The sequence below is a fragment of the Octopus sinensis genome, linkage group LG3 (assembly GCF_006345805.1).
Source record: "Octopus sinensis linkage group LG3, ASM634580v1, whole genome shotgun sequence".
Lineage (NCBI taxonomy): Eukaryota > Metazoa > Mollusca > Cephalopoda > Octopoda > Octopodidae > Octopus > Octopus sinensis.
Genome location: NC_042999.1, coordinates 70,223,504 through 70,367,682, shown reverse-complemented (window position 1 = coordinate 70,367,682; position 144,179 = coordinate 70,223,504). Strand labels below are relative to the sequence as shown.

The 144,179-nt window shown below is 37.9% G+C and overlaps 4 protein-coding genes and 8 non-coding genes across 13 annotated transcripts in view; 3 read left to right on the top strand and 9 right to left on the bottom strand.

Moving 5' to 3' along the window:
* Positions 1–21,384, top strand: part of LOC115209224 (nuclear cap-binding protein subunit 1) — a 47,232-nt gene extending 25,848 nt beyond the window's left edge. The window contains exons 15-24 of the mRNA XM_029777494.2: positions 1,294–1,431; positions 4,996–5,099; positions 6,185–6,304; positions 8,579–8,678; positions 10,941–11,034; positions 11,721–11,824; positions 13,739–13,853; positions 16,709–16,831; positions 17,923–18,036; positions 20,923–21,384. Coding sequence (XP_029633354.1) covers positions 1,294–1,431; positions 4,996–5,099; positions 6,185–6,304; positions 8,579–8,678; positions 10,941–11,034; positions 11,721–11,824; positions 13,739–13,853; positions 16,709–16,831; positions 17,923–18,036; positions 20,923–21,036 — 1,126 coding nt within the window. The 3' untranslated portion in view covers positions 21,037–21,384. The remainder of the gene's footprint in view (positions 1–1,293; positions 1,432–4,995; positions 5,100–6,184; positions 6,305–8,578; positions 8,679–10,940; positions 11,035–11,720; positions 11,825–13,738; positions 13,854–16,708; positions 16,832–17,922; positions 18,037–20,922) is intronic.
* Positions 21,385–30,768: 9,384 nt separating this feature from the next.
* LOC115209675 (thiamin pyrophosphokinase 1) lies at positions 30,769–60,009 on the top strand. Its single transcript, XM_029778146.2, has 7 exons — positions 30,769–31,475; positions 45,345–45,422; positions 49,050–49,186; positions 53,883–53,972; positions 54,844–54,999; positions 56,593–56,704; positions 59,838–60,009. The coding sequence occupies exons 1-7, from the start codon at positions 31,424–31,426 to the stop codon at positions 59,951–59,953; spliced, it is 741 nt and encodes a 246-aa protein (XP_029634006.1). The 5' UTR covers positions 30,769–31,423; the 3' UTR covers positions 59,954–60,009.
* A 547-nt stretch (positions 60,010–60,556) lies between these two features.
* On the bottom strand, positions 60,557–76,474 carry LOC115209374 (60S ribosomal protein L4-A). The gene is made up of 9 exons (XM_029777753.2): positions 76,320–76,474; positions 74,462–74,630; positions 74,121–74,366; positions 72,472–72,596; positions 72,201–72,330; positions 71,232–71,388; positions 70,403–70,486; positions 60,944–61,103; positions 60,557–60,844 (listed from the first exon to the last, which is right to left on the bottom strand). Exons 1-9 carry the CDS (start codon positions 76,329–76,331, stop codon positions 60,605–60,607), a joined length of 1,323 nt encoding a protein of 440 aa, XP_029633613.1. The 5' UTR covers positions 76,332–76,474; the 3' UTR covers positions 60,557–60,604.
* Positions 62,670–62,737, bottom strand: LOC115210068. Its single transcript, XR_003881414.1, has one exon. It is a non-coding gene; the product is annotated as a small nucleolar RNA SNORD18 (small nucleolar RNA).
* LOC115210070 lies at positions 63,286–63,353 on the bottom strand. Its single transcript, XR_003881415.1, has one exon. It is a non-coding gene; the product is annotated as a small nucleolar RNA SNORD18 (small nucleolar RNA).
* LOC115210072 lies at positions 64,421–64,488 on the bottom strand. The gene has a single exon (XR_003881417.1). It is a non-coding gene; the product is annotated as a small nucleolar RNA SNORD18 (small nucleolar RNA).
* Positions 65,554–65,621, bottom strand: LOC115210071. The gene has a single exon (XR_003881416.1). It is a non-coding gene; the product is annotated as a small nucleolar RNA SNORD18 (small nucleolar RNA).
* Positions 66,257–66,324, bottom strand: LOC115210067. The gene has a single exon (XR_003881413.1). It is a non-coding gene; the product is annotated as a small nucleolar RNA SNORD18 (small nucleolar RNA).
* On the bottom strand, positions 66,966–67,033 carry LOC115210066. Its single transcript, XR_003881412.1, has one exon. It is a non-coding gene; the product is annotated as a small nucleolar RNA SNORD18 (small nucleolar RNA).
* LOC115210065 lies at positions 69,566–69,633 on the bottom strand. Its single transcript, XR_003881411.1, has one exon. It is a non-coding gene; the product is annotated as a small nucleolar RNA SNORD18 (small nucleolar RNA).
* On the bottom strand, positions 70,175–70,243 carry LOC115210073. Its single transcript, XR_003881418.1, has one exon. It is a non-coding gene; the product is annotated as a small nucleolar RNA SNORD18 (small nucleolar RNA).
* A 179-nt stretch (positions 76,475–76,653) lies between the features above and the next one.
* LOC115209911 (gamma-tubulin complex component 4) lies at positions 76,654–111,150 on the top strand. Of its 2 annotated transcripts, XM_036501073.1 has the most exons (17): positions 76,654–76,715; positions 76,747–76,863; positions 80,871–80,979; positions 83,070–83,260; positions 85,309–85,365; positions 87,435–87,514; positions 88,127–88,283; positions 90,413–90,551; positions 90,843–90,967; positions 93,829–93,985; positions 95,628–95,726; positions 97,934–98,045; positions 98,515–98,692; positions 101,024–101,158; positions 106,129–106,245; positions 107,972–108,114; positions 110,417–111,150. In XM_036501073.1, exons 1-17 carry the CDS (start codon positions 76,704–76,706, stop codon positions 110,439–110,441), a joined length of 1,953 nt encoding a protein of 650 aa, XP_036356966.1. In that variant the 5' UTR covers positions 76,654–76,703; the 3' UTR covers positions 110,442–111,150. The 2 variants fall into 2 exon arrangements, with proteins under 2 accessions (XP_036356966.1, XP_029634370.1); XM_029778510.2 differs by having other exon boundaries at positions 76,663–76,863.
* The last annotated feature ends 33,029 nt before the right edge of the window (positions 111,151–144,179 follow it).

The following is a 144,179-nucleotide window of genomic DNA, read 5'->3' as shown; positions in this document are numbered from 1 at the left end:
AAGTGTTGAGGTCGATATGTCCAACTAAAACCCTTGAAAGCAAAGCCCCTGCATAGCCACAGTCAATTGTCTGAAACAAGTAAAAGCAATAAAAGTGAAAAGAAGTAAAAGAAACAAGCAATAATTGAAGTTGGTCTCATAAAGTCCTCCTTTGTTGGTTTTAAGTACTTCTAACTAGATCAGAGAAGAGGGGCTGGTATATCAAGCAGGGTCAGCTATCCTGGGTAGATGTTACTATCATAGGCAGAGCTACCATACAGATATAGCTACACTGGGATTACATACCATATAGACGTGGCATTTGATTTACATTACTGAATTTTGGGTTAATATAAAACTCTTATGTTGAAACTTGGTCTTCATTATAAAGAATATTTGGAATTTTCATGAGGGACATTTCACTGCTGATTTAGACAGATTGAGTTTCTATGGAGTTGTTTCTGTCACTTGATTAGAGAAAATATTGATGGTTGTTTTTGAAAATATATATCTGTTGTGTGTATGTGTGTATATATATATATGTTGTATGTACATATGTGTATGTGTGTTGTATGTACATATATGTGTGTATGTATGTACAAGGAGGTGCTGAAAAGTTCTTGGCTTTAAGAGTATCACAAAAGGCCTGGTTGGAGGTCCAACTTTCCATGTTCTTTTACAGGGCTTAGAAAAACTGAAGGACCACTGCAATAAGTGTGTGAATCTGAGAGGGTAATATGTTAAATAAAGTCATAATTAATTGATCCTCCTGTATTTTCTTTTATCCAAAGTCAGGAAATTTTCAACACCAGCTTATATATATATATATATATATACATATATATATATATATAATATATTTATATATAACTAGTTGATCTACTCTTAAGAGCCCTGTAGTTTCATTTTGGGCTCCCTTTTCACAGTAAGGCTAAACAGTGTTTAGTAAGCAAAGTTGTAGCTCTCTTTACGCACATGCATATATAAAATAACATGCAGAAAACAGGTATGGTGTTCAATGCTTTATGAAACATATGCATGTTTCATTAAAATGCTGTAATAATTACATAATAGTTGTAGAAACATTATGCAATCTTGCATCTTATTTCATTTGTGTTCCACAGTATCTTTAAATATATATTTGTGTGTGTGTCTCTGTAAAAATGTATGTTGTCTAGTGGTGCAACGCAGTTGATGTAAAATTTAAGCTACTAGTCTTGTTGATCAATAATTCACCACTTTAAACCCATAAGCTAGTCTGCCAGTCTGATTTTTGCCTTCTCTTTAACCTTATCCATTGAAAATTCTTTGTAGGGTTTCAAAATGGTTTGCCTATCATTTGAGTAATTTCCAGTTCTGTTGGAGCTGGGATGACTGGGTCTCCTGTGCATCACAAGATATTGATATGCCCAAACCTAAATTCATCCAAGAGACTTTATTGAGATGTCTTCGGTGAGTATCAATAACTCTCTTAATTCTGAGCCAAAATAGTTTCTTGATCAAACCTTTAACCCTTTTAGTTTTAAAATCAGCCCAAATATTTTGCCAGTTTTATGTTGAGACTGGCCGTGTTCAGCCTCACACCTACCTTACAATGTCATTCTAAAAATAAACAAGCACATCATTGAAATCTCAGAGCTATGAGATAATGCCTAGGTAATTCAAAACAGTGCAAATAAAGAAGCATTACATTAAACAGAATAATCTGAATGCTAAAGCATCAATGAGGTTGAGTATTAAAAGAAAAATGAAAAGAAAAACTTCTTTACGTCTCTTCTTCCTCTTCTTTGTTGTGGAGCATAAGGTGCCAACAAAAGGTCTCCGTCTATCTTGATCTTTGACAATGAATAGTAATTATCCCCAGGTGTAGCTGCCTTGATGGAAACTGAAGGAAGCCCATCGCCAGAAGTCTTGAGATGATGACAAGTGACTGAGACTTTTGGCAAGTTGCTGTGCTTGAGAAGACATGTCAAGCTAAGTGGAATCGTAGTCATGGTGACGTGTAAAAGGCACCTGTGCTGGTGTCATTTAGGAGGCATCCGATATATTTTGTGAAGTGGTTGGCGTTAGGAAGGACATCCAGCCTTAGAAACCAAGTCAAACCAGTGGTGCAGCTCTCCAGTTTACCAGTTCCAGTCAAATTGTCTAACCCGTGTCAGCATTGAAAGTGGATGCTAAATGATGATATATATACATGCACACATACATATGTGTGTCTGTGTGCATGTATTACAGCCTCTTTGCTTTGATTTCACATCATAGATATAAACAAGGGTTGGTGACAAGAATGACATCCAGCTGTAGAAAATCCACCACAACATTTTCCATCCCACATGCGGGCATGGAAATGTAGGCATTAAAACAACGGAGATGATGATGACTGCACACACACAAACATTCTAAACCACACGCAACCGATTGACAAAAATCACAATACAGCATACTACAGCGCCTGCCTGTCGGTCACATTGTTCTCCATGTTTGTCCCACCCATGCCAGCATGGAAAGTGGACGTTAAATGATGATAATGATGCTACTGCAACCAGCTTCTTCTCTTCTTAACTAATGACCCACATGCTACCTGTACTTCATTCTATTGGGTCATCCCATAAATAATGCAGTTTTTGTAATTACATGAACTAAAAGTCGGAAAGGGACGGGTTAAACTAACTGCATCAACTTGCTATAAAAGCAGGTAGTTATTTTACCTTGTCCTTATTCTTAGTGCAAGTTTTGGAGAGTGCAGTTCGATTTTAACCATTATTTTTTCAAAGCTATAATGGAAGTGACAAAAGAGCATATTTGGCATATTTTGCTTTAGGAGTTCAATAAAGGCAATGGAAAGTGCAAGGAATATTAATACTGTATATGGAGATTGGACAATAAGCGTAAGCCAGTGTTAACAGTGATTCCAGAAATTCCAAGCGAGAAACTACAGCCTAGGAGACGAGCCTCATCCTGGAAGACCTGGAGAGCTCGACAAGGATGTCCTGGAAACCCTGGTGGAACAAAATCCCATTGTAACTGTTGAAGAACTAGGAGAGAAGCTTGGATTTGGTCATTCAACCATTCATCGACACCTTTGTGTCATCAGAAAACGACCATCCAACCATCTTTAGTTTCAAGACTAAAGGTGTTCTTCCATCAGGATAATGCTCAGCCACATACAGTGAGGATGACATTCCAAAGGAAATGATGCCCCACCTACCATATTCACCAGTCATTGCCCCGTCATTTATTCCGCAGTCTTCAAAATCATTTGGACAGAAAAAATATGAATTCTGTAGACGTGGTCAGAACAGTACTGGAAGAGTATTTTTTGACACAGACAGAACATTATAGATAATGAAGGAGAGTATATTTTAGATTTAAAAAGAAATTTGTTTATCTTAATTTAAAAAATGAAAGAAGTGTAAAAAGACTGCATTATAAATAATGGACTCATTTCTTCTCAGTTCATCATTCCTATTGTATATAACCATCCGGAGGCTGAATGGAATGTTTTCTCAATCACTCTCCACCATTACTGCTATCCTGTGACAAATATTAAAAGCCTTTTTTGCTGGTTCTTGTGGTCATGATGCAGTACTATTTAATTGTTTTTCTTTTTTATAATAGCCATCCATGTGTTATATCTATTTACGACCAAAACTCTGTGATTGCTTGCTTGCATGTCTGTAATTTAATACAACCAAACAGGTGCATAATGGCAAAATACTCTGAAAGTAAGGTACCCTTGAAATGTGAATACAATCGGAATAAAATAAGTTTCATGTAAATTGGACCATGAATTCCTGAGATACGCCGATTTTGGGGGAACCTTCATAAATAGCCAAAACAGTGCATAGTAGGAAAATACTCTGAAAGTAACATAACGCTGAAATGAGAATACAAATGGAATAAAATGAGTTCGGCGTAAATTGGACATGGGTTCCTGAGATACATGGTTTTGTTTGGTACCTTCATAATGTCTGGTGGAACAGAGGGAAAGAGACAGAAGCAGGAGAGATCATGAATCGGATGCTCGGAGTGATGAGCGTCTGGTGGAACAGAGGGGAAGTGACAGAAGCAGGAGAGATCATGAATTGGATGCTAGGAGAGCTGAACGTCTTTGGCAACAAACCAGAATAGAGCAAGGACAGTCCAACAACGTGATCCCTCCATTTCGCCAGATGCTCAGCTCTCCGAGCATCCGATTCCTGATCTCAATGTTTTATAACCTGAACCATCAGTGATCCAGTGGGTCACAGGTAGTGTAGTTCAATGTAAATATGTTGTAAAAAGTAAATTTACTGAGATATTTGTCTGGGGATATTTCTTATGGATGTGCTGTGTATAGAAACATAATATATATCAGAAACAGATGAAAGTCATCCTAGCAGCAGCTGGTGAGAATGCCAGGTGCACATTTCTGCCTTGTTGGACATTGTCAGCAGCATGTATTCACATCCGACCCCCTGTCAAGACAAAATCTGTCATAACTGATGTTTCTAACAGCTGCTCAACTGAATAAAAACCCATTACATGCAACAGAAGCAGTATTAGATTAGAACCGCTTTCTGTGTATCATACTTAATGTAAATACATCATAATAAGCAAAATTTACTGCAGTATTCTCTTTCTCTCTCTCAACTGGTGTAATCATGCATGTATCTCCTCTATAGTAAGACACCCGTTTCTGTCCCCCTATCATACGTTAAGCTCTCATCACTTGGCACAAAGCCACCTCCCTCAATACTGCTCTCAGTTGAAGAGTCTTTATCTTGCAAGTTACTTGGTAACCTTGCTGGTGCTGGGACCACATAAGAATCACTCAATATACACTGTGAAATGGTTGGCTTTAGGAAGAGTATTTAGCTGCAGGAACCATGCTGAAGCAGACAATAGAGCTTTGCGTCCTCTGGTTTGTCAGCTCCTGTCAGAGAGTCCAACCATGCCAGCATAGAAAATGGATGTTAAATGATAATGGCTCATTAAGAGATAATATCTTTTATTTATTTTTTATTTTGTCTTCAGTTTGTCTTATCATCAGAGGATCCAGGATTTTATGCCCAGCGAATTTACAGCACTAATTCCAATGAAGCCTTCTGTTAATTATAAATATGAACGAGAAGGGTCTGGTAAGTTAATTTACATTTTATATTATTATTTAGTAGTTTATAGAACTTGTAGAGCATAAAGCTAGATGCTTTATTACATCCCTTTACATTATAAATTAAAGTCCTTGCTAGGGTCCATTTTCTTATCTTTCCAACACTTCTAAAATAGGCACCAGGCCAAATTTAATTGATTAAATGACAAAAAATTTTATGGCTTTGTGCCAGGTTAGAAATCCTTGTCGCAAGTAATGTAATTTGAATGGCATCAATAGGCTATCTTTTTATCATTGCTAGTAGGTTTATATAACCTTGATAGAATAATGATGTATATATCTATTCTTTATGGGTTTTGGTAAGTTTGAATATGAATATACTGATCACTGTTGTATTTCATCTTCAGAGAACAACAACTACTGTCACACATTGTGTGCTCTCAACATATTCAATTCATTGAGGTAAGGGGACTTTGAGAGACAGCAATGTTTCGACCTAGTTGTGTCTCTTCAGTCAAAGTTACCCTTGGATCAATGAATCTGAACAAGACTTGTGGCTTTTGTTTATAAAAATCGGCTAACAAATTATTTGCTGATGTCCACCAAACCAATTATCAGTGGTCACATTCAAAGAGAACAACAAAAGTCAAAACAATGACATTTATTTGTAACAATCATGAGATAGTGAATTTGATTTCCAGACCTTTTGAAGAAATAATGTGTCTGTTGTGTTCTTGAGCAAGATGCTTTATTTCACACTGCTCCAGTCCACTCAGCTGTAGAAATGAGTTGCAATGTCACTGGTGCCAAGCTGTATCGGCCTTTGCCTTTCCCGTGAATAATATTGGTGGCATGGAAAGGGGAGGCTGGTATGCATGGGCGGCTACTGGTCTTCCATAAATAACCTTGCCTGGATTTGTGCCTTGGAGGAGAACTTTTCTAGGTGCTCCAGTAAATTCAAACGTGAATGTGCAAATTGTTGTTGTATTTTGCCTACAGAGAACAACTCCTTTCAGACAATTTCTCTTCACAACACATTCAATTCTGTTTTTAAAAAATATTTTCCCAAATCTTGCAAATATCATTATTTCTTCAAAATGTTTTCTTTTCAAGGATCTTTACCTGGTACAGTTGTTGCTCATCAACTAAAAGAGGCCCTTAAGAACAAGTGCACAACAGACGAAGCTCTTGAAATTCTCAAAGATCTTCCCAATCCATTACAGGATGAAGAAAGTAAGGTTATATTTACCACACTTTTCAGCAGTTTTCTAAGATTGCTGGTGTTTTCATTGTTTTGTTTGTTTGTTTTTCATTTGTACAATATACTAAGTTGTTTATTGCAATTTATATGAAGTATAAAAATAATGGATTGTTACCCAATCAACCAGGATGTGTTGTATCTGTAGTTTAGTGAATAAGTAGCATGTTGTTGTCTGGAGAACAGATGTTTTGCCTTCATCAGGAGGAAATGATGCTGGTATTGGACAAACAAGACTTATGTAAGATACTGATAAACAAAACTGGTAAAAATCATACAAAGGAGACTCTAACATACACACACACACATGCATACATGTACATAAATACATACAGGGGTTGGACAAAATTATGGAAACACCTAGCATCATAATTCTGAAATATCTATAAACTGTCAAAAGCTTGACATTTTTATGTTTTTTTAAAATTTATTATCAGATCTATCAGACTTTCAAAGAGGTCAAATTGTTGGTGCTCGTATAGTAGGCGCTAGCATAATGAAAACCAGTACTTCTGAAATGTTTGGTGTATCAAGAAGTACTGTCTTGAAAGTAATGACAGCCTTTGAGAAAGAGGGAAAAACCTCCTTGTCAAAACAAAACCCCGGAAGAAAACCCAAACTTTCAGATAGGGACCATTGGACTCTTACACGAATTGTTAGAAAGGATCACAAAAGTACAACCCCCAAAATTACTACAGAGCTTAATGACCACCTCGAGAACTCAGTTTCCACAAAAATTGTTCGCCTCCTGTACAAAGCCGGATTTCACAAGAGGGCTGCAATCAGAAAACCACTACTTACAAAAACAAACGTTACAAAGCATTTAGTGTGGAGTAAAAACCTACAGAATTGGTCCCTAGAGCAGTGGAAGATTGTTATTTTCTTGGACAAGTCATCCTTTACTTTATTTCGACCAACAGTCGAGTATACATGTGGAGACAGTCAACAGAAGCATTTGACCCAGACTGTATTCTTCCAACTGTTAAATATGGAGGAGGATCTGTGATAATCTGGTGGGTGCTATATCTTGGAAATCCACTGGCCCAATAGTTTCCCTTCATGGCAGAATTAATAGTCAAGACTATTTAAGCATTTTATCTGATCAAATTCATCCTGTGGTTGTGGAACTGTTTCAGGAGGGAAACGCAATCTTTCAGTTGTTACTGAATGGCATGAGGAACATTCTAGTGAAGTTGAACATCTTTTCTGGCCACTACAGTCTACAGATCTCACTATTATTGAACGTTTATGGTGAATTTTAGAAAAACAAGTAAGGTGTCAATATCCTCCATCATCATCGCTACAAGAACTGGAGATTGTTTTAGCAGAAGAATGGACAAAAATTCCTTTGAAAACAATTCAAACTTTGTACGAGTCCATACCTCATAGAATTCAAGCTGTGATTAGTGCCAAAGGTGGTCCTACCCAATATTAAAATAAATTTGTTTGAAATTTTAAGGTGTTTCCATTATTTTATTCAACCCTCACAAACGTGCACACATGGTCTTCTTTCAGTTTCTATCTACTGAATCCACTTGCAAGGCTTTGATTGACTAGAGCTATAGTAGAGGACACTTGCTTAGTGTGCAATGCACTAGGACTAAACCCAATACCATGTGGTTGGGAAGCAAACGTCTTGACCACACAGCCATGTCTCTGCCTGTACGTAAAATCTTACTTTGATGCATTGACTTAGCACATCATCGTCGTCATGGGTTGGACAGTTTGACCAGAGCTGGTAAGCAGGAGAGCTACACCAGGTTCCAATCTGATTTGGCTTGGTTCTTGTGGCTACATTCCCTTCCTAATACCAACCACTTTACAGAGTGTGCTGGGGGCTTTTTATGTGGCAGTAATTCCTACCCCTTCCTCTATGGCAATATGCATCATTGGTGTGATGCATATTGCCATCTATTCCCTGACCCCTATGCAAAAATATAGACGAAATAGTATATTTATAGCAAGCATCATAATTTATCATGCTTTTATTATACATATAATGTGTGTGTGTCCTCTTGTTATGTACTATGTACATGATCTCTCAGCAAAATGGTGGTATGTAATTTTAAAATATTTTTTAAAACTTTGTATATTATGTAATAACAAACAAGTGTGTTTATCCCAGCTACGTAAATTTTTTTACTCCAAGGTGTAAATTTACCAATGGTTGTCTTTTTATATTTCTTTTTTGTTTATCATTATTTCTGCAATTCAAGCTGTATCCCTAATCAGTTTCTTCTCTTTTCCAGATGAACCTACACACAACCCCTTAAAAATTGATGTTTTTGTGTCTACAATTTTATATTTGGGCTCCAAGTCTTTTAGTCATTCCTTCTCTGCAATTGCAAAGTAAGTATCTTAATATTATTATTATTATTATTAAGGTGATGAACTGGCAGAATCATTAGCATGCCGGGTAAAATGCTTAGCGGTATTTCGCCTGTCTTCATGTTCTGAGTTCAAATTCCACTGAGGTTGACTTTGTCTTTCATCCTTTTGGGGTCAATAAAATAAGTACCAGTTGAACACTGGGGTTGATGTAATCGTCTCATCCCCACCTCCCACAAGCTGTCCTTGTGACAAAAATTTGAGATTATTGTTGTTAAGGCAGCAAGCTGGCAGAATTGTTAGTATGCCAGGCAAAATGCTTAGCGGTTTTTCACCCATCTTTACATTCTGAATTCAAATTCTGCTGCGGTTGAGTTTGCCTTTCATCCTTGCGGGGTTGATAAAATAAGTACCAGTTATGTACTGGGGTCGGTGTAATTGACTAGCCCCTTTCCCTCAAATTTCAGGCCTTGTGCCTATAATAGAAAGGATTATTAGTTGTTGTTGCTGTTGTTATTAATAAAATGAAGTAATGGTTGTGTGCAGAGGTCACTTTAATCAACTATGCCCCAACTCTTCAAATCTGGCTTTGAGCCAATGTTAAAAAAAGATTACCATTATTTGTTAGCATGCTGGACAAATTGCTTAACGGCATTTCATCCGTCTTTATTTTGTGAGTTCAAATCCCACTGAGATTGTCTTTGCCTTTCATCCTTTCAGGGTTGATGTTGAAATAAATACCTGTTGGGCACTGGGAGTTGATGTAATGAACTTATCTCCTCCCATAAAGTTTCAGGCCTTGTTCCTATAGTAGAAAACATTATAGTTATAGGCTTGGCACCTTGAACAAGTTTCTTCTACTATAGATAGTCTTTGGCTGACCAAAGCTGTGTGAGTGGAATTGGTAGATGGAAATGGAAAAAAAACCCATTGTACATATATATGTATGTATGTATATATTTATATGTGTGTGTCTTTGTCTCTGTGTTTGTCCCCCATTTCCACTTGACAACGTTGTTGGTGTGTTTACATCCCAATAACTTAGTGGTTCAGCAAAAGATAGCAAGCCTAGTATACTAGGCTTACAAAGAATAAGTCCTGGGGTCAATTGTATAATTCATATTGAATAGGATTTCTAAAAGAGATTGTTCTGTTATGGTCAAGAACATTAAATATATGCTAAAAAATAAAGGTCTGAATTCAGGAGTAGCCAAAGAGACAGGAATCTTGCTTTGATTGTGATAACGAATATTGTAGTTGTTTGATCAAAGGAACTAACTACTTATTGGATCGGCCATATGCTGCCCTTGAGAAGACTCATCAAGCCAAGTGGAATCATAGTCCTGGCAAATACTGATGTCATGCAACTGGCAATCAAAAGCACCCATTATACTCTCGGCAGTGGTTGGTGTTAGGAAGGGCATTCAGCTGTAGAAACCCTGCCAAATCAGACTGGAGTTTGGTGCAGCCCATCAGTTTACCAGCCCTGGTCAAGCTGTCTAACCCATGCCAGCATGGACAGTGGGCGTTAAATGATGATGATGGTATTCCACAGCCTTTTGTACTCTTACTGTAATCTTCAGCCAGGATCAACATAACATTGTATACAGCATGGCAGCTCCTTTAAGTGCCAGTTACAGTCCATCTGATGGACTCTGATGCAGATTCTATCTACCCGATTTCACTCACATAACTTAGGTAGCCATAAAGTTATGGTAGAAGACTCTTGCCCAGGATGCTGTGCAATGACCTAAACTATAGACCACAACTGCAAAGCAAACTTCTTGTCCATCAACCATGCTTACACACAGACAGTGATACATAGATCCTAACAGCTAGTTGAACCATTTGACAATTTTTGATTTGGTACCCATTTTAGACAACTAGATGAAAGGATTGGAAGACTGTGGTGTGAAAGTAAATCAGATTTATCTGGGACTAGATGGACTATAGTGTGAGACTAAGCCATATCGATCTGGGACCTGTTCTAGACAGTTAAATGAACTGCTGTGAGAGACTCAACCAGATTGATCTTTTACCTGTTTCTGAGAGGTAAATGGACTGATTTGTGAATTGTGGCTTGAACCTAAATCAGATTGATTTGATACCTAATTGTAGATGAACTGAAGCAATGTAGAGTATAGTCTTGTAGCTCAGAAACATAACATAATAGATTTGAACTCTTGACACCTGAGCACATCTGTCCAGTATCAGTTATCTCATCTCCAGCTTTCCTTTATAGTGTATTTTAAAAAATTTGTTTAACCGTTCTCTCTTTTCTAGATTTCATTATATATTTAAAACACTGGTTGAAAATGAGGAGGGTCAGATATGTCTCCTAAAAACTGTGTATGATTTATGGAGGACACATCAACAGGTATTTGTTTTTCACTGTTCCTATTCTCTCTCTCTCTCTTTTAGAATTCTTGAATAATCTTTAATTTTTGGGGGGGTTGCAGGCATGGCTGTGTGTTTAAGAGGCTTACTTCCTAACCATATGGTTTCGGGTTCAGTCTCACAGCATGGCACTTTAAGCAAATGTCTTCTATAATTCAGGTCAACCAAAGTCTTGTGAATGAATTAGAGGGAAAATGAAAGAAGCTTGTTTGTGTGTGTGTGTCCTTATAAGTACTGAGGTTGATTCCTTTGACTAAAATTCTTCAAGGTGGTGCCCCAGCATGGCCACAGTCTAATGATTGAAACAAGTAAAAAAATAAAAATATATATATAAACACACACACACACACACATGCATAATGAGCTTCTTTCAGTTTTTGTCTACCAAATCTACTCACAAGGCCAATGCTATAGTAGATGACACTTGCCCATGGTACTGTGACGTGAAACTAAATTTGAAATCACATGGATGGGAAGCTAGCTTCTACACCATACAGCTATGCCTGTTCTGTGTGATAAACATTTTAAACTGTTCTGATGTCATTCACATGTTTTTAGTTTTTGGATTCTGTTATATTCTTTGATGTGTCACTTAATTTTTATCTCATAACGATGCTTTTTTTTCTCTTCCTTCCTTCCTCTCATTTCAATACTCCCCTATTCCAGATGCTGGTAGTCTTGATAGATAAACTACTGAAGACTCAGATAATCGAATGCTCAGCTGTTGCTAATTGGTTGTTTTCTGATGAAATGAGCCATGCATTTACAAGGTAATGTGTATATATATATATATATATATATATATATATACATTTTTTTTTTTTTTCAAATTTTCACCATCATTTGTCATAGAGAATGATTCTTTTGTTCAAATCATTTTATTTATATCTGAATTTAGAGATGAGTCAACACATTAACTTTCATAGCTAGGAAACTCCTGCCAAATCACATGTGCAGTTTTTTGTTCACTTTATTATTATTATCATAACTTTTTTTTAATAATAGTACCAGTCAGATACTGGGGTTGAGATATCAACTCAACTCATCCTCAGAATTGTTGGCCTTGTGCTGTAATAAGAAACACCATTATTATATCATTATAAATATTATTAACACCATTATTATAAAAGGCCACAAACTGGCCGAATCATTAGCACATCAGACAAAATGTTTTGTGATATTTGTTTTGGCTCTTTACAATCTAAATTGAAATCCTGCCACCATCTTTCAGCCCTCCAGGATCAATAAAATAAGGTACTAATCAAATGATGGAATTGATTGTATTGACTAACCCCTTCCCCTCAAAATTAGTAACTATTATTATTATTAAGGTGACGAGCTGGCAGAATTGTAAATATGTTGGGCAAAATGCTTAGAATTTCTACCATTCTTTTGCATTTTGATTTCAAATCCTACTATTCATTTTTTTTGTGTGTGGTGGGAGGGGGTCAATAAAATAAATTACCAGTCAAGTATTAGGGTTGTTGTAATCAGTTAACCTTCAACCCCCTAAAATTGTTAGCCTTTTGCCTAAATTAGAAATAGTTGTTATTATGAATACATGAATATATCTCCTATAGAATTAAACCTTACACAAGACACACAACTCTTAATTTATATGAATACATCAATATATCTAAACCATTAGTGTTATGATTGATGCAAAGTTAAACCTTAGACAAGACCGACTACTCTGAATATATATAACAGTATTATGAATGCTATAGAATTCAACCTTAGACAAGACCCACTACTACACTTTAATGCCAACTAATGAGATGAATGCTGCAATTAAACTGAAGGATATAGAATTTAGATTCCTGCTAAGAGATATGCCTAAATGCTGTATTTCATCACACACCCCCTATAGTACTTCATCCATTTACGAATTCCCTAAGAATTATATAAGGTGGCAGTTTGGTTTCTCTGAGAAACCAGCAAAGGAAGTGTCTTGCCTGGAGTCTGCAATTGATTGGCCACAGCAAGATTTACATTTTCATAAAGCTATCACTATTTTAATAGTGAAAAAAGATTGCTAAGTAATTGCTAAATGATTTCAAATCCTTGATTACCTTAAACATTAATTGAAATATATGTAGTTTATCAAAATATGGTCACGAAAGGACTGAACACTTTTGTGATCTAATTTCTATTGGAATGCACTGACTTTGTTTCAATTACTTTTGAAAATTGTGAAGAATTAGATAAAATAACTGTCCTTATTTAGCTGGTGGTAACGAGGTGGTCAGCTAGCAGGATCATTAGCACATTGGGCTTAGCGGTATTTCATCAATTTTTATGTTTTGCATTCTAATTCTGCCTAGGTCAACATTACCTTTCATCATTTGGGGGTCAATAAAATGAGTACCATTTGAATACTGGGATCACCCAAAATTGCTGACCTTGTGCCAAAATTTGAAACCATTATTTAGCTGGTGCTTGGAACATAATTAACATGAAATTTTGATGGAAGATCATTTTAAAGCATGAAGTTTATGTGATCAGGGCGTGGGGGGGGTCTTAGGTAGGTTGTAATTAAAAGAGTTCAAGTGAATAAAATCTTGAATTCTTCAACACTCTGTAGTAGAAAAAAAAAGTATTTAAAAATGTATTGTTGCTATATTTATTTATTGTTTATAAATTTGTTTTTCTTCTTTTGTTTCTTTGTTTTCTGAACATTCTAGTTTCTTTGTATGGGAAATAATGCACAGCACCATCAAAAAGATGATGAAACATGTCACGAAACTTCAGAAAGAAGTAGAAGATGCAAGAGACAAACATGAATCAGCTCAGCAAAAGGTTTACAAAAAAAACAATTTACTTAACACACACTTTCTTCACAAATTACAGTCACTTCCTAAACTTTTGTGAGATTGCTGTTGTTGTTTACACCCAAGTTCTCAGTTATTTGATGTTCTGCCTCTGGTGCTGGCAAGGCTGTGCAGTTAAGTTCTCTTAGATATGCAGTTTTGAGTTCAATACAACCGCACAGCACCTTGTTCCTTCTGCCATAGCCTCTGCTGACCAATACCCACTAGTGTGTAACTAGACTGTGTGCCATCCTGAGCCCCCACAAGTGATACATATTGCCTACAGCAGACCCCTTCGCCCACCTCTAGCTACACTAGTGCCAATGCCTTAATGGTATTTTGGTAGAAAGAGACTATGTGACAGTCTAGTGTGTGTTTGTGTGTCTTTTGGTGAAGTACCTAAACTTGAAGGAGAAAATCAGAAACTGATGCTTTGAGATATTTGTTATGCATTAAGTTAGAGATACTCATTTGCCACGTTCAGAAATGTGGAGAGAGCGGCGAGCTGGCAGAAATGTTAGTACGCCGGGCGAAATGCTTAGTGGTATTTCATCTGTCTTTACGTTCTGAGTTCAAATTCCGCCAAGGTCGACTTTGCCTTTCATCCTTTTGGGGTCGATAAATTAAGGACCAGTTACGTACTGGGGTCGATATAATCGACTTAATCTGTTTGTCTGTCCTTGTTTATCCCCTCTCTGTGTAGCCCCTTGTGGGCAATAAAGAAATAAGAAATGTGGAGAGAGTGTTTGTTGGAAATATGTAACTAGCATCGTATGATATAACATAATAATAATAATAATAACCTGTGGATTCTCACTTCCATTCTTCCACTCCTACTATTAACTATTAAGGATGATGAACACAAAGCTTCTTCATAACTTGTAAAAAAATAAAAAGGCACTACCTATGATCAGTGATGTTCTATCCTGTGTTTCTTTTAATTCAGACACAGTCTATATTATCCAGTATGTTCTTCCATTTCTTAAGATGGTATGGTGTGATTTTAGGGATATGTGACTACTATTTCTAATAGGCCAAGTGACTCCATAAAGGGGGAAGCTGTTAGGTCAACAGATTTGGCCCACTGGCAGGATTATATGGTACATTGAATGCACAGTACTGAGCTAGTCCCCTCCACGCTCTGCAGATATATTCTTATTGTCTCTGTCTCGCTACTCTTTATTATCTAACTGAAAGTGAGAGAGAAAGAAAGAAACTTTTGTTGCCCACAGATAAGCATCTCCCTTGGATTACCTTCCCTCTTCTTGATCTATTTATACTTTCACTACACCACTGCCAGCCATAATTATGTCTTAGATACAAAAGCTCTCTGTTGGGTTGTAGTAATCTATAATTATAATTTATAATAGTAATTTGTAATTTGAATGCCTATGAACCGTGGACAACTAATGTCTTGGTTTCCTGTCTCTCTGCTTGACATTCCATTGCACTTTTTTTCTATATATAACTTAGTCTAGGAGTGGAAATCGATTTGGAGTTGGAGAATTAGCAAGAGCAGCACCAAGTTTTGCTTGTCAGTTTTATTTCTTTGTGTTTTGAGTTCAAATTCCATTAGGGTCAGTTTTTGTGTATATTTCTCTGGGATCACTGCAGTAAGTACCATGATATAATGGAGTATTACAACTAATTTGATGATTGCAACCTTCCTGCATAAATTGGTTATATATTAAAATCAGAGAAACCATTATGTAATGACACCAAAACTGTTTGAGTTCTGAATCTTCACCCTCCACCATTGGAGGAGTTTCTGCATAGTTGCTCGGCCTGCTAGAAATAACAGCCAAATTTCCCTAAAGTTTTGCCCTATTATCTTATAATAAGACTTCAGATATTGTAGACCTAAGTGTAACAGGCATAGGAAAAATACAGGTGGCCATGACCAGAATGCTTTTAATCATAGATCTTTTCAGTTAAAGATGATTTGGGGCTAAATGACAACAACCACCACCACAGTACTTACGGATATGGAATCTTTGCTTCTCCTTGGCCCCTCAAACGTAGAGTAAAATTTCATTTCTTCCTTTCATAAAATTTCTATGCATAGCTGGCTGTTTCCTGTGGTGACACACAAAATGCCTCTACTTGTTTGTGTATGTGTCCTGTATGATATTGTTTTTGTTGTCTAGCCCAAGGCAAGTCTTTGATTAAGCAAACTCTAATCAAGTTTATGTATATCAAGGACAACATAAAGTCTGTGAATCTTTCTTTATTTCAGATAGTAGGATGTGGTTTGAGGGTGATTTGGTAAAAGCTCTGTGCATTGAAGATAGCCCCCTGATTTCTTTTAACATCTCCTGATGTCAGTAATAGAATTTTGTTCTATCACCTAACATAACTCGTTAGTTAAACAAAATGGCATACAAATCACATTTGCCAGGCTGATAAAGTTTAGCATTGTTTTTAATAAGAGTGTGCTTTTTGCCCACATTTTTTGACATTGACTTACAGATATTTAAACTGAACGTGAATTGCATGAATCTCAGGGGCCTGGGAGGATCTGGAAAGCTTAGTGACACTGTCCCTCTTCTGTCTAAGCTATAAATGTAAAAGGTATGTGTAAGAGAGAAAGAGAGCTTAGAGATAGTGATTCTTGCCCAGTTTTTCTCTGCGGACATCAATTTGTAGATGGTCAAACTGAACATCAATCACATGAATTTTACCAGTTAAGAAGCATGTACAAAGTCCATGTATCCTGCCAACTTTGTCCTTGTTAATAAAAAAAGTGTGTGTGTCTGTGTGTGCATGCACATGAATAGTGTGCTAGTCAAATGTGCTTGCCAGACACTAAAGTTTTTGTTTCTGTTCTCTTTGCAACACCTACAGGCTGATGATCTGGATCCTGACAAAGATGATGAAACCCCAAATGCAGAAATGATTGAACGCATGGTAGAGAAATTGGAAGCTGCTCAGAGTCAACAGAAAAATTTATTTCTTATTCTATTTCAGGTAAATAATTGCTTACATATATATATATATATATATATATATATATATATATATATATACTTGTAACATAATCTTACCACCCAGTACACTGTAACTTCTCTAAACACCTCACTTAAGGTCATCACTTTCTCACCTATTCTCTCAGTAATGGGGGATTGTTTTCCCTGTGATTTACAAAGGGTTTAAAGTGGTTAGTATTAGGAAGGGTATCCAAATTGTAGAAGCCAAGCCTAAACTAAGACACTGGAGTAAGACAAGGTTCTGTCACTATAGATTCTGTCAAAATACCTAATTTGTATCAGCATGGAAAACGGGCATGAAATGATGATGTCATCATCATCATTTACCATCTGCTTTCCATGCTGGCATAGGTTAGACTGTTTGACTGGAACTGGTAAGCTGGAGAGCTGTACCAGGCTCCAGTCTGATTTGGCATTGTTTCTATGACTGGATGCCTTTCCTAATGCCAACCACTTCAAGAGTGTAGTGGATGCATTTTACATGCCAGTTATGTGACACCGACATCGGTCATGAATATGATTTGACTTCACAAGTCTCCTCAAGCATGGCTTATCATGAAAGGTCTCGGTCACTTGTCATCACCTCCGTGATGCCCAATGTTCGAAGATCATGCCACCTTGTTCCATGTCTTCCTGGGTTTACCTTTTCTATAGTTAGAGATCAGCACTTCTTTACACAGCTGTCCTCATCCATATATATATATATATATATATATATATAGAGAGAGGAATCTTATGTGTGCTCCTACACATACATATGTCCTATATAAACACTACACACACATGAATGCATTCTAGACATTCCCAAATGTACATACATCCTATATTGACATTCATGCAGTGGAGACTGGTACTAGAAATAGTCAGGTACATTTTTATATCTTTCTATAAAATACGACTGAGAAAATCTGCTGATGTCACAAACGCATATATATATATATATATGATGCTTGTGCAAAGGTGAGCACAGATATGGGTTGTGGAATGCATTTAGGTTGATGTGTGTGTGAATGCATGCATGAAATTGCTTTGTAATTTTTCATGGTCTTTTTCAATCTTTTATCTTTGTAGCGTTTTATTATTTTATTAACTGAACATTTTGCCCGTTGTGAAGCTGAAGGTATTGACTGGAACACCTCCAGATATAAATGGGTTATTGAACGACTTCATGAAGTATTTTTAACTGTAAGTTTATCTTTTCCAGTTTACATTTGTATTGGTTTTAGTGCCGGGCAAGCTGCAGATTCGTTACTAAGCTGGTCAATTCTTCTGTAGCAATTCTTCTGGCTCTTAATGTTCTGAGTTCAAAAGCCAGCAAGGTCAACCTTGCTTTTCATCCTTTCAGGGCCAATAAATACCAGTGGCATATTGGAGATTGATGTTATTGACTTGCTCCTCCCCCCAAATTTCTGGTGTTGTGTCTCTGGTAGAAAGAATTAATTTTAATTCCATCTGGAATGTCATTCTGCTTTATCTTCTTACATTCCATTAAAAAGTTGCCCATGGTTTGTGATTTTTACTACCACCACCAAACACCTCTCTATACTTGTTCATGGCATGCTGGTTAAGATATATATATATGGCAACTGGTAATAATATAGACACAGAGCCTTTCTACATACATGTCTACCCCAAAGCATCTTGTTACTGTAACAAATGTTTCCATCATTTCGTAATTATTCTAGATTTTCTGATCCTTCTACTGTAAGCCAAGTTCATTATGTCCATCAGTTGTGTGTTACATGAGAATAGCTTGATATATGCAACCCATGCCAGCATGGAAAACGGATGTTACATGTTGATGATGATGTCCAACTTCCTTATCATTATTCTATAACAACTGCTTGTATGAGACCCAAAATAGCTTGACATAACCGATTTCTTTAGTGTTCTTTTAATGGAGTATATGTGAAAAATGAGGTTTATTTCTGCCTCTTTTCAATAATTCTTAATGCCTTATTTCAGTTATCCTCCTGTCTCCACTCATTCTCCTTCATGGCATCCATGCTAGCAGGGTGCAAAGAGCACCATACAAACGTGATCATTGACGGAGCAGCTAACCGGCTTCCGTGCCAGTGGCACTTAAAGGGCACCATTCAAGCATGATCGTTATCAGCATCGCCTTACTGGCACTTGTGCCCGGGCTAGTAGGGTGCCAAGAGTACCATCCGAGCCTGATCGTTGCCAGTGGCACGTAAAAGGGCACCATTCGAGCGTGATCATTACCAAAGTCGCCTTACTGGCACCTGTACTGGTGGCATGTGTAAAAGGATTCGAGCGAGGTCGTTGCCAGTACCGCCTGACTGGCCCCCGTGCCAGTGGCACGTAAAAAGCACCCACTACACTCTCGGAGTGGTTGGCGTTAGGAAGGGCATCCAGCTGTAGAAACTCTGCCAAATCAAGATTGGAGCCTGGTGCAGCAATCTGGTTCGCCAGCCCTCAGTCAAAATCGTCCAACCCATGCTAGCATGGAAAGCGGACGTTAAACGATGATGATGATGAATTAGCAGAGATACTAGAGTGTGAATGAGAATGCCTGTGATGTTTGTTTCGACACTTGGCACTCTAAGTTCAAATTCCACCAAGATCATTTTTGACTTTCATCCTTTCAGGCTCAAAAAAAAACATCAAGTCAAGAACATTGGACCAGATACCTTGTTGTATTTGGTCCAGCTATTTGTATTCCAAGTTCAAATCTCACCATAGTCTACTTGTCTAGTACACTTAAATCCATTGCCTGATCTAGCACCACCGCCATATGGTATTCTAGGTGCCTTTAGCAGAGTTTATTCCGTTACATGAATTTGTGCCAGATCTTTAGTCTGAGGCTACTTCCTTCTGTCCTCCCTCCCATTAGTCTCAGAGGCCATGTGAAGAGTTAAGGGCACTGACTTCACTCTTGAGAATAAATAAATAAATTGTAAAAAAAAAAAATCGTCACTACTAAACTACATACTTCATTAGGGTTTCACTTTCTCTCTCTTGCTCTCACTCTAGCCATATGTGTGTATTTAAGAGTTTTTTTATATAAATAATTTTTTAGTAAAAACATCTTCAATTATTGTGACTGTATCAAGAATTCTTTCTAAAAACTTGTGTGTGTATTAAGGGTAAAGACTGTCTTTGGTCCAGGCAAGGTTGTTTATGGAAGACCAGCAGTTGCCCATGCATACCAGCCTCCCCTCTCCGCACCACCAATGTTATCCAAGGGAAAGGCAAAGGTTGATACAGCTTAGCACCAGTGACGTCGTAACTCATTTCGACATCTGAGTGAACTGGAGCAACATGAAATAAAGTGTCTTGCTCAAGAATACAGCACACATCCCAATCCAGGAATCAAACTTACTACCTCATGATTGTGAGCCCAAAGCTCTAATCACTGAGCCATGTATATATATATATATATAGGGAGAATTCACGAAAAAACAAAAGATGAAGACAGGTGGTGTAGAAAACAAACAGATGTATTAGTATAACGCTCAGGAATTGAAAAAGTCTTTTGTTTCGAGCCTACGCTCTTCAACAGAAAGGGACACAGAAAAAAACAAGGAGAGAAAAAAATGTGTGTAGTGGCTAACGATCTATCATGACGACTGCCGGACAGAAGGTTCACACAGGAGAGCAAAGAAGTAGGGGAGATAACAAAGTAAAGATGACCCCCAACACGAAGGTGCGTATGTGTATAAGAGAGTACGTATATGCGTGTGAAAGAGGGCTGGTGGTCTTGACATGTGCGTGTATATATGTGTAGGTGTGAAATTGTGGGTATGGGAATTGGTCAGTGCTGGTGTGTGTGTGGTGTGTTGTGATATGATGTGTAATGTTGTATGGTGTAGTGTGGTGTGGTGTGATGTTGTTGAGAGGTGAGGGAGGCGAGATTGAGGAAAGCACAGGTGGGGTGGGGGTTCGGCTGAGGGTTGGGGTATGTGGATATATATATATATATATTTCATATTGGCTTTTTCTTTGATGAAATGTTTTGACATGACCTAGTTCCTTATTGTAACCAATTTGTGGCCACATAAAAATACCCTGACATGAATTCATGTGAATTTTTCTTTTCCTTTTCAGCATCATGAATTGGTGTTCACCTATATTAGTACGCTTGAGAATCTGCTGTTCACCAGTGACATTGACGTACACATTCTGGAAATATTCCAACAGTTCTGTGCACTTCGTTCTTAGGACAGTTCCACCATGTTCATAATTAGAACTTCCAGATTATCTTGTTCAACAAGGTTTAGTCCTTAGATGATACCACCTTCATCCTCATTATTTCCATTATAGTTTTTTTTTTTCTCTCTCTCTCCTCCTCCTTCTTCCGTTGCTTCCCAAGGAAGTGGGAAGTATCTTATAGTTCAGTTTGTCCTCTGTTTCTCCTGCAGACATCCTTTTGATGTTTCTCTTCCACCTTCAGAGTTTTCACAGTGAATAATTTGTGCTGCTGTTTAGTTTGTCCTACAGTTTGCTACAGTTTGATTTTGTCCTACAGTTTAAACAATCTTGAACTATTTCTATTTAAAATGAAAAAAAGATCAACCTCAAAAAAGAAAGCCAGATAGGTTTAAAGAGTTATTTTATCATTGCTTCATCTTTCTGAATTGTTCATTATAATTTTTAATACAAATATAAATAATTATTTTTAAAGCTGTAAGCTTAGTCCAGAACAGAACTGATATAATTTTGAACAAATTTCCTGATCAACTGACTATCTACCTGCTTTACCATCTTGGTTATTATTTTAATTTTATTGGTTTTAGATAAACCAGATATTAATTTTAGATGAACTACTCCTGGGTGTGTTTTGTTGTTCATATTTCACTGGCAGTCTTACTGTTTTGAGTAAGTTTTCGGTTCTTAGCCTGATTTTTAAATCATTGTCAACACATTGTTATTTTTGTTCTTAGTTAATTTCTAGAAGTATACATTCACACACAATATTTAGAAAACTGCTAATCTGTAATGTCTGACAGTTGCACTTGTATCAAACAAATTATGATTACTGATGTATACACTGATACTGCAGAGAGTTCTTGGTAAACTGAATGTATGACAGGCTTCAGAATTCTTGTTGGTAACCTTTTTTGGTTAAAGGGAAAAGTCTGAGTGTCACATGTATCAATAAGATATTTGGGTTAATTCTCCTTACTTTATCTTCTGCTTATGAAATTAGCCTTGTGTCTAGGCAAAATAAACTTATTTGTAAATCTCACATAAGTTGACTTTGCCTTTTGTTCTTCCAGGGTCAGTAAAATAAAGTATCAGTCAAGTAGCACGCCAGACAAAATGCTTAGCAACATTTTGTCCCTCTTTATGTTCTGAGTTCAAAATTCCACCGAGGTCGACTTAGCCTTCTATCCTTTCAAGGTTGATGCAATCGGCTAATCCCCCCCCCCAAATTTCAGGCCTTGTGCCTGTAGTAGAAATGATTATTATTATTATTAAGAAGGATTGTTTGATTTGATAGAATAATGAAGTAACAGACTACATGATTTGCAGTGTTTAGTTATATTCTAATGTTTTGGGTTCAAGTTCTGCTGAGGTCAACTTTACCTTTCACTCCTTTTGATATAAAATAAATACCAGTCAGATTATTGGGTGTGAGATTCATGTAAATTGACTACATCCCTCCGCCAATATATTTTCTTATTAAAATGGCAGCTAGCTAGAACATAGGAACATATATTGCAGTTGCAGTGCTAGTGGTAAAAGATGCCAAGAGGAAGTAGAATTTTTGTAAACTAAAGAGTAGAATACCTTGTGGTATTTTAACTGGCTCTTTACATCCTGAAGTCAATATAATCAACCATTCCCTTCCCTTTGAATACCTGGACTTGTGTCTGTTTTGAAACATTTGTTTTTATTATTAAAATATCAGTGGATTATTTAAGTCAGTCTTGGGCAAAATACGCCTCATGGGACTTTCTGAATATTACACCTAATGAAAAATTACCTTGAATTTTTTTAGTCATGTTTCATGTGGCCTGCTTCTCAAAAAAATTGCCCTGGCCTGATTTAGGACATTACACAGACTGCCTTGCACTATTTTGTTCTAGCTTGTTATGTTATGAGCTCAAATTCCATTAAGGGCAACTTTGCCTTTTTGTCCTTCTGAGGTTGATAAAATTAAATTGCCAGTCAGTTGCTAGGGTCAATGCTGACTGTTCGTTCCTTCCAAAATTTCTGGCATTGTGCCTATATTAGAAACGATTGTTATTAAAATTGGTAGTGGATTGGCAGAATTGTCTGTGTGTCATACAAAATGCTTTTGGTATTTAGTTGTGTCCTTTACATTCTGATTTCAAATCCCGCCAAGTTCAACTTCACCTTTCATCCTTCCAGGGTCAATTTTATCAACTGAACCCCTCCATAAAATTTTGTGACCTTGTGCCAATGTTAGAAAGGATTATTATCTAGGCAGTGTGTGGCCTAGTAGTTAGTGTGTTTGGCTGATGATTAAGAAGGTTGTGAGTTCAATTCCTAGGCCAGTCAGCACATTATATCCTTGAGCAAAGATTTCTTTTCACATTGCTCTAGTCTCCTCGGTTGAAAATGAGTACCAACACACAACTGGTACCTCCCTCTCTCCCTCCATCTGTCACATCCTTGACATTCTACCAAGTCAAGAGGGTGTCTAACTCTACTTGTCACTATTTAGACCAGCGAAAGCAGGTACATTCTACCAGGCTGTTCTCAAATGTGAATGATGACTTTGGTTTGAGGTAGCTGGAACAGTTGAACATTGAAGTAAACACCTTTTGGTATTTAGACTCAACTCTTTGCATAGATAGGCATTTCATCAATAATGCTTAGCAGTAAACCTTCTTTTCCAAAAATTCGCTTTGTTCCATTACAAGAGTGGTGGATAGCCAAATCAGTGGAGCACAAGGCCAAATGTCAAGCAATATTTATTTACATCATTTTTTGTTCTGAATTTAAATCCTATTAGGGGCTGACTTCGCCATTCATTCTTCCAAGGGTGGGTTGATAAAAAAGTAGCAGTCATGTAGTGGGGATTGGTTTCATCATCTGTTATCCTTCCTCAAAATTAGGGGTTTGTGTCTATGTTAAAAATTGATGTATTAATTGCTGAGGCTGACTCAGTTGTTCATCCTTCTGTGGTTAATAAGTACCAGCAGTGTACTGGGGTCTGTCTGTATCAACAATACCACTTCTCTCTCTCTCTATAAATTTTAGGCTTTGTGCCAATGTAAGGATACCAGAACAATGGATCAGCAAAATTATGAAAGCATCAGACAAAAATACCTTGCAGTATTTGTTCCTAATTTTTACATTCTGAGTTGAGATCTAGCCATGGTTAACTTTATCTTTTCATCTTGGGGTTGATATAATTGACTTGTTCCTTCCCTGCCAAAATTTCTGGCTTGTGCCTGTGTTAGAATCATTATCATCCCCATCATCATGATCAGTAATATATTTCTTAGTTGCCTCATTTGTTCAACTGATTTTAGTAATTTTTGTCCTTTAGTTTGTCTCTGGTTACTGGTTATATCATTCACAAATTTGTAGTAAAATTTATTTTTTATATGACACCTGCCAACAGATCTGTTTAGTTTAATCATTTTTAAATCCACCTAATTTTCTTTCTAATTTTTTTTCTCATACTTGCTTTAGTTTTCTCTCAAAAAGTTTTTTTTTTTTCAAAATCATTTTTTTTTCTCTTTATATCTTTATATTTGACATTAAATTTTATCCAAAATTACACTTTGACTTCATTCTTTTACTCTTTTACCTGTTTGTCATTTGACTGTGGCCATGCTGGAGCACTGCCTTTAGTTGAGCAAATAAACTCCAGGACTTATTGTTTGTAAGCCTACTACTTATTCTATTGACCTCTTTTGCTGAACTGCTATGTTACAGAGATGTAAACATACCAGCATTGGTTGTCAAGCAATGTTGGGGGGACAAACATAGACACACAAACATATATACATATATATATATATATATATATATATATATATATATATATATATACACGACAGGCTTCTTTCAGTTTCTGTCTACCAAATCCGCTCACAAGGCTTTGGTCGGCCCGAAAGCTATAGTTGAAGACACTTGCCCAAGGTGCCATGCAGTGGGACTGAACCCAGAACCATGTGGTTGGTAAACAAGCTACTTGCCACATAGCCACTCCTACTCCATGTGTACACATTGGATGTGGGTGTGTATCAGCCACATGTGAGTATTCATTTGTGTATATGTAGGTGTATGCATCCAGCCATAGAAACCAAACCAAAATCAGACTGGAACCTTGTACAGCTCTCTGCTTTACCAGTTCCTGCCAAAACGTCTAACCCATGCCAGTATCGAAAGCGGACGCTAAATGATGATGATGATGATGATATATATATACCGTAAATCCTCAGTATAATCTGCATTTTTTTCTGAAAATTTAATGGTCAAATTCCCTAGTGCATACTATATACGAGGTTAAAAATGAAAATTATTTTCTAAGCAATGTCCTAGTCTCTATTTGCTGTCCGGCAATGTTTAGTCAGACGCATTTTGTAATGTCGGGCGCGAAAATACCTTAAATCATCCATGACTTGCAGTAAGCAACATTTATTAAACATTACTGTTATTTCTTTATTTTCTGCAAACAAAAGGCACAAAAAAGCTACACGTTTGCATTATGTTATATATACAATAATAATAAAGGACGTTACCGTATACATTTTTACAAACCAAGGATGTTATATAGACCTCCTTGACTCAAGTTAGAGAAGGGGTGCGTATTATACTCAAGGGTTTACGGTATATATAGCAATGAGAATTAAACAAATGAATAGTTTAGGATATTACTACTTGTTTCTGTAGCATATTCTAAACATGCGTACATTATATTTGTGTACATAGTACTTTCCAGGCAGTGAATAATTTTAATGAGACTGTGTGTTGAAGCTAAGTCAATTACAATAGGGAAAATACACAAAAACTGAACTTCACTTAAATATTTACTGTTTGGTTTCAGAATGTTCACTGCAATGGGTGGGAAGTGAGGGTGTTGGCCCACCTGAAACCAGTTGTCAAGGATCCGTGTCAATGACCAGGTTGCGGTTTGTGTAACAAACATTCTCACACCAAATAATTAATGTTTAAGTGAAATCAACAGTCTTTGTGCATGTGTTGGTTAATATCTGAAAAGTAAAGGAGTGAGATTTGAACGCAAATAATTAAAAGAAATACGAAGTTTGGACATTCTCTCCCCACCCATTATTTTATATAAAAATAAAGGCTTACAATTTGCAAAAGTATCAAGGAAAAAAAGACATATATCAGTAAATATATCGATATACATTGTCCCACAATTATACCTTATACCAGAAGACACTAGTATTCTAATTATATTTCATTATCATTTTCAATATATTCAAATACAATACACATTTATTGTCATTATCCATAGTATGGGTATATATGCATAGTTATTGTATGAAAAGGCGGTGAGCCGTATTTCATCTACCGTTACGTTCTGAGTTCAAATTCCGCTGAGGTTGACTTTGCCTTTCATCTTTTCGGAGTTGATAAATTAAGTACCAGTTTCGCACTGGGGTCGATGTAATCGACTTAATCCCTTTGTCTCTCCTTGTTTGTCCCCTCTATGTTTAGCCCCTTGTGGGCAATAAAGAAATATATATGCATAGTTATTGTATGAATGAGTGTACGTATGTGTGTGTATAGGTATATTCACTCTTATCAATTTTCAGGTATAACTCGGGAATTTTTGGCATTCACTATCTTTCCCCACATTTTAGAAATGCTATCTACGGTATTTTCAATGTTCTCAGTGTGGAGTGCTGCTTTTGGTGGCACCCCACAAAGTGAACGACAAAATACTTATCATTGATTGATACTGTCTCTTGACTCATTTGCAACCATTTTGTACTGTCCTCGAGTACAATATTGCATTTTTTTTTTGTTTTTGATTTTTTTGCTTCAACTAGATTTAAAGAGAGATGTGAGTTTGACATTGATCTGTTGTACTTTTTTGATGAGTGGAAAACGAAGTCAGTCAAAAGACAGTTTTGGGATCTTTTCGGTTTGAACGGCAGTTTTTAACATAATTTCTAGGTAACTAAAAAAATTTAAACTTCGTATACTGGTAGAATGTGTTTATAAAACATCTTTTTCTCTTGGCTTTATTGAGAAAATTCTATAGTTTGTAAGATATTTGTTGTTTTTTTTCTTCAATTTCTGCAATTTCAACCAATCACTGACGTCTATTGAGGTAAAAAAACATTCTGTGCTGTATGAATATGTCCCTCGTTTAAGAAACAGATTGGGTTTATTTACATTTGTGAAGAAAAAAAGATACCCTTCCCCCCCACCCCTAACCCTAAAACAGATTGAAATGCGATAGATCGATACTATGGTCATAATTATGGGTGACAATTTCATATGACACCGCTAGAAAAAACTGCCATTCAAACTGAAAAGATCCCAGTTTTGTTGCTTTTGTGATATAAATACAAGCAAGACGGTTGACCCTTGAGAGGGCAATTAATATGGTTTTTCTACACTGTAGACTGTTTTCATTATCTTGTAATGATAAATATCCCAAATTAAAAAGCAGCCCTTTCAAATTTTAAATATATATTTGCTGTTATGTCGGCAGTGATGTAGCTAGAGTGTATGCTGCCAGGGGTAGCCCTTAAGTCACGGGAGCCTAGTCAGTAATATAGCAGATTCAAAAATGCCTCCCACTACTCGACTATATGTCAGGCTGTTCTTTCTTTCACCAATTAAAAAAAAAACATGAATTCATCTGCAACACAGTGAATCGAATTATTTACTCAGAAAATTTCTTGGATAAATTTCTTAAATTAATATTGTATTTTAAGTAGAATGTCTCGTCTAAGATATGATATAAAAGACGAAGAAAATCCTCTCAGATGTAGGGATGTCTTTTTTTTTGGTATGGGGTGGTATAAACTAAATCTACAATGAAGGTGTTGAAGGGTTGTTGGTCTGGTCTGTGGTGGTGAGTGGTTGAATTGATGAAGGAAAACATGTTTCTTAGACAGCGTGAAGAAGTAACTGAACAATACCCCGCAAACATTTAACAGAAGGTTTTATTATAGCACATGAAGACAGACTGCGTTGACCTTTTACAACTAACAAAAGCAATAATTACATACTAGGAGAGAGAGAGGAGCTTTTCGGTTTGAACGGCAGTTTTTTCTAGCAGTGTCATATGAAATTGTCACCCATAATTATGACCCTAGTATCGATCTATTGCGTTTCAATCTGTTTTAGGGGTGGGGGGAAGGGTATCTTTTTTTCTTCACAAATGTAAATAAGCCCAATCTATTTTTTAAACGAGGGTCATATTCATACGGCACAGAATGTTTTTTTAGCTCAATAGGCGTCAGTGATTGGTTGAAAATGCAGAAATTGAAGAAAAAAACCAAATATCTTACAAACTATAGAATTTTCTCAATAAAGCCAAGATAAAAAGATGTTTTATAAACACATTCTACCAGTATACGAAGTTTAAAATTTTTTAGTTTACTAGAAATTATGTTAAAAACTGCCGTTCAACCGAAAAGATACTACTTGGAGTTTATGGTAAGCTATTGATGTGGCAACATGCGGCTTGCCCCACATTACTGGAAACAACCGTGCTATATTCGTAGTGGCAACGGTTCCTGTCATCTGTTTTAGGTTGTCGGGATGGTAAAAAAAAGCATGGAACGGTTTTTATAGGGAACCAGAAGTCAAATTCCTGAATCTCAGAGAAACCTGTCCATGCGATCGCTTCACGCTGATTGGTCGGTTAAAAGACCTCTCACGTGAAACTATGGTGGCTTGCTTGTGATGTCTGACCACAAATCCTGGGATTTGGTTTCGAATCACTTCTATACAAATAAAGTTTCAGATTATTGTATATGTTTTTCAAATTTTATTATGCTTTTTGAATACTGTACCTGATGGTCTATTTTATAACTTTCTATAAGACACACTTTTCTTCCCAAAAGAATGTCAAAGAAAACGTCCCTGGTCCAGTATGTGATACTACGCCTATATTATATGCTTTTAATGCACTACAAACCTTTTCTTGAATATGCGATGCTGAAATTGAGGTGCATCTCATATGCATGTGTTTCTTGATTATAAAATACTGTCAGATGACAACTCCCCACAATGTTTGGGATGAAGTATTAGTTGCTACATGAGTACTAGAGGACACAAATATTGTGACGCAATGTTCCATAGAATTGGTGTTTTATGGAGTTGCGTGCAAGATGTCCGATCTTTGTCATCTTTTAGTTGTACTTCTCCACTTTAACTGCCACCGAGGAAAGAGTATTCAACTTCAGCTTATCAAAATGCCAAGTGGGTTACGGCTTGAAGGAGATGGCATCAAGTCATTCGTCACAGTAAAAGAGGAAAACATAAAGGTAAGTATAAGAGCCACTCAGTAACATGTTTGTGTATACAAAAGGGACACTCATGGAGTAAATAGAGGAATATTTAGCTTATTGTGTCAGGCATTTATAGACAATAAATAGTGTTTAAGATATAATTGTATGTAAATGAAAGAAGTTGGCCTAATCCTAATTGTCATAGTAAGATATATACATCTGCATGTCCTACTTTGACAAATGAGGTTAGCAAACTCATAAAGTAGATCTGAATCACAATTAACGCGCAATATTTTTCGTGTTTAAGGCACACCTAATACTCAGAAATCCTCCTTCGTATATATTGCTCATTATAGGCAGGTGCTAAAATAATTGTGGTTTTAGTGTGTTTACAAATTATTTTGTTCTGTACTGGTTCTCGTGAATGTACCTTCAATCTTACAGTTTAAAAACCTGGGAAACGTGTATGCTGATTTTTCGCACTATTTACTACAATTTACCAACATTTTCATTTAAATTGGTTGCGCGTGTGCATGTACACACATACGTATATATACATGCATACTCATGTGCATATAAGCAAACAAAGCATGCACGTATATGCATATATATGTGCACAAGGATACATGATTGCAGGCATGGATGTCATTACATGTATGGCTGAACTTCTTGAATGCTTAACATATTTTGACAGAGTATGTGAGTGTGCATGCGAGCGTAGAAACATATATGAATACATGCATCTATATGTATGCCTCGATATTTCCAACTTTGTACTTTTAAGATGGTGAGGCGTGGCTACAGGTGTGGCAGCAAGGTAAGAAGTTGGCTTCCCGACCACATAGCTCCAAGCTCAGTCCTACTGCATGGCACATTGAGCAAGTACCTGCTACTATAGACCTTGGTTGACCAAAGCCTGGTGACTGGATTTGTTATATATATATATATATATGTGTGTGTGTGTGTGTGTGTGTGGAGGCGCACTGGCCCAGTGGTTAGGGCAGCGGACTCGCGATTTCGATTCCCAGACCGGGCGTTGTGTGTGTTTATTGAGCGAAAACACCTAAAAGCTCCACGAGGCTCCGGCAGGGGGGTGGTGATCTCTGCTGTACTCTTTCACCACCCTTTCTCTCACTTGTTGGCCTGCTCGCTTAGCCAGCGGAGTGGCGTCATTCGAAGGCTAAAACAATGCGAACGCATTGTGACCAGCGATGTGTAGCAACATCTGATGAACTGGTGATATATATATATATGCTGGTACTGATTTGCACACTTAGTCACTTTAGTGATGTTTGTATTTTTACCTTTTGATTTTTAAATTGCGGATAGCCAACTTAATAACATATATATATATATATATATATGTGTGTGTGTGTGTGTGTGTCCACCGTTGCTTGACAACCGGTGTTTGCGTCCTCGCAACTTAGCGGTTCGGCAAAAAAAACTGATAGAATAAGTACCAAGCTTAAGAAAATGAATGCTGGAGTCGATTCGTTCGACTAAAACTCTTGAAGGCGGTGCCCTAGCATGGCCATAGTCCAAAGACCGAAACATGTAAAAGACAAAAAGATATTGAAAGTGAAACGTAAACAAATCATTCGGCACAAGTCGGTAATAATCGCCAATAAGCTCACGACTCATAAAATGAGGTTTATTTTATTTATTTTTTAACTGAAACACAATTAGTCATAGATACATACGTATAATTATACACGCACAAAGCATACATAGACACGCGCGCACGTACACACACATACATAAATTATAAGCATATGATATATAGATGTGTGTGTATACACACCCTTAACTACGTCTGGTTTGCCGAACAAGTTTGCATTTGGTCATGACTGACTTTTATCCCATCCACCTCTCTCTTCACAGAGCCAATGACATTTTCGGTGTGTCAATAGCAGCTGAAATTAAAAATTACATTTAATTAAACAAGATAGTGTTCGTATCTCTCTTTCTCTCTATGTGCATCTACGTGTATTTCTTATTATCTAAACTTATTCTTCTAACTCAAACTACTTGAAGAAACTTTATAAAACAAACGAGGGCTTAAAACGGCATTCTCCCATCTATAACGTTTTGAACTACATACACACCTACGCAGTGGATATACTAAATACAAGACACCTTCAATCTGTTTTAAATGATATAGGGACAGTCGTACACATTACAAAATGTCCCAAGTAACTGAATGGACACCTCTGGCCCCTCTACACGATTTTTATGGTAAACACTGCAATTTTCATTCTCTCTTTTTTTTTATTTTGTTGATTTGTACGAGACACAATGTGAGGAAGCTAACGTTAGTCCACAATCCGCTGGGAAGCTTTTGCATGGTCGTTTGTTCCGCTAGAAATGTCAGTCGAATCACTCTACTGTCTTAAGAAAAGGACAACATTGGCTTATGTTGCCAAATGTACATTATGCATGAAATATAGAATAAAATAAGGCGAGATGGTCATGACTGAGATATCTGTAATCGTAGGGTTTATCATTACATTGTTGAATTATTTAAACTTGGTAAAGATTCCTTCTGTCAACCCTACCACGTCGATAAGAAACTTTCCCTCCTGAACGACAGTCAAGCATGTATTATGTTTACATTTTTGCCCCCTTTTTCTGTTCAAGAAATAGAGCAACATTAAGCAAGCTTTTATTATCATTATTTTTAAGCTAGAGCTATACAACAATAATGGTTTTGTTTTCCTGGTATAATGACTTGAATCAACTTCCATATATGCTACTTGTAGTTGTCAATTAGTAATCTTTGAATTAAGCAGCGTAATTCTAAAAGAAGGGAGTGGTAAAAAATAACTTTTTTTTTTTTGCATTACCGAAGCAAATAATTAATAATTCAAAAATAGGGAAATCGTGCGCTAACCTCCAACTTTATTTTTTAGTTTTCTAAGTTTTGAACATTGGAGATACCGAAAATTAAAATAATTTTATCCGTTTCTTCGACAATATTAGCTTCATAAATCAGCTAAATGCTTTTAACGATGCTGCTGAAAATTGAAAATACAAAATGTACAAATAATAATTGTTAAAAATTCACCGCCAATAATGTTAATGGGAGTGTTAGTCGGTTTCATCGACCCCAGTACTTAAGTGGGTGAACTTTCAGAATAGCTGTCACAAATAAAATGGTATTTGGCATGGTGTGGGCTAGTATTTTTCGTTCCTTTATCATAATATCTTACATACTAATTTGCATGAAGAAGACAAAAAAAAAAAAAAATCCATGTTTTTTCAAACTTCGTAACCCCATCACTTTTCATCGTGTCTTTCGAACAGCTGTCACCATTTAATTGAATTTTAAAGGTATTTTTCGTTAATTTTATACACGTAATTCGACATAAAAAGAAAAAAAATGCAAACATTCGTGTTTTTCAAATTTTGTTTACCTGCTCTCTCCATCGCTCGTATCCCCCATGCAGCACAAGAATTAGATATATTTATTAAGCTACTCGTGTTTGCTTGGGCCTGTTAAAAATAGCAAACTCGCAACTTACACAGGCGTGGCTGTATGGTTAAAGAACAGGGGTCTATGGAACTATTCAAGCGGTCGATAAATGCATATCTACTTTATTATTATTATTCTATGTTTGACTTTTGCTTTACATTTGTACAAGTTGGCTCCAAGTCTCACCCAGAGACCTCAAGAGACAACAGGTTGGAAGTTCATGTTGGTGTTATGCCTAGGGTGCCATATATTTGGTTTTGTACTTAGTGTTGTACTAGTGAATGTCTAAAAAAAAACCTTATGAAAATTATGTTTGTTTTAAAACTTGAGGTTACATAGAAAGTATTTTGCGTAGGATATGAGCACTATCTTGAATTTCTGCCAATTTGGTGTTTCCTGGTATCTGAGTTAGGTTGCAATCAGCTCCTTTTGCTATCATTCCCAGGGCACCTATGACAACAGGTTTATTATTATTATTATTATTATTATTATCAAACGGACAAAACCCTTTGTAACTTTCGTCCTGTGTTTTGTCCCTTTATGTTTTAATTGATTTTTGTTAGCCCTTGTGACCAATAAACGAACGAATTATTATTATCCCAAGTGCTTTGAATAAATAATAATAACATAATAATAAATAATAATAACATCAGCATGGTGGAAAAATGATCCATTGGGTATGTCTGCCTTGTTAAGGTGTATGTGTGTCTGAGTGTATTTGTGTATGTTCTGGTCAAACTCTGCCAGATTCTCAGGTATTGGTGTTAATAAGCCGACTTTGGCAAACTGGCAATTATAGTCACATTGGGGCACATAGGTATGATAGGATGCACTTCCTTTCATGTAGGTAAGGATTAAAAATTTCATTTCGGTTGTTCAGATAGATGCCTCATGGTGTGCCTATTAAATATTTTACTGAACCTATTTGTTCAAGGGAAGTCTTTGTCTTGTCTACTAAATTAAGGAAAATCTCTGGCCAATGTGTGTAACAAGTTGCCTGTACAGCTAAGTGCTTTATAAATGTAAAATGCTCTGACCCCCATAACAAACAACCTTTCAAGTATTCTTTTCTACTTTAGGCACAAAGCCCAAACTTTTGGGGGAGGGGGCGAGTTGATTAGATCAACCCCAGTATGCAACTGGTACTTAATTTATCAACCCCAAAATGATGGAAGGCTAAGTCAACCTTGGCAGAATTTGAACTCAGAATGTAAAGACAAACAAAATACCACTAAGCATTTCGCCTGGCATGCTAATGTTTCTGCCAGTTAATCTCCTTAACACCCTTCCAAGTATTACTGCTTTAACCCTTTCATTACCAACCTTGCTGAATCCAGCTCTGGCTCTGAGTACAAATGTCTTGTTTTCAATTAGTTTTGAATTAAAATATTCCACCAAACCTTAGTCACAATTTATGTTCCTAACACTAGCTGAATGATAACTAAGTTATTTTACTAAATTCTTTGTTATATTTAAAGTAATTGAAAGAAGCAGAGAGCATCTCAAAATAAATACAGGAACAAAAAGGTTAATGACACATGGTGTCAACTTGACACAAAATTTTTTAAATTCCTGTATTGAATAAATATAGTAACAAAAGGGTTAATGTTTTAGAGTGTGCTTCTTTCCAGATATATGAACTCCTGGCTGATATATATATATATATATTTATATATATATAGTAGTGTGATAAGCTATTTGCTTCCCAACCACATTTTTCTGGATTCAGTTTCACTGCATGGTACCCTGGATAAGTGTCTGCTACTATAGCCCCAGGCTCACCACAGACTTGTGAGTGTATTTAGTAGATGGAAACTGAAGAAGCCTGTTATATGTATATATTATCATCATCGTTTAACGTCCGTTTTCCATGCTAGCACGGGTTGGACGGTTCGACTGGGGTCTGGGAAGCCAGAAGGCTGCACCAGGGTCCAGTCTGATCTGGCAGTGTTTCTACAGCTGGATGCCCTTCCTAGCGTCAACCACTCTGTGAGTGTAGTGGGTGCGTTTTACGTGCCACCGGCACAGGGACAGGCGAGGCTGGCAACCTGGCAACGGCCATGATCAGTTGGTGCTTTTTACGTGCCACCGGCTTGGAAGCCAGTCAAGGCGGCGCTGGCATCGGCCATGTTCGTATGGTGCTTTTTACGTGCCACCGGCACAGGGATGTGTGTTTGTGTCTCCTTACATTGACATCATATGATAATTGTAAATTGGCATCATTGTCATGCTACCAGTGTCCTTCGTCTCTAATATTTTGTGAAATATGTTTGGTTATGGGGTGATCTTACTTTACTTCAAAACAGGAGAGGTTGGTGACAGGGAGGGCATCTAGCTATAGAAAATCCCCCTCAATAAATATGAGCATGGAAACATTGTATGATGATGATAATATATATATGGATTTGGTAGACAGAAACTGAAAGAAGCCTGTCATATATACATACATATATATATAATTAGAGGTTGATCTGGCAGTGTTTCTACAGCTGGATGCCCTTCCTAACACCAAGTGGGTGCGTTTTACGTGTCACCATCATCATCATTTTGTAGTTCAGTCCATCCAGTGGCCATGAGGAAAAGGAGACAATATGTCCATTTTCAAATTTGTGATGGGTGGGAGCTACTTAAAAGAAAATATCTCACAATCCTCTTCCATTCCATTATTTTACAAAGGTTAACAAACATATAGCGGAGTGGTTGGCGTTAGGAAGGGCATCCAGCTGTAGAAACTCTGCCAGATCAAATTGGAGCCTGGTGCAACCATCTGGTTCACCAGCCCTCAGTCAAAATCGTCCAACCCATGCTAGTATGGAAAGTGGACGTTAAACGATAATGATGATGATAGCTCTTCAGAGAATTTTCATCACTTTTTATCCAGGGACTGCTTTATCCTGTGAAGAGATGAATAAACAATACTTAAAGAATATTATTGTTTTCTATTCATCCGACCTGAATTTTGCTATAAGCTTTGATCTCTCGCCACCAATCAATCCTCAACCCACCCTGCAACCACTGCACTAATCATTCAACTATTCTTTCAACACAAAGATAATAATACAAATATTATTCTTTGAACTGTTGGTGTTTGCTCGAATATCAAACAGATAAAGCTCTGCAAGGAAATAATTTTTTTTTCTCTGCTGGTTAGCATTAGGTTTATGTGTATGAGTGTGTGTGTGTGTAACAATCTTTTACTCTTTTACTGGTTTCAGTCATTTGACTGTGGCCATGTTGGAGCACCGCCTTGAAGGGTTTTAGTCAAACAAATCGACCTCAGGACTTATTCTATCGGTCTCTTTTGCCAAACCGCTAAGTTATGGGGATGTAAACACACCAACACTGCTTGTCAAGTATTAATGAGGGGACAAACCTTGACACAAAGACATACACACGTAGATATATATATATATATATACACACACACATATGTATGTATATATATATATATATATTATATATATATATATATACACACACACATACATACATATGTATATATATATATATATATATACACACACATACATACATATGTATATATATATACACATACATATGTGTATATATACATATATATATATATATATATATATATATATATATATATATATAGTGAATCTGAACAAACAAGAAAAAGCAATAACACGAGGACATGGTACAAGTACTGTATTATCAGACACTCAGGAAAGAAGGAGGATTTAACGTTTTGAGCCTTGCTCTTCTTCAGAAATAGAGCAAAGTCCAAAAGAAGGGAAGACAGAGGAAGAAAATCACCAATGATACACATGCGTTTACATTTTGGAATGACAGGAAGGGAATGGGTGAAGAAAAAGTTATTTTTAAGACAGGAGAGTGCAAGAGAATGAGATATGTGTATGTGTGGTTATATGTGTGCATGCAGGTGTATGTGTGTGTGTGTCTAATAATAACATGTGTGTGTGTGTGTGAGTGGACTTTGTGTTGCGCTTAATGTCATAGGAAGAATTTACAGTGGGAATTTTTGGTAGGAGTGGCTGTCTTTTGTGTGTCTCCCTTCACATGTGCATAGGAGAAAGGTCAGTAGAAAGATGTTTAACTGGTAGTTTGAAGTGTGTGTGTATGCGTGTGGTTGTGTCTGTGGAGCAAATGTGTGGTACTCTGGTGTGTGTGTATGTACGCTGCTATATGTATATATAAATATAAAAAAATGGAACAAAAATGCAATAGAGGACAACAAAACATTGAGACAAACTGCAGACAGGTAAGACAACAATTAGGACAGGAAACAAAAAATACAGGACACAAAAAGGACAGGTCATTTGTGACTTTCTTTATATATGACAGGCTTCTTTCAGGTTCCATCTATCAAATCCACTCTCAAGGTATTGGTCAGCCCAAGGCTATAGTAGAAGCACAAGGTACCATGCAGTGGGATTGAACCCGGAAGCATGTAGTTGGAAAGCAAACTTCTTACCACACAGCCATGTCTGTGCTTGTACATACATACACATATATATATATTTGTATATATATATATATAGCAGAAGCAACAGAGTAACTCAAGGGCTGAGAGTTTTGTGCACTGGATAAAGTGGTTGGCATTAGGAAGGGCATTCAGCCATAAAAACCATTCCAAAATAGGCGGTGAACTGGCAGAAAAACGTTAGCACGCCGGGCAAAATGCTTAGCGGTATTTCGTCTACTGTTATATTCTGAGTTCAAATTCCACCGAGGGTGACTTTGCCTTTCATCCCTTCGGAGTCGATAAATTAAGTACCAGTTATGCACTGGGGTCAATGTAATCGACTTAATCCCTTTGTTTGTCCCCTCTATGTTTAGCTGCTTGTGGGCAATAAAGAAATAAGAAACCATTCCAAAGTAGACGGCAGAACTTGGTGTGGTCTTCTGACTTACCAGTTCTTGTCAAACAATCCAGCCCATGACAGCATGGTAAATAGATGTTTAATGATGATGATTATATATATATAATCATAGGAAAACTGAATTTTATAGGATTTTCTATTTCTGTTAACATGTCTTCATTTGTGTCTGGGGAGAGTCATTTTCTTTTTGTGCTTTATTATTTAACACACTCACCGGTAAAATTTCCACTTATTTTTATTTTCCTAAAATTTTCATTGCGTCTTGCAACCTTTTCAATAGTTTTGACTCTGTCCTTTATTTACACTGCGCTCCCTTTTGTTTGTTTGTGGGTCAGTGTGTGTGTGTGTGTGCCTATACATGCATGCATGTACGTATGTATGTGTGTGTTTGCATGTTTATGTATGTATATATTTGTGTGTGTGCATATGTATATATGTGTGTGCATCTGTATGTACGTATCCTGCATATTTATGTGCTTGCATGTCCGTGTTTGTGTATTTTCTATGTATGTGTGTGTGAGCATGTGTTTGTTTATGTATGCACCTCTGTCTCCTTGTGTGTGAATGCCTGTGTGTGTGTTATGCAACTATGTACCATGTTTGTATGGATGTGCATTTTTGTATGTGTGGATCCGTGTCTCCATATGTGTCTGTTCATATAGTCTATATACTTATCTGTCTGTATATTGATCTGTTTATTTACATATCTATATGCTTACATACAGAAAAAAAAAGTGCATACACTCACACCCACATACATACATACATTTATCTACCTAACAGTCCACTAACTATTCTACTCTACCTGTGTAAACTGTGGGTATGGAGGTATGGTATTTACTGTGTATATTTCCTATTTAGTATTGGGGAGGTTTCATTTATAAGGACATACTCCCGTATTTGTCTGAGTGTTGGGTCTTTTGAGTGCTTGGATAAGATGCGGATGTCAAGTTGACCCAATATATTCTCCTCTCCGATTCACATATTTATTGCAGCAGTCCTTCAGTTTTACTAAGTTCTGTAAAAGAACTTGGAAGGTTGGAGTGCCAACCAGGTCTTTTGCAATACCCATAAAGCCAAGAACATTTCAGCACCTCCTCGTAATTAGTTAAAGATATTGATAAATATTATTTTATAACTATATTTTATATTGCAGTGTGGAAGGTGTTTATAAGCCATTTAAGAAACACACAAAAACCGTTAGATTCACTTAAACATTTAAATTTGTCAAAAAAAAAAGTATAAACATAAACTAAAATGCTTAAAATATTAGTCATTGTGCAAATGCTCTTTCCTCACTGCACTAGTATTTCTATTCAGAATTTATATGCTTTGCAATAAATATATACACTTCTACTTGACTGAAGGTTTTTCATGCAGGTGGCATCACTGAGCAGCTCTTCTCAATGTTTTGTTGTTGGTGTTATTTTTAGAGATGGTGAATGGGTGGATGGATAGACGAATGGATTTTAATAAAAACAATATAAAATATAGAGATGTACTTGCATAGCAAGTGACCTAATCTGAGATTGTGTGCTGGAACAAAAACAATTGCAGCGTGGAATGTGTTTATAAGCCATTTAAGAAACACACAAAAAATTTCATGTAGGTGCATCACTGAGCAGTTCTCTAAAAATAACACCAACAACAAAACATTGAGAAGAACTGCTCAGTGATGCCACCTGCATGAAATTTTTTGTGTGTTTCTTAAATGGCTTATAAACACATTCCACGCTGCAATTGTTTTCGTTCCAGCACACGATCTCAGATCAGGTCACTTGCTATGCAAGTACATCTCTATATTTTATATTGTTTTTATTAAAATCCATTCGTCTATCCATCCACCCATTCACCATCTCTAAAAATAACACCAACAACAAAACATTGAGAAGAGCTGCTCAGTGATGCCACCTGCATGAAAAACCTTCAGTCAAGTAGAAGTGTATATATTTATTGCAAAGCATATAAATTCTGAATAGAAATACTAGTGCAGTGAGGAAAGAGCATTTGCACAATGACTAATATTTTAAGCATTTTAGTTTATGTTTATACTTTTTTTTTTATATATATATATCTAATGTGTATCCACTTACCAACCCATCTAAGTCCACCAATCACTTACACATCTGCTTATCTTATTCATCAACCTAAAATTCCTTCCTTCCTTCCTTCCTTCTTCTCTCTCTCTCTCTCTCTTTCTTTCTTTCTTTCTCTTTCTCTCTTTCTCTCTCTCTCTCTCTCTCTCTCTTTCTTTCTTTCTAAAACAGTGGTTCTCAACCGGGGGTCCATATGACCCTTGGGGACCCATATAAAATTGTTTTTGTTAAAGCTTATGTGCAATAAATTGGTTATACCTCTACAATATATGAAATATATTAATAAAAATTTTCTAATATGATTCCTAATTATAAAAATAAAATAGGATTTTATTTTTAAAATGTCAAATGGTTATGGGGGTCCACCTGAGTAAAATAGGCACCAAAGTGGTCCACAGGTAAAAAAATGGTTGAAAACCACTTTTCTAAAAGAAAAACCTACCATGACAGACTGTGGTGTGTGTGAGTGTAACTGTATATACATGTGTGTGTTTATGAGGGACTTCACACACACACACACACAAAACATTTGAGCGAGGTCATTGCCAGTACCGCCTGACTGGCCCCTGTGTCGGTGGCACGTAAAAGCACCCACTACACTCTCAAAGTGGTTGGCATTAGGAAAAGGGCATCCAGCTGTAGAAACTCTGCCAGATCAAGATTGGAGCCTGGTGTGGCCATCTGGTTTGCCAGACCACAGTCAAATCATCCAACCCATGCTAGCATGGAAAGCGGACGTTAAACGATGATGATGATGTTGATGCCAGTACTAAGCTGTGTCAGCCCTTTGCCTTTCTCATGGACAATATTGGTAGCATAGAGAGGGGGAGACTTGCATGCATGGGCAATTGCAGGTTTTCCTGGTGCAGATCTACAATTTCATGAGACATACTGAACACTCACTCCTACCACACCAAAAAATAACTCTATAATTGCTATTAAATCTAGATAAAATAAGGTTGTTACATTGTTTGCTTTACCAGTTATCAAAACAGCCATAATTGTTAATCAGTCAATTGTTGCGTTGTTGTTGAATAAATAATGAATTGTCTTTAGACTCTCTCCCTGTCTCATTCTTTCACCTCTCTTTGTCTCTCTATATATAAGAAAGATATAGAGTGAGAAAGACAGACAGAATCAATGTTCAATGTCTAGGCATACCTAGAAAATGACAACTTATTTTGATACAGATAGAAAACAAAGGATAATAAAGAGAAAGAAGTAAAGAAAGAAAGAAAGAACAACAGACAAAATGGAAATGAAAGAAGGAAAAAAGATAGGGCGGGAGGAAAGCAGAAAAATTGGCAGACTAAATTTGACAGTTTGCATAAAAGGAAAAGAAAACAATATCCCATCCAGAAATAAAGTATTTTAAAAAAATTAGAAAATATCCACTAGATGATGGCTGGAAGGTAACAGTTTATTCAAAGTAGATGTCCTCTGCTTCCACCATAACCTGAAGATGGCTCTGGAACCTGGCATGTGTTCCTTGTTGTGTCTATGGGAAGATCTTTGAATACCTCTTTGATCTTGGCCACCAGTTTGGCCTTGGTGTTGTAGGCAAAGCAGCCGGTGTCTTTCTCAGCTGCAGCCTACGTATAGATTTGGGATTACAACTGAAGGAATTAGGAGGCCGGAAATTGGGGATAGTAAAGTCGTTGGTATTCTCTGATAACTTCTGGTTCTTTCTGGAGGTATGGCAAGGAGCCAAATCCTGCTGTCACACATGGCCTTCCAGCAGCAACCCTCCCTGACCAAGGTTTGACGACAGTCTCCAGCAGCTTCACATAGCCATCTTAATTAAGCCCAAGGCCCTGTTCAAGGATGTGGAGCTGCATGATATCACCCTCACTGGAGACACACCCAAAGACCATCACAGTTTGAGGAACTTGGTTTTCTTGATGGCCATGTCATGTCTTACAGCCTTTACAGCATTTACAGAGTACTGAGAAATTGTCATGATGTTGGCATTTTGATATCCGGCATGAATCAACATGATACAGATAACTCTCTTCCAATATTCAGATGGCTTCCAATTCTCCACATCTGCTAACTTTTTCTCAATTACAACTTTAATCTTTATGCTCTCCAATGCAGTTGACTGTTCACCAATACATGAAGCTGTTCCTGAAGAAAGGAGACATAAAAAAAATCTAATTTAGCCTGAACACCCTGTATATAAACAATTGCAGCATGGAAGGTGTTTATAAGCCATTTAAGAAACACACAAAATCCGTTAGATTCACTTCAACATTTAAATTTAATTTGCCAAAATATTTTTGTCGTTTTGAGACCACGACCTGTTCACTGACAAAATTCCGTGCTGCATCTAAAAGCGACAAAAATATTTTGGCAAAATAAATTTAAATGTTGAAGTGAATCTAACGGTTTTTGTGTGTTTCTTAAATGGCTTATAAACACCTTCCATGCTGCAATTGTTTTTGTTCCAGCACATGATCTCAGATCGGGTCACTTGCTATGCAAGTACATCTCCGTAACCCTGTATATATATTTCTGTATTTGTAATATACAATATTTTGCAAAAAATGAAATGAATTGTATATTTCATTCTACTCACAAATATCTTCTTATAGCAATATAAAATTGTTAAATATTAAAGCTCTATTCTATTAGAGTCCTTTCTATTTGTTTCTTTTTAGTATAAGTAGTTAGAAGAAAAGATTTTGCAGCCTTATGCGACTGATTACTCACTGCTAATTCTAGCCTTGAATTTAGTAAGAAAAACATTCATTTCAATACAAGAATTAAAAAAATTTTGTGTCAAGTTGACACCATGTGTCATTAACCTTTTCGTTCCTGTATTTATTTTGAGATGCTCTCTGCTTCTTTCAATTACTTTAAATATAACAAAGAATTTAGTAAAATAACTTAGTTATCATTCAGCTAATGTTAGGAACATAAATTGTGACTAAGGTTTGGTGGAAGATTTTAATTCAAAACTTATGAATACAAAACATTTGTACTATAGAGCCAGAGCCGGTTTCAGCCGGGTTGGTAATGAAAGGGTTAAATAAGATTGGGATTTTGGAAGGGTTTGTTTTTCTATTTTTGCTTTTTAATTTAAATTCCTTGGTGAGAATTCTGTTTACGTTTACGCAACACTGTTAATCAAATCTAAGAAGATAAATAATTAAAAGTACATTATCAAATGTTCATGTAAATATTTCAAAATGAAATCCTTCTGAATAACCTCTTCACCCATGTACTTTATACATATCTTTGTTGACCTTTATTTCTTTTCTTATATCTTCCTCCTTATGAATATTGATATTTAAAATCAACTTCATGCACAGTAATCACAAGGAAAATATAATGCAGGGTAGCTATGTATCTTTTCTATAACAAGACACTCATGCTTATCCCTCTATCTCAATGTCAACACTTGATGTAAAGCTACCTCCCTCTCTCAAATACATTTCCACCCAGTTGAGTGTGTGTGTGTGTGAGAGAGACTTGTCCTTTTCTTTATCTTAGAATTTACTAGGTGACCTTATTAGTAGTGCTGGTGTCATGAAAAAAAGCAACAAGCACATGCAGTGAAGCAGCTGGCATTAGGAAGGGCTTCCGGCTGTAGAACCCATATCAAAGCTAAGATCAGGGCCTAATGCAACTCTGTAGCTTGTTGGATCCTGTCAAACTGTCCAACTCCTGTTCACCTGGAACAGGTGTTAAATGATGATGGTAATGAGAAGGAGGAGGAGGAAATAAATGATGATGAAGTTGATGTGTGTGTGCATGTGCACATTTTGAAGTCCTTCATATTCTCTGTCTCACTGCTGTTTGGTTACTATGTTCAATAACATGTTTCATCATTTTTCACTTATCTGCTGAACAATAGTTTATATATCTCTCTGGTGGAGAGCATGTTGATATCAGATATATCAGATAACAAATGTCGATATCATTATAGATATCAGTTTTTAAGTAAAGCAGTGAATTGGCAGAATTAGAATGTTTCATTGTTTTTGAATTTGCTCTCTGAGTTTTAATTCTACCATACTTGCACATGGTACTGGAATAAGTTCTTTTTGTGTGGCACCATCATCATCATCATTATCATCATCGTTTAATGTCCGCTTTCCATGCTTGCATGGGTTGGACGATTTGACTGAGGTCTGGTGAACCAGAAGGCTGCATCAGGCGCCAATCTGATCTGGCAGAGTTTCTACAGCTGGATGCCCTTCCTAAGGCCAACTGCTCTGAGAGTGTAGTGGGTGCTTTTACGTGCCACTGGCATGAGGTCCAGTCAGGTGGTACTGGCAACGGCCATGCTCAAATGGTGCTTTTTATGTGCCACCTGCACAGGAGCCAACCCAGCAGTACTGGCAACGACCTCGCTTGAATGTTTTTTCAAGTGCCACCAGCACAGGTGCCAGTAAGGTGACGCAAGTAACGATCACGCTCAAATGGTGCTTTTTATTGCTCTGGCTATTATCATGCTCAGATGGTACTCTTAGTGCTCCACTAGCACAGATGCCAGTCATCAAATTTGATTTCGATTTCATATACATAAAATGAAGCAGGAAACTAAATGAAGTTTAGTAGTCAAGTAGCCTAGTAATTGTTATTACAAGTTAGTTCTCAACTAGAATAAGAAAATTTTGGTTCCAAATAAGTGGGACCAAAATGCTGTGCCATAACATTTCATACTCTGCAAATCAAATCCTCCACCACTTCTAGATTCCTTATCATTTGTAAAATTCTAAATATCTTGTTTGTATAGCTAGTTGTATAACTATTACAGTATGGGTTAGAGCTCCATATAGACTACCATTATCTAGTTGGTTTCCAGTATGGTAGTTAGTCAATCACTGTACTTATCAGTGTTACTAGTTATGACATACAGAGCATACATAGTGAAAATTAAGATAACCCCCAGAATAAATATTTAGTTCCTACATATGTTTTGCCATCACAGTTATTTTGAATTCAGTATTGGCTGTTCCAAGTGCATTTGGATAAATAAGTTCCTTTCTGAGTCACATAGGTTCATGGGGCCAGTTTCCCAGTTTCTGTGGTGTATATATTCCTCACCTGGATGAGAAGCCGGTCCATTGTAGGATTGCTCATTTTTGCCATCTGAGTGGACTGGAACAATGTGAAATGAAGTGTTTTACTCAAGAACACGACATGTTGCCTGGTCGAGGAATTGAAACTACAATCTTATGGTCATGAGTCCAACACTCCTAACCACTAAGCCATGGTGCATTTGGATGCCCAACTACAGTAGGTCTTCAGGGGAACATGTTGTTGCATTCTGTTAGAGAATGCAATAGATATTATATCAGATATTAGATCTCTATAACAGGATGCAAGAAAATGTTTCCCTGATGATCCATTGCAGTTAGGCATCGAAATGTGCTTGGAACACCCAGTGCTGACATCCAAATAATTGCAATGGTGAAAACGTATGTAAGAACTAAATATTTATACTGGCATAAAATTCTAAATATAAATATTTCTTCTTGATTTGTTTTGTCTAACATGAATTTGAAGGGCACCCAGCTGTAAAAACCCTGCCAAAACAGGCAGAGTAGCTTGGGGTAGTCTTCCACCTGGCTGGTTCCTGTCATCTGTTCTACCCATGCATGCATGGAAGACAGACGTTAAAAGATGATGATGATGAAATTATAATTTTTTTTATTTCTAGATGAGAAGATTGTGCTGATTCTACTTAACCAACCAATAACACCAATGCTAAAAATCTTCAAATATTTATGGCAAAAAGGTAAATTATCTTTTATTTAACCCTTAAGTATTCAGATTATCCTGTCAAATGTAAAGCTTATTTATTCATTGTTCTGAATTAATCATGTATTATCTCATAGCTTTGAAATTTCAATGATGTGATAGTTGTATTTTCAGAATGACATTGTAGGGTAGGTGTGAGAGATTGGATCTGGCTGGTTTGAACACAAAACTAATGAAATATTTGGGCGAAAAATGCCTGGTTTATATGCCTAAAGGGTTAAAATTTTAGTTCTTTCCTATATACTTGTCTACATCCTAAGCAACAACACCACACACTCTCTCTCCATTTCTCTGTCTCTTTCTCACACTCTCAATCATTTGCTCTCTGTCTGTCTCTTTCTGTTTCTCTCTGTCTCTCTGTATCTCCATCTGTGTGTGTTTTTCTCTCTCTCTCTTCTCCCCCTCCCCCCATTGTTCAGATGAAAGGTAAGGTCCTGAAACATATTCCTCTCACCACACAGCGATATTAAAATTCTCAAACTTGCTTATAAACTTATTTCTGCTGAGACAAACTATCACAAGTTTCTTCGTATTCCACATTTTACCTCTATGTTCTATTTAAAATCTTTTTAGTTTTTACTTATTTAGTATTGGTGGAAGAGATGCAAAACAACTTAAAATACCAACTGCTGGGTCATCAGCTCACATTACACTCAGACTATGTATTACTGACAAAGCAGTTAGTTCTATATGACTTGAGTAAATATAGGAAAGGGTACTTTCTAAGAAACTTACCAGCTGTCGTGGAGTAGTCTCTTATCCAGGATGAGGAAATCATTTCTTATTTGCTGGATAAAGCTTGCTTTGCAGCCATGAGGTTTCTGGTTCAGTCTCACTGCATGGCATTTTGGGCAAATGTCTTCTACTATAACTCTGGGCCAACCAAAGCCTTGTGAGTGAATTTGGTAGACAGAAACTGTGTGGAAGTTCATTGCATCATCATCATTGTCCTATTTTCCATGCAGGCATGGGTTGGACAGCTTCAGAGGATCTTGTGAGCCACAAAACTACATTTAAGCTCAATGCCGTGTGTGTGTGTGTTTATGTTTGTCTCTCACCACTTGGCATCTGGTGTCGGTTGATTTACGTCCCCTTAATGTAGTGGTTCAGCAAAAGATATTGATAGAATTAATACTAGATTGAGAAAAGTAAGTTCTGGAGTTGATTTGTTTGGTTGAACCCCTCAAGGTATTGCCCTAGCTTTCCTGCAGTCCAGTGACTTAAACAAATGAAAGATAAACGATAAAATATGAATGATTTTTTTTTAAGGCAAGGATTGACTTTAGAAATAAAGCAAAGAGCAAAGAAAATACAAAGGGTTGGAAGTTATCTATTGACAGATTGACATTTGTATTTACAAAATGCCAAAGCTGAAAATGCAAACATTTTACATTGGATCCTGTTCATTATATTTGTCAGAGAACCCCCAACTGGGAAACAGTACTTGCCTTTGATAGCCAGAGTATTCTAGAATTTGTCAAGGTTCCTGATTGCCTCCTCCCCTACTCTTACTCTGACTCATTTTTCTGGGCAATTTGCTGTGATTGAGAAGATATGTCAAGCTAAGTGAAATCGTGGTCATGGCACCTGTGCCAGTGACCCATGAAAAGCACTTGTGTTGGTGACAAGTAAAAGGCACCCGTGCTGGTGACATGTAGAAGACACTCCATACACTATCTAAAGTGGTTGGCATTAGGAAGAGGATCTAGGTGTAGAAACCAAACCAAAGTACACGGGAGCCTGGTGTAGCTCTCTGGCTTACCAGTTCCAGTTGGACTGTTTAACCCATGCCAGCATGGAAAATGGACAAACAGTCATTAAATGATGATGATTTCATTGTATGTTTTTTTTAAATCATATTTTGTGCCCTCTACCCATTCATTCTTCATGGTTTTCATAATTTGTCTTTGTAATGGTCCTCATCTTTCCCCCATTGTGGATTGGTAGAACCATCAGAGCGTTGGACGACAGAAGGCCTTGCAGTATTGATTGTAAATCTTCATGTTCTGAATTCAAATCATGCTGAAGTTGACTTTATCTTTCATCCCTCCAGGGTTGATAAAATAAAGTACCAGTCTAATACTGGGGTCAATGTTATCAACTAAGAACCTCTGCTCAAAATTATTGGCCCTTAGAAATTATTAGAAACAGTTGGAATGCAGTGAAGGAGGGGTTACAGGTTCAGTATTACAGACATGTATTTTACTCTTTTACTTGTTTCAGTCATTTGACTGTGGCCATGCTGGAGCACCACCTTTAGTCGAGCAAATCAACCCCAGGACTTATTCATTGGAAGCCTAATACTTATTCTATCGGTCTCTTTTGTCTAACTGCTAAGTTACGGGGATGTAAGCACACCAGCATTGGTTGTCAAGTGATGTTGGGGGGACAAACATATACACACAAACATACACACACACATACATACATACATACATACATATATATGACAGGCTTCTCTCAGTTTCTGTCTACCAAATCCACTCAAAAGGCTTTGGTCGGCCCGAGGCTATAGTAGAAGACACTTGCCCAAGGTGCCACACAGTGGGACTGAACCTGGAACCATGTGGTTCGTAAGCAAGCCACTTACCACACAGCCACTCCTATGCCATGTAGTTAGAATTTTGTAGGAAAGAATTGCAAGATAGATTCTTCAAGCCGAGCCGATTGGCAGGAGACATTGGCTTAGATCAAGAACAAGATGGTTGGATAATGTCCATAATTACACTTAAGGTGGTAAGCTGGCACAATCATTAGCACCCTGGGTAAAATGATAAGTGACATTTTTTTTCTATCTTTATGTTCTGAATTCCAATTCTGCTGTTTGCCTTTCATCCTTTTGGGGTCATCATCATCATCAACATTTAGCGTTTGCTTTCCATGCTAGCATGGGTTCGACGGTTCAACTGGTGCCAGACGAGGCTGGCAACGACCTCGCTCGATTGGATGGTGCTTTTTATGTGCCACCGGCACGAAGCCAGTTGGGGCAGCGCTGGCAACGGTCACGTTTGGATAGTGCATTTTACGTGCCACCGGCACGAGGCCAGTTGGGGTGGCACTGGCAACGGCCATGTTCAGATGGTTTTCTTACATACCACCGGCACTGGTATCACAGCTGCAATTTCCATTGATGTTGATCGATTTCGATTTTGATTTTCACTTGCCTCAACAGGTCTTCACAGGGGTCAATAAAATAAAAACCAGTTAAGTATTGGAGTTGATGTAATCAACTTACCACCTCCCCTGAAATTGCTGGCCTTGGTCAATCCCCTCAATGCATACCAGCTTAGACAAGAGACATTAAATGATGATGATGATGGTACACACATGACAGGCTTCTTTCAGTTTCTGTTTACCTAATCCATCTACAAGGCTCTGGTTGGCATGAACTATAGTAGAAGACACTAGTGCAAGGTGCCATGCAGAAGAACTGAACTCAAATGCATATGGTTGGAAGCAAGTTTTGCAAGCACACAGTCACACCTGTTTTGTCCGTTACCTAATTTCGGTTATCAGTCACAGAATGACTATCCTTAATTAACATTACAGCAACAAAATTCCATATGCAGGTAACAAATCATTATTTCTGTTCTATGTTTTTCAGCTGTATTGAAGGTATTTGTCGATGGTGCAGCAAATGAAGTATACAGCCATCTCTCCAAAGAAGATTTCCTGCCAGATATAATCACAGGAGACTTTGATTCCATCCGCCCAGAAGTAAAAGAACATTATCAACAGAAAGTAATTTTCTTTCTCTCTTCTCTCTCCATGTAATATAATTGATGAGTACACACACACATTTCAGCCTACATTTGCACCACCTAGCTTAACAATCCTACATGTTATTTGGTGGTTTTTAGTTGATTGCTTGTAGCAACAGTAGAGGTAGTAATAGTAGTAGTATTCATATTCATTGTTATTAGTGGCACCATAATCATTGGCACTCTCTTCCTTCCCTTCTTCTTCTTCTTCCTCCTCTTCTTCTTCTTCCCCCACATCTTCCCAATTCCTATTGTTCTCTCCTCCTTCCTTTTCCTTGTTGTTCTTGTCCCCCCCACACACACCACCAAAGAGTAGTCCAACAATCTTAAAGCTATTCACCCAAAACACTGGCCACTCATCCACTTTCACAATTGACCCCTATCCATGTCAAAGTCGACAGTGTCTCTAAATCTAACATTATCTGGCTGTTGCACAACTCTGTAGTGACTTAATGGGTATGTAGTAAGCATAGTGGGAATGTGGTAGGTGTGATGTAGTTGTATGGTGTAGTATATCATACCATGTTATACAGCATGGGTAGTATGTAATAGATATTGAATGGAGAGATGCAGGGTTTGGGCATGTAGCAACTATCATGTGGAATTGTAGGCATGGAGAGGATATGGCATAGTACAGAATGGTTAGTGTGTAGTACTTATAGCTTATTGGTGTGGCAGGTATGTTGTAGGTATGGTGTAGGCTACGTCATTAGTTTGTGAATTATTAGGGGGCTTTACCTCTGAAAAGCCTAAACCTTGTGTATAATACGCACCCCTTCTCTAAATTCAGTCAAGGAGGTCTATATAATGTCTTTGGTTTGTAAAAATGTATATGGTAATGTCCTTTATTATTATTGTATATATAACATAATGCAAACGTGTAGCTTTTTTGTGCATTTTGTATGCAGAAAATAAAGAAATAATAGTAATAATGTTTAATAAATGTTGCTTACTGCAAGTTGTGGATGATTCTTTTATGACTTCATTGCTTTCAGACTTAGCTTAAGGTATTTTCGCGCCCGACATCAGAAAATGCGTCTGAATAAACATTGCCAGACAGCAAATAGAGACTCGAACATTCCTTAGAAAATATTTTTCATTTTTAACTTCGTATATAGTACGCACTAGGGATTTTGACCTTTAAATTTTGGTGAAAAAATGCGGATTATACACGAGGATTTACAGTATGTCATTTACAAAGGCTCCCCATCATGGTATGGCTTTTGACTCTATAGCTTGATTTTTTTACAGTTCAAAAGTGTGGTCAGTGATATAGTTTGTCTTATTAATTCTGTTGCAAGCCTTCAAGAAATATTGCACCTCACCGCAGGTTCCTTTCATGTCCCCATTTATCTGTAGTTCTTGTTCCTTCTCGAGCCACATCTGGCTCATAAGGGCCGGTTTCCTAGGTGTATAGGTTCCCCACCTGGATGGGACACCGGTCTGTCGCAGGTGAGCTGCAAGAGGAAAGAGTGAGAGAAAGTTGTGGCGAAAGAGTCTGCAGAAGTTCGCCATTACCTTCTGCTGGAGCCGTGTGGAGCTTAGGTGTTTCACTCATAAATACACACATTGCCCGGCCTGAGATTCGGTCCCTCGACCACGAGTCCACTGCTCTACCTACTAGGCCATGTGTCTCCAGTTCTTTACATAGGACATCAGAGAAAAAAAAAGGAGGCCTTGCAAAGCCCATGGATACTATCCATCTTCTGACTGATTAATTTATTTAGAAGAAATATTGAGAAGTCACCACTCTGTTACTATGGCCATGTGATTAGAATGTGACAAGAAAGAATCACAAGAGGGATTCTTCAAGCTGAGCCAACCAGCAGGAGACCTAAGGGTAGACGAGGTATGAGACAATTAGATAATATCCATAGTCTCAGTTGGCCATCATGCTTCGGAATCCGATGGGAAGGTTTAATGATGAATGCTTCTGATAGGACTCTATGGAGGAGATGTCTGAAGACTCTACCTCAATGACTCACTCAAGAATAGTGGGTGGAAAAGATGGATGGAAAATGTCAGAGCTGAACTGAAATAGTATCAGATAACATTAGTATGTTTTTACTATAAACTTTAATCAATATCCTACATCTTCCTTGGTGCATTGCCAGACAAATATAAAGGGAAGAGAGATGAATTATTCAACACAATAAAATTTTGGGAGAATTGAACTGAAATATTGAATACAACTTTTGTTTTCTTCTGTTGTATTGTGACTTTCATCACTCTTCTCTATATATAATTAAATATTCTTTTACTCTTAACAGGTCATTCAGTTGGTTGTCTCTGAAGACTGTTGTCAAGTCCTATATTAAGGGAATTCAAGTTGACAATGACCTACAGGCAGTTATTTTTAAGTATTGAAATAGAATAACGGAATGTCATTGTCAATATGAATGAAATGAGTTGTCTGTTTGCCCAACTAGCTAGCTTTATATGTTGCGACTTCCTTGTATGGCATGCTTTTCTATTGTTTGCTGGAATGGTAGACAAATTTCACTGAAAACACAATTTGTCATCTTAAAAAAGAAAATGAAAATATCAGGTAATAGAGTCCTAGATACACTAGTTCTTCATTGATAAATTTAGTCTCTCATTCAGTTTTAACATCACGTGACTGCGAAGACCTGACAAATAACATGAGTTCATGGCTGTTTCCTGCACCAGCTTCACATAGCAGCCCCAGCCCATCCAAAGTACCTTGTATTGCAGGATGGCCTGCTGTGCTTACCTTGGAGGAGACCTATTGAGTTAAGTACATCAACATCAAAATAAAAATCAAATGGAAATTGTAGCAGTGGCACATAAAAAGCACCATCCAAACGTGGCCGATGCCAGCGCTGCCTTGACTGGCTTCCATGCTGGTGGCATGTAAAATGTAACAACCAATCGTAGCTGTTGCCAGCCTCCCCTGGCACCTGTGCTGGTGACATGTAAAAAGCACCCACTACACTCATGGAGTGGTTGGCGTTAGGAAGGGCATCCAGCTGTAGAAACACTGCCAGATCAGACTGGAGCCTGGTGCAGCCTCCTGGCTTCCCAGACCCTGGTTGAACCGTCCAACCCATGCTAGCATGGAAAACGGATGTTAAACGATGATGATGATGATAGCTTTTGTGAAGTCCACTCACTTGTAAGCACTCAGACCAGGTCTCTGGTCTGAGAAGAACTTCTTTCCTTCCTGCTATTAGTCTAGAAGACACTGAAGAAGGTTACAGAGGTAGCCTTTTCTCCTCTGATTAAAAAGAAAAGGAAATTCTGTTTAAGCACGGAGCTATCAAAGAAAGGGTTTAGATAACCTTTGAAGTATTTTTTGTTACTTTTCAACAAATTTTGCAATGAGAACGGGGTCATCAGCATGTAAGCATTCTGAAGGACATCAAATCCAAAACTCCTATGACATTGCTCCAAGAACTGTAATGCATAAAAGCCTTAGAGAACCTCTGTCTAAATCATCCAGTGAATTTGCTGCCAATGCTAACCTTAATTACAGCACCTTTGTATTACATAGAATGGGACTGTATTAAAATCCTTTTCAAGATCAACAAATGCAAAGTACAATCTTTTGTTTTTAGCAGAGAACTAGGGTTGTTGCACCATAAAAATATCTGTTGTTCAACAAACCATCTTAACCCCTTTGGATACCAACCTGCTTGAGACTGCCTTTCCTTCTATGGTACAATCTCCCTGTTTTTAAGTGATCAAAGAGAAAAACCTACCATTGAAATTTCATGTTAAGTTCCGAGCATGAGAGTTATAATGGCAAAGTCCTTTTAGTAAATTCCTTACTATTTTCAAAATTAATTAAGACAAAGGTAGTGTAATACAGTTCTATATTTAAGAGACGAGGAATTACATACATATGGCGTAGTGGTTAAGAGAGTGGGCTACTAACCCCAAGATTCCGAGTTTGATTCCAAGCAGTTACCCGCACAACAACAACAACATCGAAAAATATCTTAGGAATGAGAACCCAGGTTCAAAATTTCCCCAAAACACCTGAAGGAGGCTGGAGGGTATATCAGCCGAAACGTTGTGTTAACAACAAACAAGATGAGGACAAATATCCGTCGAATGTAAATAAAGATAGTGTATTTCAACATATTGTAACAAAAAAGCAAAAGAGGGTTAAACTAATTTTGTTAAAGCTCAGTTCTTTCTGCTTACTTTCAAGATTTGGTCCATCAGTTTAAGACCTTCGTAATAGCATCTCTCAGGTACATCTACCTTGTTCTTACTGTTGATGATGTTACACATGTCAGTCATTAGAGAATTAGAAATAGCACCTTTCTCCACTACCTAATTAATTAATTAACTTACTAGTATAATACACTTGCACATCTTTAACATATTTAACACCTCAGGGACCATCTCTAATGGATTGCACTGCCTAATTAACTAGTGTAATATCTACATATCTCTGACGCATTCAACGCCTCAGTGACTGTCTCTGATAGACTTGTACTTTAATTAACTAAGCAAATTCACTATATCTAATACCTACATATGCCCCTGGCACATTCAACGTCACAGTGAATATCTCTGATGATGTGCCTGTTTTTTCCCCTTCATTCATCTGTGTAATTGTCTTGCTAGCCATGCCTAACCTAACTTTGAATAGTTATGGTATGTCTATCCAAATCACTCACATCAGTGAAGATGTTTCTTTTCAGAATGTTGAAATTGTTGAAACACCTGATCAAGATGAAACTGATTTTACAAAATGTCTGAGAATTGTTTTTGGGAAAATTAATCATGTTGAGGTAAGTCGATCAATTCAGTTAAAATTAATATATCAGTTGTGACTAATTGGGATTAGAAGTTGTAACAGCTTCTTTTACAAAAACGTAAATGCTGTTTACAATTAAGTTTTAAGCTTTTAGTATTCAGATTACCGTATCAGATATAATGCTTATTTAATCACGCTTTTTAAAATTAATTATGCATTATCTCATAGTTTGGAGATTCTGATGATGTGACTTGTTTATTTTTTAGAATGATATAGGTATGAGAGGCTGGATCTGACTGGTTTGAACATAAAACAGGTAGAATATCTGTTTTATGGCCAGTTTGAATGCTAAAGGATCACTTAGTTGACATACAATTTCGTCATTGTTGTTGTCCATCCATTCCTCCATAATCATTTTTGATGTTGCAAGACACTGGATTTCTTGCACACACTCAGTTCTTTAAACATTTTCCTTTCAATAAAAATTCTAAATACAGAAGTCAGCTCCAACCCTTCCTTATCTTGAAACATTAAGTCTACACCAGTCATCTTATTTCTTTATTGCCCACAAGGGGTTAAACATAGAGGGAACAAACAAAGGGATTAAGTCAATTACATCGACCCCAGTGCATAACTGGTACTTAATTTATTGACCTCGGCGGAATTTGAACTCAGAACGTAACGGCAGATGAAATACTGCTAAGCATTTCGCCTGGCGTGCTAACGTTTCTGCTGGCTCGCCACCAGTTATCTTCTCCTCAGATGCTGGTAACACATTGAAAGAATTTTATACAATTTTTAGCCATGATGTAGTTTAACAATCGTTGTATGTTGGGTTAGATTTATAAATCTTGGGATGCATTTGAAACACTGCCATTTATTTTTTAATATTTTATTATCTTTAGGTTGAGAGAATAGTTGTTCTAGTTGGTTTCCAAGGAAGAGTTGACCAGCAATTTGCTAATTTCAACACACTCTTCAAAGTCAGAAACTTTGGATATGATAAATATGTTCCCATATATGTGATGTCAAATTCAGATCTTACATGCCTTTTGAAAACAGTAAGTATTAATATTTATGATGTTATGTTCTGCTTGTGGAGGCACATGGCCTAGTGGTTAGAGCAGTGGACTTGCGTTCGTGGGTTTGAATCTCAGACTGGGCGATGTGTGTTTATGAGCGAAACACCTAAGCTCCACGCGGCCCTGGCGAACTTCTACTGACTCTTTCGCCACAACTTTCTCTCACTCTTTCCTCTTGCAGCTCACCTGCGACGGATTGGCGTCCCGTCCAGGTGGGGAACCTATACGCCAAGGAAACTGGGGAAACGGCTCTTATGAGCCAGGCGTGGCTCGAGAAGGAATAAACAACGTTCTGCTTCCTAAAATGAACTGGCCACTTGAGTTTTTCGAAATTTTAATAACTACTTGATGATAAACCATAGTTATGGAAATAGGAAATCTGCTTTGCATTTACTTAGTTTCAGATTAGATCAACCTGTGTGACACGTTGTACATGTGTCTTCCACTGTAGCTTCACACTAACCAGTGTTCTGTGGGTAGAATTTTGCAGACAGGTATTGTGTGTGTGTGTACTTTGACTACATCACTGCATGTCTGACGATTTGAGAGGGTGAGTTGAGATAGTGAAAGAAGTATACTGGATAGAGGGTGGGGTGTAATGAATAGGCACAGGTAGAAGAAAGGTGGCATTAGGAGGATATGCTGTAAGGAAGAGATTCATTGGGGACATATAATGTGCAGGCTGGTACATGAGAGTGAGGGGATTGTAGCAGTTGGTGAACATGGGTGGGAGGAAGAGATAGATTGTAGGGAGGTTTGTCAAGGGTCTGATCGTGTGCTCCAGTGGTTCTCAGTTGGGGTCCATATAAGATTTTGCTGTTAAAATTTATCTGTAATAAATTGATTATACTGCTACGGTACACAAAACGTTTAAACAATTTTTATTATACAATTCCTAATGATACTCTCTTACTTGTTTCAGTCATTTGACTGTGGCCATGCTGGAGCACCACCTTTAGTTGAGTGTCTTATTCTATCGGTCTCTTTTGCCGAACTGCTAAGTTACGGGGACTGGGGGGGGGAACAAACACAGTCACACATCATATGATGGGCTTCTTTCAGTTTCCGTCTACCAAATCCACTCACAAGGCTTTCGTCAGCCCGAGGCTATAGTAGAAGACACTTGCCCAAGGTGCCACGCAGTGGGACTGAACCCGGAACCATGTGGTTGGTAAGCAAGCTACTTACCACACAGCCACTCCTACGCCTATGATATTTAACTATAAAAATATAATGGGACATTTTTAAACATCAAATGTTTATTTAAGGTCCAGTAGAGTTAAATAAGAATCAAAGGGGTCCATAGGCAAAAAATGATTGAGGAACACTGGTGCACACATAAATATATGATGGGCTTCTCAGTTTTTACCTATTAATTTCATTCATAAAGCATTGTTTAGCTTGCAGCCACAGTAAGAAGCATTTGCTTAATGTACAACAGAGTGAAACGCAAAGCAATATAAAAAACAACTTCTAAATTGACACTGATGGGTTTTTGTGCTATTAGTAACACTTGTCTTTATCAAACCCTTCTAAATTTTAACATCTTGGTATGTATAATTAAAATTACAGGGAAATAACAGCATTGAAGTTGATAGTGAATTCAGAGGTGCGCATTGTGGTCTGATTCCTCTTGGTTGTGTGTGTAACAGCATAACAACAACAGGGCTAAAATGGAATTTAGGTAAGTTCAGTTTTAATTCAGTCTTCATGTGATCAAAAAGTACTAACAGACAACTCAGTACAGTTTGGACCTCTTAAATCCAGCAACTGTTTAGACATAATCTTTGCTGAATCATAGAAATTGATCCCAAATTGTAAAGACGGTCTTATTTCTTTATTGCCCACAAGGGGTTAAACAAATGGATTAAGTCGATTACATCGACCCCAGTGTGTAACTTAATTTGTCAACCCCGAAAGGATAAAAGTCAAAGTCGACCTTGGCGGAATACCGCTAAGCATTTCACCCGGCATGCTAACGTATCTGCCAGCTCGCCGACTGTAAAGACAGTCAGTCTTACCATCTCACTCTACACATAGTGATGTCAGATCCAAACTAGATGAAATCTTAAAACAAGAAATACTTCAACTAATAATGCTTCTAAATAAAGTTTTTATGGTGGAATTCTGCTTTAAGCACACCATATAACTTTTCTATTTTGAGAATTTTCAGAAAATTACAGTCTTTTGTGTTCTACACAAGGAAATTCATACAACTATGAAAGCGAAAAAGTTTCTTCTTAAACTTTTTGAAATTTGAAAAAAAAATCTGTGTTTAAAATAGTCTGAATTTCTTGCTTTAAATCCCAGTAATAGACTAAGACTATGAAACGTGTTTGTGGAAGCGCAATATTCATGGTCGGAGGATCGCGGTTTCGATACCCAGACTGGGCTTTGAGGCTGGTGGCGACCCCTGTTGTACTTTCTTCCTGTTTCTTGAGTAACACTGCGATGGACTGGCATCCTGTCCTGTCCAGTTTCTACGCCATAGAAACCAGGCCCATGTGCCTGGCTAGGCTTGAAAAGGGCACATAAATAATAATAATAGTAAAAAAAAAAATGGAATGTGTTTATGGGGAAAAAGACATCAATATATCAGAGTAACAAAGAAACAAGGAGGGTATCAGGTGATTGTGAGATGTGCTAAAAATGACAGCTAAATAGCCTTTAAATTGCACACAAAAAAAATCTTTTTTTGGTTTTTGCATAGTTGTATGATTTCCAGTGTGTAGTTGCCAAAGTTGCCAAATTTACTGAAAATTCCTAAAAACAAAAACGTTATGAGGGGTTATACGGTGTGCTTGAAGTAGTAATCTGTTGTCTTCATAGCTTCGTATAATGTACCTCAACCACTGTTGCCTGTTTCTAGTGCTTAAGTTCCTCTCTAATTAATTTTGTTTGATTCTAGAAATCCCTTTCAGCTTGTCCGGTCAAATCTCTCTTTCACTGTGGCCATGCTGGAGTACCACCATTAGTCGAGCAAATTGACCCCAGAACTTATTTTATCACTCTTTTGCCGAACCGCAAAGTTATGGGGACGTAAACACACTACCATTGATTGTCAAACGATGTTGGGGGACAAAGACATATATACGACAGGCTTCTTTCAGTTTGTCTACCAAATCTACTCACAAGGCCTTGGTCAGCCCGAGGCTATAGCAGAAGTCACTTGCCCAAGGTGCCACGCAATGGGACTGAACCCGGAACCATGTCGTTCGTAAGCAAGCTACTTACCACACAGCCACTCCTACGCCTCATCTTTTCTTCAACGACCAGGTGCTCTTCCGATGGTTACCCCAGCCTTATTTTTTCAAGGGTAGTATCATTCAACTGGTTTTCAAATATTTACTGAACTAAAGGACATTTCCTTAATGTAAAGAAAGTAAACAATGTCAGTCTTCTTTGTTTAGATGTTATTAATGAAAACATTGTCAACATCCATGTGTGTATACATATCTGACAGGCTACTGTACGCTTTGCTTACTAGTTCCACTCAGAAAGCATCGGTCAACCTGAGACTTACAGTAAAAAATTTGTCTAAGATGCCACACTGTAGGACAGGACCCTACCACATTATTGTTGTCCATACATCCCTCTATAATCATTATTAAGGCTTCAAGACACTAGATTTTCTTGCACAAACCCAGTTCTTTAAACATTTTTTCAATAGAAATTCTAAATACAGAAGTCAGCTTCAACCCTTCCCTATCTTGAAACATTAAGCATGGCTAGAATTTGCACGTCATTTTATCCTCAACAGATGCTGATAACCACACCATATCCTTTATGTAATCTGTAGGAAGAAGATTCCTGTTATTAAACTCTACATTTGTTACTCAGTGCAACAAACACATCAACTTGTATCACCGAGGTGCAGTTAAACATTAGATCGAAGTCAGAGTTCTTTTGCTTAATTACAATTTTCAAACCATTCCAAAGAAAAAAATAATTCATTACTACCTTAAAGAAGTGGAAGAATTATCTCCCTTTTAACACTTTTGTTATTGTCTATCGAAATGCTCTGCCTGCGATTCGATTCATTTTGAAAATTAATCGTGTTTGGAGCATAAATTATGATGAAAAGAGCTTTATCGCTAGTCTGTGCACTTAAGTCTTCCAGTGCCACTACAAATCCATCCATAATATTTGCTAAAGCACTAAGCTTGTCACCACACACACATTCCACTTTTAGCAAACCAAAGTTTTAAGCATTTCTGGCATTTTAATTTGCTCTGTATCTGCCCCTTGATACTCCAGGCATGTTAAGCAGTTTTCTGTATAACTTTCAATTCAACTGCCTTGAACAAATTTTGACCGAAGGTATATAGATCACCTTATGTGCATTAATACTAGTATCTCAAGTCTTTGGACAAAAGAATGAAGTACAAAATGCCTGATTATGATAAACCAAGTTTGGTAGTGCACTTTACAGGTAGCTGAGTCATCTGTATAACATAGGTTTTTAATATTGTTTATCAAAATTATTGGTGAAAGAGCTAATATTACTAATGGCTGAGGAGCACTACTCCTCATGTAAGCCATAAAATTAAATTTAAAAATGCACCAGTTTAGATTCACTTTACTGTAGTCATTAAACCTACTACTCAACAACTTAAATTACCAATTATACAAAAAACGGCCAGATAAATGTACTAACAAAGATACAGGTTCACAGCCTGCTCTCTTGTATATATGATGTTATGAAATAACGTGGGACTATTTTGCTTGCTTTGTTATAAACTACCGAAGCACTAACTCACTCACACCCCAACCTAAACCTAGAATTATGTGATCTCTTACATTTCTATATTTTGCAGATAAAGCACCATTAGAATTTGGACATCTGGTAAGCACAAGCAATACATATGCAGAAAATCTAGTTGAAGTGCAAACAGAATGCCCCATACTCTGGTGCATGGATCTCAAATTCTGAAAGAAGAAAATTCACCCAATCACTTAACTAAATAAATTTATTTTAATACACTTAAATGTTAACTCCTTCAATTCATTTTCCTTGAGATTTATGCTATATACTTTTACTAGGACAGATACCCCTAACAGGCCAATTACTTATTTGGACGTGAAAGGTACATTTAAGCATTTGGACACAGCAGTCTATCTCACAAAGCAAGCAGATCAATTGCATAGAATCCCATGAAAACACAAGTAGAGAGTTCAGTTATTAAGACATTAAAAGTGGTTGGCTCAGTTCCAAGTGGCAACACAGGCCAGAGACAAAGCAAATGATATGCAAGAGGCCCCTGCCGCAGTACCAATCATTACTACTCCTTTTCTCAATGCTTGTACGATCCAGATAGGAGTTACTTTGAGATAAACACACCCTTCGTTTGCAAGCACCTGCCGAAAGTAAGACCGAACTGAAAACCACGTGGTTGGAAAGCAGACTTCTTGAATGTAGTCATGTATGTAACTCCGAGTACGTATTTCAAATGCAATAACATGGTCCTGCCCCAAACCACAACAACTGGAACAATAGAAAATCTAACATCACTTAATAAAACAAGACAAAGCAAGCTTCCAATCAATTCAAGACTTATTTATTGTAACAGCACACTGACATTAATTACTTAGCTGCAACTGATTTTGCAGGCTTGGTTTCAGCCTTTTTCACAGGTGCAGTTGCAGCCTTTTTCACGGGCTTACTGTCAGTCTTTTTTGCAGCCTTGCTATCAGTTTTTTTCGAAGGTTTAGTAGAACGCTTGCGAATCTGTTTTACTGTTTTCGCCTTCCTGATAATCTTACCATCCTTCTTGGTGGCTCTTAACTTCACAGGCCTTTTCCTGAAACCAACAGTACCTTCCACCTGAAATGAAATAAAATAATAGTAACATCACATGGTGTAAAGTCAAGAACATTTATCCAAAAGCAAATATAATAATTATTCAAAGTACAGTATTCTTACCACTTTGCGTTTAGCAAGCATTCTTTCTTTGTTAATCTTTTGGATCTTCTGAGAAAGAATAGCACTCCTCTTCATGGCAGCGGCATATGGGTTCAACTTGACCATTACTCGGAAATTCTTCAATGGGTTTTTCTTTAATTTGTATCTATTTAACCTCACCCTGTAACAAGAAAATCATGAATAACTGTAAAGACAGAACTTAAAGAGCATCAAGGAGAAAACCTAAGATTATAGCAAAACTACTGCAACCTGCCAGACAACAGAAGCCTCTAAATTTACTATTTAAGAAATTGAAAACACACAGGTAATCTATTTAGAAAAGTGTTCCTGCCCCAAACAAACTACCAGCTCTAACCTGCCTCAGCCAAAGCAGACTATAACCAAATGTGATTATATCACTCAGCACAAGAAGCCAATTCAGGATATTGCAAAGCAATATCTCTGTCCACATTAAACAGAATGTACCAATCCAGGAGAGGGAAGAAGATGCTTTGCACCATATTCCATTCTGACAGCAGCAACAAACACTTCTGTAGAAAAAGAAAATTTGCATGCATGACAACTGCAAGCCCTTCTCCAATGAAGTCTGCACACACACAGCAAATTTTGACTAATCTGACCACTTAATGTACTTTTTTGTTTTACACACACACACACCACCACCACCATCATTTATTTACATACAGAACACAGCAAAATCATTCTGGTTAGAAATTGGACCATCTTGAAGTAAATGTCAGAATATCACATTTTATGATTTGTCAACAGCAGAGACAAATATCAAGATAATTCCCCTGCATCACTGACAGTGGACTATGTGTTGGGAACCACCAGAGAAGTGGTTCCCAACCCTTTTATTTAATCAAGTTTTCCCAGACCACTTTTAACATGGCTTATCTATGTATATACATGAAAATTTAAATTTAGCTCATGGACCCCCCCCCCACTCAGCATTTCTGTGGCCCCCAGGTTGGGAACCACTGTTCTAGACCAGGTAGACAATCATAAAAAAAATATCAACAACCTCCACAAAAGATCACTGTTCTAAGCACAAAACACAAGTGTCAGGACATTGACAGCACTCTCCAATGTGCCAAACTCTAAAACTTCCTTTGTAGTTTTCTTTAGAGCCATGATAAGCACCTGTTGCATTCTAATCCTAACTCCACTTTAAGTAACCAACAGGGGAAAAAAACACCAGTTATTTAGACCAGCAAGGAGTGTTTTCCCAAACTTGCTGCAATTCTTTGTGAGATCCAATGCTCAGATTTCCCTTGTCATTGCACCCACTAATCCACACCAGCTTATTTCTGCATTGACCAACATTCAGCAGATTATACTTGCTTTATTCCTTTGCAAATTTCACACATTTCACTCTCATGCAGAGGATCCCAGCAATGTCAGTAAAGGTAAATAGCTCTCTGGGTCACTTCAGACTCCACCCCACTGCTGATTAGATTTTCTAAGTAACAAACTTCGCTATTTTCACGAAGCCTTCTGAGCTTTTGAAGGTAATATATAAAACAGTCAATATAGAATTACCACACCTCTGCATCAATTATATACAACAGTCTCACATTCCAATGCATTGTTGCAGCTAGCACAATTTACTAGTTTGCAATATATCAAACCAATATACACACTCAAAATCAGTTCACTGCACAAGCAACATGATTGGTTTACTAGGGCTCTAAGGGAAGTTAAGTTACAAATCCTTAAACAAGCAAAGGTCAGTATATTGTAACAATATCATTGCTTTCAGCAACACGGACCAATATAGAATCATCATTCCTTTGCATCAGTAATTATATACAAAAGCAGAGGCTTCAGTACTCCAACCCTCACTTATCAGGCCTATCTATACCAAAATAAAATTACACAAACCCATAACTGATAAATGAGTTTCCCTTGTCACACGCCAATCCAGAGATAAATTTCATTACAATAAACTCTTGGCTTGGCCATACTTGATCCATACACACATTGAGGGCCTCATTAAATCTAATTACTTTAGCTCTGCCCCAGCTCATTTCTGCTGATCACATTCAGCTGTTTATGTATGATGAGCACACACATCAGCATTCGGTGCCCACAACCCACTCATGCAAAATTAACACTTCTACCTAGTTCTAATTCAAATTATGATCTCGGCCTCCCCTAACCCAAATCTGCTGTTGATCAGTACCCAAGTAACAAAGTATTAGCTACCACTATGAAACCTCATGAGACTGAAGGCAACTCATGTACACAACAACGAATATAGAATCACCAAAACACAACAGTGAATTTGAGGTATTTATAGGGCTCTAAGGGAAATTAAGTTACAAATCTTCAAATAAACAAAGGTCAGTATATTGTAACTATATCATTACTTTCAGCAACACGGACCAACATAGAATCATCATTCCTTTGCAAGATTAATTGCTTCAAGACTCCAACCACTTAGTTATCAAGCTTATCCATACCAAAATGAAATTACACAAACCCATAACTGACAAATGGTTTTCCCTCATCACACGTTAGCCCATCAAAGAGCGAAACTTCATTACAATAATGACTCCAAGCTTGGCCAGACCTGTTTTCCCATGCCTGCGCAGGACTTCTATAACAATATTTTACTATTTACCACATTCCTTGTGAGATCCAATGCTCAGCCCCCCCCTCTCTACTGCACTTTGATCCACACACACTGGAGCCTCATTAAATCTAATTACCTAACCCCCCCCCCCAACTGATTTCTGGTCTCATCACATTCAGCAGATCGTGCTTGCTCTATTTCTTTACAATTGCAGTTTATTATTTAACCTTACACTGATTTCTCCGTGATTCTGTTTTGCAATTATAATAGAATACATCAGTACCCAAGTAACAAAGTATTAGCTACTACTATGAAACCTCATGAGACTGAAGGTAATTTATGTACACAACAACGAATATAGAATCACCATACCTTGTTGCAGCTAGCACTACAATTTGCTAAAACACAACAGTGAATTTGAGGCATTTATAGGGCTCTAAGTGAAATTAAGATACCGCATGGTTCATGGTCTCAAAAATTTGTCCTACGAAGAAAGGCTGAGGACGCTCGACCTTTATTCTCTTGAAAAACGCCGCCACCGTGGTGATCTCATTCTCGCCCACAACATCATAAACGGAAAGTGTAACCTCTCGAAAGAGCTGTTCTTCACTCCTGCTCCAGAGCGTTGGCTGCGGGGTCATTCCGAAAAGCTCTACTTGCGACGATTTCATCTCAATCGAAGGAGAGGAGCTTTCTTCGTCCGGGTTGCGGATCAAGCTGCCAGACGAGATGGTGAAGATGCCGACGACCGCTTTGTTCAAAGCCTCCCTTGACCTCAAGTGGCCTGAACTCTTTACATGAACACCACCCTGTACTTAACTCCATGTCCCCCTACATGGCCTTGCTATTTGCTTTTGAGCCAAATTAACTAACTAACTAACTAAATCTTCAAATAAGCAAAGGTCAGTATATTGTAACAATATCATTACTTTCAGCAACACGGACCAATATAGAATCATCATTCTTTGCAAGATTAATTGCTTCAAGACTCCAACCACTTAGTTATCAAGCTTATCCATACCAAAATGAAATTACACAAACCCATAACTGACAAATGGTTTTCCCTCATCACACGTTAGCCCATCAAAGAGCGAAACTTCATTACAATAATGACTCCAAGCTTGGCCAGACCTGTTTTCCATGCCTGCGCAGGACTTCTATAACAATATTTTACTATTTACCACATTCCTTTGTGAGATCCAATGCTCAGCCCCCCCCCTCTCTACTGCACTTTGATCCACACACACTGGAGCCTCATTAAATCTAATTACCTAACCCCCCCCCCCAACTGATTTCTGGTCTCATCACATTCAGCAGATCGTGCTTGCTCTATTTCTTTACAATTGCAGTTTATTATTTAACCTTACACTGATTTCTCCGTGATTCTGTTTTGCAATTATAATAGAATACATCAGTACCAAGTAACAAAGTATTAGCTACTACTATGAAACCTCATGAGACTGAAGGTAATTTATGTACACAACAACGAATATAGAATCACCATACCTTGTTGCAGCTAGCACTACAATTTGCTAAAACACAACAGTGAATTTGAGGCATTTATAGGGCTCTAAGTGAAATTAAGATACCGCATGGTTCATGGTCTCAAAAATTTGTCCTACGAAGAAAGGCTGAGGACGCTCGACCTTTATTCTCTTGAAAAACGCCGCCACCGTGGTGATCTCATTCTCGCCCACAACATCATAACGGAAAGTGTAACCTCTCGAAAGAGCTGTTCTTCACTCCTGCTCCAGAGCGTTGGCTGCGGGGTCATTCCGAAAAGCTCTACTTGCGACGATTTCATCTCAATCGAAGGAGAGGAGCTTTCTTCGTCCGGGTTGCGGATCAAGCTGCCAGACGAGATGGTGAAGATGCCGACGACCGCTTTGTTCAAAGCCTCCCTTGACCTCAAGTGGCCTGAACTCTTTACATGAACACCACCCTGTACTTAACTCCATGTCCCCCTACATGGCCTTGCTATTTGCTTTTGAGCCAAATTAACTAACTAACTAACTAAATCTTCAAATAAGCAAAGGTCAGTATATTGTAACAATATCATTACTTTCAGCAACACGGACCAATATAGAATCATCATTCTTTGCAAGATTAATTGCTTCAAGACTCCAACCACTTAGTTATCAAGCTTATCCATACCAAAATGAAATTACACAAACCCATAACTGACAAATGGTTTTCCCTCATCACACGTTAGCCCATCAAAGAGCGAAACTTCATTACAATAATGACTCCAAGCTTGGCCAGACCTGTTTTCCCATGCCTGCGCAGGACTTCTTTACAGTATTTTACTATTTACCACATTCCTTTGTGAGATCCAATGCTCAGCACCCCCCTTCTCTACTGCACTTTGATCCACACACTGGAGCCTCATTAAATCTAATTACTTACCCCCCCCCAACTGATTTCTGGTCTCATCACATTCAGCAGATCGTGCTTGCTCTATTTCTTTACAATTGCGGTTTATTATTTAACCTTACACTGATTTCTCCGTGATTCTGTTTTGCAATTATAATAGAATACATCAGTACCCAAGTAACAAAGTATTAGCTACTACTATGAAACCTCATGAGACTGAAGGTAATTTATGTACACAACAACGAATATAGAATCACCATACCTTGTTGCTGCTAGCACTACAATTTGCTAAAACACAACAGTGAATTTGAGGCATTTATAGGGCTCTAAGTGAAATTAAGATACAAATCTTCAAATAAGCAAAGGTCAGTATATTGTAACAATATCATTACTTTCAGCAACACGGACCAATATAGAATCATCATTCCTTTGCAAGATTAATTGCTTCAAGACTCCAACCACTTAGTTATCAAGCTTATCCATACCAAAATGAAATTACACAAACCCATAACTGACAAATGGTTTTCCCTCATCACACGTTAGCCCATCAAAGAGCGAAACTTCATTACAATAATGACTCCAAGCTTGGCCAGACCTGTTTTCCCATGCCTGCGCAGGACTTCTTTAACAGTATTTTACTATTTACCACATTCCTTTGTGAGATCCAATGCTCAGCACCCCCCTTCTCTACTGCACTTTGATCCACACACTGGAGCCTCATTAAATCTAATTACTTACCCCCCCCCCCCCCACTGATTTCTGGTCTCATCACATTCAGCAGATCGTGCTTGCTCTATTTCTTTACAATTGCGGTTTATTATTTAACCTTACACTGATTTCTCCGTGATTCTGTTTTGCAATTATAATAGAATACATCAGTACCCAAGTAACAAAGTATTAGCTACTACTATGAAACCTCATGAGACTGAAGGTAATTTATGTACACAACAACGAATATAGAATCACCATACCTTGTTGCTGCTAGCACTACAATTTGCTAAAACACAACAGTGAATTTGAGGCATTTATAGGGCTCTAAGTGAAATTAAGATACAAATCTTCAAATAAGCAAAGGTCAGTATATTGTAACAATATCATTACTTTCAGCAACACGGACCAATATAGAATCATCATTCCTTTGCAAGATTAATTGCTTCAAGACTCCAACCACTTAGTTATCAAGCTTATCCATACCAAAATGAAATTGCACAAACCCATAACTGACAAATGGTTTTCCCTCATGACACATTAGCCCATCAAAGAGCGAAACTTCATTACAATAATGGCTCAAAGCTTTGCCATACTTCCCAGCTCATGCTTGCTTTATTTCCTTATAGTCTGATGTGTGCATACTGTAAATCCCGGAGTATAACACCCCCACCTAAAGGTCAAAATCCCTAGTGCGTACTACATACAAGGTTAAAAATGAAAAATATTTTCTAAGCAATGTCTGACACATTTCGTGATGTCAGATGTGAAAATACCTTAACCCTTTCGTTACTATATTTCTGACCAAAATACACCCCTCATGAGTTTCAATTAAATTCTAAAATAATCATGAATTTAGGCTTGTTTCATTAAATAACTGTAACTTTTTTACTTATCAACATTTTAATGTGATATTTGGAACATAAAGGAAGGGTTCTTAATCAATTCTATTGCATAACTTTTGTCTCAAAGTGACTTTAATTACAGGTAAATCCAGGTAAATTGAGCAAAAGGTAAAAAATTAAAATTTTGTTTAAACATCATTACAGAAAATGAATCATCAGCTAATAGTCAAATGGGTATGCAACAAAATTTTGATAAAGAAGAATTGTGCACATCACTAGATCATCAGTTGAATTTAATGCACAACAGGTGTACCATAAAGGTGGAATAAAGTGAAATACTGGAATCCACCGTAAGTTTGACTGAACTAAAGAAATCGGTCAAAAAATAATACGGCCCTGGTTATGGAATGGAAGTGATAAATTCCAGACCACATCGTTCCCTAGGCCATGCTGACTAACATTATTTTCCCTGTATAAAAACTAAATCCATGCAGTACCCAGTATTTGCTTCACAAATTTCCCAAACTTTGAACCCCGATTTTGGGTTTGTTTACAATCTGCGTAAGTTTGTTTCCGAAGTAATCGCTTCAAACTAGCATACTGAAAAAAATAAAAGTCTAATGGTTTCACTTCCTAAGAAAGGCTATAGATAAACCTTTATCTCCTCAGAAAAATTGCCAATAAAAACATTTTAAAAGTTTTTTTTACTTCATTCCGATGTAAAATCGTCTTCGCTGTCGCCTTGGCCGCTTTGTTTCTTCGGAAGGCGCTGCTTTCATTTTCGGATAAAAAAATATTCATTATTTTGTACACCACGTGCTTTAGTACCTATTTCATTCTCTTTCTCGATATCTCCCTATTTTCCGTTGACAAAGCTTTAAATTTGGAATCAATGCTTGATAACATGAAACTCCTATCCATTTTCAAAATTGAAGAAAAATCGATGCCGAAAAACATGTGGAAAAAAATCTCCCAAAATTCACTGAGTTGAGATATCACTTCAAGCAATGTCGGATAGTATAACTTAACCATTTACAATGTGAAATCACATGCTTTAACGAATGTACCAACGAGATTTGGGTTCAAATTTACATTTAAATAACAACGGATTCTAACGGCCGGGTTGGTACTTTGAACCAAAAAATTTTTCGGCCGGCTTAGTAACGAAAGGGTTAAGCTAAGCCTTAAAAGAAATGAGGTCCTCTTGCAGTAAGCAACATTTATTAAAATAAAAGTATTCAGAACACAGAGTAGCATGTAACAATTTGCGAACATATTTACATCCTCATATAACAGTTAACAACATCACCATTGTTGTATTATGCATGCGTGGAAGTGTTTGGTTGACTAGGTGCTGCTGGCTTAATTACGCACTAATTGTGCTTAATAGTTTAAAGCTAAATAGTTTGTATCGGCAGTTTGCATCAATACCGTGGCAAACAATAGACAATTAAATATCAGTATTAAATGTTTGAACTACTGTGGGTCTCTACTAGGGTTTCTATATAAGCGCTACTTAAACCTGTACATACTTGAAGTTATATCATATGCTGAAGAGCATGGTAATAGGGCCTCCGGAAGGAAATTTAATGTTGACGAAAGCAATGTCAGGTTATGGAGAAGAAATAAAGATGAAATTAAACAGATGCCAAAGATAAAGAAAGCAATAATAAAGGACGTTACCGCATACATTTTTACAGACCAAGGACATTATATAGACCTCGACTCAAGTTAGAGAAGGGGTGCGTATTATACACAAAGTCCAGGTCTTTCAGAGGCACAGCTCCCTAAAAATCCCGTGTATTATACCTGAGGATTTACGGTACATCTCAATCTCATGCAAAGGTAACAGCTCCCTAGACCATTCCTACATGTTCTAATTCCAATTATTATCTCGGCCTCCCCTACCCCAAATCTGCCGTTGATTAGTACCCAAGTAACAATGAATTAGCTACTACTATGAAACCTCATGAGACTGAAGGTAATTTATGTACACAACGAATATAGAATCACCATACCTTGTTGCTGCTAGCACTACAATTTGCTAAAACACAACAGTGAATTTGAGGTATTTGTTGGGCTCTAAGTGAAATTAAGATACAAATCTTCAAATAAGCAAAGGTCAGTATATTGTAACAATATCATTACTTTCAGCAACACGGACCAATATAGAATCATCATTCCTTTGCAAGATTAATTGCTTCAAGACTCCAACCACTTAGTTATCAAGCTTATCCATACCAAAATGAAATTACACAAACCCATAACTGACAAATGGTTTTCCCTCATCACACGTTAGCCCATCAAAGAGCGAAACTTCATTACAATAATGACTCCAAGCTTGGCCAGACTTGTTTTCCCATGCCTGCGCAGGACTTCTTTAACAGTATTTTACTACTTACCACATTCCCTTGTGAGATCCAATGCTCAGCCCTCCCCTTCTCTACTGCACTCTGATCCACACACACTGGAGCCTCATTAAATCTAATTACTTAACCACCCCACCCAACTGATTTCTGATCTCATCACATTCAGCAGATCGTGCTTGCTCTATCTCTTTACAATTGCAGTTTATTATTTAACCGTACACTGATTTCTCCGTGATTCTGTTTTGCAATTATAATAGAATACATACATGCAAATTATAACACACTGAAAACCACCTGCACAGCCAGCCTGACTAATCGAACTCTAAGGGAAATTAAGTTAGAGATCTTTAGATAAGCAAAGGTCAGTATATTGCAAACACTATCATTGCTTTCAACAACACGGACCAATATAGAATCATCATTCCTTTGCATCAAAACAGGTACAAACACCTTTCAACTACAACAGCAACCAAATTCCTTCAAACGCTAAATAAAGCAGGATTAAATATTAAAAATAGGATGAATCACACCAAAAGACACAGGACCCTTTACTCCGAAAAAGCAAATCATATAAAAAAAAACTTACAGTGGTGATCTCAACACAGACTGAACTTCTTGGCTCTTCAAAATTCTTGTCAAATCCGAATTGGACATCTTTGGCATTGGGAGACTGAAAAATTAAAACCAACATCTAGTCAGTACAATTTCAAACAATGAAGTGCAGATCAATCAATAATAATGATTAAGAGGAAATAATTTCAACCTATGAATGAGTACTCTTAAATAGCTACATCAAAGCTACCACTAATGGAAGAAACATTCTTCCTATAGTGATATTGCAGGATGTGGTCAGTGTGAAAAAGTATTTTGACCAGATACGGCAGGCTTAAATGCTCCTGTGACTTCACAATCTGCAGCACAAATTGAGAAAATAATCCTCAAGTCATACAACATTTAACCACCCTTACGTAAAGTTTTTGAAATGAATTAACTAGAATTCTTAGCCAAGCAAAATAACACTTTATTCATCACTCAGTCAAGAGAAAGTGTTGGCAGGCCACAGATAGTGGCCTCATTTCATCCATCCAATTGACAACAGCAAACACATGATGTATAAAATTTCAGTATTGAAACATACATTGATAGTCTTATTTCATTTTTTTGTTATGTAACAGGCAAAAAAACAAACAAAAACAACTGTCTTGTACGTTTATGGCCAACCCTCTGCTCATCAAAAAGTTTAACAACTTTGGGTCAAGAGGAAGGACACCATTACCAGTATGAAATTTATTAGACTAGAGACCTACTTGAAAACCTGCAATGGAATGAACCATATACAACCCCAAAATATGAATGCTGCCCAGCCCTCACCAACAACTACAGTTGAAAAGAGAAAGCCTGCTAACAGTACTTACTTGTAATCAACCTTTTCCTTAGACGGAGTTGTCCATGTTCCGTAGATGCCATCAAGTCTCCTAAAGGCAGATTCTGTCCATATACAGAACCGACCCACATGACCACCAGGGGCAACTTTCCTGAGGTTCAGATGCTTCACATTAAGCGTTGTAATACCTAGAAAGACAAATCATAATATAGGTCATGCAATTAGTGGTACTAACTAGATTATATTGCTCAGTCAAGTATTACAAAAGAACGAACCCCTCCCCATCACAATATCAACTTTCTTATTTATGCTAGTACAATTGCATAATGACTTTACACTTACTGCAAGGCACAACCTGACGAGAATAGGCTTTACCATTGCTTTCTGTAACTCTCAGGCCATCCCCGCATATATCAATTGGCATGCCTTTATCAAACAATCACATGTTCATACAATTTCAACTTCTGCAGAGAAAGTTTCCTCCACACACTCCAGCACCATGCAACATTACACCCATTTGCAGAGAAAACTCAGGGCAATTAGTGTCCAAGTCAGTGTTAAAGACTTACCAGGGCCTAGAAAACTATAATGAAAAAACCCTACAACTGAACCTGGATAGACACCTACCCCTATGCTAAATTCTTTGCTGATAATTACATCCAGGACATATGGTTCTCACAATTCTGGTGATCACCAAAAGGACACCACCGACATGGTTTTGTGAGGAAGAATGCTAAGATCAGGATATTGAATCAATATCATTACTGTTAAGAACACAGACTGAATATAAAACCATTTCTTTGCAATAGGAAGAGCCTCTCCAAATACAGTAGCATCTTCTTAGCTAAGTATCTTTATAGTTTGTTGCCCAGTTAGGAAGAGATAGTGGTCAGTAAGTCCTTCTAACCATTTGTATATATTAAGTTCATCTCAACATGCTACATTTACAGAGAGATAGAGAGCAGGCACAGATTACAACTCTTGTAAAATGTCAACTTACCAGGAATGTTACGGAAAGCCCTCACAATTCCATTGTCCTTCTCATAGATAAGAACTGGTCCTTTACGCATAATCCTGCGACGGTTTCTCATTTTACCCTTCCCAGCTCTGAAGCGCTTGGATTTATATACCTGAAAGAAAAAGATGAATAAAATCAAGGACACTGAAATCCAACTATTCAGCAATACTTGAAATTAGTAACAAACTACCGACACAAAGCAAAAGAGGCATCATTGCTGTCAATGAGACCGAATATGAAACCATTTACAAACCTTTTCAATGTCATTCCAAGCCTTCAAACGCCTCAACAAAGTTACAGCATCCTTAGTCTTCTTGTACTCCTGCACTTTATCAGTGATCACCAATGGAATTTCAGGAACCTCTTGAATTTGATGACCTAAAACAAATATGCAAAAATAGCCATTTAAGATAATACTATGTCAACAGCACTAAATTCATGTAAGAACAATGCCCTATCATATCCCATACTTATATAGCAGACTAGCAGAGATACCTGGCATTGCCTGTGTTACATACAATTGAAGAATTAGACTTTTCTGTAATGAACTGGAATAGCTATGTTTCGAATTTCATCAAAATTGCATGAGGTTATTTCCCTCTTTACACACCCTAAAAAATTGTAATCGTGTCACATGTACCCCACACTACTGACTTTTATGCGCATATTCCAAAATACCAGTCTTATTGAACCTGTTAAACAAATTTTGCTCCTGAAAAAAATGGTCATGGAGCTCTAAAATGTGAGAGTTAAGGCCCCTATTGGGAGTGGACATCTTAATGTCAACCAGAGAAGTTGAATTGTTGAGAATCTTTTTAACTTGGGTCTTATATCTATTGTTTGAATTTCTTTGAAATTGGAAATATATGTTCATTGGGTTTGTAAAAGAGAGCAAAGCTACAGGAAACCAAAAGACGAATGATCACAATAAGCAGTCAGCTACCCCACCCTAGTCGTTACCACTCCCAATGTAGGATTCCTCACCATCCAGGTGACAGGTAGAGCCATAAGATGCATTAGGAATCTATAGCAATTGGAAGGGCGTGACCCAACTGAAATAAATATTAACTGTGCGACGTGAGGGCTAAGGAGAAATGAAAGTGTCACCTCTGGAGTTTGCAAATGACCACTATACTGATACGTAACTGGACAGAATAAATTTACAATCTATAAATGTCTTTGAATAACCAGTCGCCCATCTGGGAAGGCCTTGAAATCAATGTTACCATCTGGGGACTCTGTGACCGAGTGATGATAAAAAGACTGAAAGGAGGTCGGCAATCAAATAACATTACTCAACACTTTGCAACTGAATTAGTGGAGGCAAAGATGCCCCTCATTTACTTGACAATTTATGCACCACATTGCAGAAATCAATGTAAGTGTATGTCAAAGCAAACTGTTGGACCATTGAATTAGAAATAATGCTCAAATTTTATGCTCAGGTAACCCTACAGCTTCCAAGACCACAACTGTAATCGTTTTTGCTTAGATAAAATGACAAAATTGTGGGTGTTAAGTCCCCATGGAGGGGTCTTTCTAAGTTGTAAGATGAAATTTTAAAAATATTACTTCACTTGTGTCTAATATCTAGGGTTAAAATTTCATCAACAGCAAAAATATATGAATTGTCATGGGGGTTATGGCCCTTATGCATAGAATATAATTTCCAAATTTCATAAAGATCAATTCAGTACTTTTGACCTAGTTTTGGATCATAAAAGAAATGACTAAAATTTGGGAGTTAAGGATCCCATTAGGGTGTTACATATATATATATATATATACACACAAAGGTAAGTTGATAGATACAACTGAGTGGGCAAACAAAAATGAGACACAGCCTAGTGCTTTTTTTTTTTACCCGCATGGAATACATAGAAAAGGATACTTAACACTTACCCTTCGACTGAACCAAAGAAGTGATACCGCTAGCAGCAACAGCAGAACACATAGCGTACCTCTTCTGATTGACGTTTATCTTCCTATGCCAGCGCCTCCAAACTTTGGTAGGAGCGAACATACGACCACCACGGCACATGTTACCGAATGCACCCTGACCCGATCTGTGAGTACCACCACCGCGTACACGAGGAATACGAGCGACAGCACGACCGGTACCCCAAGACTCAGCAGAAGTCTGATGACCTGGAATATAAAACAGATTGAGATATGAAAATCAGCCTTAATACAGAACAGATTGGAAGGTAAAACAAGCAATAATAATAATAATAATAACATACCTGCATATTTAGAGACAGCATAAGGATGACGAGAGTTCTTCATCATCTGGTCATGCACGAAGCTGACAATATCAGGCCGAATAGGGGCACTGAAAACAGCCGGCATTTTCACGTTGGAGGACGTAGACTCACCCTTATCATTGTAGACCGACACAAGCGGGCGGATTGCCTGAAAATATATATAATAGATAGCTTACAACCAATTCAACAGTAATGATAAATGTGTGCGCGTGTATATATACATATATATATAGGGAGAGTTTACGAAAAAAACAAAAGACGAAGACAAGTGATGTATAAAACAAACAGATGTATTAGTATAACGCTCAGGAATAAAAAAAAAAGGCTTTTACGTTTCGAGCCTACGCTCTTCTACAAAAAGGGACAGAAAAAAACAAGGAGAAAAAATGTGTAGTGGCTAACGATCTATCATATAGTTGTAAGAGACGTTTGTAAATTTTTTTAATTAATAAATAACTTATCAATTACCTCTATTTTCTTATATATATATATTAGAGCGACTCCCGAAGTTGTGTCACGTATTAAAATGCAAAATATATAATTGTTTATAAGCTTTCGCTGGATTTAATAATTTGAACCCGGTGGAAGAGATGAATTTCATGTAGTTCCATTTAACTCAGCGCCCAATCCATTTATCGCGTGCCAAGCAAGACCGAGATTCATAAAAAGCAACCATAGGAATTTGTAGTTGCAAATCATCATTTGTCGGCATTATATGAGTGTAACCCACCGATCATCCCATTTCAATCTAAACAGTGAACGACGAAGCAATAACTGCTAGAAATGGCAGGCAAATCTCCCTCACATCACACCCTGCCGAAGGGAAAAGAAACCCCGACTCAATAATAGCCCTCCATATATGCATGCTGGTTCAAAGCTGACAGAGAAGCACAATTATATAAAACCAACGAGGAACTCTACGTAACCGTTTTATGTAAAGGTAACCCCTTGCTCGATCCAGCACAACTTCCATGCTTATAAACCATCACTTACGCCTTATCAAAGTCAAATCGTCATAAACTAAAGCTACCACTACGATAAGCAGTCTAAAAATACCAAACTTAAACCCTTAATATCCAAACGTGGAAGTTATAAGGTTTTCATTAAAAGCCAAGCATTTTGAAATCAGAATAAGTTTATTAGTCTCACATCATCATATTCAAACAAAACTATGATCAAATGTCCTCAAGCTTATGACAATTCAAGCATTTTCTACATCTAGGCGATTCTGGTAAATCTATCCTTGCTTTATTTCAACAGGGTAGAAAATGACTCGAAGCTAAGTCGATCGACCGGCTTCAATAAAGTCTGGTCTAAAGCCGTCAAAAACTTATTTTAAATACTAATTAAATTGTATTCTACAACACTTTCAATTATTCTAATTCTTTCTAAAAAGCGCTTCAGCATGCATTATTAAAGAACAGTACTAAAATAATTCCAATTAAATGACACGTGTTACAGAAAATATATTATTTAGGCGGACTAAGTAATTTACTTAAGGAATTACTTTCTAAAAAATGATATTAGTAATCGAGATAACATTTAAATTATAACCCACAGTTTGATATTAAAGGAATATGAAAAAAAAAATATCAAATGTAGACAAAAACTGAAAGCAATTTCTGGCTTCACGTGGGTCTTTCTGGAGAGAATCGCCATATTGCTGCAGCGAGCGAGGGCAATAGTCCGACAAATTAACATCAAAAACAGTAAATATTAATCTGATTAGTCGCAGAATGAATAACAATTAGCGATAGATGTCAACTTTAATGAAATAATCAAAGTCTGAAATTATTTGGTTGCTTTAAAATTGGATAATATCTCGTGAAACACTTACCGCCTTCGACATAGCTGGTGACTTGGAGTAGTCCTAATTAGAAAAGAGGAAGATGGGAACTCATTATAAAACTCATAACCAAGCTGAGGTTTTGTATTCATCCGCGCGTGTCGTAAAAATAAAATTGCTGACTTTATTGAAGGATTTTTAATCGTATAACAAAGAATTTATATTTCAAAGTTCAAATATTTGATTATTAATTTGAAAAACTAAAGTAAATAATGTAAAATTGATTATTTTTGCTCCGGTTTATTTTGTTGGCGTAAGTACCTGTGTATTTAATAGTGACATCATACGGCGAAAATCGAAACTAATAACGGGAGAGAACTCTTACATTCAATTTCTTTGACCCGCGCCAAATTGTTTTCAAATGACGGGAAATCAATGTTGTCAATTCGATTTGTATATTTGATTTGTATATGTTGTCGATTCGATTTGTGTATATGATATATTGTACATAATCGGAGAAATGTTACATGAACTTTTATTCGCCTTATCCGGTTACCCGGGAAACATATTTGTCGATAATGGTGATAAAATACAGGTACACTATATCACAATTTCCTTTCTTATTGAACTTATATCAGGACAAACTGAAAGTAGTCTTTGTGGAAATACTGAAAATACCAGCCAAATGTCTTTAAAATCTCACCCTATCTTCTTAAAGAAGGAAATGATTAGATGGTCATGGCTAGTTTGTCTTTGATCATGGGTTGTACAGCTATAATTGTCTAAGAATTTAGGCGTGTCTCTTAACAGTTCATTGTAATAGAGGGAAAAGTAAAAGATTATCCACTTGCCATAAATGAAGTGAAATGAGAAATCCTGGCAACGAAATGTTTACTTTTGTGACAAATGTTATATATTTGCATAATTTTAAGATTTTTGTCAATGACTTTTTTTTTTGTTTAGCCCGAAATCTACTCTGATTGTACAGCATTTAAAATAACAGAAATAGACTTATGTCGCGAAGAAGATACAACATTCTAAGGCTGATACACTGTATAACATACATTTACCAAACAATTCCATGTCAGAATGTACCAAATAGTGATCAACTAGACACATATGGTATATCTGAAACTAATAGACCCGTGGCTCTTGCTTGGCCGATTTCGAACCTGACAAAGATCGGTTCGATCCCTGCTGACCTGGGGTTACGTAGCAACGGCATTCACCACTTCAGGTCTCAGAATGTCCAGTATCGTCGTCAAAGGAACAAAAGTACATATTCCCATAGCTTTGGATTGTGTTTGTCGTTCGGCTGCTTATTAACGGACGGAATTCTGGTTTAAGCATCCCATATAACTTCTCATAACTTTTTTACTTTTTGGAATTTTCAAGGATGGGATTTTAAAAAAATAAAAAAATTTTTTTTTTTGCATAACTGGATTTCTGTGTGTAGGATACAAATTTGCAAAACGTTTTTGAAAATTCCCCAAAAATAAGGTTATAAGAGGTTATGTTATATAGGGTACTTAAACTTGAATACCGCCTGTTAGCGTACCATAGGTTTCCTTCATCAGGACTAACCTGGGGGCATCATAACTTTTTTCAACTTGTGGATGGACAGTCGATATGCTTTCTTGTATTTTCGTTTGCAAATATGAAATGTGAAACTAATAAAGTTAACACTATTTCGTAACAATAAGAAATGTTGGTATCAAAAAAAGGTTACCTCTTTTGATACCGACCTGCTTGAGACTATCCTCTGGGACTGAGACAAACTTTGAAACTGATTTAATTTTAAACCTTCTATCAAAGTTTCATATTAGTTTCAAAATAATGGCAAAGTTATTTGACTAATTTCTTCTTTATTTTTAAAGTTAATTAAAACGAAGGTAGTTTATTTCAACAATATGGTAATGAAAGGGTTAGATGTTTTTTTTAATGAAATTCTTGTGGCATTAATGGGAACCTCAGCCTTGTAACTGGGTTTGATACGATAATGCTTTGCCTGACAGTCCCTGTAACCGAGCAGGAGCTGGCAGAATCGTTAGCACGCCGGGCGAAATGTTTAGCAGTATTTCGTCTGCCACTACGTTCTGAGCTCAAAATCTGCCGAGGTTGACTTTGCCTTTCATCCTTTCGGGGTCGATGTATTCGACTTAATCCGTTTGTCTGTCCTTGTTTGTCCCCTCTTGTGGGTAGTAAAGAAATAGGTAAGCTGTTAACCAACCAACCAGACAAAGTGGCATCCCAACATGGTCACGACTTAGTGGTTAGGACCAGGTAAAAGAGTCATATAACTTCTATAATCATCATTTAACGTCCGTTGTCCATACTGGGATAGGTTGGATGGTGTGACAAGAGCTGGCAAGCTGGATGGTGACGGGCTGCACCAGAGTCCCGGCTGGTTTGGCATAGTTTCTATGGCTTAATGCCCTTTCTAACGCTAAACACTTTACAGAGTGTGCTGGGTGCTTTTGCGTGACGCAGCACGGTTGCTTTTATGTGGCACCGTCACGTTTACTTTTGTTGAAATGCATATGTTTTTGTCTCAAACTTTTGTAGATAATTCTAACCTCAGCCAAATGATACATGACATAAGTGTGTGGGGGAGACTTGTTAGTACTGCCTCAGACAACATCACTGGAACCCTTGCCATTATAAAATATACCTAGTCCATGCTATAGATCGATTGGCTAGGAAGGGTATCCAGTTGTAAAAATCTTGTAACATACCCAACGATAAAAATTTCTTATTGTGCATGAGATAGTGAATGCCCATGGCAAGTCACTGTACTGGAACAGACTACCTAATCATTCCAACACAAAAAGAAAACAGATACAGGCGTGGCTGTGTGGTTAGAAGCTTGCTTCCCAAGCACATGGTTCCGGGTTCAATTCCACTGCTGTGTGGTTAGAAGCTTCCCAAACATGGTTCCGGGTTCAATTCCACTGCGTGGCACCTTGGGTAAGCCTTGTGAATGGATTTGGTAGACAGAAACTGAAAGAAGCCTGTTGTGTATGTATGTATACACACGCATATATATCTGATGATATCTATAAAGTTTAAAATAATGTTCATTACATATTTTTCCTTTATTGGAGCAAATATGGCTTACAGTTGTTTCTAGTAGTCATTATAGGTACATTACTGATCAATTGAGAAAAATTGAATGACTTAAGAAAATTGATGCTACTTTCATCAGAGCCATTTCTGGTTATAACAGGTAGAGAATTGAAGGGCTGGCTAAGATCACCTGGAGTTCTTCACTAATCTAAATAATATTGTTGGCATGGAGTACAAACAGAGAGCTTCTGAAGTATTTTGCCCATATTGATAACCCCTCACTAGTAACTCTGTTTTATATATATATATATATATATATATATATATATATTGTTGTTGTTGTTGTTTGTTCCTTCTTGAGCCATGCCTGGCTCATAAGGGCCGGTTTCCGGGTTTTTGTGGCGTATGGATACCCCACCTGGATGGGACACCAGTCCATCGCAGGTGAGCTGTAAGATGCAGGAGGAAAGAGTGAAAGAAAGTTGTGGCGAAAGAGTCAGCAGAAGTTTGTCATTACCTTCTGCCGGAGCTGCATGGAGCTTAGGTGTTTCGCTCATAAACGCACACATAGCCCGGTTGGAGATTTGAACCCTCGACCACAAGTCCACTGTGCCTCTCTCTCTCTATATATATATAATTTAAATAAGCAGAAATCAAACTTTTGTTTATTCTGTTATTACCTGTACCATATGAGTGTAGTGTGCTTGCATACTCATGCCCAACAATAACATAGGTAAATGATACCGGTAGTAAGAATGGATATTCTTATCACTTAAATGGTTATTCCAACTGCTAACTCTACTTACCTATATATATCTTTTTTGGTCTAGCTGTTGTCCGTGCAACATCAATATTCCTGCTTGTGTTTGTGAAATCTTGTATTCCTGCCATAAGGCTTCATTTCCACACATGCCAGCTTAATTTAATTTGTCCTTAGTCAAAAGACACCTGTTGTTATGTCTTGTTATTTTTTTTATCGTATTTGTGTAACATTGTCCGTTTTCTGTCTTTGTTTTTGTATACATTTGCTGCTTTCTTCCAAGGAATCTAATGCTCTTAGCTTAGTTTTTCCTTGGGGCTGGCCAGATTGAAGCAATCTCAAGTATAATCAGCCAAAATTATGAAGATAATCTGGTACTTGACTGAGGAAAGAAAACTTCGAATGACCCATCCTTGTTTTCTTTGTATTGTCTATCTGGATTTTTTGTTGTCCCATTTTTGTATCACTTAACTGTTTGGATGTTTTGCGTTCCTGTCCCATTTTGTATTTATATATATATATATATATGTGTGTGTGTCTTTATGTCTGTGTTTGTCTCCCCTCCCCACTGCTTGACAACCGGTGTTGGTGCATTTACATCCCTGTAAATCATCTGGTAAAGTTACTGATAGAATAAGTATGAGGCTTTAAAAATAAAGCACTAAGGTTGATTCATTCAAGTAAAACTTCTTCAAGGTGGTGCCCTACCATGGCTACAGTCAAATGACTGAAATAAATGAAAGATAAAATGATGTGAAATTATTTCTATATTATAGGTTCAAAAAGGACTTCCCTTTTTACATTCTGCTGAGGAAAAAGCTCTGAATCGTCTTTGTCAGTTGGCCACCCATTTTAAGATGTTTAAAGGATTCATAAACAAATACTGTAAGTTTGCATTTAGATTTTCCTATCTCTTTAGAATTTTAATTATTTTGTTGTTTAGAATATCAATGTTTTAGGCTCAAATTTTGTTAAGAACTTTCAATGTCCATTTTTTTCTGGCTTAGTCTGAAGAGATAAGAGCAACAGCCATTCAATTTTTGTAAGGGCTTCTGAAATTACAGTAAAAATCCATGTAATTTATGTATTTTTTTTTTCAAAAATAAAGATAAACTAAGGGGTGTGTAAATTACATGATTAGATCGTTTCCAGAATGTTTTTAGAAATTTTTTTTTGTTGAAAAAAGAATGTATAAAATGTAAACATTTGTACCAGAAGTTGACTCATTTAATGTCAGAATAGGCTTTTACTGAAAAAGCAAGGGTTTAAATATAATGAAGTTGACTTTTATTTATGCTGGACGGTACAATTCTTACTTTTTCTGTATAAGTTTACTAAAACCATTAATGTTTATTGGTAATTAAACTTAATTTGCAACACCTGTGCATATTTATCAGCTTTGTTTTTGTTGATAATTCTTATCAACAACTTTTCCTGTGATCATGATTTGAGAAGAGGCACAGCAGTATGCTAAGGATCAGACATAATCTCTTGTGGGCAAGTGATGTAAAATAAAGTTTATGATAAACATCACAAACACTTTGTAATTTAATAACTTTTAATGTGATACCTGTTTAAACAGAAATTATTTTTATTTAATGAAAATTTAATACGATCAAATCATAAGTGAAATTATACTGAATACAACTAAATTGACAACCTTTTCCCCTTGGTCATACCGGCAATTCTGAAAACTCTTCAGTGTGAATTTTACATGAGTAGAAATTTTTTTAACAAATTTTATCCTAAAAATCACAGGTGTGCAAATTACATGTTTTTTTTTTACAGTACTTCTATGCAGCCTTCCCAGCATTAGAAGGAATTTGTTTGCTTGTGCCTCAATTACTAACTACTCATGTGCATCTTCCACAAATAAGGGTTTTTTCCCTGTAAGATTGCCCGCGATTCCAGCACATCTCTTGTGCATTCATAGTTCACATTGAGTACACTGTATAGAATGTGAATTCTTACACACTCCTCTTCTATATATTGAATATGGCCATTTCTTTACGAGTTGCAAAGTTCTGTCTTCTTTCCTACCTCCTAAAAACATCAGTCTTCACTAAGTTCACTCTGAAGCCTCTTGATTCTATCTTCTGTTTTTCTGTCTGGAAAGCAGACATAAAATGATGATGATATGCATCATCATCATCTTCATCAACATTATTTAACGTCTGCTTTCCATGCTGGCATGGGTTGGATGGTTTGACAGGAGCTGGCAAGTCAGAAGGCTGCACCAGTCTCCAGTCATCTGTTTTGGCAAGCTTTCTACAGCTGGATTTTACAACGCCAACCATTTTACAGAGTGTACTGGGTGCTCCTTACATATCACTGGCACCGGCACAGGTGCTTCATATATTGCACTGGCATGGGCAATTTTTTATGTGACACTGACACAGATGCTTTTTACCTGACATGGGTGCTTTTATGTAACACCATGCGTCATCATCATCATTTAACGTCCGTTTTCCATGCTAGCATGTGTTGGATGGTTCGACCGGGGTCTGGGGAGCCAGGAGGCTGCGCCAGGCTCCAGTCTGATCTGGCAGTGTTTCTACAGCTGGATGCCCTTCCTAATGCCAGCCACTCCATGAGTGTAGTGGGTGCTTTTTACATTCCACTGGCACAAGGGCCAGAGGAGGCTGGCAAACGGCCACGATTGGTTGTTGCATATTATCTGCCACCAGCACAGGGGCCAGAGAAGGCTGGCAAACGGCTACAATCGGTTGGTGCTTTTTACGTGCCACCGGGAGGCTGGCAAACAGCCACGATTGGTTGGTGCTTTTTATGTGCCGCTGATACGGATGCCAGTCAGGCAGCGCTGGCATCAGCCATGTTCGGATGGTGCTTTTTACATGCCACCGGCACGGGTATCACACCTACAATTTCCATTTGATTTTCATTTTGATGTTGACGTTCTTGACTCAGTAGGTCTCCATGAATGTGTAAATGTATATATCATCTTTGATTTTCAGCTTTCTGCAGTTTTCATCCAGATAGTGCTGGTTCCACAACTGGTGAAATGCATGGTGTCTACCTGATGTCTTTATGTAGTGGATTAAATACTTTGCTAGAAGACTACCAGAATGACATTTTGGAACTTGAGAAATCTGCCTTAGCTGATCCACACCTTCCTGTCAGTGAAGTCCTTCTCAAACTTCAACAGGTAAGATGTTTTTTAGGCATTTAATTATTGTGTTAGTTGAGTGGTTAATGTATGGGGATACTTCTTTGCATACCTTCTTTTCAAATCCTAAACAAACAGAAAATGATTTCATGTTGCTGTTTAGCCCCTGCCATATAAAAAGCACCTGTGCTGGTGCCACATAAAAAAATCACCTGTGCAGGTGTCATGTAAATAGCAGCTGTGCTGGTGCCATGTAGAAAGCATCCATGCTGGTGTCACATGTGAAGTACCTGTGCTAGTGCAATATAAAGAGCACCCGCTACACTGTAAAGTGGTTGGTGTTAGGAAGGGCTTCTGGCCATAGAAACCATGCCAAAGCAGACAATTGGAGCCTGGTGCAGCTGTCCCTGTTGGAAGCTCCTGTCAAACCATCCAACCCATACCAGCAAGGAAAATGGATGTTAAATGATGATAATGAATCTAGGATGAATGTGTCTTTCCTTTTTCCAGACAGGCACAGGCATGGTTGTGTGATTAAGAAGTTTGCTTGTCAACCTCCTGGTTTCAGGTTCAGTCCTACTGTGTTTCAAGTGACTTCTACTATAACCCTGTATTGGCCAAAACTTTGTCAATGGATCTGGTGGAAGGAAACTGATAGCAACTCATCATGAAAACCTGTCAGGTCATGGGGAAATATTATCTTATTTGGAAATAGGTGAGGTTTGGCAACAGTAAGAGCATCTGACTGTAGAAAAATTTACCTCAACAAATTTTGCCGGACCCATACAAGTATCTAAAACTGGAAGTTAAAACAACGATGGTGTGTGTGAGTGTGTCTTCTTGTCTTGATCTCACGTAATTGCTGTAAATGAATGCTGTTGATTTCCAATATTCTTTGGAAACATGTCTAGGCATGGGGAAATGTTACCTTACTTGGAAACTGGTAAGGGTTGGTGACAGGAAGGCTATCTGGCCAATAAACTCTATCTGACCCATACAAGCTTAAAAATGTGGATGTTAAAACATGATCAATAAACGATGGTGTGTGATTTGAAGTAAATTTTATTGCTCTTTTTTTTTAAAGCATGGCAATTAGGATATGTCTAAATTTTAGGCCTTGAAGTCTGGACATGTGTGATTGTTAGTGTGGTAGTCTGGATATGTGTGAGGACTAACATGGTAACCTGGGCCTATTCTATGTGAAGGTTAGCATGGTTGTCAGGGCATGTTGTATAAGGGTTAGCATAACAGACTGGATATGTTTCACTCTGCTGTCCAGTTAGTTTTGTTTTATGAGGGTGTGTAGCAGAAGTACATGATGTACATGTTTGTTTCAACTATCTAGGGTTTATTATGGGATTTAGGAACTTAGCACAATGTTTGAGCTTAAAAGAAATTAATATTGCATTTCTTTGGAGGATGGGTTTTACCTGACTGACTGAGATGTTTGTTTCAAAATCACATGGTTCTGGGTTCAGTCCCATTGTGTAGTATCTTGGTAAAATGTTTTCTACTTTACCCCAGGGCCAGCAAAAGACTTGTTAGTCTCACACACACACTTGTACAAGTGTATGTGGGTGTGCATACGAGGTCTGATCAATAAGTATCCAGACTGTTGCTATAGTAACAAAGCTAAAGCACAGAGTGAAGCTACCTGGCAAAGATTGACCTTGAACTCTGCTGTGCATGTGCACCAAGTTTTAATGTTCTAGTTTTAATGTTTTGGGGGAGGGGGGTCAGTTGATTAGATTGACCACAGTACGCAATTGGTACTTAATTTATCAACCCTGAGAGGATGAAAGGCAAAGTTACCCTTGGCGGAATTTGAACTCAGAGCGTAAAGGCAACATAAATACTGCTAAGCATTTCGTCCAGTGTTCTAACATTTCTGCCAGCTCACCGCCTTTCACACACCACATATTAGTTGGCCCATAACTACAGCAGAAGATACTTTCTAAAGGCACTTCACTGATTGAACTATGTGATAACAAAATGAAGTCTGTGTCTTCACAGGCATGCTTTTGCTTCCATATTTTATTAATATATTTGAATAATATTGATGTTTTTATATATTTGATTTTTTTCAGTATGAACTGCTGTTTCCTGCGTTGTCCTCTTTCTTGACAGAACTTAAACAACATGAGGTACAACTTTCATTATATAACATCATCATCATCATCATCACAATTATCATTGTTTTAACATTGCAGAATATTGGAAATAAACAACATTGCTTGTACGATAGTGACACTCATTTACAAATATCACATGATATCAAGACAAGGAAACCCAAACCTTCATGTACTCATGCGCGTGCACACACACAAACACACACTCTCTCTCTTTCTCTCAGACATACTCTCTTTTTCTCTCTCTCTCACACACACTCACACACACACACGCACACTCACACATACACACACACACTCACACACACACAAAGCTTCTTTCAGTTTCCAGTGTCGCCTTACTGGCACTTGTGTCGGTGGCACGTGAAAAGAAACATTTGAGTGAGGTCGTTGCCAGTGCCACTGGACTGGCTTCTGTGCAGGTGGCACGTAAAAAACACCATTTGAGCATGGCTGTTGCCAGTACCACCTGACTCGCCCTCGTGCTGTGGCACATAAAAGCATCCACTACACTCTCGGAGTGGTTGGCATTAGGAAGGGCATCCAGCTGTAGAAACTCTGCCAGATCAGATTGGAGCCTGGTGCAGCCATCTGGCTCGCCAGACCTCAGTCAAATCGTCCAACCTATGCTAGCATGGAGAGCGGACGTTAAACGATGATGATGATGAAACCCACTCATAAGACTTTAATCAGCCAGGGTCTATAGTAGAAAACATTTGCTCAAGGTGCCACACAGGGGAACATGCAGCCATGCCTGCACCTCTGTATAACACCTGTGTCTCTGTGAATCATCTCAATGTGCCACTTGGTTGCCTCCTTTATACCACATGTGTGTATACTGTGATTGGGAATGTGTAAAATTGCAAGTGTTGTTGTAATTTGTTGAGGCAGATTTTCTATGGCTGTGTGCCCTTTCTTACAACAACCCTCACTTGTTCAAAGCAAGGTAATATTGGGTTGTCCGGAAAGTTCAAGAAAAAGTTCAATAAATACTTGCCATTACATTTTTGATCAACCAAATATGAACCATTTTGTTGCACAATGTGTCCCCATCTTTCTTTTAACTTGAAAATATCCTCTTCCCAGAATTGAGGTGGTTTCATGGCAAAGAATTCATCAAGGTATCTTTTTACGTCATCCAAGGAATTGAAATTTCTACCATTAAGACTATTCTGCAGAGACCTGAATAAGTGGAAATCCGAAGTAGCAATATCTGGTGAATATGGAGGGTGGGGTAACACATCCCAGCTGAGCTGCAGCAATTTTTGTCTGGTTCCCAAAGCATCAAATGCCGAAAATGAACTTTCTTATCTTCCATTTTAAAGGGTTACAGAATTAATACAGGTTATAGGAACATAAACCTTCTTCCACGAAAAGATAGCTTAAACTATACTCTAAATGGAGGTGTAGTCAAATCCTATTTTATGGACTCAACGCTGTTCTAAAATAAGTCGAAAAGTAAGCTACTATAAATCAGCACAAACTTTCTGGACAACCCAATATTTCCCCATTACCAAACATGCTTTCATTTAAGTTTAGAAGTGCATGACACTATTTGTATGATGAGGATATTCATTTATAATGATTTTGTGATGTCAAGACAAGGAAAGTCCCCCCTTTGTTCTGTCTGCATACACATTTACCAATTGAGCAAGACAGTGGTGATGTTTACATTCTTTGTTGGCATTATGACCCTTTTCAAGAACTCTGGAATAAAACAAAAAAAAATAAAAGAAATTCCTTATTTAAAAACATTTAATGGTTGGTAACAAGAAGAAAATCTGTCTGTAAAACCCTGCTTCAGATAACTCCTCATCCAAATCCTTACTAGCATGGCAAATATAGACTTTAAACAAACAAACAATATCACTTTAACTAAGTCGTACTAACTTAATAATTAATTTTTATGTTCTGGGGTCGATAAAATAAGTACCAGTTGAGTACTGGGGGTCGTTGTAATTGACTTACTCCTTCTCCTGAACTTGCTGGCCTTGTGCCAAAACTTGAAACAAATTTAATATTTCATTTAATTTAATAAACATTACTTATCACATTAATAAATTAACATTAATTATTACTTCTAGGCTCATGGTTGTTATATCTTGGACAGAATTCATAAAGCTTCTATTTCTGGCGTACCAGTTGTGAAGCAGACTTTTGAAAGGTGAGTGTACTTTTACTATTTGCCAAGCACTTTTGACTTTAAGGGTATCATGAGAAGGGGCTCAACCTTCTGAGTTTTTTACAGGACTTAGAAAAACTGAAGGACTGCTGTAATAAGTGTCTGAGTCTGAGAGGGGAATACGTTGAATAAAATCATAATTAACTGTTCTTCCTATATTTTCTTTTACCTAAAGCCAAGAACTTTTCAGCACCCCCTCATATATGTACACACACACACACACACACACACACACACACACACACGCATGCATACACACACACACGCATGCATACACACACACATGTGCACTGGTTTCAGTAGTCAATTTTGATTTAAAATTCTTAGTCTGTGGTTGTGAAATAAGTATTCTGTTACTGTTGTGAATAGGCATTGGTGCTGCTATTACCAACTATGTTACAAGCATAGTGATGTACTAGCTAGAAATCTTTATATATCTAGATATATCTAAATACCCCTCAAAATATATCTAAATATCCCTCAAACTATACTCTCATCTGAAGTCGAGCTGTATTAGATTAGTTGGTCATGACTGGAACTACAGTGGTGGTTGCTGTTGCTTTGTAGATGACTTAAGTTTTATTTCTATTTCAGGCTACTTTCAAACTGTCATGGACCATTGTTTAAACATCTTTGTGCTTGGATGTTGTATGGCAAACTAATGGATCCATATAAGGAATTCTTCATCCAGGAGAGCCATGAAGCCAATGCTAGAAGTTGTGAACAGGAAGAAAATAATCAAGATGCCAAGGTAATTGCTATAGTTCCAGGAAGACCTGGGACAAAGTGGTGAGAAAGGATCTACAGGCGTTGGGACTCACAGAGGGGATTACAAAGGACCAAAACTCCTGGCGGTTTGTTGTGCTTGAAAAGACACATCAAGCTAAGTAAAAGCATGGTTGCCTTTGGATACAGGCTGTTCTCTGCATCCCTCTTCAGCTGAGCATTCCTAACCTTGTGGGTTCATGGGTGCTGGTGCCATGTAAAAAGCACCTGTACTGGTGTCATGTAAATGCACCTGTGTCATGCCGTGTAAAAGCACCCACTACACTTTGTAAAGTGGTTAGCATTAGTAAGGGCATCTAGCTGTAGAAACCATGCTTAAACATAATTGGAGCCTGCGCGGCTTTTCAGCTGGCCTGCTCCCGTCAAACTGCCCAACCTATGCTTGCATGGAAAACAGACAATGGATGACGATGATGCTTAGATTGGAAATTGTAGTTGTGATACCTGTGCTGGTGGCACGTAAAAAGCACCATCCAAACCGAACGTGGCAGATGCCAACCTCCTCTGGCACCTGTGCCGGTGGCACGTAAAAAACACCCACTACACTCACGGAGTGGTTGGCGTTAGGAAGGGTATCCAGCTGTAGAAACACTGCCAGATCAGACTGGAGCCTGGTGCAGCCTCATGGCTTCCCAGACCCTGGTCGAACCGTCCATCCTGTGCTAGCATGGAAAACGGACGTTAAACGATGATGATGATGATTATTAAACATTCATTATAAACATTAATTTGAGACAGAAGAAAGACTGATAGATCCACTGAAGGAATTTAAACCATGTATTTATTGCTTACAGGATTCTCATTGTAACCTCTGCTAAGAATATTTTACTTGACGAAAATCAGAGATATCAAAGAGAAAACTAATAGATACTGGAATATAAAGGTGGGGAAATAGAATGTATAGGCATGAGTGTGTGGTTATGATGGTTACTTCCTAATTGTGTGGTCTTGGGTTCAGTCCCACTATACAGCAACTTGAACAAGTGTTTTCTACTACAACCTTAGACTGCTCAAAGTCTTGTGACTGGATTTGGTAGACAGAAACTAAAAGAAGTCCATTGTAATACACGTGATTGTGTTTGTGAGTATTCTTGCGTAGATATGGTGTGAGCATCATCATCGTGTAAATGAAAATGTTTGTTTCAATCTTCTGTGCAAGGCATATCTTGCTAGGAAACAGGTAAGGGTTGGTGACAGGAAGAGCATCTGGCTGTGGCAAATCTGCTGCAGCAAATTCTGGCTGATCCATGCAAACATGGAAAAGTGGATGTTGATATTAAGCAGACATTTAATCTAAGGCACTCCAGCCATGCATGTCCCATCTTTTTGTGTATCCAGGACTACTTTATTCCTTTTGTGTACATCTTTTTTTTTACTTAAGACAATTTGATTTCTGAAGAAAATTTGGTTGCTATTTCAGCCTTGATTTTGCAGATCTGTGATCTGAGATGTTCTTAATTTAGGAAGAGGGGGGTGGTTAGCATTCTGTAGTGCAACTGGGTGGTGGTTGCTTGGTGAGTAATAGAGTTCTGTCACTGGAACTTTTATTCTCATTTGTCTCATATTAGCGTTTATGTTCTTTTATTCCTTTACTGGTTTCATGGAATAGTTGGAGAAAGTAAACAAAAACTTAGTGGTAGTTATGTGTAATTCTCAAAGGAAAATTGAGAGGTAATTGTAAAAAATTTAGAAATAATTTTACAAAATTAATCCAGAACCATGTGGTTAGGAAGCAAGCTTCTTACCACACAGCCATACCTACATTTGTACAATCACCAAAAAATATCTGATTTTTGTTAGGAAGCAATGTTTGGGGGACAAACACAGACACACAAACACACACATATACGGCGAGCTTCTTTCAGTTTCCGTCTACCAAATCCACTCACAAGGCTTTGGTCGGCCCGAGGCTATAGTAGAAGACACTTGCCCAAGGTGCCACGCATTGGGACTGAACCTGGAACCATGTGGTTGGTAAGCAAGCTTCTTACCACACAGCCACTTCTACGACTATGTCCATATTCCTTGAACATCTTTCTCAAAATATTGTAAGGGATTTTTCAATGTTGCTTTGTACTCTCTTTTATTGATAAGAAACAAGGAGTTTATGTTATCCGTGCTGACCTCCTACCATCATATATTGGATACCAAGTGGCCAAAAAAATTCTGTTTGTTGGAGAGTCCATTAAAATGTTTGATACCCAAAAGTTAACACCAGAAATTAAGAAACTAGGTGAGTCTTTTAACTAATTTAATTAACTTCCCGATTCTTAATATTTGAAATGAGATGTTAATATGATTATTTTTCAGGTTATTAATTAATCCTACCACATAAAAAGTGTTGGTGCTGGTTCCATGTAAAAATATGGTAGTGGTGCCACATGAAAAGCACTGGTGCTGATGCCACATAAAAGGCACTTTTAATTTCTTTGATGTAATATACCTTTTAGTATTAAATATTTTAATTTTAAGAAAAATATTCTGTGATTTTTTTACTAATTTTTTTTTTCTTTTTTGTTATTAGAAAACTCTTTGAGAAAAGGACAAGAAAATTTTTCTAAAGACCTCTTCAAACTATCACAGGAAAAGAATTTTAATCAAATCAACTTCAGAGAAACTGTCAATGCCATCCGAGGGTTTGTTGCTGAAGTAAGGATTTTAAAAAAATATCTTCATTTCAAATATCATTGCTTTGCAAAGTATTTTACTTATCTAACGTGACAAGCTGGCAGAATCATTAGCTTTGCGGTATTTCGTCTGTCTTTATGTTCTGAGTTCAAATTTTGCTGTGGACACTAAACTCTGCTTGCGAAGACCTGTTGAGGCAAGTGAAATCGAAATCACATTTGATGACTGGCATTCGTGCTAGTGGAGCGCTAAGAGCACCATCCAAGCATGATCATTGCCAGAGCAGCTGACTGGCTTCCGTGCTGAGTGCATGTAAAAAGCACCATTCGAGCATGATCGTTACTAGTGTCGCCTTACTGGCACTTGTGCTGGTGGCATGTGAAAAAACATTCGAGCGAGGTTGTTGCCAGTGCTGCTGGACTGGCTCCTGTGCAGGTGGCACGTAAAAAACACCATTTGAGCGTGGCTGTTGCCAGTACCGCCTGACTGGCCATCGTGCTGGTGGCACGTTAAAGCACCCTCTACACTCTCGGAGTGGTTGGCGTTAAGTAGGGCATCCAGCTATACAAACTCTGCCAGATCAAGATTGGAGCCTGGTGCAGCCATCTGGTTCGTCAGTTCTCAGTCAAATCGTCCAACCCATGCTAGTATGGAAAGTGGATGTTAGATGACGACGACGATGATGATAATGATGATATTGATTTTATCAGTCATCCTTTCAGGGTCAATAAAATCCCAGCTGAGTACTGGGTAGCTGATGTAATTGACTCAACCCTCTTCTGAACTTGCTTGCCTTATGCCAAAATTTGGAAGCATTATTAAGGCAGCATTACGGTGGCAAGGTGGTAGAATCGTGTTGGCACACTGGGCAAAATCCTTTGCAGCTTTTCATCTGTCTTTTATGTTCCGAGTTCAAATTCTGCTGAGGTTGACTTTGCCTTTCATCATTTTGGAGTTGAAGAAATAAGAACCAGTTGAGCACTGGGGCCAATGTCATCAACTTGCCTCCTCCCGCCAAATTGGTGACCTGGTGCCAAAATTTGAAACCAACATTACACTTATGTCAGTTTGATAATATACAATACCAGTGATGTAGTGGGGAAGATGTAATCTATAACTGTACCAGCCCTTTTTCCAAAATGTGTGGCTTTGTGCTTGTCTTAAAAATCAATATTATGCTTAATATAATATGTAATGGAATCAGTAGAGTATTCTTTTCTTTTCGACTCTAGACACAAGGCCTGAAATTTTTGGGGAGGTGTGTCAGTTGATTAGATCGACTCCAGTACACAACTGGTACTTAATTTATTGACCCCAAAAGGATGAAAGGCAAAGTGGACCTTGGCAGAATTTGAACTCAGAATGTAAAGACAGACGAAATACCTATTTCTTTATTACCCACAAGGGGCTAAACATAGAGGGGACAAACAACGACAGACAGGTATTAAGTCGACTACATCGACACCAGTGCGTAACTGGTACTTAATTTATCGACCCCGAAAGGATGAAAGGCAAAGTCGACCTTGGCGGAATTTGAACTCACAACGTAACGGCAGACAAAATACCGCTAAGCATTTCGCCCGGCATGCTAACGTTTCTTATTTCTTTATTGCCCACAAGGGGCTAAACAGAAGGGACAAACAAGGACAGACAAAGGGATTAAATCGATTAGATTGACCCCAACACGTAACTGGTTCTTAATTTATCGACCCCAAAAGGATGAAAGGCAAAGTCGACCTCGGTGGAATTTGAATTCAGAATGTAAAGACAGACGAAATACCGCTGTGCATTTCGCCCGGCATGCTAATGATTCTGCCAGTTCACGGCCTTGGAATCAGTAGAGTTTTGAACAAAATCTGTTATTTATTTTTAAACTTATTTCAGTCATTGGACTGCGGCCATGCTAGCACACCATCTTGAAGGTTTTAGTTGAACAAGTTAACACCAGTATTTATTCTTGTTAACTCTGATACTCTTCTATTAATCACTTTTGTTGAACTGTTAAGTTACGGAGATGTAAACAAACACCAGTTGTGAAGCAGTGTAGGTTCAAACATAGACATACACACAGACACACGATGGACTTCTACATCTATCAAATTCACTTGCAAGGTATTGCTTGGCTTTATGTCCATTCCTTCATGGTCTGGATACCAAATCTTGTCATGGTTTATGGTATGTAGTTGTCTCCCTTCATTTTCTAAGTTTGAATTTAGTGAGATTACTTTTGCATTTCGTCCTTTCAAGGATTGATAAAATGCAGCACCAGTCAAATACTGGAGCTGATTTAATTGATAGCTCTCTGCCCCTAATCTTGTAACCTCGTATCTAGGTTTGAAATAAAAATTGTATTTAACTTAAGGTGGTGGACTGCAAAAAAATGGTAGAATGTTGGACAAAATGCTTTGTGGTATTTAGGTATGTCCCTTTACATCCAGATTTGGCCCTGGTTGATTTTTGCCTTTCATCTTTCTGGGGATCATTAAATTAAGTAGGAGTCAAGAAATAGGGTCGGTATATTTGATTGTTCCATCATTGTTGTTTTATGTCCATTTTCCAGTAAGTTGGACAAACTGGCTCTAATTGTGTTCAAATTTGGAGTTATATACACACACACTCTTATATATTTCTATCTGACGGGTGCTTACAAAGTTCATGTGTACCAAATTTCACTCCCACCACTTAGAATGACTGAAGTTTTGGTGGAATACACTTGCTCAGTGTACCAGACATTAACATAAACCCCAGAGCCACAGGATTTTCAATTGAACTTCTTAAATCACATGCCACATGCTTGTACCTTTGGTTCATTTTTTAAATTTTATAATTAATTGTTTTCTACTCACTGATTCAAAATAATAATTTTTTTCTCTATTTTGTAGCAACTCTGGTTGTTAGTTGTCGAAGACTCTGATATATTTGGACAGTTGAATCTACTAAAGGACATCTTTTTATTTGGTCGAGGTGACCTCTATCAGTCCTTCATAGACACAGCTCATTCATTACTCATCTCAATCCCTCAGTACAACACTGAGCATGGTAAGTCCTGAAAATATTCTCTTAATTTTAACTGTGTAGTTTAAATCTTTTACAGACCATAGTCTGTGTCAATTAATTGTGGAAAATATTGAAAAGTTAAGGGGAATTTAGTAAAATAACTAGCAACTGTTTGGAATGTAACTTATCTGATGGTATCTCTATGAAATTTGGTTTGAAAGTTTAGATTTAAATATGATCACTTCAAAATGGATGCTTTATTTATAAAAACAGCAGACTCAGGCAGGTTGCAATTAAGAGGGGTTAAAATATTTTTCATATGTAATGTTTTTTTTTGTAAGGAACTCTGATTTAAACACTGCATCTGTTTTGCTGGAATTTTTTAGATAACACTTGCAGCGTGGAAGGTGTTTATAAGCCATTTAAAAACACACAGAAGCCATTAGATTCACTTCAACATTTAAATTTAATTTGTCAAAATATTTTCGTCACTTTGAAACCACAACTTGTTCACTGACAAAATTCCGTGCAGCACGGAATTTTGTCATTGAACAGGTCTAACTGTTTTTGTGTAATTTTAAATGGTTTATAAACACCTTCCATGCTCCAATTGTTTTTGTTTCAGCAAATGATCTCAGATCAGGTCACTTGCTATGCAAGTACATCTCCATAAATCTTTAGATAATATTCTTTCAAATTTTGGCTCAAATCCAGAAATTTTAGTGGAGGGTTAGTCCATTATATCAACTCCAGTACTTGACTGGTACTTTATTTTATCAGGCAAAGTTGACCTTAAGCAGGATTTGAACTCAAAATGTAAAGAGCCAGAAGACATCCTATCAAACATTTTTTCTAGCTTGGAATGATTCAAGTTCTGAGTTCAAATTCTGCCGAGGTTGACTTTGCCTTTCATCTTTTTGGGGTTGATTAAATAAATACCAGTTACGCACTGGGGTTGATATAATCGACTTAATGAGTTTGTCCGTCCTTGATTGTCCCCTCTGTGTGTAGCTCCTTGTGGGTAGTAAAGAAATAAAATTGAGATGGTTGGATAATGTCCATAGTCTCAGTGCACCATGTCTTCTTCTTGTCTTGAGACAGCATTCATCCTCAATGCTGCATCTCTCACAAACGCCGACCAGGCCTGGCGATTTGAGGCTAACAGCAGCGTTATCTCCAACCACTCCCTATTCCAGCGGCGAACGCCGTAGACATGGGGGCCTAGGTTGGGTTCCAGATCAGCCTTGACTGTCATCAGCCAGGTTTTTCATTGTCCACCACATCGTTTTTGCCAACACTGAAGGGGAGCTGGGGCAATTGCTTTGTAGATGAATTCTCCTGGTTGACGATGGAGGGCATGACCCAGCCAATGCAGATGTCTCGTTGGAGGGAGGTGATTTAGCACTGGTGTTGCACCGAATTGTTGGAGACAAAGTAATGCCATCATACACGAAGGATGTGGCCATGCTTGGAAACCCAGCTGGTAAGTCTAATGATGAACCCTATAGAAGAGCTACCTGAAAAGTCAACTCCCATGATTGTCCTAGGAATAGTTGGCAGAGAAAATGGGCGAATAGATAGTTGTATTTAATACTAATTAACTATATTTAAATAATCAATTAACAATTATATATTAAAATCAAAACTGTTTCTTTTTTTTAATAATTTTGTAAATAATTTTCAGAATTAAATTCCGTATTCCGAGCTGGTATCTGTAATACACTCTGGGAAAATGACAGTTATTTACACAATTTCCAGCTCACTTGTAAAACTGGTACTGGCGGTATGTATAAAATCATTATTTTAGAAATTGTTTTTATCAACAGGATTACTGATGAGAAAGTGTTTTTTAAAGTGTTAAAACTGTCTATTGCACTTTATAGTCTTTTTGTGTTTTGATGGGGTTATTGGCAGAAAGGGCATCAGGTTCTAAAACAATATCTCAATAATATATATATATCATCATCATCATCATCATCATTTAGCGTCCGTTCTCCATGCTAGCATGGGTTGGACGGTTCAACTGGGGTCTGTGAAGCTGGAAGGCTTCATCAGGCCCAGTCAGATCTGGCAGTGTTTCTACGGCTGGATGCCCTTCCTAACGCCAACCACTCCGTGAGTGTAGTGGGTGCTTTTTACGTGCCACCCGCACAGGTGCCAGACAGAGCTGGCAAACGGCCACGAACGGATGGTGCTTTTACGTGTCACCGGCACGGGGCCAGGCGAGGCTGGCAACGGACATGAACGGATGGTGCTTTTACGTGCCACCAACACGGGGGCCAGACAGAGCTGGCAAACGGCCACGAAACGGATGGTGCTTTTACGTGTCACCGGTACAGGGGCCAGGCGAGGCTGGCAACGGACACGAAAGGATGGTGCTTTTACGTGTCACCGGCACGAGGGCCAGGCGAGCGAACGGATGGTGCTTTTACATGCCACCGACACGGGGGCCAGACAGGGCTGGCAAACGGCCATGAACGGATAGTGCTTTTACGTGTCACCGGCACGGGGACCAGACAGAGCTGGCAAACGGCCACGAACGGATGGTGCTTTTACGTGTCACCGGCACGGGGGCCAGGCCAGGCTGGCAACGAACACGAACGGATGGTGCTTTTACGTGCCACCGACACGGGGGCCAGTCAGAGCTGGCAAACGGCCACGAACGGATGGTGCTTTTACGTGTCACCTGCATGGGGGCCCTGATGTTGATCGACCTCAATTTGGTTCTGCTTTCTGATATTTGGTTTGATTTTGATTTTGACTGTTCTCAATGGTCTTGCCGGGTTTTCTCACGCACATCATACTTCCAAAGGTCTCGGTCACTGGTCATTTCCTTGGTGAGACCTAAAGTTCAAAGGTCGTGCTTCACCACCTCGACCCAGGTTTTCCTGGGTCTACCTCTTCCACAGGTCCCCTATATATATATTAGAAAAATCAGCATAAAAACAAATGTATGTATGTATGTACCGTAAATTCTTGAGTATAATCCGCATTTTTTCCCCCAAATTTAAAGGTCAAAATCCCTAGTGTGTATTATGCACGAGGTTAAAAATGAAAATTATTTCCTATGCAATGTCCAAGTCTCTATTTGTTGCCCGGCAATGTTTATTCAGACGCATTTTGCGATGTTGGGCGCAAAAATACCTTAACCCTTTAGTGTTCGCATTATTCTGCCAAAATTAATGCTTCTTCATCTACATTGTTTTGAATTATGATAAAGAAATAAAGAAATAACAGTAATAACGTTCAATAAATGTTGTTTACTGCAAGTTATGAATGGTTTAACCCTTTAGCATTTAAACCGGCCATATCCGGCCAAAAGTATTCTGCCTATTTTATGTTGAAACTGGCCAGATCTGGTCTCTCACACCAACCCTACAATATCGTTTTAAAAATTAACAGCTTCCTCATCAAAATTAATCTTGTAGCCATGAGATTTTGATGAGGAAGCTGTTAATTTTTAAAACGATATTGTAGGGTTGGTGTGAGAGACCAGATCTGGCCAGTTTCAACATAAAATAGGCAGAATACTTTTGGCCGGATATGGCCGGTTTAAATGCTAAAGGGTTAAACCATTCATAACTTGCAGTAAACAACATTTATTGAACGTTATTACTGTTATTCCTTTATTTTCTGCAAACAAAATGCACAAAAAAGCTACATGTTTGCATTATGTTATATATACAATAATAATAAAGGACGTTACTGTATACATTTTTACGAACCAAGGACGTTATATAGACCTCCTTGACTGAAGTTAGAGAAGGGGTGCGAATTATACACAAGGCTTAGGTTTTTCAGAGGTACAGCCCCCTAAAATCCCCTGCGGATTATACTTGAGGATTTACAGTATGTATCCATGTATGCATGCATCTCATACACCTGTTCAAGGAATTGTAAATTTTCAAATTTTAGATTTAAATTTTAGCTGATATTTAATTTTCTTTTTTATTTTTCATTACTATATTTCCTTGTTTGATTTTGTTTTAGATCGACCAAGTAATGTCAACGTGTTCAGTGGTACTGTACTAAATGCTCTTGGTTTAACCTATACTGTACAATGGCCCCTCCACATATTTTTCACTCCGTCTGTGTTAGAAAAGTGAGTAGTTACACCATTTTGTTTTGAGAAAACATTGATCAGTTTTATCTTTAAAGTTACTATGGCAGTTGCTGTCAGGTGAATTATTAAGATGACAGCCTGCTGATTGAAAGTTTCAGATGGTAGTTGGAGGGATTCCTCTTCCTCCTCCTCCTCCTCCTTCTCTACCTCTACCTCTTCCTGCTCCTCCTCTTCCTCCTGCTCCTGCTCCTCTTCCTCCTGCTCCCCTCCCCCCTCCTCTTCACCCTCCATCTAATTCTTGTTATTCTTATACTCATTCTTTTCTCGTACTTATTTTTCTCATGCTTTTTTTTCTTTTTGCTCTTTTTCTTGTTCTTTCTCATTCTTTATCTCCTCCTGCTCGTCTTTTACTGGCTCCTCTTTCACAAAACCTCTTCCCCCGACCGACATGTTTTTGCTTGGTCTTTTGATAATTCCAATTATTTTTTTCAATTCTACTCAATTACAGATATGAATGTGTATTCAAATTCCTAATGAAAGTGCATTATGTCCAAATGGAGTTGCAACATTGTTGGCTTCTACAGGTGAAGAGTAAATCATTGGGGTTAGGACGACAAAATGAAGCCAAGTGGCAACTGAGAACTCACCTGGCATTTCTGATTGACAACCTTCAGTATTATTTACAGGTAAATATTAAATTTTAATTTTGAATAGAGCGGCTCATTGCCAGAGCGGCTAACTGGCGTTCGTGCCGGTGGCATGTAAAAAGCACCATTTGAGTGTGATCATTACCAGCGTCGCCTTACTGGCACTTGTGCCTGTGTGAAGGTGACACATAAAAAAAACACGATTTTTTTCATGGCCATTGCCAGTACTGCCTGACTACACTCTTAGAGTGGTTGACGTTAGGAAGGGCATCCAGCTGTAGAAACTCTGCCAGATCAAGATTGGAGCCTGGTGCAGCCATCTGGTTCGCCAGTCCTCATTCAAATCGTCCAACCCATGCTAGCATGGAAAGCGGACGTTAAACGATAAACGATGATGATTATAACAGGTTCAGGCATGGCTGTGTGGTTAAGAAGCCTGCTTTGCAATCCCATGGTTGTATTGAGCCATAGAAACTGTGCCAAAACAGATAATTAGAACCCGGGCAGCTATCCAGTTGGCCAGCTTCTGTCAAACTGTCCAACCCATGCCAGCATGGAAAATGGACATTAGACGATGATGATGATGGTAATGATGATACTAGGTTTTTGCTCAGTTTCAATCTACCAAATTTCATTCACAGTTTCCCCTCTACCGAATTTCAATTTAATTGATTAATTGAGAAAAAAAAAAATATTCCTGGCTTTCACCCAGGTGGCCCAGGTTCGATTCCCGGCATGGGAACTTGTTGTTCAAGGCAGTGCTCCAGCATGGCTGCAGTCAACTGACTGAAACAAGTAAAAGAATATATTTTATGGAAATGATCAACCTCATTTGTATGATGGTAATGCGTGTTTAGCGCTATCACGTAATGTCAACTTACGGGTACACACACACTCACACACACACACCAGAAGCTTCTTCCAGTTTCTGTCTACTAATCCATTCACAAGGTTTTGACTGACCTGAGCCTGTAGTAGAAGACACTTGTTCAAGATGCCAGAGTGGGAAGGAACCTGAGACCACCTGATTAGGAAGCAAGCTTCTTAACCACAGAGTAGAGGCTCAAAAATGTATTGGGCAAAAGATAATGAGACTGTTTGATGCTTATGCTTTACTTAGAATCATCAGTAACATAAACAATGTAAACAAAGTGAATATATTTCAAATACAAATATAAAAATAATAAATTCTATCTGTCACTTTGTTACTTATGAGAGTTGGCTGAAAAATTTGTAGGCTGACTGTGAAGAAGTGATGCTGGAGCTGTGAAATCTTGCCTGCATCAATTTCAACCCTTCTTATTAACAACTGTATTGTTTCTTCCCAGGTAAACCGACGTCTGACTGTTCAAAGAAGAATTCAGAAGTAACTAGTAGTGATTTATCTTGAAAATGGGCAAAATTTGTCATTGTGGTGTTATGAGTAACCTACTGGAAAAGGGTTTAGCCCTCAAGGACATTCATGCTAACATGGTTGCTATATTAGGGGATGACAAAAAGTGGGCTGCTGAATTTAGGTGGGGACATCTGACTTATCCATTTTTATCTCATGTCTTCTAAAGTCTTTTCTTTTTTTTGCACAAACATTCTCTACCAACATAGTACGGCAGACTTTTCTGTTTCTCCCTTGCTGTCTCTTTTTTAACATTCTTATTCCATACTGGGGCAGTTATCTCTCTTGCACACAGTATCTAATGCCTTTTATGCCCAACTTTTCTCTTGACTCACATTCAGTTATTGTTGTTTTCCCATTAGTTATCCCTGATTGAGCAGACCTATGATTAAAGGCATTTCAGCTGTGACCACTCCAGTCCACTCAGCTGTAACTAGAGTTAACCCTGTGATGGGCTGGTGTCCTGTTCAGGGATTAGTTCTGTACTCTCAGTTACCTAAACACTTTGGGAATGCAGTTAAACCTCATTGAGCCTTTAAACGAAAAAGAAGAAAAGGTATATTCACGCACACACACACACACATCACCACCATCATCATCATCATCATCATCTAACATTCCTTTTTCCATTTTGGCATTGGACAATTTGACAGGAACCAACTAATCGGGAGGCTGCTGCACCGAGCTCTAATGTCTGCTTTGGCAAAGTTTCTACAGCTGGATGCCCTTCCAAAACCAATCACTTTACAGAGTGTATTGGGTGTTTTTTTTTTTTGTTGCACCAGGTGTGTCTGCATTTCAGACAAAATCCATTGTGCTATTTGTTCTTTCTGGTTTACACAGCCAATCCCAGTGGCTGGCATGTTAGTGAGTTTTAAGCAGTGATTCTCCACCTGACAAATTACATTATAAAATAAATAAGAAACATGGAATGAAATGTACAGAAATAATTTGAATTTACTTATTATTTTTTTTAGGTGGATGTCATTGAATCTTTACACAAAATATTGGTTGACAAGATCCTTTCAGTGCGTGATTTTGAGGCTGTTAAGCTCACCCATGAGAAGTTTCTCACTGACCTTCTTGACCTGAGCCTCTTCAGAAAATTGACAGTAAGGATTTAAATTCTGTTATTGTTGTTGTTATGAAAAATTTCTGGAAAACATAATTATTTTCTTTTGCTGGTGGTGTTATTTAGACCCAGGTCAGCCCTGTTTAAGTAGAATAGTGTGTCTAGGACCACATTATCCAATGCACTCTTCCTCTTCTTAAGATAATAAGGAGGATGTTATTTGAGGGTGATGTGGCTGCTACTTCTGTCAGGTGAACCATCCACATACAGGAAATATTGCTTCAATATAATTACAACTAACTCTTGAACTATATCCATTCTATAAAATTACTATTTGTAAATCTCACAACGAGAGATATTCAGCTGGCTATACGACATGATGTGTCCATATATTTTCGAACAAGGGAATCTAGCACACTCTCTCAATATCTGTGTATCGCGATTTCCGGTTTATTTCCCTTCATCAGCACAGTATAATTATTCAGCTAGAGGTGGTGCTGCCAAATTCCCGTTTGAAGTATTTAGTTTTCAAAATGAAAACTAGTCACTGATCTGTAAATTAGAAAATTACTATTGGGTTGTCTGGAAAGTTTGTGCCGATTTTTAAAGGAAAGAAAAAGGTCAATAAATACTTGCTATTACATTTTTAATCAACCAAATATGAACCATTTTGTTGCACATTGCATCTCCATCTTTCCTTTCATTTGAGAATACCCTCTTCCCAGAATTGAGGTGGTTTCATAGCAAAGAATTCATCAAGGTATCTTTTTATGTCATCTAAGGAATTGAAATCTTTACCATTAAGACTATTCTGCAGAGATCTGAATAAGTGGAAATCCGAAGGAGCAATACCTGTTGAATATGGAGGGTGGGGTAACACATCCCAGCCGAGCTGCAGCAATTTTTGTCCGGTTCCCAAAGCATCAAGTGCGGAAAATGAACTTTCTTATCTTCCATTTTAAAGGGTTACAGAATTAACACAGGTTATAGGAACATAAACCTTCTTCCACGAAAAGATAGCTTAAACTGTGCTCTAAATGGAGGTGTAGTCAAATCCTATTTTATGGACTCAACCATGTTCTAAAATAAGTCGAAAGGTAAGCTGCTATAAATCGGCACAAACTTTCCGGATAACCCAATATTTGTAAATCTCACAACGAGAGATATTTAGCAACAGTACTTTGGAGTAAAGATTGTTTGCCAACATAACATGGCAGTCCTGGTTTAGGACAAATGTTGCTGTAATTTAGCCCCAGGAGACATCGTCTCCAGCTGGCTATACAACATGATCTGTCCTTATATTTTCGAACAAGGGAATCTAGCACACCCACTCAGCTTTGCCACCTCTAGCCGAACAATTATTCTGTGCTAATGAAGGGAAATAATCTGGAAATCATAGTACACAAATACTGTTTTGAGCTGAGTTGGGGTGGGTGCTGGATACCCTTGTTCAAAAATATTAGGATACAGATCATGTTGTATAGCCAGCTGGAGACGATGTTTCCTGGTGCTAAATTACAGCAACATTTGTCTTAAACCAGGACTGCCATGTTATGTTGGCAAAATAATCTTTACCCCAAAGTTCTGTTGCTGAATATCTCTTGGGAGATTTACAAATAGTAATTTTCTAATCTATAGATCAGTGACTAGTTGTCACTTTGAAAACTATATATTTTGAACAGGAATTTGGCAGTGTCACCTCTAGCCGAATAGCTTTTGCGTCGTAATTGATAATTTGCTATTATCAAGATTATGTGGGTTCCATGTGTGTTTTTCTGTTATTGTAATATTCTTGTGCACTGCGTTGCAGTGGCCTTTTTTGGTGAAGCTGTCTCTCAACAGTTCAAGGAGGGATGGCTGAGGCTTATTCAGACATGAATGAGTCAGAGGTGTCAATATTGGAACTGTCGTTGTCTGAAGAGGAGCTGATAAAAGCTGTGATGAAGATGGACAGAGCTATAAAAGTGAAAACTTTTGCAAAAGTAACGGAGGTGCCAAAGAAAGAGGTAAGCCTCAAAAATTTGGAAAACTATGAAAAAAGTGCTATAAAAGGAAGGTGGTGACATGAAAGTGTCACCACCTCAAGAAATACTAAGGGAAATGGAAGAAAGGAAGATTATATACAAGGTCTATTCTGTCAAGGAGAAAAGGTTAGAGAATGAACAGATAGACGAAATTGAAAAGGCGTTGAGGCCAGGCTGGCAAGACATAGCGTATCTTGCCAGAGGAAGCCAATACGGCACCGTTGAAATGTATTTTAAGAACAAGGTAATAGCAAAGGAAAGCTCAGCAAAATCGATGAAAACAGAAAGGGTAATCCTTCTACCCACATACCTTGGAAGAACTTTCAAGGTCAGGGTGGTGGGAATCCCCCCTGAAATGGATGTAGCTTGGGTGGCGGCAGCTGTGCTTCTAGGAAGCGAGAAAGAGGTTGCCATACTCCAGTCTACAGAAATGGAAGCCAGTAATTGGCACGGTAAAATCTTGGAACTAATAATAGAGAGTAAGGTGGAAAACAGAGTTGCTCGTGGAAACAGTGACAGTTGGAGAAACAGTGATGAAAGTGTGGGTAGAGAACAGATTCCCTCGTTGCTATAAATGTGGCCAAAAAGGCCACATTAGAGTGGACTGCCCTCTGAAAAATAAGCCAACCCAGGAAAAAGCAGAGAAGGAACCGGAAAAGATAGAAGAAAGAAATGAGAAAGATAGATGGCAAGATAGGGGAAGAAGACAGGAAGAGGAAAAAGGACAGCTTAAGTGAACCTCAGCCCATACTCACCCCACCCATAACTTCACTCCCCCCCACTGCAGACACCAAACCCATCTGACACAGAAAAGAAAAAAGAACAGCAGTCATACAAAATACCGCAAAATGACCTTCCCATTTGTTTTGTTTGCGCCTTGATGTGGTGGATAAGTTAGTGCAACGGAAAGATGTAAAAATGATAGACATGAAGGGAAAGAAAAAAGAAAAGATGGTTTTAGATACAATGGTGCCAGAACACAGAATGAAAATGATAAGAGACTGTAAAGAAAGCGCGGAATACAGACAAATGGTATTCATCATAAATGAAGTACCGGATGGATTAGACTATGATAAATTACTGGATCTATACAGTATTAACTTTAATTGGATGTGAATTCGTTTTAAGAAAAAGAACGATGCAAAAAGGAAAAAAAAAAGAAAAGGACTTAGAATGTTTGATTTAATTGTATAAGAACGTTTTCGTTGAAACGTAGGGTTGAAAGGAAAAGGGAGGTCATGGTTTCGTCTCAGATTGGGGCCAAGATTGCTGTCTCCTATCATTGTAGTTTATTCATTTTCACTTGTTGTTTGTCCCTGTATGTCTATGTATGTCTCCTCTGTGTTTGGGCCTTTTGCCTAGAATAAAGAATTAACCTCTAGCCGAACAATTATTCTGTGCTGATGAAGGGAAATAACCTGGAATTCGTAATACACAGATATTGTTTGAGCTAAGTGACGGTGCTAGATTCTCTTGTTCAAAAGTATAAGGACACAGATCGTGTTGTATAGCCAGCTGGAGACGATTCTCTTGGGGCTAAATTACAGCAACATTCATCCTAAACAAGGACTGCCATGTTATGCTGGCAAACAATCTTTATGTCCATTTTGTTGATGTTTAGCCCTGAATTAGTCCTTATAGAGAAGACCTGTGATCAAAATATCCAGCCATGACCACCCTGTGGCATAATGTATCAAGGATAATATTATGCAATGTGGCTTCTCTTTTTTAAGTTAGTAGCATGTGAGTAAAGAGTAAAGTTTGGCTGCTTTTTCTTGCAAGTTGAGCAACCACATAGAAGCTGCCTCATTGGATAATGTCCATCCTAATGAGTGGGCAAATGTGCTAATCATTGCACTCTTCTTTTAATGGTTTGGTCTCAAGCCAGTAGAATTGTTAGAACATTGGATAGAATACTTTATTGTATTTGTTTCGACTCCCTGCATTCTGAGTTCAAATTCTGCTGAAACAGTGAACTTTGCTTTTCATGTTTTGGGGCTTGCTAAAAGAGTATCAATCCTGAGTAGAACTGATAGAGTATCATATAAGGGATGGCTTGTGGTGACTATTCTGGCCCTTTGTATTCTGACAGTAATACCTGCAACAATACTGGAACCAAGTTGTCTTGGCCATGAAGTTAGGGCCTTTCTCTTGGCCAGCATTGCGGTTATGGAGAGGGGAGATTTGCATGCATGGGCTACTATCTCTTTTCCCCACAAAAATATACGCCCAGGCTTGCACACACAGATGTAGATAACTGGTCTGAAGGAGATCCCTTATAATAGTTTGGTCTGGAAAAGGGATTGTACTGGTAGCCAGCTTTATCTCCTGAGACCAGTGACATTGATGTAGTCAATGTTCCCCTTACCCAGTTGCAAGTTGATACCTGCAGGAAAATTCCAGATGGTGGAAGGATTAGGGATAATGATTGATACAGGGTCAGGTGCTGGTATATGTGATAGTGCAGGTAAAAAGAAGAGGCGAGAAGTGTGAGTCACGAGCATACAAAATTAGTCATTGCCAAGGAGAAGCCATTGTAATGATGATAGAATGAAGAGACAACCATGTCTTGTATTGTTTGTTAATACTACTTGTGTGTTTAAGGTGGTGAGATGGCTGAGTCATTAACGCTCTGGGGAATTGCTTAGCAGCATGTCATCCATCTGTACATTTTGAGTTCAAATGCCACTGAGGTTGACTTTGCCTTTCATCCTCTCAAGGTCAATTAAATGAGTACCAGTTGAGTACTGAGGTTGATATAACTGGCTTACCCCTCTTCGAAATTACTAGCCTTGTGCCAAATTTTGAAATCAATGCTACTTGTGTGTGTGTCTGTAAATTTTTTTTTCTCTCTTGTTTCAGCTCAGAGCTGTGGCCATGCTGAGGCACTGCCGTTTTGTTTATATATGTGTATATATGATTTGTTTATTTATTCATTATCAAGGTTAAAATTACTAACAAGATCTTTGTTTCAATTGCATTACAGAATCACCTGTTAGATGATCTGTTATCGGCATGTTTGTCATTTTGTGATCTCATCAAGAACAGCTACCCAGCTGAGCTGACTGACATTCAACAACAGCGGCTGTCTGCCATTCGAAAGGTTTTTAATTTTCATCTTACTTTGTTGCTGGTGTTGTTATTATTTTGTTATAAAAGGCGGCAAGCTGGCAGAATCATTAGCACACCAGGCAAAATGCTTAGTGGCATTTCGTCCATCTTTACATTCTGAGTTCAAATTCCACTGGGGTTGACTTTGCCCTTCATCCTTTCGGGGTTGATGAAATAAGTACCAGTGAAATACTGGGGTTAATATAATCGACTGGTTTTTTTCCCTCATGCCTACAGTAGAAAGGATTATTGTTTCATTATAAGGTGCCAAGGTGGCAGAATCATCAGTTCGCAAACAAAATGCTGAGCAGCATTTCTTCTGGCTTTACAGAAGGTTGACTTTGCTTTTCATCCATTTCAAGGTCAATACAAGAAGTTCCAATTGAGCACTGGGGATCGATGTAATTGACTAACCCCTCTCCACAAAATTTCAGGTCTTGTACTTATAGTAGAAAGAATTATTGTTTCATTATCCTCATCATTTTTGCATCTGATTTTCCAGTCTAGTGTAGGTTGCATTGAACTCTTTTAAGGTAGTGTTTAAGGCACGAATACCCATCCTGTCAAAAATTCTTTTAGTTGCCTCTATCAATATGCAAAGCTGTAGTATACCTATTCTAAAAATCAGAGTACACACAGTACATTTATTTAAACATTGTCCTATGTTTGATTTTGTGAACAATAGTGTTGTTGCTTACAGGCTTCCAGTGGGCCAATCAGGAGTTCACTGCATTTATGATGCAAAGATGTGTTTGTGGAACATGAACAGAACAAATATCACAAAAGATTTTCATTAAAACATTGCCAAATTGTTGGTTTTATTTTTGAATAAAAGTTACTATGGGCTAATGCTTGGTTACTGCTTGCTGAATTCTTCTCACTAAACATTAGTCAACTTGAGGGCTCAGGTAGAAACACTTGCTCAAGGTGCTGTACAGTAGGACTTAAACCAAAACCATATGTTTCTGAAGTGAACTTCTTTACCATACATTCATGCCTGCATCTATTGTTTAGCTCCATTCACTTCTGATTGAGTTTAGACCATAAATACACTAGTTGTGACCATCCAGTGTTTTGATTTTTAAACAGTGTATATAAGATTAGATTCATTTTAATGTGTAATTACACTCCAGTAACCACATAAAGACGCTTGTTGGCTCATACATTTAGCATGTGTGTGTAATTAAACTATATGTATAAATATATATATATATATATATATATATATATATATGAGTGTGATTGTGTGGTAAGAAGTTTAGTCCCCAGTCACATGATTTAAGGTTCAATTCCACTGCATAGCATCTTGGACCCCAAGCTAACCTACCAAAGTTGGTAGACAAAAGCTGAAAGAAGTTCACCAAATGCATGCATACACACACACACACACATACACACACACACATATTCTGGTCGAGGTCTGTTGAATTTCAGTTATCTAACTATATATGTGTGTGTATGTGTATATGTGTATGTATGTGTGTATGTGTATGTTTATATGTGTGTGTATATATATTTATGTATGTGTATATATATGTATATGTGTGTGTGCATACATATATATCCATCTATCCACCCATCTCAATGGTGTGGCACCCATATAGGTGAGCAGCATGCCAAAATAGGTCTTATTTGATCTTTGCAATACAACTACAAACACGAAACCAAAGAAGTCTTGGGGAAAATCTGAATTCTATATTTTTTTCCATTTGTTTTAGGATGTTCGTAATTACACTGGGATGTTATTTAGTATGCTGAACAAATCCCAAGCTTACTCCAGTCTACAAACAATTGATCAGTTCATGCTAAGGATTGACTACAACAGATTTGTCTCCAAACATTCAAAAGGCTACTTAGGAGGGTAAGTATAATTTGTAAAGTCAGTATGTGTGATTTTCATATGTATGTGAATATACATGTGTGCTTCTGTGTGTGTATATATATGTATATATATATATATATATGACTGTGGTCACTGCCACATTGATATTCTTTCCTGTGTTTGTGAAAGTTTTGTATCTCTGTCATAAGGCTTCATTTCCATACACGCCAGCTGAATTCAATTCGTCCCCACTTGAAAGACACCTGTTGTTATGTCCTGTTGTTGTTGTTGTTGATTTTATTATTATTATTATTATTATTTTTTCATTGTATTTTGTATTTATATTTGTGTAACATTGTCTGTTTTTCTGTCCTTGTTTTCGTATACATTTGATGCTTTCTTCCAAGGAATCTAATGCTCTTAGCATAGTTTTTCCTTGGGGCTGGCCAGATTAGAGCAATATCAAGATTAATCAGCTGAAATTGCAAGGATGATCCAGTTCTTGACTGAGGATAGGAAGCTTCGAATGACCCGTCCTTGTTTTTTTTGTATCACCTAGTTGTCTGGATGTTTTGCGTTCTTGTCCCATTTTATATTATATATATATATAACACACATATATATAACACATACATACATACACGCAATATACATATATAAATATGAGGGGATGCTGAAAAGTTTGTGGCTTTAAGAGTATTGCAAAAGACCTGATTGGAGGCCCAACCTTCCAAGTTCTTTTACAGGGCTTAGAAAGACTGAAGGCCCACTATAATAAGCATCTGAGAAGGGAATAAGTTTAATGAAATCATAATTGACTGATCCTTCTATACTTTCTTTTACCAAAATCCAGGAACTTTTCAGCACTCTCTTGTATATATTGGAAGACATGGGATGAAGTGGTAAGGACTGATCATAGAAAGTTGGACCTCATGGAGGAAGTGACCATGGACCAAGATGTCTGGCAATATGAAGTTCTGAGATGTCTGGCAATATGAAGTTCTGAGATGTCTGGCAATATGAAGTTCTGAGATGTCAGGCAATATAAAGTTCTGAGATGTCTGGCAATACAAAGTTCTGAGATGTCTGGCAATACGAAGTTCTGAGATGTCTGGCAATACGAAGTTCTGAGATGTCTGGTAATACGAAGTTCTGAGATGTCTGGCAATATGAAGTTCTGAGGTGTCTGGCAATATGAAGTTCTGAGATGTCTGGCAATATGAAGTTCTGAGATGTCTGGCAATATGAAGTTCTGAGATGTCTGGCAATATGAAGTTCTGAGATGTCTAGCAATACGAAGTTCTGAGATGTCTGGCAATATGAAGTTCTGAGATGTCTGGCAATATGAAGTTCTTCACCCACATCAGTGAAACTGAGTTCTAGAAGTGTTGTGTAGAACACCTCTCACACACACTCTACCACAGTGAACCAGACTACGTCTCTACATCCTTTCTCTTCCTTACATTTTCGCATCATGTGCTATGATTATCTCCTGCTCCTCAATTTTGGCTTCTTGACCTGGTGCCACAGTATCATTGCTCTCTGTTTGCCCCCAACCCATACATTCTACCCACATGCTGTGTCTTACGCTATTATTGCAATCTGGGTGTTCCACCCACACATAACAAGGAAACTTTTCCTTCACCCTACCCCAACAAACCAATTTACATCTCTTTCTTGCATTTCCTCCTTCATTCACTATGCCTAGCTCTCACTCTTTGCCAAGCTCTCACTCTCCAATCCTGTCCTCACACCCCTGTTCATTTATATCATTGCTATCCAGTAGCCCTTCCAACTCTATGACTAGTGACCGAGACCTTTGGAAATATGCTGTGCTTGAGAAGACTTGGCAAGCCAAGTGAGACCATAACCTCGTGGCCTATGCCAGGGGTGTAACCAGCCCACTTATGCATACTTTTCCTTCATTGGACACTAAACTCTGCTTGCGAAGACCTCTTGAGGCAAGTAAAATTGAAATCAAAATCAAATTCGATGACTAGCATCCATGCTAATGGAGCGCTAAGAGCACCATCGAAGCATGATCATTGCCAGAGCAACAAACTGGCCTCCATGCCACTGGCACATAAAAAACACCATTCGAACGTGATCGTTACTTGCATCGCCTTACTGGCACTTGTGCTGGTGGCACATGAAAAAAACATTCGAGCGAGGTCGTTGCCAGTGCCAATATTTTATACATCACTTGTTTGTTTTGTTGTTTTTTCTTTTTTCGTTCTCCTTTCTTTCACTCTTAGTCTGTCTGTCTCTCCCTTTCACACACACACACACTCATACACATTCTCCCTCAGATATTTAACAATTTTTCCTTTATATATTTCAGCACAGGAGATGGATTCATCCATTAGCCAAACACCACTGGCTACAACAACAACAACAACAACAACAAATGACAATGTTTACAAAATGCATGATATCTTATAGATATAAAAATGGCAAAATGAGAATACCTGTCATTCATACTTATCTTTAAAAGTACCAGTTAGCAATGAAAATGTTGTGTATGCAGATCCAGGTGAAACTGAAACCAAACGAAGCCTTTGAATTTGCTGTGAACCTGCTGTGCCTTGCCATGATGTCTGCCTTAATTCTTTAGCATTTAAATTGGCCATATTTGGCCAAAATAATCCACCTGTTTTATTCTGAAACTGGCCAGATTCAGCCTCTCACACTTACCCTTCAATATTATTCTAGAAACAAACAATTGCATCATTGAAATCTCAAAACTATAAAGTAATGCATGACTAATTCAAATCTATTTGACAGAGAAATCTTAATACCAAAGGGTTATGCTCATGGAAAATCGTAAAATTTCATATAATGCCATGTGTTGGTACTCTCTGGCCACTGCAACCTGTGATGATAAGATGGTGGCCTGTGAGTGTGGTAGCTGTACAGCATGTGATAATCTGATGGTGAATGCCAAGGGCCCTAAACTGTGTTTATTGGGACTCACTCCCTAACAAGTTCAAGTTCATTGTTAAAGTGTTCGAGATGTTTTTTGTTTATAAGGATAAATAAAATAATGTTTTTTTATTATTTATTTATATAAAATCATCTATTGTTTATTTTCTAAAAAAAAGAAGAAAAATTGTTTAAAGTGTGTTACAGTAGCAAGTGAGGTTAACCTTCACTGCTGATTAAATTTTTACTGGTGATAGAGGTAAGAGAGCTCTTACCTCTGCCTGTCGACAAAGGGCCTCTCGCTCAGAGTAAAAGGTAGACTGTATGACGCTTGTGTACGAACAGCTATGCTACATGGCAGTGAAACATGGGCTGTGACTGCTGAGGACATGCGTAAGCTCGCAAGGAATGAAGCCAGTATGATCCGCTGGATGTGTACTGTCAGTGTGCATATACGACAGAGTGTACGTACCTTGAGAGAAAAGTTGGACCTAAGAAGCATCAGATGTGGTGTGCAAGAGAGACAACTGGCCTATGCCAGGGGCGTTACCAGCTCACTTATGCGTACCTTTTCCTTCTTTGGACACTAAAACTCTGCTTGCGAAGACCTGTTGAGGCAAGGGAAATCAATCAAAAGCAAAATCAAAATCAAATTCGATGACTGGCGTCCGTGCTAGCAGGGTGCAAAGAGCACCATACGAGCGTGATCATTGACAGAGCGGCTAACCGGCTTCCGTGCCAGTGGCACTTAAAGGGCACCATTCGAGTGTGATCATTACCAAAGTCGCCTTACTGGCACCTGTGCTGGTGGCATGTGTAAAAGGATTCGAGCGAAGTCGTTGCCAGTACCGCCTGACTGGCCCCCGTGCCGGTGGCACGTAAAAAGCACCCACTACACTCGGAGTGGTTGGCGTTAGGAAGGGCATCCAGCCGTAGAAACTCTGCCAAATCGAGATTGGAGCCTGGTGCAGCCATCTGGTTCGCCAGCCCTCACTCAAAATCGTCCAACCCATGCTAGCATGGAAAGCGGACGTTAAACGATGATGATGTAATATGCTAATTATATGCAAATCAGTTCTTGTAAACTCTTTCTATTGGTCAGTTAAAATAAAACATGTGTACTACATCTTGAAATGTGGAGAATTCCAGAAAGTACCACACTATCAAAAATTTGTTAATTTAGTTAGCCTAGTAGAAGGCAGTTGCCTAAGATACCACGCAGTGGGACTAAATCGGGAACCTGATGGTTGGGAAGCCAACTTCTTACCACACACAGCCATGCCTGTGCCTATAACATATAGAGATACATGTAATATGTGTAGGAAGATGGGCGCTTGTTGGGGTTAATGACAATGCTTCTCACTTCTTTTGATAATTCTTGTATCTTGTATGTTTGTGGATTGAAAAGTTCAAGAGGGAACGTATAGAAAAGATAAGCAGAAATATTTATAAGAACAATATAACAAGGATGGATATATATATATATATACATATCAGGACGCCGTGATGGCGTCAGGCCTATCTGGTGACGTTGATGTTCGCCTGGAGCTAAATGCAACAGTGACACCCCCACCACCCTGCCCTGTCCCTAGCCATATTCGGTTGGCTAATATCCCTTATATTATATATATATATATATATATATATATATATACACACACACGCAGGAGTGGTTGTGTGGTAAGTAGCTTGCTGACGAATCATATGGTTCCGGGTTCAGTCCCACTGCGTGGCACCTTGGGCAAGTGTCTTCTATAGCCTCGGGCCGACCAAAGCCTTGTGAGTGGATTTGGTAGACGGAAACTGAAAGAAGCCCGTCGTATATATGTATATATGTGTGTGTGTGTGTGTATATGTTTGTGTGTCTGTGTTTGTTGTCCCAACCTGGCGGTTCGGCAAAAGAGACCGATAGAATAAGTACTAGGCTCGCAAAGAATAAGTCCTTGGGTCGATTTGCTCGACTAAAGGCGGTGCTCCACCATGGCCGCAGTCAAATGACAAACAAGTAAAAGAGTAATGAGTATATATATATTTATATATATATATATATATGTGTGTGTGTGTGTGTGTATATATATATATATGGGGGTGTGTGTGTATATATATATGTGTGTGTGTGTGTGCATATATATATATATATATATGTATATATTTGTGTGTGTCTATGTATGTGTATAGGGGATATTAAAGATAGGCAGCAAGCCAGCTGTGAGGCAATTAGACTAAAGCGTTGGTGTTGGTGTGATGTGGTATGGTGGTATTCGTGGTGGTGGGTCGAAGTTGTTCAGTTTATCACAAAACATTTTTGTGTCGGTCCTCAGCCACGCAGACAAACGTCTGCTTGGAAGGTACCCCCATTTATAAAAGAACATAGTTGTTTTATTAGTCATAGAAGGGTTAAAAGTGTATACTGCTCAAATACACTTTGGTGGCTGTGTAATTAGCTGTAAAACCAGATGTCTAATAATTATTCTTCTGTACTTATTTCATCTTGTATTCTTCTGCTATGAAAACACGAGGGCGTGAAAGAGTGTTTATACATGGTCGCTTGAGCCGCTTAGCCATACCTCAATCATTGGGGATGGGGAAAGAAAAGCACGCAATAGATAAGATGGGATGGTCATGGCTGGAATGCATTTGGTCAAAGGTCTGCTCGGGTGGAGTTGACTTACTACTAAATATCTCACCATCATGACTATTACTACCATCACTTTTATCATATGGAAAAATGATAGGTAAATTCCAATTGAAGAAATTCACTACCACCCACCACCAACGTTGGAGCCTCTATAAGGTCGTTTGATCTTGTAGAAATAGCAACCAAATCTTCCTTAAATCACACCCCACAATCTTAGAATGGAAAAATATTATTGGATAATGCATTGAACAAAAAAAAAAGCTAAAAAAAAAAGTGAAAAAAATTGGGAGGCCGGACGATTATGGCTGGAATTCCTTTGATCACAGGTTTGTTCAAAACGGTACATACCAACCCCGTCTGGAGCAAAGTATTGCTGAACTTGGGGTCTTGGGGGAGAGAATGTAAATTCTTAATTCATGTTATCACAATATCTGAGTCTATAAAAATCTGCACGACCTTAAGATTTAAAGGATGACGTTTAAAACAAATCCTTCACAACCTTGTTATCAAGTAGGTTGCTGGTAAAAATTTATTCTAAAATTAAAAAGAGAAGGACATACATACGTTCACACATACATAGCAAATAAAAGGAGATCTGGGAATGGACTCTTACCTCAGTCAGCACTCCTCTTTTACTCTTTTGCTTGTTTCAGTCATGTGATCGTGGCCATGCTGGAGCACCGCATTTAGTCGAGCAAATTGAGCCCAGGACTTATTCTTAGTAAGCCTAGTACTTATTCTAACGGTCAATTTTGCCGAACCGCTAAGTTACGGCGACGTAAACACACCAGCATCGGTTGTTAAGCGATGTTGGGGGAAAAACATACACACACACACACACACACACACACACACACACACATATATATATATATATATACATACATATATACGATGGGCTTGTTTCAGTTTCCGTCTACCAAATCCACTCACAAAGCTTTGGTCGGTTTAGAAAAATGAAGGACTGCTGCAATAAGTGTGTGAATCTGAGAGGGAAATATCCCTTATCTCTTATCTTATGATAAAAGGCAGATTTTCTCTGCCTCCCAAACCGTTCGTTTTTTATACAATTCTACAATATAGAATTTCTTCAATTGGAATTTACCTATCATTTTTCCATATGATAAAAGGCAGATTTTCTCTGCCTCCCAAACCATTCGTTTTTTATACAATTCTACAATATAGAATTTCTTCAATTGGAATTTACCTATGCTTTTTCCAAGTAGATTCGATTGGGTCATGGCATGTAAAGTTTTTTCTATTTGACCCCCAATTAAGCAAAAATTCGAGAAAAGTAAATATTTTACGATTTCCCTCTCTAATTTCAACTGCTTCACTCATGCTATTACCATAATTACAACTACTTTCTCTTTGCAAGTGTACCTTAAACCACTACTAAAAAAAAATACAGAGCAAACAGAAACAAATAAATACATAACGATTTACTCCTCACACAATTTCTTCAATTAGAGTTTACCTAGGATTCTTCCAAGTACATTCCATTCGGTCATTGCATATAAATTTCTTTCAATTTGACCCCCAATTAAGCAAAAATTCGAGAAAACTCAATATTTTACGACTTCCCTCTCTCACTTCAAAGGCTTCACTCCGCCTATTACTCCCACTTGCTATTTACACACATAGACACGCAAACATATGACAGTGTCAATTGTTGAAAGAAAATTGTAAGCTAAGGTGTGTGTGTGTGCGTGTGTGTGTGTGTGAGCGTGTGTGTGTGTGTGTGTGTGAGTGTGTGTGTGAGTGTGTGTGTGTGTGAGTGTGTGTGTGTGTGTGACAGGGATGAGCCATTAATAGTGGTCATCGTTTTTGCTAGAGGAAGATCCGCTATGGTCTTATATGCTACACCACTGGTTTTCAATTCATATTAATCAAATTAATATTCAATTTTTCACCCTTATTATGCGTGTGTGTATTAGCAATTCGTATACAATTGCATCAATGACTTGAACTTGAATAAGTGGTTTCACATAAATGGGGATAAATTAAAAAGGTTTGTTCTTATTATTATTACTGTTTGACTATTGTAATCACGTTTGTTGGTTCCTCGCCAAGGAAACGTTGTTGTGTTGCATTTGTTAAATAATTGTAAACCGTAACCCTCCCCCTTTCGAAGAAGGGGCTTTGGTTATTGTTTCAAAATTGAATTGTGTCCCTGTTTGGGGAAATTGACAATATTTTCACCGTCTTTACGGAAGCATTTTTGTTAAAATGTCTTCCATAGAAGAAAGTCCAAAAATGAATTTCGCTGCAGCCGTACACTTCTATACAAGATCCAATTGATCGAAATTGCAAGAGACGGGCCTACAATTCCAGTCTGTTATATATTTTGAGTATTGTTATCACTAGCGATATCAAGATATAACTTTGTATTTTGTATTTTATGTGTAGATGTATATATATATATATATATAGATGTACATGTAATATGTACACATATATATATACACATATATACATGCATAATATATCTACCCATACACACACACACATACATAGGGGCAGGTGTGGCTGTGTGGTAACAAACTACGTTCGAAGATATTGTACTTGATATGGGCGGTAGTGCCTTGCCGGTCTATGGCCTACCTTCAACAAACCGGGAAGGCACAAACACTCTGTCTTCACATTTGCTGCGTGAGACATGTTTTAATGTTGATGAGCTTGCCGAGTACATAGCCGACAATGAGCCAAAGCTCCTTCCAGAACATAAGTTCGCTTACAACTCCGTTGTTAATTCAGTTCGGGCCAAAACTGGGAGGATTTTTTTCCTGGACGCTCCTGGGGGCACTGGGAAAACTTTTGTCAACAAATTAATATTGGCTGAGATTAGGCGAACACAAGGCATTGCCCTAGCTGTGGAATCATCTGGAATTGCGGCTACTTTGTTGCCAGGCGGCAGGACAGCTCACTCCACTTTCAAGCCCCCGCTTGACTTAGCGAAGACTGAGACACCAACTTGCAACATCAGTAACAGCTCCGATCAGGCAGAAGTCTTCAGACGATGCAAGCTTATCGTTTGGGATGAATGCACGATGGCCCACAGACGTGCTCTTGAGGCACTAGATAGATCTCTCAGAGACATCAAACACTCTTCACCTCCCATGGGAGGCATAACACTTCTTCTTTCAGGGAACTTCCGACAAACACTTCCCGTTATTCCCAAAGGGACTACAGCTGATGCAGTAAGGCCGTGTCTTAAGTCATCCACATTGTGGACACTGGTGAAGACTCTCAAACTTCACACCAATATGCGTGCTCATATGCGACGTAATATCACATCAGCAGCATTTCCTCACACCCTCCTTACACTTGGCGAAGGCAAAATACCAGGGGATGAAAATGGTAATATTGCCATCGATTCCATTTGTACCATTGTTAAAACATCTTCTGATCTCAGAGATGCAGTGTTCCCAGATCTACAAGCTAATTATTAGAATATGGATTGGATTGGCCAAAGGGCTATTCTGACCCCGAGGAATAAAACTGTTCACCATATTAATGATGAAATGCTAAATCTCATTCCTGGGGAAGTCTATGTATATCAGTCTATCGATACAACTCCTGACCCAGAGGACGTCATCAACTATCCAATAGAGGTACTCAATTCCTTTGAGCACCCCGGACTACCACCACACATTCTCAAACTTAAAGTTGGTGCCCCTATAATGCTCATCAGAAATTTGGTTCCCCCAAAACAATGCAATGGCACACGTTTGATCGTTAAGTCCTTATCTCCCACCGTAAACTTATATCAATATTTGCCTGAATAATCATCAGTGCAATCATTAACAGTACTTTCAAGCAATTCAGCCCCGAGCATCGCCGGGCAATTCTGCTAGTGTTAAATAAAATCAGAATTAACTGATCCTCCCGTGTTTTCTTTGAGCCAAAGCCAGGAAATTTTCAGCACCCCCTCGTATATATAAATGGACGATTTGACGCGAAGTGTTTTTATTTTTTGCAGTAAGGAGGAGTTTTTCTTAGAAGTGCAAATAAAAGAAATGGTAAAGATGTTGGCCGCAATACTTGGTAACAGCAATGAAAATATTTCTTCTCTACCTTGTCAAAACGATCATCTGTGGAGATAGAAATAATTGCTGAGGTCGACTTTGCCTTTCATCCTTTTGGGGTCAATAAATTAAGTACCAGTTACACACTACGGTCGATATAATCGACTCAATTCGTTTGTCTGTCCTTGTTTGCCCCCTCTGTGTTTAGCCCCTTGTGGGGAGTAAATAAATAGGTATTTTGTCTGCCGTTACGTTCTGAGTTCAAATTCCGCTGAGGTCGACTTTGCCTTTCATCCTTTTGGGGTCAATAAATTAAGTACCAGTTACACACTACGGTCGATATAATCGACTCAATTCGTTTGTCTGTCCTTGTTTGCCCCCTCTGTGTTTAGCCCCTTGTGGGGAGTAAATAAATAGGTATTTTGTCTGCCGTTACGTTCTGAGTTCAAATTCCGCCGAGATCGACTTTGCCTTTCATCATTTCGGGGTCGATTAACTAAGTACCAGTTACACACTGCGGTCGATATAATCGACTTAATTCGTTAGTCTGTCCTTGTTTGTCTCCTCTGTGTGTAGCCCCTTGTGGGCAATAAAGAAATAAGAAATAATTGCCCTTTGAATAACCAATATTTTATATTCTATGAAGTTTACTACAGCGACCAAAATGTTTTATGCTTGGACCTTTCTAGACATTGAAAATTAGTACGCAAATAATCGAGATCTTGTGGATTTTGTAAATGGAAACTGGAAGAAGCCTGTTGTGTACATACATATATGTGTGTACGTGTGTGTGTATATGTAAATGTGTGCGTGTGTGCATATGTGTATACATGCGTGTGCATCTTTGTGGTTGCACCCATCACAGACCGGTATCGGTTTGTTAACTTCCTCGTATTCGAGAGATTCGGCAAAAAGAAAATGATAGAATAAATACCAGACTTAAAAACAAACAAGCAAAAAAAGTACTGGAGTCAATTTCTTCGATTAAGCCACTCGAGATAGTGCCCCAGCTAGCCGTAGTCCATGTTGCGGTAACAGCCAGTAAAAGATAAAAACGATATTTGGGCCTATAATGCTTTAGATTATAGGTTTGTCGAATCAGGTCTGACAGCAACTATTCTTGACTAAACCAAATTAATGTTTTTCCTGTTAAGGCGGCGGGCTGGCAGAATCGTTAGCACGCCGGGCGAAATGCTTAGCAGTATTTCGTCTGCCATTACGTTCTGAGTTCAAATTCCGCCGAGGTCGACTTTGCCTTTCTTCCTTTCAGGGTAGATAAATTAAGTACCAGTTACGCACTGGGGTCGATGTAATCGACTTAATCTGTTTGTCTGTCCATGTTTGTTCCCTCTGTGTGTAGCCCCTTGTGGGCAATAAAAAAATAGGTATTTCGCCTGTCTGTTATTGAAAATTTATTGTTGGAGAGTGTTCGTAAAGTAAGTTTCTGTTAATTGTTATATCTCTTGTTGTGCCTATTGTTGGACTTATTGTTTAAAAATTATATTATAGTTTTCTTTCGAAAGCTATCTGTGGTTTTCCCCTACGGGGGAAAACGTTAATTGCCGGCAAGATGCCGAAAACTGTGTCTTCGTCGGGTGAAGATTCATCGACCGAGTGAGAAGCAAGGAAGATAGAAAGTTTGATTTGTGATAACATTTATGATGTTTCGGAAAGTGAATTCTCTGCATTACCAAAAGTTACGAATACCAAAAGAAATATAGAAGCAAAGAGCATTCAAAACGAAGAAAGAAAAAGTTTTGCGTCAGCAGCTGGTAGTGGAACGCGACAGCTGTCAATTGACAAAAAATAATTATTAAAATACAAGGAAATGATAACAGAACGAGATGGAGTGGTAAAAGTGGAAATACCAGAAGAACAATTAACGGAGGAAAAAAGGAAAATTATTATTTTTAAGACATTCTGCTAAAAGCTCGAAAGATTGACAAGATATGTGAGCAAAAAATCGAAAAATGTTAAAAACCCATCTGGCAGGACATTATATATCTAGCCAGAGGGAAGAAGTTTGGAACCATCTTGGTGAGGTTCAAGAACGCAGAAACAGCACAACAACACTCTGTAAAATCATAAGAGTCGGAAGACACAATATTAATCCCAATTTACATGGGAATGAGAACATCTAAGGTTAGAATACCAAGAATTCCACCCGGAGTAAACCCTATGTGCTTAATGGCGGCAGTCCTGGCAAACAGGGAGGATAGTATTCAATTCCTGCAGAAATCTCCCAGAAATCGTGGAAGTAGGGGAGGAAGTTCTAAACATTTTTGTTGAGGGGCGTAAGCCCCGATGTTTCCAGTGTGGCCAACTGGGTCACATTAAAAATATTGTAAAGAAGGTGAAGCATAATCGGACAATGGGGAAGAAAAAAGAAAGAGAGAGAGAGAGAGAAACTGAAGGAAAAATAAACAATGAAAGGAAAATGGAAGGCTCGAACCAGCAAAACAGAGCGAGCCGAGACCAAAAAAAATAAAAAAAACAACCAAGAGAGACAGACCGAGGATGGTGGAGGGGGTGACGAACAGAGGAATAGTTGCACTACACAGCAAAAACGACGACTTAATGCGTGATATAAAAGAAAAATCAGACACTAGGCTAATCGAAATATCAGATAAATATAAAAATTATGAATTTTACGAATTGGACAAAAAAAACATATATCTTGTTTAACACGTATAGAAAATCGGTTTCAGCATTGAGATTTGATTTTCATCACTCTATATTTGAAGGCTTGCCACCTCCGACCCTAATTCAAGAAAAGGTGGAGAGTCCCTTCCACAGGACGCCCTCGATCTAAAAGGTAAGTCATGTCTATTCACATTGGTTGTATAAATGTTCGTGACCTGATGTCGAGTTGGAAGCAAGGGCGCTTCCTCAATGACAGCAGGTCAAGAAATTTGGATGTAATTGTTGCAACGGAAACCCGGGTGAAGGGGCCAATAGATCTGCTCCCCCACCTGAACGGCTACGAGAAATACGTTTCTCTAAGTCGGGCGGGGTGTTGGTCCTACTAAAAAGAAACCGGGTAACCGAGAAAAGGTTGTTTTTTTTTCTTATCTAGAAGGCAGGCTGGTCGTTCTCGACCAGACTTTTAGTTGTGGCAAGACAATCAGGCTGGTTGCAATTTATGCACCCAGCGTTATGGGTCCGCAAAGTGAATATTTTCGTGACCTGGGCAAGTTTCTGGCCACGTCACATATGGCGTAGTGGTTAAAAACGCGGGTTACTAACCCCAAGATTCCGAGTTCGATTCCAGGCAGTGACTTGAATAATAATAATAATAATAATAATGATGATGATGATGATGATAATAAAAGATGGGCTACAGAAAATATTCTGCTCAATACCACTGTTGTTTGACCATAACCAGTTGACCATGTCCCTTAGTGGCTGACGATATGTGCATCTCTGATCACGAGCAGAAGTAGTGGGGGAGCATCGTAGCCGTGTGTTGAAAGGAATTCTTAGAGGTTTGGATAATTCATCTTTGGAAACATGGGTGGTTCGTTCAACATCCTTAAACAATCCTTATTCAACTCGACCAGAAGAAAATTCTAACTGGACCCCCACCTGCAAGGTCATGCGCTTTTTATCTTGATATGAGATCACCGTGTCGCGCACATTTGGTTGTGATGCATGTGCCTGGTGTAACCTTATCAGACGGGTAGTCATGATGGGTATACTGGGCTTCGTATGTTTTAACCCAGTGTCACTTTGATGGCATGCGCTGCTCTCTCACTCAATAATAATAATAATAATAATAATAATAATAATAATATAATAATAATAATAACAACAACAACAACATCAAAAATACCTTAGGAATGAGAACCCAGCTTCGAAATTACCCCAAGACATCTGATGAAGGCTGGAGGGTATATCAGCCGAAACGTTGTGTTAACAACAAACAAGATGAGGACAAATATCTGTCAAAAATAAATAATGTAAACAATGTAGAAGAAATGCTGTTAAGAATTTCGTCCGGTGTGAATTCCATCACAATAATGACCGTTAATTTAGCATTTAAAAAAAGGATTATGATTTTCATGATTATGATTTGGATGATTAAGTCTAAGCCATTACTAATAAATCATTATTCAACTTGCATTTATCATCTTGCACTATAAAGTTCTCTCAGTAGAGGTAGACTGCACCACGACGTGTAAAATGTGCAAGGTCGGCCGCACGCTAAAGTGTAAATGGTCAGGTTAAAGTTAAAGTGGCACCATTTCTTCTTTACAACTTGTATTTTATCACACAGACACACGTTTGGCTGCCATCCTACTTTTTCACATCATCTGATGTTACTTGGTGCTTTATCAATTTAATTATGCTGCCATCATTTACCTCAACGCACCATTAACGTTTGACGGCTAAACTTAGCAAAATGCTCGAAATTCTGTCTTCTAGAAACAATCAAAGGTATTTGACAACGTTTCATGTATGTACGTACGTACGTACGTACGTATGTATGTATGTATGTATGTATGTATGTAGGTATGTATGTATGTATGTATGTATGTATGTATGTATGTATGTATGCATTTGCATACATATGTATACATGCGTGTGTGTGTATATATATATGTATATATGTATGTCTATATATATACATAAACAATCAAAGGTATTTGACAACGTTTCATGTATGTATGTATGTATGTATGTATGTATGTATGTATGTATGTATGTATGTATGTATGTATGTATGCATGCATGCATGCATGCATGTATGTATCTATGTATATATGTATGTACGCATGCATGTATGCATGCATGTATGTATGTATTTGTATACATATGTATACGTGCGTCTGTGTATATATATGCATATATATATACATATGTATGACTGTGTATATATATATATGTATATATGTGTGTACGTGTGCGTGTGTGTGTGTGTATGTATGTGTATAATATATACATGCATGTGTATATATACACACACACATACATACACTCCCCCACACACATACACACATATATATGTTTACACGTGTATGAATATATGCTTATCTCTCTCTCTCTCTCTCTCTCTCTCTCTCTATATATATATATATATATATATATATATATGTATGTATGTGTAATACATAAATACAATGCATATATATGTATATGTGTGTGTGTATATTTATATGCATATGTATGTGTATATCTACATATGCACGGGTGTGTGTAGTGTAAATATGGAGAGCTGTGGTGTGATGTGAGCACGTATCATCATCGTCATCATCACATCCTCGTCATAACGATCATCATATTACGCCCGTTCTCCCATGCTGGCACAGTATGTTTGTTTATGTATTTTATGCCAAAACACTAAGTGATCAGAACACATTTGCGTTAGAAGTGTGCAGAATCTATCATAAATGTGCGTAAGTAAACCGGATTATCTCCTCATGCCTAAAGGTTTTGTGCGGCTGACGTTAATCAACCAGTTGATCTTAGTCAATCTCTGCGAGGCATTTAGGTATGAAGAAATGACTCGGTTTGCCGACACATATTTATGCACACACTTACATATACGTACACAAAATGATTATTAAAAATTGTGATATTTTACGCTAATAAAAGTTATAACTTTGCAGCAAACATTGAGTACATTTTCGCTTAATTAACGTGTGCATCAGTATGATCCATCCATCCATCCATCCATCCATCCATCTACCTATGTGTTTGTCTGTCTGTCTGTCCGTCTGTCAGTCCATCCATTCATCCATATTTTTCGTTGACGAAACCCAACAAGTCGAAACACCGGTGTCCCAGAATCCTTTGCGCCAATGAGCCGAGTGTGTTGGATACACCGTCGTCGCAAATGGGAGAAATCATTCTCTTCTGATAGAAAGTAATTTGCTGTCCGGCAATGTTTGGAGACTAAAAATCCCCTGCGTATTATACTCAAGAGCGGACTATACTCGAGGATTTACGGTAAGCGTGTATTCTTTTGTTGCTGTCGTTGTTAACCCCATATCAGCCTCTGATCAAGTAGGCTATGTTCAAACAGTTACATTGCCAATAGGGGAGCAAGGAGGACAACCACCCTCCACGAGCACATTTTTTCAAAATTGACGCCTTTTCAACAATATTCTAAAACACTTTAGTTCACTTCGGCGATAAAAGGTGAATATTTCTCTTGGATCTTTTCGGTTTGAACGGCAATTTTTTCTAGTGGTGTCATATGAAATTGTCACCCATAATTATGACCCTAGTATCGATCTATTGCATTTCAATGTGTTTTAGGGTTAGGGTTAGGGGTGAGGGGAAGTGTATCTTTTTTTCTTCTCAAATGTAAATAAACCCAATCTGTTTCTTAAACGAGGGACATATTCATACGGCACAGAATGTTGTTCACCTCAATGGACGTCATCGATTGGTTGAAATTGCAGAAATTGAAGAAAAACAACAACAAATATCTTACAAACTATAGAATTTTCTCAATAAAGCCAAGAGAAAAAGATGTTTTATAAACATATTCTAACAGTATACGAAGTTAAACATTTTTTAGTTACCTAGAAATGATTTTAAAAACTGCCGTTAAAACCGAAAAGATCCAAAGATGTTTTATAAACACATTCTACCAGTATACGAAGTTTAAAAGTGTTTAGTTACGTGGAAATTATTTTAAAAAACTGCCGTTCAAACCGAAAAGATCCAGAAATAAAATTCATTCAAATTTCGAAAACTTTCAACAAAAGTTGTAGTGAAAGAATAGAGCTACCCAAAGCATAAAACACTGCGATAAAAGCATTTTTCGTCTTAATTCAAATAACATTGGGAAGGGTTATAATAAAAATGTAGTTTAAAAAAAAGAAGCGAACGAACTTATCTGACAGCCCAATATTCTAATACAGACTTATACAAGCTTAAGCAGTGAACCCAAAAGTACTACCTAAAAAAAAAAAGGATCAGTCGGTGTGGGGGGAGGGGGCAACCCTCCTCAGCCCCCGCCATTCGACCCTTCCCTCCCCTAGTTATGCTACTGGTTTTTGTAATAACATAAGGAATATTTCTTACAGTGGCAAAAGGCCAAAAATTTGAAAGACGTGAACGGTGGATTGAATCAGTTCCCTGTATATTGTCTTTAATTACTTTATCCAAATTGAAGAGATGAACGGCAACATGAACTTCCGGTGGGAAATGTAATCACCATGATAAAGTGGGGACAGTTATGCGCTCCTTCAAACGGCTAGAAATAGCAGGCAAATTTCTCTGAATGCACATCCTATTTTGGGTCCACTGTGTCTCGGGGAAAAGACGTAAACGTTATAGTTTGAAACCTTTTGATCATAGATCAGCTGCTTGATCGAGGCTAACCTGGGGCTAAACTTAACGATAACAACAAGTGAAGAAAGGACGTCTTAAATTATGGAGTTCTAAAGAGAAAAAGAGATGAAACGGATCTTTTCCTTTTGAACGGCAGTTTTCTAGTTAACTAAACACTTTTAAACTTCGTATACTGGTAGAATGTGTCAAAATAAAACATTTTTTTCTCTTGGCTTTCTTGAGAAAATTGTAATTTGTAAGTTTAACGTAGTTTAATTTTTCGAATTTTAACCAATCGATGGCCTCTATTGAGTTAAAATCATTTGCTGCGTCTAAAACTGAGACAACATCCTGTCACTGACCTTAACCCTAACCCTAACACTAATCCTAAATTTTAGCCTTTCGTTTTTTTCTTAATTGTTATCCTTAAGTTAATTTAACAATTAAGAAAAAAAAAAACGAAATGCTAAAACGAAAGCAAAAACTCAAAGCAAAAACAAAACGAATAATTTTAGACACATGCGTAACAATTAAATTAATTTAACAATTAAGAAAAAAAAACCGAAAGGCTAAAATTTAAGGTTAGGGTTAGGATTAGTGTTAGGATTAGGGTTAGTGTTAGGCTTAGGGTTAGTGACAGGATGTTGTCTCAGTTTTAGACGCAGCAAATGATTTTAGCTCAATTCGAAAAATTAAACTACGTTAGAGTTACAAATTACAAGTTTCCCAAGAAAGCCAAGAGAAAAAATGTTTTATTTTGACACATTCTACCAGTATACGAAGTTTAAAAGAGTTTAGTTAATTAGAAATTGTGTTGAAAACTGCCGTTCAAAAGGATGAAACGGTCACAGCTCGAGTGCATTTGAACGTAGTAGCGTAGCCAGGTTCTAAAGCTAAAGGCGCCGTGACACATACCAGACCATTTTTAATTCATTTCTCTTATATTACGCGAAATGTTTCATTGGTTATAATATGCGTAATTGGGACATAGGATTGGTTAAAATTCGAAAAATTAAACTACGTTAAACAAACGAATTACAAATTTATCAAAAAAGCCAAGTGAAAATAATGTTTTCTTTTGACACATTCTACCAGTATACGAAGTTTCAAATTGTTTAGTTAACTAGAAATTGTGTTGAATTCTGTCTATCAAAAGGAAAAGATCCCGTAATTGTATTCTACATTCATTAATCACGTGTTTCAGTAACAATGTCATTATGCATGAAACTTACAACTAAAGTTAGAAGCGCCGTGACGCATACCAGACCAGACAGGTTTGAGGTGAAAAAGACGAAACTTCACGGGGTCGTCCAACGTCGAAAGGTTTTGACGTCAGAGTTTGTTTTGATTCTTCAGACGTCAACGGTCACCAATATATCACCGGAAATTGAGCAGATAATTTAATAACACGTGAGTTTGGGCTAATAAAGTAATGATTCCAGACCGATAGAATAAGTACTAGGTTTACAAAGAATAAGTCTTGGGGTCGATTTGTTCGACTAAAGACGGTGCTCCAGCATGGCCACAGTCAAATGACTGAAACAAGTTAAAGAGTAAGAGAAACCATTTAGTACTTATAATATTTTTTTTTTTACATATTTTTGGTGTAATTTACTTATTGTCGTCTGGAGCTAAAGTGGTGGTGCTGCAAACTCAAGGGCTGTCCTGGGCGGTACTGATTCTAACTACGTTAGTGACGTTAGGCGGAAGTGAGCAGACCTATGATGAAAGATTGCGTTTACCTCCTGGTTATCTCTGATCAAGGAGGCCTATGAACAAAAGACATTCTAGCTACGATGTTACTTGAGTGAGATATGTTTGCTATTCCTAGCAGATTGAGGGATTACGTTGAGGCCCTACTCTATCATTCTAGTTTCAATTCTCACCATCTCATCTTTTATTTGACTATATTATCCATAATTTTAGGGAGAATTGGCTTTTATTTCTAACCGGTCGATCGACCACATAAAAACATCCTCATTGGTTCAACTACTTACTCTTTGTTAAAATCCAATGAATTTCATTCATGAAGTAACTTCTCTCAGCAAGTTTAACAGCCCCTTTAACTATTTCAGCCAGATGGAATATTCATACGCCATTTTTCCTACCTCTCTTTATAGATGTTTTTTTTTCTCAACCTTTGAGTATTACTACTTCTTATCTTCTTTCCTCATATTTAATTCGTCCCTCCATAATTGAAGTGTTTCCTGTTCTGGTTTTGCCTCAATCAAACATCGCTGCCATACCAGCCTAATTAGCTATAAAACATAGATATGGGATAAGTATAATCGCAAAACTGGAGCAAAAACACGAACAATTAAACAAAGAATAAGGCAACCGTTACCGTTGTAATATTTTATTTTACGTTCTGACAGCTTATTCGACTGTCTTTCTCTCAGTTCATATTTTAGGAGGCACATGGCCTAGTGGTTAGAGCAGCAGAATCGCGGTCGAGGGATCGCGGGTTCGAATCTCAGACTGGGCGATGTGTGTGTTTATGAGCGAAACACCTAAGCTCCACGCGGCTCCGGCAGAAGGTAATGGCGAACTTCTGCTGACTCTTTCGCCACAACTTTCTCTCACTCTTTCCTCCTGCATCTTGCAGCTCACCTGCGACGGACCGGCGTCCCGTCCAGGTGGGGAACCTATACGCCAAGGAAAGCAGGAAACCGGCCCTTATTAGCCAGGCATAGCTCGAGAAGGAATAAACAAACATAAACATAGTTCATATTTTCCTTGTCGGTAGCAAACTGAGGAGAGTGGCCCTATGCGGTCGTTCGATCCGCTATAAGTAGCAGTACAAATGCCGAATCCAACCCCAACCGTTTTCTATCATTTTAAATAATAAAGGGCACATTCGTTTTGGGACAATGTCTAAAATATTGTGAAGTAATATTTATCCTTATTTAAACATGGATGTTCTTTTAGAACAAACTATACTGCGGTAGTTACCACGAGAAAAACTCTCATATTGGCGTCTGGTGCAAAATGCACTCCTGTTAATATCGCTAGCGAAGAGGCATCCCCGCCACCTCCAACGCCGAGACCAACAGATCACGTTATTTCGATTTTTTTGATCTTGTCAGTGAAGGACACTCGACCGCTACAGACAACAGCGATTCATCTCCCAGCCAGTGAATATATAGAATAACAGTGCCAGATTAACCTGTGAGCTTGTTAAAAAAATATTTGATGCGTTAAATTGTTAAGGGGAGATTAAAGCAACTTAGACTTCTCACAGGAGTGGCTGTGTGGTAAGTAGCTTGCTTACCAACCACATGGTTCCAGGCTCATTCCGATTGCGTAGCACCTTGGGCAAATGTCTTCTACTATAGCCTCGGGCCGACCAAAGCCTTGTGAGTGGATTTGGTAGACGCAAACTGAAAGAAGCCCGTCGTATATATGTATGTATATATATATATATTATATATATATATATATATATATATATATATATATTATATATATATATATATATATATATATATATATATAATGTATATATATAATGTATGTATATATAATGTATGTATATATATAATATATATATATATATTATATATATATATAATGTATATATATATATATATATATTATATATATATAATGTATATATATATATATATATATATATATATAATATATATATATATACATATATAATGTATATAATATATATGTATGTGTGTGTATATGTTTGTGTGTCTGTGTTTGTCTCCCCAACATTGCTTGACAACCAATGCTGGTGTATTTTCGTCCCCGTAACTTACCGGTTCGGTAAACGCGATCGATAGAATAAGTACTAGGCTTCTAAAGAATAAGCCCTGGGGTTGATTTGCTCGACTAAAGGCGGTGCTCCAGCATGGCCGCTGTCAAATGACTGAAACAAGTAAAAGAGTAAAGTACGGTACAAAGAATAGGCAGCTGGTAGTTGAGAGATTTGGACGAGATGTGTAACGCCTCAGATGTCATTCAATAGTTGTCTGTAGCTTTTTAACCTTCTGCCTTTTACTTGCTTCATTCATTGGAGTGCGGCCAAAATACATACATACATACATGCAAACCATCATAGAGGTCAGCTGCCCTGCAGATATAAAAGAGGCTATTTATGGACAACTGCATCGAAACCTCCAGCTTGTATATCCAGACTATGAATTCATATTCATACCAATAATATTTGGAGCACTAGGTTTTGTTAGCAAATGCTTAAAGGAGAATCTGGATAAACTGGGATTTTCAGAAAGAGAAATTGACCGGCTGATTCGTATATTACAAGTGCAATCTGTGAATGGAACAGTAAAAGTATGCAAGACTTTTCTCAAGTTCCAAATGTGAATTTGTCTGTGTTAACTACATCCCAAAGATGGAGGCTTGTATCTTTGTTGGAAACCGGCTCCCTCCTCTGTGGAAGATTTATAATAATTAAAAAATAGAAGAGACATACATACATACATACATACATACATACATACATACATACATACATACATACATACATACATACATACATACGTACGTACGTACGTACAACCGGTTTCCACACACAATTTTCGTCTATCAAATCTACACGCAAGACATTAACTCGCTCGGAACTATACCAGAAGATACTAACCCAAGCTGCCGCGAAGTAGGATTGAACCCAAACCACATGGGTGCAAAGTGAGATTCTTAACCACAAAACCATGCTAGCACTCTCAATAGAAACTTCACAATTCATTCAGAAGATTTAACATGTATGTATGTATGTATGTATGTATGTATGTATGTATGTATGTATGTATGTATGTATGTATGTATGTATGTATGTGTGTGTGTATGTATGTATGTATGTATGTATGCAACTGATGGTTCTACTATTGGCTACAATATAACCGAATAATTAAGAAGTTCCCTTTGCGATCACAAGGTCCAGAGTTCTATACCAAACACAGCCATCTTAGGCAGTCTTCAAGGTTTTCTACCCCAAATATTTTTTCGTTAAGATTTAATATCATTGTTGTTGAATCATTTCTGTAAATGTGAATGCAAGTGGATCGCTAACGACACCGACGATGAGTTATTCGATAAACCGAATTACCGACTCATTTCAGCCAACTGGCGGAAGACCAAACTACACTCGTGGGAACTTGCTAACACACGTTTTCTCTCTTCACTCATGTAAATGGCATTTCATACACATGGAGAGGCTATAAGTGTCTCGGCAAACGGCCACGTTACTAACACCGCATATATTTAATGAAATATGTATGTATGTATGTATGTATGTATGTATGTATGTATGTATGTATGTATGTATGTATGTATGTATGTATGTATGTATGTATGCATGCATGCATGCATGCATGCATCCATCCATCCATCCATCCATCCATCCATCTATCTATCTATCTATCTATCTATCTATCTATCTATCTATCTATCTGTCTGTCTGTCTGTCTGTCTGTCTGTCTGTCTGTCTGTCTACCTGCCTGCCTGCCTGCCTGACAGTCTGTCTGTCTGTCTGCCTGCCTGTCAGTCTGTCTGTCTGCCTATCTATCTATCTATCTATCTATCTATCTATCTATCTATCTATCTATCTATCTATCTATCTATCTATCTATCTGTCTGTCTATCTATCTATCTATCTATCTATCTATCTATCTATCTATCTATCTATCTATCTATCTGTCTGTCTGTCTGCCTTTCTGCCTGTCTGTCTGTCAGTTTGCCTGTCTGTCTGCCTATCTATCTATCTATCTATCTATCTATCTATCTATCTATCTATCTATCTATCTATCTATCTATCTCTCTATCTTTCTCTTTCTCTCTCTCTTTCTCTCTCTCTCTCTCTCTCTCTCTCTCTCTATATATATATATATATATCTGTTTGTCTGCATATCTGTCGTCTGTCTGTGTATGTATATTTGTATCTGAATGTGTGTGGGTTTGGCAGCGTCGATGTCACATCAACCTTTTTCCTCTGCCGTAGGCTTAATTCCTAACACGCCAGCTGAATTCAATTCGTCTCCAGTCGAAAGACGCCTATTGCGATGTCCTGTTATTATTATTATTATTATTATTATTGTTTTTTTTGTATTATTTTTGTACTTATATTCGTGTAACATCGTCCGTTTCCCGTTCTTGTTTTGTATACATTCGAAGCTTTTTTCCAAGGAATCTAATGCTCTTAGCTTAGTTTTTCCTTGGGGCTGGCCAGATTGGAGCAATCTCAAGATTAATCAGCCGAAATTGAGAGGATGATCCGGTTCTTGACTGAAGATTAAAGGCTTCGAATGACCCGTCCGCGTTTTTTGTACCGTCTTCTGGATGTTTTACGTTCTTGTCCCATTTTGTATATATATATATATATATATATATATATATATATATATATATATAACGGGAAGCTTTATGAAAATAGACAAAAGACGAAGGCAGGTTTACGGAAATAAACAAAAGACGAAGGCAGGTGGAATACAAACAAACAATTGTATTAGTATGGCGCTCAGGAAATATAAATAAAACAAGTCTTTAACGTTTCGAGCCTACGCTCTTCAACAGAAAGATACACAGAGAAAAAACACAGAAAGAAGGAGAGAAAAAAAATATGCGTGCAGAAGCTAGCGAATCAACATGGCGATCTGATTTCGGCCAGAAGTCAAAGATCAAACATGAGACGCAAGAGCGAAATTAGGGGAGATAATAGGGTTGAATGACCTCGCTCCAACATAAGAGTGTGTGTGTGTGTATGAGAAGAGTGTGTGTGTGTGTATGAGAGAGTATTTGTGCGTATGAGAGGTCTGGACGTGTGTATGTATATATGATGTGATGTGTAAAGTCGTATGGTGTAGTGTAGAGAGAGGAGAAGAGGGGGAGGGGGAGATAAGGGGGGAGAGGGGAGGGGGTGGGGTGGGAGAAAAAGAAAGGGGAGAAGAGGGGGGAGGAACACATTTATATACATATGTAAATATGAGTGTATGTATATATGTATTAAGTATGAATGCATGTACGTATATATATATATATATATATATATATATATATATATATATATAATATACGTACATGCTTTCATACGTATCTGTATTTCTCTATTTGTATCATTCTGTAGTCATCTCTCTTTCCTGTTTCTTCTCGCTGCCTCTCTTTATTTCACGTCTCCCAATTACAGGTAAACCAAATTTTGCTGTTCCTCTCGTCTACTCGGAATCCACCTACTGTCACATTCCATTAAAAGTGCCAAAACACACACAACTTACAATAGTATCAGTTTTTCTCAGACAAATGTTTCTTTGAAACGTGAATTTATTTTCTTTATTATTGTTATCATTACTACTTGTGTTGTTGTTCTTACTATCGCTGAAGTTGTTGTTGCTGTTCTTATTGTCATCATCATCATCATTACCATCATCATCATCATCATCATCAACATCATCATCATCATCATCATCATCATCATCATCATCAACAACACCATCATTATCACCATCTTCGTCGTCGTCGTCCCTCCTCATCATCATCGTTACTATTATTATTGTAACTGTTAAAATACACTGGTCATTACCTGGAGATTGAAGAGACGATTGTCATGGCAACGAGAGAAGTGTTTGTCACGGGACGAACTAAAAACAAGGCATAACAAGTAACACCACCACCACCACCACCAAGAGGGAATACGCTCCATTGGCATTAAAAACCTTAAGATCTGGAAACTCTAACAGAAACAGTGAAATTAACAAGACGAAAGAATACATGAGGTCAGTGCGGACAGCCATCGAATTCGTGAAGTATCTCTCACACGGAACACGTATTAAACAACAGCAAAAATAAATACATAAAACTTAGTGGAGAAAAACAAAGAGAGTAACATCTTACGTGTCAGCGGTGAGCTGCTTCTCAAGAAATACTCTAAATGACGGCCTCCCATACAATCCCCAAAACAGCTGGATTAACATAGCTCTGTAGAAGAGTTGTTTGTGAAAGAAAGAAAGGAAGGAAAAAACTGCATGGGTGTATTTCCAGATGACTCAAAGATAGAACTAATATTGATTTCAAATTTTTTGGCATAAGGCCAGCAATTTCGAAAGAGTTGAACACTCGTATTTATTTATCGACCCCAAATTCTTCAACGTAATTTGAACTCAGAACGTGAAGACGGACAAAATGACGCTAAGCGCATTTCTCCCGGCATGCTGACGATTTTGTCAGCACACCGCCTTAAAGATAGCTCTAATGTTGGTTTTCAATTTTGGCACAAGGCCAGAAATTTCGTGGGTAGGGATAAATCGATTTCAGCGATCGCAGTGTTAAACTGGTACTTATTTTGTCGACCCCGAACCTTGGCGGAATTTGAACTCAAAATGTAAAGATGGATGAAATACTGCTAAGCGTTTTGCCCGGCAGTGTTAACAATTCTGAAAGATCTCCTCCTTAAAGACAGCACTAATATTGTCAACCGTTACATCACATCATACTTCAAGTGCTATGTCTTTGCAATCCAAGAACTGGAGATTGCTACAAAATACCCACTGAAGAAAAGAGACTGTGACGTCATTGGAACTCCAAGAAGCAACAAAAAATGCCGATAATGTCACATCTCTGCGGAAGACATCACACATGTGAACAGTAGTTGTCCAAAAGTGTTATCAAGGTACTACCTTCCAATGTGACACATTGTCAATAAAAAAACATACAATAAAGGCGGTGCTCCAGCATGGCCACAGTCAAATGACTGAAACAAGTAAAAGAGTAAAAGAGAATGCCATCCGAAAAAAAAAATTGTCCTGCGATAGATATAGAGAATCGCCTTATTATTGAACACATACATAAACACTAACTCAAGGAATATTGGTGGAACTTGGCCACAAGCAGTTGCTTGTAACAAACAAGGAAAAATATGTACCGACATAGAGGCCAGCTGTCCTGCTGATGCGAATATCTCTTTGAAAATCAAAGAGAAAGAGAATATCTACGCTTCGAAGCCTCCAGCTTTTATACTCAGATTATAAATTCCCATTATACCAATAATAATTGGTGCATTTGGTAATGTAATTAAATGCCTAAGTAACAATCTGGAAAAGCCAAGGTTTTCTGACCCCCCCCCCAAAAAAAAAACCAGCTAACACGTACGTTACAAATAGCGTCTGTAAGCAGAACAGTAAAACCAAGCAAGACTTCTAAAGTTTAATATGTGACATTGTTTTTGTTATCGCCATTCCAACTAGGGAGCTTTGTAATTCTTATTAGAAATTAACTCCTTCCTCGTAAGAATTCAAATGATTTAAAATAGAAGAGATCATACATATTTATACAAACGTTTGTGCGTACATACATACATACATACTACATACATACATACATACATACACACATACATACATACATTCATACATGGGAGACCCACTTCGGTCATGAATGACAATGGGATTGCACCTAGAAAGTTACCCTCCCAGGCACAAGTCTGGGCAAGGTCGTATATGGAAGACCAGCATTCGCCCATGCATACCAGCTTCCTCTCTCCACACCACTGATGTTATCCAAGGGAAAGGCAAAGGGGCCGATTCAGTTTGGCACCAGTGATGTCACAACTCATTTCTACAGATGAGTGAACTGGAGTAACGTGAAATAAAGTGTCTTGCTCAAGAACACAACGCTCAGCCCTGTCCGGGAATCGAACTCACAACCTCATGCTCTAACCACTGAGCCCGAGGCTATGGTAGAAGACACTTGCCCAAGGTGCCACACAGTGGGACTGAACCCGGAACCATGTGGTTGGTAAGCGAGCTACTTACCACTTATATATATATATATATATATATATATATATGTGTGCGTGTGTGTGTGTGTGTGTGTGTGTGTGTGTGTGTGTGTGTTTGTGAAGATGTGTAGCTTAGTGGTTGGGATATTCGGCTCGCGATCGTAAGGTCGTGAGTTCAATCCCCAGCTATGTGTTGTGTCCTTGAGCAAGAAACTTTATTTTCACGTTGCTCCAGTCCACTCAGCCGGCAAAAATGAGTAGTACCTGTATTTCAAAGGGCCAGCCTTGTCACACTTTATGTCACGCTGAATCTCCTTGAGAACTGCGTTACGGGCAACGTGTCTGTGAAATGCTCAACCACTTGTACGTTAATTTCACGTGCAAGCTGTTCCGTTGATCGTGTCAACTGGGCCTCTAGTCGTCGTAACCGACGGGGTGCTCCTTACACACACACACACACACACACACACACACACACACACACACACACACACACACGCACACACACACAGACACACACAGACACACACAGACACAGACACAGACACAGACACACAGACACACACACATAGCTGAAAAGAATAAAGGTAAACACGTTATATTACAGTTCCTACGCACGTTTCATCATTATGGTTGTTTGGAGCCAAGTGATAGATGCTCCAAATGCATATAGATGCCCAACCACAATGAATCCCGCGAGAAAATTTTATTTTGTTGTGCTTGGGCATCCATACACGTTTGGAACATCTATCACAAGGCTCCAAGCAACCATAATGGTGAAATGCGCGCGAGAACTTTAATATGACTTGCGTTTATCTCTATTTTTCATACATTTGCTGTGTACCGCATAACTGGTAATACTACTCAGTATAGTAGTTAATTAATAACAATGAATATATATGTATGCATATATAGGGGGAGAATTCACAAAAGAAAGACGAAGGCAGGTGGTGTAAACAACAAACAGATGTATTAGTATAACGCTCGGGAAGTGAAAAAGTCTTTAACGTTTCGAGCCTACGCTCTTCCACAGAGAGGAACACAGAAAGAAACAAGGAGGAAAAATAAAGAATGTATAGTGGCTAGCGATCTATCATGGCGATCTATCATATATATGCATATATATTGATAAAACTTACTTGGAAAAGGATGCGTGGTGTTCGATCATATGATAATATAAAAAAATATATAAATATATGCATATATACATACATATATGTACATACCTACATATATATATATATGTATATATGGGTACAGGACATAAAAAAAACGTTTAACACAATGAGAAACGAAAACATAAAAATGAAAAGATACAAAACGATCTTTTTTTCGAACAACGAAAAAAACAAACAGAGAAATGAGACATACAACGTAAAGAATGTTCCCCTTCATCAGTTGTCCCTGTTTCATCTACTCCGCGTTTACATACGATGCAGTATTATAGATCCGTTTCAGCTTATATATACATATACATACTTTATATATATATATATAATATATATATATATATATATATATATATATATATATATATATAAGTATGTATATGTATATATATATAAGCTGAAACGTATATATATGTATGCATACACAAATACACACACACACACATATATACACACACATATATATATATATGCCTTAAAGATATATACGTATATAAATCTTACAAATATATACGCATAGACACGCGCGCGCACACGCACAAATAAAATTCTTACATGATAGTGTTGTTCTTGATTAATAACGACGTCGACGAAGACGATGATGACGATGATGGTGATGATGATGATGATGATGATGATGATGATGATAATGAATATGTTAACACCAAGCAGTAAAGAAGTGAATAAATAAATAAAAATAAATGAATAAATTTGTAGTGTTGCTTCAGAACAAATTACTAAAAAAAATTTGTTTTAAGTTGAATAAATTTCTGCTGTGCCAACTCCATTCCTTCTTAATTGTGTAATTCGAACTGGTGCACATGTGCCGTGTGCCATATGTAAAGAGGACGCTTGTCAGAGAAGGAAGGGATGCATAACCGAAACACAGCCGAATGCATACTGATGTCTCTTGCCATGGCTGTCCACACTACGGCTGTGAAATTCCCCTTGCTGAAGATTGTCTGATAATACCAAATATATGTCTAAGAGAATCGCTGATACAAACCAGAACACGAAATACCTAAAATCGCTTAGTGATGCATCAAACCACCACTTGGTTGAGATTTTTATGTGTCCATTATCCTAAAGTAGTGAAGGCGTGTGGCCTAGTGGTTAGGGCGTTGTGCTCACGAACTCAAGATCATGATTTCGATTCGCGGACCAGGCGATATGTTGTGTTTTCGAGCAAGGTATTTTATTTCATGTTACTCTGTGATCACTTTGACATCTAACGTGTGGTACACTGCGCATCTGTTCAGACAGCGTCGTTTTGACATACCTTTGATCACTAGGCTGTGTGGTAAGTAGCTTGCTTACCAACCACATGGTTTAGGCCAAGTGTCTTCTACTAAAGCCTCGGGCCGACCAAAGCCTTGTGAGTAAATTTGGTAGACGGAAACTGAAAGAAGCCCGTCATATATATGTATATGTATATAGCGACTTCTTTCAGTTTCCGTCTACCCGAGGCTATAGTAGAAGACATTTGGCCAAGGAAACTGAAAGAAGCCCGTCATATATATGTATATGACGGGCTTCTTTCAGTTTCCGTCTACCAAATCCACTCCCAAGACTTTGGTCGGTCCGAGGCTATAGTAGAAGACACTTGGCCAAGGTGTCACGCAGTGAGACTGAACTCGGAACCATGTGGTTGGTAAGCAAGCTACTTACCTCACAGCCACTCCTACGCATTCTTAAAACTTTTAACAAAAGAAGATTAAAATCAATCATGGTGAAAGCTTTAGTATGTTGGAAAGATTTCTATGTGAACAACGCCTCAATTACAATTGTTGTTCTCTAGAGTTTAGATTTTTCTGTTCGGGTTAAAGAGGAATAAATTGTTTGTTATCTCGAATTCTTCATGCTTGATTATAAGAAACACCTTTCTCGTATAATGGCTCTGGTAATACTGTCTGGTGCAATCTAAAAGAATTAACATGGACATAATTCCAGAAACAGTTTATCTAATTCTCAGTCAAAAGATATCTTTTAAGTTTTCTAGACTAACGTATAAATAGTAATGACGATTCGCGTGAAAATAAATATTTGAAAGATAATATAAGCATAAAGCAAGTTTTAGACGTTTATTGAGATTATTGCAACGAAGTTTGTAAATCTATAGACTTCAAGAAGAAACCGTAGAACCACTAGTTTACATTCATCAGTTCAAATATCTGCCAACTTGAAGAGAATTAAAGTGGTAGTTTGTCTATGAAAAAATGTTGCTGTTTATATTCATCTAGAATGGCATTTACAAAATAAATTTTCGATTTGAACTAAGAATTATATAGTTCCTTGGCAATGATACAATTTCTTTTTCTTTCATTTCTATCTTGGATAGCCTCATGGGAATATAAAATCGGCAACGGTACTTGGCTGGTACTTTGTTTTATCGACCCGGAAAGAGAAGGGTCAAAATTTAAACTCAGAACCTAAAGGGCATCAGCAACTAAATACCACAAAATATTTTCTCCGACGAATTACCTATCATCACAATACAATTTTTTTTCTCTGAGATCTCATCCTGGATAGAAATAGAGCTACAGACCCTATTTATATAAAGCAACAGCTGTTGTTTTTGCTGTTGTTGTTGTTGTTATTAACCTTAAATTAACCCCCATGCAGCAAACACACGATGAAAACTGTTTCGACTGTGACCTATAGCTTTGTTTTAAAACTCAATCATAGTATATGTAGGTCTATATTTTAAAGTAATTTCTACATATATTCTATAGAATTAAGAGCCTGCGCTGAAAGCTACGTTGTTTCGTATACGAATACATCTATGTAAACAATGCGATCAAAGACAGAAAAATAGGTAATGAGTGTATATGCATATTTCAGTAGTTTTTGCTCTTTCATCAGTACTCATCCAACCCATTAATCATCCACGAACTCATTGCTCAAATAGCCACTAAATATAGCGGTGCAACACTATTGGATGTGCCAATTTTATATATTAAACACTGCTGCTACATATATGACTTTCCAGCAGTAACTCTTCCCAGCCAGGGTTTGACCACAGTCTCCACCAGCTTTAACGTAGTGGTCGGATTTGAGCGCAAAACCCTGTTCAAAGATGTGGGGAGGTATGATGTCACCCTCACTGGAGACACACCCAACTGCTGTGTCCCTTCCTGCTGACCACGGTTTTGTAGTCTCTGTTGCAGCTGTCCACGACTGGTCTTACAACCTTTACAGTGTTCACAGAGCACTGAGCAGCAGTCATGATATTGGCATTTTGATGCTTGGTGCCAATCATTATGAATCAGGTAATTCTTTCCCACTATTCAGATAGCTTCCAGTCCTACATGTTAGCTAACTTTTTCTCAATTACACCTTTAATGTCTATGCTTTCCAACGCCGTTGACAATTTACCAATACACGAGGTTGTTTCTGAAAAGGGGAGATATAAAGAATCGTCAAATTTATCCGAAACACCCTGTATATATATACCTCGGGATTAAAACGAGCCTGAGGAAAAGCAAAGAAAACATAAACGCGATACAAACGCACACACACACACACGCACGCACACACACACACACACACACACACACACACACACACACACACACACACACACACACACAACACACACACACACACGCAAGCACGCGCGTGTATATTTATTTATTTCTGCGTTTTGAAAAAGCAGGGCTGTGTATCATCGGAGATAAAGCTGTCATCGCTTTGAATATCATTTGAAATAATTTACGGGTTCCTTATGACAACGTCTCGTTAACCCGCCGGGCTTTTTACAACAGCCCAAGATATCAAAATAAATACTGTATCTAACAGAAATTTTCGTTCTCCCACGCAGTTAATCTTGCCCCGCATATGTTCTCTCCTAAAATTTGATGTTGGAGATTCATTACTCAGATGTATTGATAGCAACTTACACTTGTCCTACGCGAAACTGATCTCGTTAGCTCTTATCGTCTGATCAGAGCTGTTAGATATATATATATATTGCTTGTCGTGTCAAATTATGCGTTCATGTTTGGCAGTTTCTACCATGTTCTGTTTCTATTTTCAACTCTTTCAAAGATAATGCCACTCAATTCATCTTCACTTGTTTATCAAAGTCAGGATTATCGGGACACGTTACAAACATGGGAACTGGCGATATCGGCAAATTCCAGATAAGGCAGTATGAAAGTTTTTATAATTCAGTTTGTATACTTGAAACCACGAAGAAGATCAAGAAATGGATACAACACACAAATAACATTGCATATATTATTGTAGTTGTTTGTACCGAGGTCGGGCCCGATCGAGAAGACCTGTAATCCAAGGCATTCCATCAATGACCATCCCATATTTTTCATATTTAGGACGACTACATGGCTTTACGCGCATTCTCTTTTCCTTTCTCAAGATGATAAAGAGTGATTTATGGAAGATTTGGTTGTTATTTCTACCAAGAAGAGTAACACTGTGGAGCAGAGTGTTAAGAATAAGACGACCAATAGTTATTCGCGCGTGAACGTAGCGTTCACCCTGTCGTATTGTTGCACGTCAGTCTCCCTTCCATGTGTGCGTTCTCGCCCAAGTTTTTTGTCTGACAAGCAGTTTGCTTGGTCAATTGTTATAATATAACTCTTATCCAAGTAAAACAAGTTCTTTCTTCTTCACTGGGATCTAGTGGGTCATGTTTTTATCGTCTATTATTCAAGACCCAAATTTCAATTTCAATTTCTATTACAGTTACAGTTACAGCACAGAAATTCCCAATTTTTTCGTATCCACTACAAAAGCAATATCACTTTTGAAGATGTAAAGGCCAGTTTTCTAATTAATCTTTTTTTTTTTTAAATCTGAACCTTAAACAGTTTTGTAGAATAATCTTTTCTACTCTAGGCACAAGGCCCGAAATTTTGGTGGAGGAAATAAGTCGATTAGATCTAACTCAGTACGCAACTGGTACTTAATTTATCGACCCCGAAAGGATGAAGCAAAGTCAACCTCGGCGTAAAGACAGACGAAATACCTATTTCTTTACTACCCACAAGGGGCTTAACACAGAGGGGACAAACAAGGACAGACGAACGGATTAAGGCGATTACACCGACCCCAGTGCGTAACTGGTACTTAATTTATCGACCCCGAAAGGATGAAAGGCAAAGTCGAACTCGGCGGAATTTGAACTCAGAACGTAGAGGCAGACGAAATACGGTTACGCATTTCGCCCGGCGTGCTAACGTTTCTGCCAGCTCGCCGCCTAGTTTTGTTGAACAATAAAGCTTTAATGTGTTAAAAGACTAAGTTAATTTTGATAAGCGATTTTAATAACGTATATATTTCTCCTTCATTGTCCCACCTACTGCAATGCCACCTCAGAACATCAGCTTTGTTGGCAGCCCAATTAAAGAATTATTTTGTGCTATATATATCAACATTGATTCAATGTTCATCGTCACTCATACACGCACGCTCACACACATGCACACACATACATGCATACGTGTCATACGTACACACACACGCACTTACACACACACACACACGCGCGCACACACATATTCGTATAAATATATATATAATTTTTATTGTATTTTTAACTGTATTTATATTTGTATAACATTCTCCGTTTTTTCCGTCCTTGTTTTTGTATACATTCGCTGCTTTCTTCCAAGGAATCTAATGCTCTTAGCTTAGTTTTTCTTTGGGGCTGGCCAGATTGGAGCAATCTCAAGAATAATCAGACGGAATTGCGAGGATAATCTGGTGCTTCACTGAGGAAAGAAAACTTCGAATGACCCGTCCTTGTTTTCTTTGTATCGTCTATCTGGATGTTTTGTTATCCCTTTTTGTATCACCTAGCTGTCCGGATGTTTTGCGTTCTTGTCTCATTTTGTATTTTATATATATATACAAATATGCATATATGTGTGTGTGTATGTGTGTGTGTGTATAAAGCATATACAAATAAGAAAAAAAAATACACACGGACACACACATAAGTACACACATTTGGAATGGCGAAGTTTTGCAATTGAAACTTTATCCATTTCTTGTATTTTCCAATGGATCTAACATATCTGTCTTCTGTCAATTACAGAGTCTTGTCAAAAGGAAGAAAAGAACCCCATTATTCTATGAACAATACTCATTATGAGAACCATCTTAGAAGCAAATAAAACGGTAACTTGAAATCAAATACTGATGGTATTTATTTCTGATATCCGCACAAGGTTACATACTCTATGGAGAAAGTATAGTCGAATGTATAAACCTACTTTTTCATTAATACTTATTTTACTGTCTCTGAAAGAACAGAAGTGAAAATTTCCACCTTGCGGGCTAAACATGAATCGAGAAGATTAAATAGATGATTATAAACAATTGCAGTGAGGTGTTTTGTTTGGTGCTCTACCGTTTGCCAAACCCTAAACTCTTTCGTAAGGCTGATTGTGTTGCTAAAGAACAAGAACAAATCCAACTAAAAATTAATAAGACAAACGAAACAAAAATAACCAAATACAAAAACGAAATGAAACGTAAACAAAAATAAAAGCGAAGTAATACAAACAAATACAACAATTCCATGCTAGAAAGATTACCAGGAAGAATAGACGTTGTCAAGAGAAACAAGGTTTCAGAGGCCCTTGACACGACTGGCTAAATTAGTATTCGAAGAGGTGCAGAAAAGTTACTAGCTTTAGTAGAAGCACTCCGTCGGTTACGACGACGAGGGTTCCGGTTGATCCGATCAACGGAACAGCCTGCTCGTGAAATTAACGTGTAAGTGGCTGAGCACTCCACAGACACGTGTACCCTTAACGTAGTTCTCGAGGATATTCAGCGTAACACAGAGAGTGACAAGGCCGGCCCTTTGAAATACAGGTACAACAGAAACAGGAAGTAAGAGTGAGAGAAAGTTGTGGTGAAAGAGTACAGCAGGGATCACCACCATCTCCTGCCGGAGCCTCGTGGAGTTTTCGCTCAATAAACACTCACAACGCCCGGTCTGGGAATCGAAACCGCGATCCTACGACCGCGAGTCCGCTGCCCTAACCACTGGGCCATTGCGCCTCCTTACTAGCTTTAATGGTGTTGCGAAAGGCCTGGTTGGAGGTCCAACCGTCCGAGTTTTTATTTATTTTTTTTTTTTTACAGGGCTTAGAAAAACTGAAGGACCACTTCAATAAGTGTGTGAATCTGAGAGGGGATTATGTTGAATAAAATCATTATTAACTGATCCTCCTGTATTTTCATTTACCCAAGAACTTTTCAGCACCTCTCGTATAGAAAAACATAAGAAATATCAGATGCTGCTGCTGCCAAGCCACGTTGAAGCAGTGTGGCAGAGTACTCTGAAGCTCAAATTCTCGGCCTCGACATCAGACCGTGGTTGATGAAGAGAACATGCTAAAGCCTTCGTTTTGAAGTGAACTGAACGTTGGCAATCCAACCCAACCCAATGACGTTGCCTATATTTGAGAACGTTCTTTTAGGATGAACTAAGAGCATAGAAATTGCACGGGCATATCAGGCACATTACATTTCAGCAGTGCATATTCAGGAAAAAAAAAACAAGTTTAAAAGTTATGGGAGGCCCAGCTTCGCATAAGAGACCCATTAACGCTTATGGGAGGCCCAACTTTTCATATAGGACCCATATAAAACCGCATCTCATAGGCCCTCAAATACTGGATTTCAAAGTAAGTATTTAATGCTCACTACTTAAGTCAGATGTTATTTTTCATGTAGATGGAATCTTTAAGTAATTAACCATAAGGCTATGGTTTTTATAAGAACAAATGCTAATTCATCAAGTATGCTCGTGTATAATATTGAAAATCCGTAGTAATCCATCACTACATTGGTGACGTAAGTTTAGCTGAAGAAGTTTCATAAAATCAAAACATATGCAGACTTTTCTCTTGTGCTTGTCGAAATGATTGAGGTGACAGTAGTCATCAAGTTAATACCTCTTCTCGCCTCTTAAGTGTTTATTAATTATGTTTTTATTGCTTACTATATTACGTATTTTAACATTAACTGAACTACATTTCAAGTAAGTTTCTTTCAGTTACAACACCAAACAAGATTTTGTTTATTTCGTCGCGAGATATATCGCATGGCAAGTTGAATTACAAAGAATATGTGTTAACATATTTATTATATGGTGCATTGAAAAGCTACCTGAAAATAATGCGTCGAGAGAAACAAAACAAAACTAATGAAAGCAACCTACAATATTACTCCAAGTAATAATTTTTAAATGAGAAGGCAGTGAGCGAGCAGAATTGTTAGTACACCCGAGAGAATACTTAGCAGCATTTTGTCCATCATTGCGTTCTGAGTTCATATTCCGCCGAGGT

Coding starts and splice junctions, on each gene's coding strand:
- LOC115209911 (XM_036501073.1), top strand. Junction 90,968..93,828: donor TCCGAGGGTTTGTTGCTGAA/GTAAGGATTTTA, acceptor TCTATTTTGTAG/CAACTCTGGTTGTTAGTTGT. Junction 95,727..97,933: donor TTGTAAAACTGGTACTGGCG/GTATGTATAAAA, acceptor ATTTTGTTTTAG/ATCGACCAAGTAATGTCAAC.
- LOC115209675 (XM_029778146.2), top strand. CDS start 31,424: ATGTCCCAAGTAACTGAATGGACACCTCTGGCCCCTCTACACGATTTT. Junction 53,973..54,843: donor GGAAAATTAATCATGTTGAG/GTAAGTCGATCA, acceptor TATTATCTTTAG/GTTGAGAGAATAGTTGTTCT. Junction 55,000..56,592: donor TTACATGCCTTTTGAAAACA/GTAAGTATTAAT, acceptor TTAAAATTACAG/GGAAATAACAGCATTGAAGT.
- LOC115209374 (XM_029777753.2), bottom strand. Junction 74,367..74,461: donor TGCTGTCTCTAAATATGCAG/GTATGTTATTAT, acceptor TTTATATTCCAG/GTCATCAGACTTCTGCTGAG. Junction 71,389..72,200: donor GGCTTTCCGTAACATTCCTG/GTAAGTTGACAT, acceptor TTGTCTTTCTAG/GTATTACAACGCTTAATGTG.